Below are 144179 nucleotides of genomic sequence, written 5' to 3'. Positions count from 1 at the left end.
TGAAACCTCAAAATTGACTCTACTTTTTAAGATATATATAAATTGCTCAATAAAGCTGAAATGGAATCCCTTAATGTCCTGAAGACATAATAGAATCTTCCTTGTGTGGGAAGAGAAAAAATCCACCTGGCAATTATAGAAGATGCAGCTTTATTTTTATGTAGTTAACAGACACACCCACCCACCCTTGTCTTTGACAAGATTTAAATCCTCAATTTCCCATAAAGGAGCGAGGTTAATAGACTGTTGGCCCAAGAGGCCATTGGTTAGATATAGCTTTTTAGATGTTATGGATAAGATGTACTAACATTCTAGATGTTGTGGACCAAAAAAATTGCAAATTCATAAGAAGAATGTTGAAGAGCATACATTCTGGAATATCTGTTGTTCTTGGCACTGCTATCTGCAGCAATACAACTTTGTCACGTAAATCTTTGTTGTCTTCAAGAAACTTTTCAAACGCCAGTATCTTTTGGAGAATTCCTTTAACCAAATCAAGGCGATCAACACCTAATATCACCTGACCAAAACAATCAAGGAAAAATAAACATGAGATAAAGCAAACATACTATCGTGTTGTTTTCTTTCTTGAATAATTCCCGAGTATAAAAATAAAATACATCGAGCAGTCTCTTCATCCACCAGCACTAGAACCACACATAAAAATATGTACAACTATGTTCATCATCAATTTAAATCTGTTGGCCTTACGCTAGGCTTAACTACAACTTAGTACTATTAGAAATCTAAGTTTACAAATTTCTAACTGTCAAAGAAACTACCCAGGTTGGCAAAAATCCTGAGTACAATATTTATTGATTATAAGCGCAATTGCTGCCATAGCCGTATATACAGGGTCTGCTATCATAAAACAGTATGTTTCCACAAAATATATTCGGTTTTACTCTAATGTGATAAGAAGTCTATCAGTTGGAACTCGGAAGATAGATGGACTAGTCAGTGGTAATTGGATATCGCCTAGGCATCTTAAAAATCACTTCAAACTTTTGCACTTCACTATCTCACTTGAAAGGCATGAGAACGCACAAAAACATCCAAGTTTAATCAAAGGAAAGACAAGAAGATACGAAGTCTTCAACTTTCATACAACAATTACAGTCATGCCCTCTGTTCTTATTTTACAGTCGTATCTCCTGGGGGTAGACATGGAACAAATATGACTTCATAATACATGAAAGTTTCCCAAATGAGACTCTCTGTTGAACAGATGCAGTAATACATATTTTTGACTAGTATCACGTCGGAAGAGAAAAACAGCAGAAAAGTGGAAAACAACACCAACCTTACGCCCAGAAAATTCCTCTGTGAATTCTTTAATGCACTCTCGGACTATAGGAGTCTCAAGAGCTTGAAAGAATCGATCTGAATCTATCCCCATTGGAAACTGTCGTTTTACCATCATTAAGAAAAATCAATGATGGCCTCTCAAAATTCTAAAATTACAGAGCACATGTACTTGACGTGCTAATTAATATTAGTACTGAAGTACTGTGATTAAAATAATAGAAAAGGAAAGAAAAAATAATTGGAAGAAGGAAGAAAATACGTTGAGGTAGAAAGGTCGATGAGATGGAAGACAATTAGACATTCTTGTATCAGTCAATCTTTATGTTCTTTGCTTATGGAAGGAAAGAGAGGAATGAAACGACTATAGACAAACAGGACAAAAACAACTCAGTGACTTGGTACCCTTTATCATTGTTTTCTACTTTCCACCAATTTCAATCCCTTTTACCCTCGGTTTATATATCTCCTGGTATAGTACATTTGTGCAAGAAAAACACTGCACAAGTGCTCTTGAAGGCAAAACGTGATGATACAAAATAAATTATATTTAAAGTTTATTCTGCACATACCACAGCCACACGAGTTAGCCTTCCTTGATACTCTATTCCTGCTAGTGAAGCCTCCACTCCAAGAATACGAGTACACGTACTAACAAAGTGTCTCACGTATTCAACAGTATGGAAACTGAAGAACCATATCATGGAATCAGTCTCGTGCCAAGGACCATATGTAAATATATGTACAAGTTGGTCAGGAGCTCTACAACCACCCAATTCAATCAGAGAAACCCACATTTGTATGTGAATAAGCTCACTCTTCATATAAATGTAAAGAAATGAAGCCTTGTACTGCAGGAACTTAGATTGAGACAAAAGCACGATATAGGTGAAGGGTTGATTTATATAATTTTTCAATTGATTAGTTAGTATCTTCTTATGTTGTGCATGTAAGACAGTAGGACCGGATATCATAAATCAACAAATTCACGGTTGTTACTAATTACATCTCAAAGTCATATTAAAGAAAAATTATATATTAACCATGGACCAAAGGCTTTGCTGCAAAAGGTTCCTTATGTCCAGTATCGCATTAAAATTTTCGTAAGCAGATAAATGTATATTATATCAATTTCAAATCAATTTCCTCCTAGGATTCAAGTCTCCAGTTTGACATTATACAAATAATGTCATGTCACAACTCTATATCAGATACAATGGAACTCACCCAAGTAAATCAGCAAAGAGAAGTGCATGCAGCAGTTCTGATCGAGACAGCAGGGTCCTGTGAACTTCAGTTGGTGGAAATGGTGTGTGAAGAAACCAGCCAACTTTCAGTTGGCTGTTGTGTTCCTTTAGGTATTTGGGAAGGAACATCAGATGGTAGTCATGACACCAAACGACATCACCTTCCTTGTAGTGTTTGATTACAACATCAGCAAATATTTGGTTTGCTTTTTTATATGCATCAAACTGGGACTGATAAGATCTGGTTGTTGCAGGGCCATCTTCTTGAGAACTTCCAAGATAATGGAAGAGAGGCCACAATATACTGTTGCAATATCCATTGTAGTACTGATGAAAAATCACTTCATCAATGAATACAGGTAAACAGCTCTGCAATTTAGAGGAGGGAATCTTAAGAATCATTCCCAGAAAAGTGATAATATTAAACTAGCAATGTCACCGGCCTAGTGTGTTATTTCCAAAAAAAATGTGGCAAAGAAGAATCCTGATATATAAAACAGATGCACCTTCTCAGTTAGTACTTCTGTTAAAGACTTCCGCTCAGCCTCATCTGAAACATGGATACCAGCCCACCCCACATAGCTTACCTCAAATTCTTTCAATCCTGTAACAGACAAGAGTACAAAAGGTTAATACTGATTGTCAATGTAAGAAAACTATAAAAAAGGGAAGTGGCAACATATAAACAGATACTGTTGTATACAGAAAAAATCCTCCTAACTGGAACAGCCAGATAAATAAAGATGAATAGAGAAGCATCAGTGTAAAACTTGCCCAGAAGAGCAGTCACTGGCCCACCAGCACTTATGTCTAAAGACCAGGAATCCTCAATTCTGACTGCTGAGTATGGTAACCTGTTAGATACCACCAACAGCCGTGGTTTCAAAGCCATGCCTTCCTGAGGCTTTTTTGATTCATTGCTACATGTATGGGAGGAGGAATACCCTTCCGGATATATTTCAGCAGGGAAAGTGCCTGGACCAAGCCTCTCCATTGATGGCAGTTGTAGCTCAGAGATCTCAGAAACGCTTTTAGTATCACTTGCCTTATTTGACGAAGCCTTGCTGCCCTTACTTAGCTGTGTATCTCGTAAGAGCTTCTCTTTCGAGTTTGAAGGAACAGATAAGCTAGATTTGTACTTATTATCAGACATATGGAACCTCTGAAAGCACAAGTCAATTGCAGTTAGAGGTTTTTATAAATAGTGGCCAACATTGTTATAAAAATAAGTAAACAGAATAAGCTTATTAGAGGAAGAGTAAAAATTATTTTCTATGGTAGCCTTACATAATTCCTATACGATAAACAGAAACAATCAGCAAAACCTCATTACATGAAGCAAAATTTTTATTTTCACTATTCAACAAATTCTTATATAAGAAATGGAAGTAATTGGGAAAGTCTCGTTATAGAAAGAGCAAAACGTATATTTTCTTGTTACATATAATAACCTCATCAGGCGAAAAAGAAAAAAAGAAGAAAGTATTCTCTACTAATGTACAAATTTTGTCATACAAGAAACAAAGGTTTTCAGCTAAACCTCAGTATGAAAAAGAAGTAATATTTAAAGCAGGCATTAATACTGCTAGATCTAATATAAATCGCATTAACAGGCTTCTCATAAATATGTCAGGAAAAACAAATAGTGTAACTCTTTCAGAGATATTACAGACTGAAGCCTACAACTAGTTTGAAAATTTTAAGAGGAAGGCTTTGAAAAAACTCAGTCAATACCATGGCCTAATCAGCAATATTTCAGTAACAAATTAAACTATGAGAAATAAAAATAGCAATTAGATAAACATAGAGTAACCTAATTTATTTGAATTGCTAATTATAGACAAAATAGTTCATTTATATACAAAGGCGCAACCTCAAAGCACAGGCTCATTAGACAAAGAGCATTGAGTGATTTGTACAAACTGATCTCATTCTATCTAATATGTAAAAATAAGCATCAACACGCTGCACATCAAACACGTTAGTAACAAGTCCTTATGCAGACCTTACAAGAAAGCACAAACGCTACTGTATAATGCAGAAACCTAAATCGCAAATATGCAGAACCTTACAAGAAAGCACAAACACTACTGTATAATGCAGAAACCTAAATCGCAAATATCCGGAAACAAGTGCTTGGTGCTAAATCAGTTCAGTCGTCAATTCAAAGTCGAAAGCACAAACAGTAATTATTGCAACAAAATTTGATCATATCTTAAGCCAAAACTTCAAAGCACATTAGACAGTTGAGTGATTTGTACAGCACTGTAATTAAATTACTGTATCTGATATGTATAGGCATCAACAGTCTGCTCAGAAAACACATTAAGCAACAAAACTTACTGCAATTCCTCGCAAATAATAACACACGCTATTGCGCTACACGAAAACCTAGAATCACAAACTTCAAAGCACATTAGACAATCAAAGTGACTTCTACAGCACTTACATGGCTAATATCATTATATCTAATATGTACACCGAACACATCAGTTACAAAACCTAACACAATTCCTAGCGAGAACTCACAAACGCTACTATTCAATACCAAAACCTAGCTCTCGCAATTCTCGAAAACAAACTTCAAAGCACATTAGACAACCTAATGACTTCTACAGCACGAACATGACTAATATCACTTTATCTAATACGTACGAGCATGAAAACTCTCCACAGCAAACACATCACTTACAAAACCTAACACAATTCCTCGCGAGAATTCACAAACGCTACTATTCGATACCAAAACCTAGCTCGCAGTTCTCGTAATCAAGCGCATTGCGAGTTTAATTAATTAGACATCAATTAATCGTCAAAACAAACTCACATTAAACAATGCATCGAAACTCTCCTCATGACTTACAAAACCTAACGCAATTCCTCGCGAGAACTCAAAACGATACCAAAACCTAGCTCGCAGTTCTCGAAAACAAGCGCATTGCGTTAAAAAAACAATCAAACATCAATTAATCGTCGAAAACAAACTCACATTAAGCAATCAAACAGCAAATTCAACTACAAATCAACGCGTAAAAATAAACGATGAACGTAATCTGACCTAATCAATAACTCGAATCGCCGATCGTAGAGACGTTGATGATTTGCGCACAATCTCCGAGGCGAAGAAGCAGTAATGAGAAGAAGAAATGAGGAGAGTAGATGAAAGTGAAAATGTGATTGAATGAAATGAAGAGAGAGAGAGAGAGAGAGAGAGAGAGAGAGAGAGAGAGTATGTGTGTGTATATATAGGCGGTGGTGGAGATTTTGAAAATAAGAGAGAGTAGTGGTGTGAGTGTGAGGTTTCACCGGGAGTTGACGGAGGAAAAGCCATGCAAGGGGGCTGAAGAGTTTGTGAGCGAAGGTTACGAGTTGCAATAATTACGTTGAGAGTTAAAAGGCTTGGGAGTTGTTATTATTACCGGTAACCGGCAATTTGGGTAATTGTTACCGGAAACTGGAGAGTGATCGAAACAGTAATTAAAATTTGTTGGCTCTTGTGAGGAATGAGGATGTAAATTTGCAATCGCAGGTGATTTGGGGGGGCGTATAAATCGGGATACTCAGCTAAATTGATTATTTTTATCATTTTTCATTAATATATACAATAATTTTTTTTAGATAAATTGAGTCAATTTTAACGTTAAATCATCAATTGTTAGTTAATACAAAATATTATTAGAATATCTATCAAAACTATGTTGAGATTTGAGATATAATTTGTGAAAGATTATAAATTTTTTTATTACAGTTAAATTTCAATGAATTTGACTTAAACAAGTCAAAGCATGTCCATTTTAATTTTACTACTCCCTCCGTCCTATTAAATTCTATACATTATTTTTTAGCACACTTTTTAATACTTCCTTAAAATATAATTTCATTATATTTTTTTTAAAGAAAATCTGAATAAAAGTTTTATGTTTAAACTTTTATTCAAAAAAAATATTAGAAAACTATATTTTTTAGAAATATCGAAATGCGGGCAAACAGTGAACGTATATAATCTGTTTGGACGTAGGGAGTAATAACTTATGAATCAAAAGTGAAATATTCACTAAATTGAATTTGACTTAAATAAGTCAAAACATGTCAATTATACTAATAATAACTTATTAATTTCATATAACTTAAAATGAAATATTCTTATATTGATAAATTAAACGAAACAAGGAATCGAATAAAACTAATACATTTATAGGATAAATTATATAATTATATTGAACATCACTTGGATCTGCATAAGATATTTGTGTCCAACTTCCTCCAAATTAATTATAGCAAAAAAAAAAAATCTCTCCCAAGGGCAATATCGAATAAAAGTAATAATTTTTTTGGTAATTTTTTTCAAGAAGTCATATATGATCAGTTCAGGTGGAGCTCGACTGTATGGTTCTGTCCCTTATCCACAAGTTAGCTATAAAATAATTGAAATGGTCTTAATCAAGTATTTGACTTAAATGAGCCTCTATAACCTGCAAGGTGCTGTTGACAATCTTAAGTTCACTTGTCGATGAAGGACCAACTCTATTAAAAGGAACCGAAATTGCTAGCCAAGTGGTTAAAAGCATAAGTAATTACATTATATTTCACCTGGTGAGCCAACAAGAACAGAAATTGCTCGCCAAGCGGCTCAAATTACCGAGTCTAATCCACATATACAGATTCACTCCTAAAAAATATTATGAGGAAAAACATAAGCGGGCAAACTATCTGTTTCACTTGGTGCGTAAACAATATAACAGAAACTGCTGGCCAAGTGGCTCACAACTACGAGGTTTAATCCACATCCAGATTCACTCCTCTTTACAGCCTGAAAGAAAAGCGAATATCTGGTTATAGTACAGAAACCAAAGCAACATACAAGCAGAATTAGTTCAGAACTTACGTGAACATTTGAGGCCGACTTCGGGTGAGCTGAGGTCGCTTTATTGGTGAAATGATGAGATTTCTCAAGGTCATTGATGGGTTCCCTGCACCAGATCCAGATCCTGCTCCAGCACCAAATGCAGTTGGATTAATGCCTCTTCTGTTGCTAAAATCAATAGGCCCAGCTGACTGTTTTACAGGCGAGCCAGCGGAAACATCAAAGGGACCAGAATTAGAACTATTCTTTCTCGCTGCTGAAGGCCATATATCATCTCGAGGTCCTGGAGTAGCAGGAGTGTATGACGGCCAATCTGCAAAAAATAAGTCAACTAGTTTTTTCGCAAGTATACAACCAGTGCTAGCTATATAGTAATTATTAACTATTGCACAATTGATATTTTACAACATTTAGCTAATGCTTTTAAAATTATTAGTGATTAACAAGCCACAAAAAAAGGAGATGCTGAGGACAAGTTCTGTAGGCCATATGCATTTAAAAAGAACAAAATTAGTTACCTTTCCTGAGAGGATCTCTATTATGCATCATGTCAGCTGGACTTGCAAACAAATCAGGTTCAGTTCTGGAATAGAAATTGTTTGCAGGTTGTATTGCAGTTCTTTTAATTGACTCGTACTCGGATCTTAGCTGATCATACATTTCATCAAGCTTTCTTTTTTGTCTGGTGGTAGAAATTAACAGCACATACCAAGAGGTGATCAATTGCCAAATAAAATAAAAAGATTGAGATCACGTTTCAAGTAATAAACTTGAAAAGAGAATCAAAAGGAGCACTGGCCTGGACTTCTCAGAAAACTTTTCTTGAAGTTCTTGCTTGTCTTTGGATAGACTCTCCATTTCTTGTTCCATCATCTGGCACTTCTTTGCCATTTTCTGATAAGCAGTATGAACTTGCTCCATTTTTTCTGTGAATTTTTCTTGCATTGCCTCACATTTTTGCCGGCACTGAGCCACGATTCTGTTCATCTTGAACTGCATCTCCAGTTCCTTCTGTCCAATGTAGAACATCACGCTTCTGTATGCACTTTTCATCACTTGTTTCGTATCAAGGAAAAGTTATACTATATCTTACACTTGCATAAATTTAACACCAATCTTTAAAATAAAAAGTTACTGTAATAGTTTTACATGCACTATTTCCTTTCTTCTTCAAGTTCATACCTGGGAAATGTCTGAATATATATTGCTAAATATACACAAGATAGACAAGTTTATAATATTTTATGAACACATGTACGACTTAAATTGAAGGATACATATTTGAGGAGATATCCCAGCCATGGCCATCTGCAAGGAAGAGCAAATTGCAAACAATCAACCAGAATGCTGCAGGAGACTAACTACCAATTTAATAATATGAGTCATAAAAAAGTAGGGAAGGACATGGTTTCTAATGGAAAGCAAATAAACTGTAAACATAATGAGTTATATGACACATGCTTGCAGCTTACTTACATTGGTCCACTCATCAGTTGGATTGACATCAACAGGTCTCATAAGACTGACAATTTGAAAAGCATAACAAGTTAATATACAGACAAATATACAGAGTTGTCGGTGATTCTATTCGTCTAATGTGCAATATACTGATATGTACTCAAAATCACTTCAAGAAAACAATAAGATTGTGCTAAATAATCAGAAGGCACACTGTTTATTAAAGACTTCTCCATATAGTTGTGACCATTTCTTAAGAGTTCTGGGTCTAAATCTTTAAAATAAAAAGAAATAATTACTCAGCAAAACTCAAACTTGGTTGAGTGAAGTTACTTACCTTTTAGAGAGTACTTGGTCACATATTGGGCAAGCTGCATCATTACTGAGAATCCTACCAGCATCCTCGGTACCTATATACTTATTAAGGAATATAACAGTAACATTCTTAGCATGATCAGTAAATATAATTCTAAAATTAGACGACTACGTCATCAGGATACACAATAGGTGACCACAACTGGTTGTAATGGCTTTCCCTTCTAGGTCCCTCCAGCATGCATTGCATCTCATTGTAGCTTTAGCAATTATACCTAATTCCAAAATACATTTCAGCATAACCAGCATCTGATCAGGATATTTTCAAGTTTTTATTTTTACCGTAACAAGTGTAACAATTAAGTCTTAGATGGAACATAAAACTAGTAAGAAACGATATTTTGCTAATCAAGAAGCTCATTTAGTAGGTTAGTTAAATGTAAATCATGTATCGACATACTGCTCTTCATACTTATGAGCTAAAAATTGGGGTTCTCAAACATAGTACTAAAGAGATTGAGTCCAACATTGAGATCAACAACTTATACAGAAATACGTTGGATTAAAAAATTTGTATAACATCATTTTACATGGACCGGAAAGCTTTCATTAGCAATCTCCGGAAACCCAAGTAAAGTAACTCCACTCCGTATTAGCATGAAATAGAGTATAATTTTCTCCCGAAAAATCATGGGTGGACACAATAGAATTACATGGACAAACAACGTAGGCCAACCCAAAATTTAAGGATGAATTAACACATAATTTCCGTGATTAGTCATGTTGTCTTCTTAAAATATCTTCTTAACTGATTAGTAAAGTAAGTTGATAATTCTGAGTTCGAGCCATGAAGAAGAACATTGGTAGCTAATTAGTTTGGACTGAGTCCAAGTAACACAGAGTATTATGTAGTCTATGGAGGAAGATTTAATATTATGTCCAGTTGTAGCAAGAAGTATGTATCTGAAGACTGAGATTCCATGAACACTAGATATCTATGATGATTTAACCATTGCTAGGAGCAAGTATTGTAGACACCATATTTGATAATCAACCTTCCTAGTTGAAGGAGATGTGTTACAGGACAGTAGTTTGACAATAATTATGTACGTAGATGGGTGTTGCGACATACAACATATATAGAGAGTTTAAATGTAAGCTTTGTTGGTGAATATGTTCCTAGTTCAGATTGCAGGACAAAAACATATAGGAATAAGAAAAACCTCATTGTCTTAGACTTTCAATCTAGGAGAGACATGCATCTGCTACATACGAGTACTCAAAAGATAAATATATTTATCCCCAACAAAAGATCAGAACTATAGTTATCCCTAAAATTAAGTGTAACTTGCCATAACAGATCAAAAAAAGTTTCCAAGACACCAAACCAAGAGGTCTACTGGTATTAGGTTCGGACCAGTATATTCCAGTTTAAGCTTCAAACAACCGGAAAATCAAAGCAATAATTGACATCGATAAATAGATTCTATTTACCTTCTTCATATATTAAAATGATCTTACTCGGATCTGTTCCATGTAATTCACATGATATTAAAGTACTATTTCAAAATATAATCATCAAAACAGGACAAGTTTCGACAAAAACATGTCATCCATCATATTATTCCATTTAAAAAGCAAGTTTCAACTGTCGTCAATATACAGAGAAAGCATATATGAACAGGAGAATGTAGGAAATCAAAACTACAGTATTTACAAAAATGTGGCGGATTATGTATTCGTCACTGCGATCTCTAAAGCAAACAGAGAGGTGACTAGAACTAGGTTCGACAACCCAAAATACTAAACTTGTTTCATACTTCACCAACCTGAAGTGTCTATCAGATAATATATCAAATTATTATATGAGCAAATCTGATGTGTCTATAGGAGGAAAATTCATAAAATTAAATGACTATATCAAGTTAACAACTATTAAGCTAGACACGTATAACATAATTCTCCAAAACCGAAACTACACTCTTCATATAGAATCCGAGAAATTCAATATTCGTCACAACAATCCTGCGATTCCTAGAGCAAACAGAGAACTCGAAAGTAAGATCGTATGTCAAGTTTCACAGCTCCAAAACCTAAACTCTATCCATTCCATATTTCAGCAAAAGTGTCAACAACGCAGAATTTAAAATCGAACGAATTGAAGTTATACTAGTTTCCTAAGATCGAAACTACATTAATTACATCAAACCTGAGAGATCATATATTCGCACTGTAATCACGCAATTAATGAATCAAACAAATAAACAAACACGAATATAACTCGTAAATTAGGGTTTTGAAGCTCAAAAATCTGAAATTCATCAAATCGCAGCTAAATCTCAACTATAATTAGGCGGCAAATCAAAATATTCAAACAAACACTCGAATCACAATCACATAGACATACATACATGATGTATTTGAACCTAAATCATACTTACAAACGAGTACGATTTGCAGCGAACTTCGAGTCCGATTGAATTAACAGAAATCCGGTGAAGTCGGAGAGATTAGCCGGCGAAACAACGCGAGACGATGATGAGAGAGAACAAATTGAAACTTCCTTAAATTCAAAACTGAAGAGAGAGAGTATGAAGATGAGGTCTTTTAAAATGTGAGCTACTATGGATTGTAATTTTACTGTATCTGACGGGGAAAGCGGGGAAACTTGCCGCGCGATGGATATTATACTATAACTTTTTAAAAATTAATGAGCTAACTGCCGAAAAAACCATTAAAGTTTTCTCGAATTTGTAAATTAACCATGATTCCCTCACTCCCTCGGATACCAATAGTTATTTACGTTATTTTTCAGTAAGTTTTTCAATTCTCGTTTAAAATATAATTTTATAATTTTTTTTATTTTTTTGAATAAAAGTTTAATATTTAAACTTTTATTTAAAAACAAATTAAAAAAATATTATGAAACTAATTTTATAAAAGATTCGAAATGCGTGTAAATAGTGTATCCAGCGGGATGAAGAGAGTACTATATTTTTCTGATTAAATGATCTTTTAACCCTTAAAATATATAACATTGTACGAGTGACGGACACAAGGGTCTAGGCCGGCCCCTATGAATATTTCTCAATTTTATTCTTGTAATATACATATTTGATCAATTGCAAGTGCTGAATAACTGGTTGAGTGTCCAGTTTCATCTCTTGGACATCCGGGTTTGATTCCTGCTTCACCTTTTTCCATTCTTTTTCAGCTTTTTATCATTATTTGTTGCAATTTTTTTTTAATTTTCAGCTTCTATGATTTTAAAATGTTTTTAAAAATTATAAACACTCCTAATCTTTACTTTAGTAAAAAAAATTGAATTATACCTTCAAAATTAAACACTTACTAATCTTTATATTATTTTTTTTAAAATTATTTATACATTAAAAAATTATAATATAAAACCGGCCCCTTAAATTATTGTTTTACGTCGGTCACTGGTTATACACATCAACTCCAAATGTTTGAACTCATACTTTTTAACCCCCAATATAAGAGATTCCGTACCCTTTAGCCTTTTATAAATTGGCTGGGCAAAAAAAACATTTAACCTCCGAGTTGTACCGTTATGGGTCAAAATGTACATTTTACATATCTTAAGGGTGAAAATGTACATTTTTTACATATTTATTATATATATTAATCCTTAAAGTATATTATGGTGTACCTTTTAACCCTCAAGATATAAGAAATGTACATTTCAACCTTTAAGGTATAAGAAATATACATTTTAACTCTTAACGGTACAACTTGGAGGAGGGTAAATGTCTTTTTTGCCCCTCTGATTTATATCTGTAACGGTAAAAAGGGCTAAAAGGTAAGAAATCTCATACCTTGGGGATTAAAAGTCACGAGTTCAAATATTTGGGGTGATGGCTATAACGCTACATACCTTAAGGGTCAAAAGGTCATTAAACCTTTTTTGCTCACACAATTAACTAATAAACTTTAAAAAACATGCAAAAAATTGATTATGGGACTGATCATGGTTAATGAAGGCTGATGTGGCAAACTCATCTTCGAAGCAATTAATTCACGTGGCACGAATGGATAATGAGAACCAATTAATTTTCCAAAATAACCATCATACAACTAAACCTCAATAATTTTTTCATTTTTTTTTTAAATTTTGTTTATTTATTTCTTCCAATTTTTCTTTTTAACTTAAATATCTACAAAGAAATAAAGGAAACGAGATATATAAAATGTACTAAATAAAACAGTACTAATAAATCAGTGAAAATCCACGGTTGCTACATGTCATTACACTCCTTTTTCTGCTTACTCTCATTATTTTTTCACTTGATTTTTATTTGGTGCTACCAGCTTCATTAAATTCCTTTCTCATAGCCTTTTTTGGCCTTCCTGGCATCCTTCTCTCAGTAGGTGGGAGCACATGTTTTGTGATGCTCTCCTGCCACATGTTAAACCCTACCATTGGTTGCAAGTAGAGCCGGCCAAACGGGCGGTTTGGCTCGGCACGAACGTAACTCGGCTCGCCTAGTATTCGCCTAAATCGCCTCGTCATGGTCCGGTTCGTTATTCGGCACTATTCGTTTATGCAGACGAGCCGAGCACGAATTACAATATTAAAAATCGTAACCGGCCCGGAACCGGCCCGGAACCGTTCGCAAAAACCGAAGCTGAATAAGTAATGATTTAAACCGGTTAACCGGGGTTATTCGGCCCGCTTATTCGCCTGATTCGCGGTTATTCGGCCCGCAAACCGCTCACATTCGCCTGATTCGCGGTTATTCGCGGTTCGCGGTTCGCGGTTCAACCCACGCGTCTTCCCCCACGCGTCAACTGGCTCCTGCTGGCTGCTGCACGGTGCAACTTCAACGGCCACCTGCAAGACTGCAACTTCAACGGCCACCTGCAAGTCTGCAACTCAAGCTCTGCACCTCCAACGTCTTCTTTACAACGTTCATCTCCAACGTTCCAGTTTTTTTACCCTATAAATATACTTCCAGTCCTCCACCTCTCTGCACTTACAGTTTCCACTCTCATTCTTAATCTCTGTTTTCTCAATCTCTCATTATTAATCTCTGTTTTTATTCAAATATACTCAGTCACGTATTCACCTCACCAGTTGCACACAATTGTCCGGCGAGTTTTATAAAATTCCGGCGAGATTTACAATTTTCCGGCGACAAGCTTTACAAAAATGGAGGAAGGAAGGGGCACACAATCATCCCAGGGCTCCAGTCAAGCAAATTTAATGCGACCCCCTCGACCTGCAGGCATGGAAGCTGGTAAGATTTTATTTTCGAATTATTTGTTTGAATTTTAAGTTCAAAATATTTATTTTGTTTTTTTTATAAAATATTCTGTGATTTCATAAAATATTTTGTTTTTGCATGTTAGATGTTGTGCACACATAATCAACTTATCGGCTCAAAAGGGTATTCAACAGATAACTGAATTTTTAGCACCTATTAGAAAAATAATTAAGTATTTACGTATCGCACACACATTAAAGAGACAATATAAAAAATTGTGTAGAGAAAACGGATTAATACCCAAAAAGTGGGGAATTGATTGTCCCACGAGATGGAGTTCGACTTATAAATTACTATGCGAGGCAATTAAATATAAGGTAGTTATCACCGAGTTATATAATTCTGATCCAAGAAATCAAGTGGAGGATAGACTTATTACCGAAAATGATTGGGACTTGGCAATTAGGGCGTGATTTGCTTGATTGTTATGCACGTGGTACTAAGATATTTTCTTACGTTTACGAGCCAAATGTACATCTTGTTATTATTGAGTGTGTTAATATTATTACTACTTTAAAAGCATATGAAAAAGATAATTGTTTTGGTGCAATTATTGTTGATATGAAAAAAAAATGGATAGAATATTTTACTGAATTTCCTTTTATTTATGGTGTTGCATGTCTTATTGATCCCGGTGTTAGAAAAGAAGGTTTAGAAAATATGTTAGAACATTATTACTCGGTATTAGGAGTTTCATATAATCACGTGCTTTATGTGCAAAATTGTTTAGACTTATTACACCGTCTTATAGATCTATATACTCCTAGAACTCAAAATATTATACCACCTAAGACTAGTCAGTCTAGTAGGTTTAATCCCACATTGCTTGGTATCCTAACTAAAAAACAAAAGTGTAGAATTCCCGAAAATGCATCTACACCTCAAACTTCATTTAGCATGCTTAGAGAGTTTTTTTCATATAACTATGAGTTCGATGAGGATTTTTCAATACTAACATGGTGGAAGAATCACGAGAACCAATTTCCGGTATTAGCTAAAATTGCAAGGGACATTTTAGTAGTTCCTGCCTCTACCATTGCTTCCGAGTCTGCTTTTAGTGCCGGTAGAAGAGTGTTGGACGAGAAAAGATCAAGTCTTGCACCGGATGTGGTCAAGATATGTGTTTGCAAAAAGGATTGGGATCAAGCGGCAAAGAGACAACAAGGGAGGAAAAAAGATGATTTGGACGGCGAAGAGGATACTTGGATGACGATGGACACTTCATCGGAATCGGGCATGTCAGCGAACGATCCACAAGAAGAAGAATTTGAATAGTTGATAACATATTTTTGCCTTGTATTTTTAAAATTTGTTCTGTTTTGTATTTTATTTAAAATGTAAACACGGTTTGTTCCGTTTTTTTAGAGAGGAGTCCTCTCAAATCAATTGTAACATTTTTTAATTAATAAAATTTATAGAGGTCCCGTCCTCTTTTACTTATTTTATATACATATTATATTAATACATATCAGTTTTTCAAGAAAATATATTTAAACAAAAAAAATCAGATCGAAAAAAAAGGTAAAAACAAAATTAACATATACAGTTTGCATACAATACGTGTACAAAACAAAAACAAACAAAAAAAACAAAAACAAAAACAAAAAAAAGAAAAAAACGTGACTGTAAAACAGAAAACAACAAAACAAAGATAAAAAGAAAAACATAAACAAAAAAAAACAAAGTTAAAAGTAAAAGTAACACAGAAGAAGTAAAAGAAAAGTAAAAATAATATATATACAAAGTACAAGTCAGTAAGTCAGTAAGTCTGTAAACCAATTGCTGTTATTCGCCTGTTATTCGCCTATTATTCGTGAATCGTGTAGCTCGCCTTATTCGCGGGCCGTACACGGGTTGAGCCTTTTAATAACCGGTTCGGCACGGCACGGACCGTTTAATTACACGGGCCGTTCACGAGTTATGTTGTAAGTAAACCGGCCCGTTAAAAATTCGGCCCGGACCGCACGGCCCGTTCGTCTGGCCGGCTCTAGTTGCAAGTAACTAGTATATATTTGCCTATAAGTGTCCTTCATATAGCATGCATGCAAAAAAATACCCGGATTCCAATTTCCGTAGTATATGGCACTAATAGCATGCACACATGGTATGCCACTAAGCTGCCACATATTCAAGTACATGTAACTTCTTTCATGTTAAACATAACCTAAAGCCCAATAAAAACTTCAAACATACTCTTCCCATTGTGTTTAAGTTTCCAATATTTAGAGCTGTTTACGAACCGAGCCGAGCCGAGTTTTAACATAAACGAGTCGAGTTTTTATTTTTTTATGACGAACCGAGCCGAGTCGAGCTTTTTTATCGAACGAAAAAAGGTGTTCGAGCTCGAGCTCGTTAACTAACGAGCCGAACTCGAGCTTGTTCGCGAACAACTACGAGTCGAGCCGAGTAGCTCGGTGACAAATAAAAAAAATGAAGCAACTTGGTTGGCCCAACCGAACAAATTCAGGCCCAACCCAATTGTATAAACATTTAATTAAAGCCAAATCTGATAAAAAAAATGAAGCAACTTGGTTGGCCCGGTTCTTGTTCTTACTTTACCCTTTTTCCTTGTCTCGAAAACCAAATCTGATCAAAATTAACAATCCCGGCCGCCTCAACACTTGCTGCCCCGCCATTTCTAATCTTAGTATCAAGCTCTTGTTTGTTGAAATGGGTTTTGGCTACGATCAACACGGGTAATTCACCTCCTTCTTCATTTGGTTTTAGTGCGGCTTCTGATTCAAAATTTTATTGACAGAGCGCGGCTTCAGATTTGGGATTTTATAAAGAAGCGAAGAGTTTGTCAGCATGTATTAGAAAATATATATTTTGGTTTTGGTTTTAATTTGATTGTGAATATAATCAGCCCTTGTCATCGTCCCTCCCCATCTTTGTGTATCTATTTATATTCTGATGTGTAAGTATAATCAGAAAACATGGTTTTTTTCGAGCTTTAACGAGCCGAACTCGAGCCGAACTCGAGCCGAATAAATTCGAGCCGAGCTCGAGCCGAACATACCAAAATTTGGCTCGAGCTCGTTTTGGTTAACGAACACATTTTTGTGTTCGAGCTCGAGCTCGAGTTTATAAACGAGCCGAGTCGAACGAGCCCATAACGAGCCGAGCTCGAGCTTGTTCGCGAACAGCTCGGTTCGTGAACAGCCCTACCAATATCTATACACTTGCTTTTGATCCTCCATTTTTTTTTCTAACCCTAGGATAAATAGGGTCTGAAACATTAGCAAGAACAATGGATAAATTTCTATCCCTAATATCCATCAAAGCCCTCATAATATCCTCTAGAAAATGTATTACCAGTTTATGTCTAACACTTAGAATTGAACCATTAAATACCTCACATAAATTGTTCTCAATATTTATTCATTTTGTTGTAGAACTGAAGAAGGCTCTACTCCAAACAGTAGGATCATGTTCCATTAGCCACTTATATGCATTCTTGGATAGTGTTTTGATAATTGACATAGCCTTACCAAATTCTCCATTGGTGCTACTCTTGGATGCAACCCAGAACCATTTCCTGTAATGAGCTCCATTTCACTGCTTTTTAAAGTTAGCATAGATGTGCCTAGCACAGTTCCTATGCTCAGCTTCTGGCAGAATCTCCCCAGCTACCTTAATCAGGCCCTAAAAAGGAATATTGCAACAACTAAGAAACACTAAATAATCAACTCAACCAAACAATATGAAAAAATTCAATAAAATGCAATGTACCTTCTACTGATATGAAATGACTGTCCATTCTGTATCCTTGCTAAGTGGCCCATCAGGACCTACTTCTAACGCCAATAATTTTAGGAACCAACTCCAATATTATCATATTACCCTCTCTCCACCACAGCCCCACATATAGGAAACATTTGGTCATTTGCATCCCTTTCTATTGCTAACAACAGTTACCCCTTACACATGCCCTTCAACCAGCAACCATCAAGTCCAATAATTTTTCTACAATTTTCTTTCCACCCTCTGTTGATCTCAGCAAAAGAAACATATAATCTTCTAAACTTATTGGTACCATCTTGATCAAAAACATCAATTACGACCCTACTTCCAAGATTCTTTGATTGTATTTCCTTTGCATAATTGAACAACAAACTATAGTGCTTTTTAAATCTTTCTCAGTCTCTCCCACTGCTTTCTCTTTTGCCCTATAGCACTAAATCGATGTCACTGTTATGCCATATATCTCATTCACATCTGCCATCATTTCCTTAAGCTACATAGTGAGGTACTCCCTCAATTTTCTTGCATACTCCTTTGCAAGCCAGCTGCGAGTAACAATTTTAGCATTGTAATCCCTCACACAAGTATGCTCGTTATTTAAAGCTTTAATCTGAAAACTCTCTTCTGTTTACATTATTCTAGCCCACAATATCCATGTGCAAATATCATGAATGTCACAAACAGATAACACCCTGGTGCTCTCATGCAAATACCTTATATTCAGTCTATTGACAACTGCATGAGATTTAATTGCATGTTTTTGTTAGGTCACACACACTGTAGAGGGGGGTGAATACAATGTATAATACAATCAAATCGAACTTTAATATATTAAGTAACAGAAAACAAACTTTATTGAAGCAATAAACTCTGTTACAGTATGGAACTGTTACCTCTCAGTGATGAACAAATATCACGAGAGCTGCTAGGGTTACAATGAATAATCTTCTCGAATATGATAACACATATAGTGTAAACCCTATGTCTGTGTTTATATACTACACAGTTACAAGATAATCGCTAATTGATATAGAATATAATTCTGCTTCCTAAAATATATCAATCAGATATCTTTTCTTCCAAGTATTCCATTCTTCACGGAATTCCTTCTTCATGCATACCTCTTCTTATGTTTATCTTGATCTTCTTTCCTTTAATCAGCTACTGTCCTTATCTGATCGTCCTTCAATACTTAAGTTCTGATATCTAACTTCTGATGATTATCTCCTGATAATATAAGTACTGATATCCTTAAGTCCTGACTTTCAGTATAAGTACTGATCAACAGTTAAGTACTGATTTATCCTGTTAAGTAAGATCTGAAATCTAAACATAAATTATATTAGCCATGACATTATCAAATATATCTAACAATCTCCCCCAACTTGTAAATTAGCATAATATACAAGTTTAACAGATATTTGATGATGTCAAAAACATTAAGTACAAATGCATGAGAATTAGACTAGATAACTACAACTTACAGTCCTTAAAGCTTTACCAATATTCAACTTCTGATAACAACTTCAGTCTGTACAAATATCAGAATTTAAGCAGTTGTAGATCTTCGACTTGGCTTCATCTTCTGATCTCTCTAATGTCAGGAGTTGTTCTGAGATAGTTCTTCAATAAAAATTTCTCAGCATATCTAAGTTCATCAATCATTCTCCTTTTAACATCTTTAAGCTCTGCAGTATCTTCACCAGTTTGAAAGATTGCATTTCTGAGATCATTGATCTTTGCTTTTCTCAACTCCTGATCTAGTCTTATGACATAGGCTTTGTCAGACTCCAGATTGAATTCAAGTCCTTTAATACCAAGATATGTTCTGATCAGTGCAGTATTAGGCTTCATATCAACAATATCACCATTGTGATCTCTGTACTTTGGAACATAAGTGCTGTCAGACTTAACAGAATAAAGCCTTTTCTGTCTCTGAATCTGTTCTTTTAAATAGTTTGCAGCAATTCCTGTTATTCTGTCATCCACTTGAAGTAAGAAAATTACATGCTCCAATTCTTCAAAATACTTCAATGGAATGGCATTTTGTCTTATTTGATAAACCCTACCATCTGTCATGAAATACAACATAATGTATTCTTTCAAGTAGGTATGGTAAACCATCTGTACAGATTCCAGTTGATTCAATCTCTCAAGAGTTGCTCCAATACCTGGTTCACTCAAGGAAGTTGGATCATTGGTAGTGTTATGTATTCTTCTTTCATTAGCACTTCCCAATCCGGTTTTATCTCTTGCTTCCTTTCCAGTAACTACTCTTGCTTCAAAACCACTTGCAGTAGTCTTCAAAGGTTGAGTCTGTTTTGCTTTAGTGAATCCTGGTAGGAGTGTCTTTGGTCTATCTTCCGATATCAAGTTAACTTGAGCTATGTCAGAGGTTACTTGCTTCTTCTGAATATCAGAACTTACAATTTCTTGACTCTGAACAACTTGAGCCATGTCAGAGGTTGTTTTAAGAACTTTTCTTGAAGTCAGAGCAAGATTATCCTTTTCATCAGTAATTTCTTCATCCTTAGGAGCACATAAACCTTGATAGGTTCACCAACCTTTTCTTTACCCTTGGATCTTGGATCTATCTGTGGTTGTGATCTAGCCAATGTTGCTTCAGTATGTGTCCTTTCTTTGATCACAATGCCTTTGAGTTTTGGAAGCGGCTTTTTACCAGAAACTTTAGATTTAGATGTGACTTTCTCTGATTTAAGCCTGGCTTCTTCTTCCATTAAACTCTCCAAGTCTATTCCTGGATTTTCCTGAAGAAATAACTGTCTTGACATTTCCTCATCAAGATCTAACAATTCATCAGAACTTATCCTTTTACCAGTAGCAGAAATTAATCTTTTCCCAGTATCAGAACTTGTCCTGTGACTAGCTTGTCTTGATGTGAATCCTCTACCTTGACTATGACCTCTACCCATTCCAGAGTTTCCTTGATCATCTTTTTCATTATCCTTTCCTGTCAGTGTCTTGTCAGTCTTGCATTTGGACTTAATTACTTTCTCCCCCTTTTTGGCATCAGCAGGTAGTAAAAGAGAGATAAGTAATTCCACTGAGGATTGGATTTCAGTTAGTTGTGATTGCTGAGAAGCTTGATTTTTCAGAATTTCATCAATCTGAGCTTGTTGATGATCTTGAGTCTTCTCAATATAAGCAATCCTGTCAATGGTAGGTTGGAAGAACTTTTTCTTATCAATTTTCCAAACTTGTTCCTGTTTGATAAAGTTCTCCTGAATCTTGTGTAGCTCTGCATGAGTAGTTGAATGAAGACCTCGTAGATGTTTAGTACTCAATGCAGTGACTCGAAGCTGAGTTTTGAAATCATCAGAATTTAACATTTCATCAGCTTTAGTCAAGTGCTCAGCAAGATGCTTTTCAGTTGGAACACATGAAACTGAGTTCCATTCCTTAGTCCACTCCTGTCCTGCAGGAGTTTCACTCCAAGGTACTGGTGCTTCTCCAGTAGTAAACTTCTTAATCAGTTCAGACTTTAGAATAGTCTGTTGAGGAGCATGTCCTGAAGGACCTGCTGCATCAGCATCTGCAGTTGGAGCAGCATCACCAGTATCTCCAGCATTTGCAGCATCAGAACTGAAAGAATCAGTATCTTCTGATAAGACAACAGTGTGAGTAGCAATGGAGGTTTCAGCATCCTCTAATTGCTGATCTGGTTCTAAGTTCTGATTAACAACCAAATCCTGATGCTCACCTAAAGCCTGATCATCAGCATCATGATGCAGAGAAGGTGTTGTTGATAACTCTGGATTTTGAACAGCATCAGTAACAGGTGTCGTGGAAGGATTATTTGCTGGTGGAGCTTCTAAGAGAATTACTTCAGGCACAACCAAGTTTTGAACATCAATATAAGCACTTGTGCCTGGATCAATAGGAGACACAGATGGTGTGTTAGCCTGTTCAGAAACAGCTTCCTGAGATGGAGTTGATGGAGAAGAAGTGACTGGAGCAAATTCCTTGTCTTGTGAGATCAGAGATTCCTGATCCCCTTCCTTAGCTGCTTCCTCTTTATCATCTGAAACTGGCCTTTTTGCCCTCTGTTTCTTGTATCTCTTTGTTGATATGGATTCCTTGGGAGTTTTAGGAACTGTCATTCTTCTAAGCCTTTTGAGAAGCTTAGATCCCCCAATTTCAGAATCCTTCTGAGAAGTCCCTTTCTCAGCTTCACCTACAACAGGTTCTGAAGAAGGAACCTGTTCCTCAGTATCAGATTCATCTCTCAAGGCAATCATCCTTCTCTTTTGAGGTGTTTGAGGAACATTCTTTGTCCTCGTTGGCTTGGAGGATGAAGGTTGAACAGTCTGTGAAGTGGAGAGATAGGATTTAAGATATGTCCTGAGGGTAGGTTGAGTAGAATGAGTGGTAGGTGCTGAGGATGATGGTTTTTGGGTGTTTGTGGTTGGTTGGACATCAGAGTAAACAGATCTATAAGTATCAGGATCAGCATTTACTAGGATCTGTTTTACAGATCGAGGTATCTGTAATGGTCTAACCACTGATTTCTTAGTGTCAGCATTTACCAGGTCATTAAAGTATCGTTTTGCAACTTTAAAAGGTGGGGTTGAGGAACTGACTAACTGAGGTTCATCAGTACAAAAAGTATAAATAAGTTGACAGAATCTAGTTTCCTATCCTCTGTCATCCTATCCCCAATAAAACCAATTATACCAGTTGCAAAATCAAAATGAGTTTGATTTATAATAGCATACCCGATGTGCTGACTCTGAATTGGGATAACATCAAAATTCGAACATTTGTTCCCAAAAGCTTTGGTGATGCAGTCGAAGAAGAAGCTCCATTCTCTTCTGATATGAGCCCGTTTCAACTGCCTAAGTTTTGCCAAACTCTTTTCATGCCCCAAATTTGCCATTAACTCCTGAAGAGTTGATTCTTCTGGAATTGAAAAAGTACAATCTTCTGAGAGATGTAGAGCTTTGCGTATTGTACCAGGAGTGACTGCATAAGAAGAATCACCCACTTCGAAAACAATACTGGGAGTGCCATGTTGACCACCATCATCAAAGTGCCCAGTCCGCCAAAACGTCAGAACTTGTTGGCTTGAAAAGACTGATGGCTGGGTTAATCCATACCCAATCTCACTGTGTGCAAGAAGATCTTGCACAAAATGCAATTCAGATGGAGCTTCAGCATTATCAAGAATTGTAGCATAGTTGTTTGGAACAAACTTAGCTCCATCAATGATTAAATCCTTAGGAGCCATGTGAAAAATGGAGATTTAAAAATGCCTGTTAGGTGTTTGATAAAATGTCTGTATGAAAAGCCAACGTGAGAGTAAGAGAGAGTAAAAGTAAGTAGAGAGAAAAAGTATGAAGGAAATAAAAGATTAAAGAAATCCTCTCTCTGTCGTACTTATACTCAAAAAAAAATGTTACCGTTGGACACCTGTCAGACATACAGTAAGAACGGATAGTTACTGGGCGCGTGAAAACAGTAATCATTACTTACCCATTCGCCTGTTTTCAAGGATAAAACCGTTCCACTTACCCAGATATTCCATTAATTAAGGTGAAACAGTTTTAATTCAAAATTGAAGCCGTTCCCACTTATTGAATTATTTTTCACTGCAACATTAATATTCTGAAAATAAGTCAAGTGAAAATGACCAAGATAAATCATATTAGTAAGTACTGATTAAGGAAAGTCAGAACTTAAATTAAAACAGAATTTACATGGTCATCAGAATATAATCAGGATTTATCAATGCATTACTAAATATCTTAGAGACAAAATCTTGAAACAAAAACAAATTTCATAAATATATCAAATGAATACATTCATGAAATTGAGATTACATCAGAATTTTAGACAAGATTTCCCTAAGCTTCTAAACCTAACATCAATAGCCTTAGTCCTAGCTAAGAAGCCTGACAAAGCTGATGATGAAGAAGAATAGGAAGAAGACGAGATTAAGTCATTTCTTCTTCCTACTCTCGACAAACAGAATGGCGAGTCGGATGATTCGCTCTTGCTGGCGGAAAGCTTCCAGCCTTTCCTCCTCCAATCGCTCCAGATGGCGATGGTAGTCTATATAGAAGAACAGGAGTTGGGTCAGCACCTCCTGTGGGACAGAGTTCCATATCTCCTCAGGAATGGCCGTGACGTGCCATTCCTGGTGCCAGTCAGCACGTCTTAGCTCCATATTGAAGTTTTGGTAGTTCAAAAACATGTTGTATCTGACCATTGTGTTTTTGAATGAAAAAGTATGAAGGTAAGTTTGTGAGAAAGAATTTGATGGGAAGGCTGATGTGAAGTGGCTGCTTATATAGGCAAGAGAATGCCAGGAGACGTAAGAGTATTTAATGCTGACGGATAGAATTAATTCTACCTCGTTTCCCCAGACTTTGAAAAAGAATAACATTCATTGGAAGGAGAAAATATGGTTGAATGCGCACAAGAAACAAGTAAAAGTAGACTGTTCAAGTACGAATACCATTAACCCTAACCATAGTGACTATTAATCTTCCACTTCAACATTTTCTAGTTTGAACCGAGACTGTTATCAAATTTTATCCACAGAAAAGTCAAGTAAAGAATTAGACTGTAATATCAGAACTTAGACTTATATCAGAACTTAATAGTCATCAGAACATAACTTCTTAACTCGAAAAAGGAATGCCTATCTTAGTAAATCCTCATACAAGTTCTGAGTTATACTCTTCAGAACTTAATCGTCAGAATATGCAATCAGAACTTGTCCTCAGAGACAGTGCAAAATGACACATTGACTGTTTATCTAAAACAACATAGACCTCCACAGTAATTTTCATCATTCAGATGGAGTGATTAGTGGATGCACTAAGCTAAATTTCAGATAAGGAGTAAAGTCTGATTTACTTCAGTACATCTTAGAAATAAGGCATAATTGAAATTTTGCTAAAGAGCTGTCATTATCCTGAAACCTACTGATGAATGAGTTCATGCTTGAGTTCACCTCAACTGTTTTGTGCTAATTTTATGCATCTTTTTAAATTCTATTTTACAGTGGCTTCTCAGTGTAAGTGAGTCACGACTGCTTATTAGAATTTATGCTATTATCAGAGTATTTCTCCAGTAATCATAGAGTATGAAAAGTCACCAAGAAAATATTTTGCTTTTCTAATGCATATTTACTTAATACCAGCAATGCACTTGGGTCGTCCCTTCCACATTTTTACTCTAGATCTCAAAGGAGTACCTGATTTTATTCTTTGATCTTTTTGCTTTTTCTTTTGATAATTGAGGTTTATCAGCACTTAGTACATTCAGCAGATTTACTAGTATCAGAACTTAACAGATGAGTAGCATTATTTTAATTTGTGACTTAGTAATAAGATAAACAAAGTAAACTCAACTAAGCTCAATTATCAAAATTTGCTTGTGTCATAGATTTCCACAGAAATAATTACTTCTTACATGGGATCATTTGTTTATTGAAGACTACTAGGTCAGTATCTAGCACAGTTATCCTCATAGGATTGAATAGATACTTAAACAGACATATCACTTATCAGAGTTTAGAAACATATATCAGACAACAATCAGTACTTAAACGCATATTTCAATTAATCACAGAATACACAAAGAGATTACATTCTGTAAGTACTGATCATAAAGTCTGATGCATCAGAACAAAACTAGGCAGATTTAGAGAAAGAACCTGAAACCATCCCAAGTTCATTTACCAGTCTTGTAAAAGTGGCTTCACACAATGGTTTTGTGAAGATATCTGCTAGTTGTTGATCTGTTGGAACAAAGTGCAATTCCACTGTACCTTCATCCACATGTTCCCTTATGAAGTGGTACCTGATGCTGATGTGCTTTGTCATAGAGTGTTGAACTGGATTACCAGTCATAGCAATAGCACTTTAATTATCACAGTAAATAGGGATTTTGAAATATGTTAACCCATAATCCAGTAACTGATTCTTCATCCAAAGAATCTGTGCACAACAGCTTCCTGCAGCAATATACTCTGCTTCTGCAGTTGATGTGGAAATTGACTTTTGTTTCTTGCTGAACCAAGAAACCAATCTGCCTCCAAGAAATTGGCAGCTTCCACTTGTCTTTTTCCTGTCAATTTTGCAACCTACAAAATCTGCATCTGAGTAACCTATTAGTTTAAAATCTGATTCTCTAGGATACCACAATCCCAGATCAGCTGTTCCTTTAAGATACTTAAAAATTCTTTTCACAGCTGTTAAGTGAGGTTCTCTTGGATCTGCTTGAAATCTTGCACAAAGACAGGTAGCATACATGATATCAGGTCTACTAGCAGTTAGATAGAGGAGAGAGCCAATCATACCTCTGTAATCAGTAATATCTACTGATTTACCAGTATCCTTATCCAGTTTTGGTGCAGTGGCCATGGGAGTGGATGCACTTGAACAATCTTGCATTCCGAATTTCTTTAGCAAGTTTCTGGTGTACTTAGTTTGATAAATAAAAGTGCCTTCTTCATTCTGCTTGACTTGAAGGCCCAGAAAATAGCTAAGTTCCCCCATCATACTCATCTGATATCTTGACTGCATCAGTTCGGCAAACTTCTTGCAAAGTCTGTCATTTGTAGACCCAAAAATGATATCATCAACATAAATCTGGACGAGAAGTAAGTCCTTTCCATGGTTGAGGTAGAACAGTGTTTTGTCTATTGTTCCTCTGTTGAATCCACTTTCCAGAAGAAACTGAGCTAAAGTCTCATACCATGCTCTAGGAGCTTGCTTAAGTCCATAAAGTGCTTTATCAAGCCTGTAGACATAATCTGTATGTTTGGAATCTACAAAGCCTGGAGGTTGTTCAACATATACTTCCTCCTCCAATTCTCCATTGAGAAAATCACTTTTCACATCCATTTGAAAGACAGTAAACTTCTTGTGAGCAGCATAAGCCAAAAATATCCTTATGGCTTCTAACCTGGCAACTGGTGCAAATGTTTCATCATAGTCAATTCCCTCATGTTGAGAATATCCTTTTGCAACCAGCCTTGCCTTATTCCTTGTAATTATGCCATCACTGTCAGTTTTGTTTCTGAATACCCACTTTGTACCAACAACAGATCTATTCTTTGGTCTTGGCACTAGGGTCCAGACTTTGTTTCTTTCAAATTCATTTAACTCTTCCTGCATTGCTTGCACCCAATCAGCATCTTGAAGAGCTTCTTCCACTTTCTTTGGCTCAGTCTGAGAGAGAAAAGAATTGTAAAGACATTCATTTGAAGTACCTGTTCTAGTTCTGACACCTGCATCAGGATTTCCATTTATCAAATCAGGTGTATGTGACTTTGTCCACTTCCTTGCAGATGGAAGGTTTTCCCTAGAACTGGATGCTCCCCCATGATCCATGCTGTCTTCGTTTTCATTATCTGATGCTCCCCCTGAAACTATGCTCTCTGAGTTGGATTCTTCAGAATTTATATTTTCAGCACTATTAGAAATTGGCTTATCAGAACTTGACGAATCAGAACTTGAAGAGCCAGATGTATGTTCTGATGTTTCTTGAGATGTGGTAGGATCTTGAGTATGCTCCCCCTGCAGTGGTGCATCTTCCTTTGACGTAGTCACCACAGTTTCAATCACATCAAAGTTTAATCCATCAGAGTTTACAGTATCAGGACTTAGACTGTCAGGATTTTCAGTATCATAATTTGAGTCTTCATTTTCAAATCTCAGCTGATCATGATCAATGAAATCTTCAAGACCAGTAATCTTCTTGTCATCAAAAGAGACATTGATAGATTCCATGACCACTTTTGTTCTCAAATTGTAGACTCTGAAGGCTTTTGTGGAAAGTGGATATCCAACAAAGATTCCTTCATCAGCTTTTAGATCAAACTTGGATAGCTGTTCAGGATGAGTCTTGAGAACAAAACACTTGCATCCAAATACATGAAAGTACTTCAGATTTGGCTTCTTTTTCTTCACCATTTCATATGGTGTTTTTCCATGCTTGTTAATGAGTGTTGCATTTTGAGTAAAACAAGCAGTCTGCACAGCTTCAGCCCAGAAATAGGTTGGAAGCTTTGCTTCTTCAAGCATTGTACGTGCAGCTTCAATGAGAGTTCTATTCTTCCTTTCGACAACTCCATTTTGCTGTGGAGTTCCAGGAGCAGAAAATTCTTGCTTTATTCCATGGTTTTTGCAGAACTCTTCCATTTTCAAATTCTTGAACTCAGTGCCATTATCACTCCTTAAAGTTTTCACAGAATCTTTGACCAATTTATCCAAATGTTTGACATGATCAATCAAGATAGATGCAGTTTCACTTTTTATGTGCAAGAAATACACCCATGTGTATCTGGTGAACTCATCCACTATGACCAATGCATATTTCTTCTTTGCAATAGACATGACATTCACTGGACCAAATAGATCAACATGTAATAAATGATAAGGCTCAAGAATTGATGATTCAGTCTTGCTCTTGAATGAAGACTTTCTTTGTTTGGCCTTCTAATAGGAATCACAAAGGCCATCAGAAGCAAATACTGACTTTGGTAGTCCTCTCACAAGATTTTTCTTGACCAGTTCATTTATATTGTTGAAATTTAAATGAGAGAGTTTCTTGTGCCAATTCCAGCTTTCTTCAATTGATGCTCTACTTATCAGACAAATTGCAGAACCATCAGTACTTGTTGAAAGCTTAGCTTCATAAATGTTACCACGCCTGTATCCTTTCAGAACAACTTTGCCTTTAGATTTACTCACAATTTCAAAGTGTTCTTCAAAGAAATCAACATGATAACCTCTGTCACAGATTTGACTTATACTTAGCAGATTGTGTTTAAGTCCTGAGACCAGAGCTACTTCTTTAATTATGACATTTCCAAGATTGATATTGCCATATCCCAATGTTTTTCCAATGTTGCCATCTCCATAAGAACCACTTGGGCCAGCTTTCTCCACAAAGTCTGATAGCAGGGCCTTATTTCCAGTCATATGTCCTGAACATCCACTGTCCAGAACTAGAATATTTTTCCTGTTGCCCTGCAATCACAAAGACCACTAATGATTAGTTTTAAGGACCCAGACTTGCTTGGATCCTTTGGCCTTATTAAGTTTGTTAACATTTGCAGCGGATTTAGCATCAGAGTTTATGTTAACATTTTTCTTATCAGAACTTACACTATCTGACTTTGAATCAGAATTTACACTAGAAGGAACAATGGAAACTTTCTTCAAAGAAGGTTTTATTTGATAATAATCATAGTACAAACTATGATATTCCTTACAAGTATAAATGGAATGCCATAAACTACCACATTGAAAACAAGGATTTTGTGGTTTGTATCTAACAGACTGACTCTTAACTCCTGATTTTGAAGGTAAGGAGTTAATATTCTTATTCTTCCTGCAAAAAGAAGCCAGATGGTTAGAACTTCCACAGTTATGACATATTTTCCTAGGAGCATTAGGAACAAGTTTATAATCATTGCTTTTATTCACACCTTCCTTTCCATTCCTATTTTTCCTAGGTGAGTTTACCTTGTTTGCATTCTTAACATCTTTCAGCTTATGCTTAAGCTGCTTCTTTGTCATTAAGCCTATGTTTACTTTAGCTGTCTTTTCCTGTTTTAGTTTGTCAGAAGTTAATTCCTCTTTAACTTTTGATTTCTCATTTTCAGATTTTACAGTTACAAACTTAACAGGTTTTAACTTTGACTTTTGTTTAACAACAGGCTTAATTTCTTCAGTTCCTTTATCATTCTTATCCTCTCCATAACCTAAACCCTCTTTCCAGTTTCCACTACTTAGAAAGTTTTGAGTTGTTTTGCCAGAATTAGTCCAAGTCCTGATTATCTCTCTTTCCTTTTCTAACTCAGTTTTTAGAGATTCATTCATTTTTAGCACTTCATCCCTAACATAGAAAGCATCATCTCTATCCTTCTGAGTTTGATGAAACATGACTAACTCTTTTTCTAAGAAATCATTTCTTTTCTTAAAGGCAAGAATTTCAGAAGTTAATCTTTCACATGTTAAAGTCTGATCTCTATAACTAACAAACATGGTTTTAAGATATCTTCTCAACTCATTAATATCATCAGTATGAAAAGCATAAGTAGTCTGAGGTACCTTTGTTTCAGCAGCTTCAGAACTGCTCTCAGCACTTTCTTTATCAGCATTTGCCATCAATGCATAGTTCTCCTCACTTTCAGAGTCTGAGGTGTCTGTCCAGCTTTTCTGCTTTGTGACAAGAGCCTTGCCTTTGTCTCCCTTTACCTTCTTGCAATCAGGAGATATGTGGCCTTTCTCACCACAGTTATAGTATTTAACATTGGTATAATATCCTCTGTCAGACTTTCCTCCTCTGCCTTCAGACCTTCTGAAATTCTTCTTATCAGAACTTATGCCTTTCCTGGAAAACTTCTTTCCCTTCCTGAACTTCCTGTATGCAATCTTTGTGATTCCTTTCACCATAAGAGCACACAGCTTCATCATCTCCTCATCAGCATCAGTCTCAGGCAAACTTTCAGAATCTGAATCATCATCACTTTCAGAACTTGATGACTCAATATCAGACTTTATGAAAAGAGCTTTACCCATGTCTTTCCTTGAGGAGGATGCTTTGGGAGATTGTTCTTCAGCCTTAAGAGCAACTGTCCTTGACTTTCATCCTTTCCTCTTGCTTCTTTGTTCCATCTCAAGTTCATGAGTCTTGAGCATTCCATAGATTTCATCAAGAGTTGTTTCATCAAGATTGTAGTTGTCTCTTATTGTCGTTGCCTTCAAATCCCAGCATTCAGGAAGAGCTAACAGGAATTTAAGGTTTGAATCTTCAAGATCATACTCTTTATCAACCAATGACAAATCATTCAAAAGTTTGAGAAATCTATCATGTAAATCATTCAATGACTCATTATCCTTTGAGTCAAAGTGTTCATACTCTTGAGTGAGTATTGTCTTCGTGTTCTTCTTAATTGTGTCAGTTCCCTGACACCTTGTTTCCAGAGCATCCCATATCTCCTTAGCAGTCTTGCAGTTGATTACCCTGTTTGACATTACATTATCAATGGCACTATGCAGTAATTGTTGTACCTTAGCATCCTTAGCAATTGATGCTATATCTTCAGCAGTATAATCACTCTTCTCCTTTGGTACGGTCTTTGCTGCTTCACCTGCAACTGCAACAGTGAGCTTGGTTGGTTTGTGAGGCCCTTCCTTGATTCTATCAAGGTATTCTGGATCTGTTGCTTCCAGGAACATGGTCATCCTCACCTTCCATATGGGATATTCAGATGGTCTCAGTATGGGAACTCTGATGGTCTCATACCGACTCTGAATTTGTGTCTTTGGAGGTTCTTCAGTTTTGGTAGGCTTAGTTGAAGTTTCTGTGTCAGACATGATTGTGTTTGGATCTTTAACTGTATGTGTGTCAACAGATTAGCTCTGATACCACTTGTTAGGTCACACACACTGTAGAGGGGGGTGAATACAGTGTATAATACAATCAAATCGAACTTTAATATATTAAGTAACAGAAAACAAACTTTATTGAAGCAATAAACTCTGTTACAGTATGGAACTGTTACCTCTCAGTGATGAACAAATATCACGAGAGCTGCTAGGGTTACAATGAATAATCTTCTCGAATATGATAACACATATAGTATAAACCCTATGTCTGTGTTTATATACTACACAGTTACAAGATAATCGCTAATTGATATAGAAAATAATTCTGCTTCCTAAAATATATCAATCAGATATCTTTTCTTCAAAGTATTCCATTCTTCACGGAATTCCTTCTTCATGCATACCTCTTCTTATGTTTATCTTGATCTTCTTTCCTTTAATCAGCTACTGTCCTTATCTGATCGTCCTTCAATACTTAAGTTCTGATATCTAACTTCTGATGATTATCTCCTGATAATATAAGTACTGATATCCTTAAGTCCTGACTTTCAGTATAAGTACTGATCAACAGTTAAGTACTGATTTGTCCTGTTAAGTAAGATCTGAAATCTAAACATAAATTATATTAGCCATGACATTATCAAATATATCTAACAGTTTTAGTTCCAGATGATCGGTGAATTTCATACAACCAGCTGGACATCTCTAAAAGTGGTCTTCTCACTAAAATACGGCTGGACATGAGTGTTATATTCATCCCTCTCCTCAAGTTCTTCTAAAAGCATTTTTTCTTCATCATCACTAACATAATTATCTTCTTCAAAAGTAATTTTCCCCTTTCCACCCTTGGCCTGCACAATTTCCTCTTGATAAATTTCATCATTATCACAATTTCCATCCAATGACAGTCTATCATAATCCCCATTTTCTTCAGTTAGCTCATTTTCTTCATAATGCTTACTTTCTTCAACATACTCACTATCATCACTGCCTTCATCCTTCATTATGTCACCAACATCACCCTCCACCATATCATCATCCTTTTCATCCACCAGGTCATCTACATCATCTTCCATACTATCATCTACATCATTATTCACTATATTTTCCATCACACCATCTACCTTCTTATCCATCATATTATCAACCTGTTTATCTAATAACTCAAACAGTAATTGTTTTTGTTCTCTTAGTTGTAAAACCAACTCATACAAGGGATTATGCTTGGCCACTATACCTACTCAATCACCAAAACTAGCATTTACATTTATCTATGTATTTTGTGAAAATCTTGCCGGAGAATTGTACGAGAGATGGAGGATATAGTAAAATCAGGCGATTAGCGGCTATGAATTGAATGAGCAATGAGAGATAAAAGAGGAACGAGAGAGTGATATGGGAATTCGTTTTGTTGTGAGATTATATCGAATTATTGACTTTATTAGGATTAGATGATTTTAGTTTTTTTAGCCAATTGCCACGTCATAACACCTCAACTTCCAGTTGGCAGTGATATGGCAAAGAGTTAACATGCCAGATTTTAAATTCACCATGATTACAGTTTGCATAATTTTTTAAAGTTTATTGGTTAATTATGTGAGAAAAAATAGTAATGGTTAATTTACAAATTCGAGAAAACTTTAGTGCCCACTTGAGAAATTTTAAAATAAGTAATTTATGATTTAAAATAAAAAAAAGTGACGTATATGTGATAAGTAAATGAATCATTATAAGTTATATAAGTGTTTGGATAATATTACTTATAAGTCAGAATTTTATTTTACTTCATTAAATCAATTTTTTTTCAATATAATTATCTTAATTCATAAATTTTAGATTAGATTAAAGTTTAAAAATATATTTTTTAAACTAAAGTTAATAAGGAGGCGAAAAATCAAAATAAGTTGAGAAAAAGTACGCCGTTACTAACATTTAACTTATCAGCTTATAAGTTAAAAATTCGACTTATAAGTTGGGTCGACAAACACTCGTCGATAAGTACTTACGGGTTTATAAGTCAATAAGCTACTTATATACCGATGGCCAAACAGGCCGGGCCTGTTTGGGTTTTTCGGCAGTTAGCTCTGAATATTTAACTTTATTAATTAAAATATTTAAATGATATAATTTTCTAAAAAAATATATTAATTTATAAAAATAATATAAATATATGTTCATTATTTGTTTTAATAAGATGTATTTGAATTTTTTTTTACTAATTGAACAATATAATTTTAGAAATAATGATCAAAATACATCACTTTTAGATTTTAAGTTATATATCCAAAAATTATACACATTAGCACACGTTACAATCCAAAAATATTGTTATATTATCATATGCAAAGTTGATTTTAATAATTGTTATTATATATATATATTTAATCGCAGGGAACCCGCAGCCGCTACTCTTCGGGTGCGCACTTGTTATATAATTATATTATGAATATTAATTTATTAGTGAGAGTATTTTATGTTAAATATATTTATAAATTTAGAGGATGCCCAAAATACCGATTATCAGACGATAACAGCAAAACTTTGAATATTTCATTTTAAATATTATTTTAAATAGTATAGATATGATAGAAATTGAAGAAAATCATTAATTATATAAACCTGGGATATTAACCAAATCCAAGTAATTGTATTTAGTTTGCTAATAATTTTATTTTAACTCGAATGAGTAGTATATATTATTTTATTTTTTCACGATGTCATTATATTAACTAACAAATTATCTTTCAATTCTGATTTTGTTTTAGTGCGGTTCAGCAGTTTAATTTTTATTAACCGTGTTAGTAGTATATATTATTTTCTTTTAGTCCGGTGTAACAAATCCAACTAACTATAGTTTTTTATAGCCTGTATAAGTAGTATAATATTTTTTAACTAATATGAATAGTATATATTATTTTGAATATTTTCTTTAATAATGAGGCCTTTACACATACCAATGAATTACCTGAAAGTGTACACCTAGAGAGGGGTGAATATGTGTTATTGCTAATTAATACTGATTTTAAAATGTTACCAAGTAATTATCAAAGGGGATCAGTCTGCGGCAACAGTTTGCCACAGACTGTGTTTGTAAAAAACAGTTTTTTGATCGTTGGATGAAGCCACGAACGGCTAGAATTAAAACAACAACGCTTACGGACCGCTAACATTGTCCGTGTTACGGGCTAATTATAATTTTACCCCTCGTGCACGGCCCGCGGACAATGTCCGCGATTAATATATTATTTTTTTCAGTTTTAACCACAACAGCAGCAAATGTTTATACACAAAAAAACACAGAACCACATAAATACCGAGAGCAAGAAAAAGAAGAGAGGAGCCAATTCCAGCCCATTTCAATTATCAACTCTTCCTTCCTAATTACGGGTATGTAATCAATTTAAATTCTTTTTACTTATCATTTTGAATGCGTCTTAGTTCATGAATCTATGCGTGTATGTATTTTTTTTTATTCTTACTTTGATAATATGTGTAAATTGAAAATTAAGGTTTATAATTTTGGTGATTTTAGGGTTCCGAATTTGGGGATTATTATGTGTTAGACAATGATATTTTTTAATCTTGTAATTATACGTATGAATGAGGCAATATTGAAGTTGTGATAAATTGTGTTTTTTGGTAATTAAAATTTAATTTGATATTATTGTATTTAATTGCAAATAAAAAAATTATAACGTAGTGAATTATATTTTGTTGGAAATTATTGTTATTATATAATTCTTGTTTAATGATGAATACGTGATGATTGAATTTTATTTATAATATTTTCAGGGATGGCTAATTTTAATGATTTTGGGAATATGTAGTCGGGTCCAAATGTGCATAACATTATTTGGGATAACCGATAACATGTTAGTGAGGATTTTTGGGATGGTGTAGTGAGAGAGGAGTTGGATAGCTATTCCGGAAATAAGTCGTTGAAGGATTGGAAGTTAAGAAGACCACAGAGTGATTTGTTACACATGCTCGGGTTTGGGATATTTGCAGACCCTCATGTTGTCTTGGCTACTGATACTAAGTTGATATCGGCTTTGGTAGAGCATTGGAGACCAGAGACCAAAACTTTCTTTACGAGACAGGGGGAGATGACTGTTACGTTGAAGGATGTGGGCTTCATTATGGGGTTGCCCGTTCAGGGGGATGCATTGACATATACAATGATAAAGAATAAGGCTCGGTATTTTGTTAATAATTGGTTTGAGCCTTTGTCCGATGAGGATGTTGAGGAGGCTTTGTATCGGAATAATATCAAGCTATCTTGGTTGTTTGACTGATATGGTAGACAGAAACCCGAGAAGAATAATATGTTGACCACGGTTGTACATACGAAGGCGTATTTGCTATTCGTGATGGGTTGTATCCTCTTCCCTACAAACAACAAGTCTTTTGTTCATGTTCGGTACATCCACCCTCTGTTTAATATGCGGGACATTCCTTACTATGGTTGGGGTGCGGGTGTGTTAGCTCACTTATACATGGGATTGGAAAATGCCGCGGAGAAGGGTAGTAAGACCATTTCTTGTTGTGCGTGGTTGTTAAAGGTTTGGTCTTACGAGAGATTTCCTCGTATTGACTTGCCTGTACGGTCACCCGGTAAGGAGGATTATCCGGTTGTTGAGGGATGAGCCTATTCTACTCATCAAGGTATTACAAAGAAGCGTAGAAAGGCAGGTCCTCACCATAATTTACCATTTTATAGGGGTGAGTTTGATGGTGTTGCTGGTGATGAGGTGGTTAGGAGGTCATATGCTAGATTCGAGGAGGTTATGAACAATGAGATGATACAGGCACAGTTAGATGGGTGTGGTCGAGTTCCCCTCGTATGCTATGGTGTGGTCGAGTGGCAGCATCCAGACAGGGTGAGCAGACAGTTTGGTGCTAGTCCCCAGATTCCACGAGCGCCAGTGAACATGGCTGGTTACAGGGGCCTAAGGAGGCCACGTTTGCAGGAGAGGATTGGCTTATTCGGGGGTTCATTGATATTGACAGATGGGCCAGTTTCTGTTAGATTTATATGGGCTTGTTGATGACTCAATTGACATTGCTTCTGAGGCTGATTACATGGCGTGGTATACGGATATCTCATATATGAATAAGGAAGCCGAAGCCACACCCTCAGCAACAGTACAAAACGAGGGAGTTGTATGATAGTATCGAGGGATATGAAGTTGTAAGTGTTTTTCAAATTTTCATATTTCACATTACACATTTTGTACAACACATTACCATATGAATTGCATTCACACATATTAGCCTTGTAAAATTAATGAAAAATTGTATTTTTATGTTCGTAGATGGTTGTCGGGCTTAATATGTTGAAGCAGTTGGATGCTAGGGTTCCTCTAGAGTTTGTGGAGGAGTTTAGGAGGATATCTAGTACCTTCCTTACACTTTTCACACGGTTGATGAAAAAGATTAAAGGACCTGCCTACAGAGCTCCCACATTTGAGAACATCAAAGAAGATTTCATTGCACCTTCCACTGACGACATTGACACTCCAGCCATTCCTTCTCAGGATGTCGTAGACATGACACATCCATCCCAGCATGTGTCTTATCCCCCAGACTATTGCCTCATCTAGTAGACCTGCGAAGCTTGCATCCCGCAGAATGAAAGAAGAAAAGTGGAGTATCACAAAGACTTTGAGCATGACGAAGAAGAATGAGATATATTTAGTTTGGGAATGGGGATTCAGGATGGAGCCAAGGATCCCGGGTGGTCTTAGTTTTCAGGACTATCATGTCCATACATCAGCGATGCAGAGCCTTGATCCCGGAACATGGGTTGATGACAAGATCATATACACTTATATGATATTGTTCGTTACTCATTGCTAATACATTTAACTTGTTGCATACATTTTACTTGTTGATAAGTGCATACATTTTACTTCATATTTATTGTTAGGGATTTCTAAGGAGTCGGGAGGAGGAGATTCACACTGAAGGTATATGGGAGAGAAAACCCGTCTATTACTTCATGGATCCCTACTTCATGGTACTTGGGAAAGAACATATGAAGAAAATCATAAGAGCATCTAGCATCGGTGTAGATACATTGCAGAGGGCATGGAATAAAGCATGGAAACAGTACCAACCGCGGACATTGTCCGCGGTTCATTCTGGATTTTTTTACTTCTGCATCCAGAAAACAGAGCAAAAACAGAGCACCAACCAAAAACAGGGCAAAACCTTTTATAACATTTTCTTAATTTTTCGAAGTTAGCCTTAAACTAACTTTAAAAATTCCTAATCATTTTCAAATGTCTTAAAATAGATTAACAATAAAATGAAAAATCTCTAAAAAGTCAACAAAAAGTCAACACAATATCCAAATGTAAAAGAATAAGGCCAATTTTTCTCGGAACCAAATTTTTAAAATTTGTAAAAATTTCTAATTTATAATTTGACTTGTAATTTCTGATTTTCCAATTATTCTAAAAAATTATAAAATCTCTAATTTATAAGTAGACTTTCAATCTTAAATTTTGTACTTGAAATCTTACGAAATACATACATCAACTAGAATTCACTAAATATTACGAAATATATATATTCGACTGAAAATTACATGATCACTAGAATCCAATAAATATTACAAAATACATAGAAACAAATGAATACATTTGGTCCTCAAACCAAAACTACCTAGTATGTTAGAAAGACCCCCGGATAATCGGTGTTGAGCAACTCCTTGAGTAGTATCCACGAAGCATGTATTATAGTAGAGAAAAAGTACACAATCATCACGGATATGCCCTTGCGTAAGCTTACATGGGTAAGGGTTGGAGTCATTCCAGATTGTTACGGGAATGGTACTCAAGCCATCGTAGAGATGATATTTTGCAAAACATATCCCGCGTTCTCTCTCTGTCCCTCCCGTTAGGTGTGAAACCCAACCCTTCACATATTGAATGCGCATTTGGTTTATATTACAACCCTCACAATGGCCTCAACTTTATAATATCGGCAATCCAATCACATTTAACAAGCTTACCACCATTTCATCCGGATTTTTTCCATTTGTCATCGTGCGTGTTGTTGCCCGACTTCAAGATCGGAAGGAAGTACGAATTCGGATGAGAGTTCACCAAGTTCCACGATTCACTATCCCCATCTAATTGCATGCCTCGATCCAATTTTTGGCCCAATAAGCCTCCTCATCGGGCGGGTACAAGTACGTTTCCTCTTCCTCCACATGGGGTGGCTCATCATTGTCCACAAGGGGCATCAACTCGTCACATGCATCTTCCATCTCACTAAAGGTTGGTGAGACCAAAACTTCCTCGTCATTGTGCTCATACCATGAGTCGCTTGGTTGGGAGTCCGAGAATGTGTTGCTAACGTGGGAAACTGAATCACAACTATGATCGGAGTTGTTGTCACTAGTCATTTAACTTATGACAATGAAATATAATTATATGACAATTAAACATAATTATATGACAATAAAACATAACAAAAAAAGAAGCAATGTTAAATACTAAAAATTCAAATTCATTAAAAGATTACAACATTACGTTACATATATTACACTACTAATTATATTGCAATTCTTGAGCATTTTTAAGATATTCTAGTCTACTAGCACACTTTCTTTTATCATGGTCTTCCTTTTGACAATATGTGCACTTTCTTATAGGCTTCTCTTTTTTACCAACCGATTCCATGGGACTTTTGAAATGAATGTCGTTTTTCCTCCCTTTAGTTTGTGACACAATAGGGTCAAAAATTGGTTCTTCATGAGCACTTGCATTTGGAGCATGTGAATTGCTTTCGTAAGAATTAATTCCATCAACGCTCATTCTTTTGAGAATTGGTATTTCTTGATTCATCACTCCAACAACATAATCATACCGTTCCTTGGATGTAATGCTATTTTGACAAAAACTCATGGTTAGCATTGTCATGCTATTAAATCGATCGGTTGTGGTCATCTCATGACTTTGTCCAACATCCAAATCGTAAGGCAACACACCATCAGCTCTATTGGCATGCATTGTCCACCTCGAGTGTATGAAATACGGGGGAATTTCTGAAATCCGTTTATTAGTGAAGACCGCCAATAGGTGTCTACAAGGTAGCCCCAAATGTTCAAACATTCTACACATATACATTCCCAATAAGCTTGCTTTATCGAGTGCAAAAAAATAAACATTTCTTCTCATAGGCTTGGACATGGGCCTATAACAACCATAATACGTATAGACATCCCCTCGTCTCTCCCCATCTTCACAAACTCGTCGGTTTTTTTCAACAAAGTATTTTGAAGACTCAACCAATTCATCTTGAAATCTTCTAAACATTTCCTTGATGTAAATACCAGAAGCATGATACTCCAATGTGATATACATTTTCATGGAACACTTTAGATTAATCGTGACATAATCTTCTTCCTTCTCCCTCATGAATTGCAATCACAATGCTTTTTGGGCATTTTCAATAAATTACTTCAACCCCATTGCCGAACTCACATAATTGTCAAAGAAAGAATTCATCTCCTCACTCCTCGATGTACTATTTTGAAACGCCGAAACGTGTTTCTAGTATATGCAATAATCCATTTGCACTTCAACTCATATAACCCATTTAACCATTTATGCTCTTGCAAGTGATAGTTATCCACAAATGTTTCCCATCTAGCCTAAAAAATATCTTTGGTGAGGGAATTATAAATACAATGGTTAAAGTCTTTCTTGAATTCCGAATAAGCCAAATAATAATGAGATAATTTCTCGGGAAATTTTTGACTTATGTGCCAAGAACACAATAAATGAATAATATTCGGGAGTACATCCGTAATAGCGCTTGTCATGGCTTGATCTTGATATGTAATTATAGTCATTGGAGGCTTATTCCCCACACTTTCAAGCCAAGTATGAAGAATCCAATGAAAAGTCGACACGTGTACATCTCGCATTAGTGCAAACCCAAAAATCATCGATTGACAATGATGGTTGACTCCGGTAAATGGGACAAATGACATTGCATATCTATTTGTCCGATCAGTGGTATCAAAAGCTACAACATCGCCAAAATTTTGGTAGGTCATTATACATCTAGGATCAATCCATACAAGACACTTCAAATGATTCTCTTCATCAACTTCGGTCCTAATAAAATATTTAGAATCACTTTCTTCATTCAACCTATGTTACAAGTCCAACCCCGCTTGGGCATCACTAATATCAAGCCTTTTCTTCCTCTCATCTCTTATCACATTCCCAACATGTTGAACATTGAAGCCAACTTTATAATTACCTCCATAAATGTTACCAATGACATTCATCACTTGATAATTACGAACCACACGAACCATAAAGAGTTTTAATCAAACTACGAGTAGCGGTGTTGACATGTCTTTCGCGTTGTACCAAATTCATCTTACTAGGGGAAACAAGACCATGATTGTGTACCAATTCAAGGCTAGTTATCTCCCAAAGATGTTTTTTTTATAATTCACATACATCCTCACCATGCACTCACTTTTATGAAGAACATCTCGACGCCGTTTATTTTTACTACTCTCGGTGACGACACTTTTTTCCGAAAGCCTACAAACGACCATATATCCCATTTTCTTTATTACGATGGGTCGCTTGAATTTTAATGGCAAAGCCATTTCTTAAAGCATAAGCCCTAAAAAAATGAACGGCCTCATCCCAACTTTGGAAAATTTGATTCATATATGGAACTTCTCCACCATAAATATTTTCATACATATTTGTATCATCTACCTTATCATCTTCATCCTCAACATAATCATTTTCAAACTCATTTTCATCCTCTACATTATCATCTTCATCCTCAACATCAACCAAAACATCATCTAAATTAATAAATTCCTCATTTTTCTCAATATTATCTACAAACTCATCATCTTCAACAAATACAGGGTTATAGGTTCTTCACTAGTACTTAAATTATCAAGATGTAAAACATGACCAATACCATCTTTTTTTCCGCATTTTTACGTTTATGACGAAACATACGAGCAAATAAATTATCCACCGTGACAAATTAAGATTCAAGAGAAGTAATATACCTTGAATCGAGAAAGATGCTTGAATTTCTTTAAAAAAATGCCCCAAAATAGCCTGAATTATTAAACATGGAGAGTGTTTTTTGAGTTTTGTGTGTAGTGAAATGAGGGTGAGTAGGGGACTGCTTGGGATAATGAAACAGTCCCCAACCGCGGACATTGTCCGCGGTCCATCTACACGGACCGCTGACATTGTCCGCGATCCGTGGGGTTTGTTGTCCTGATGTCAGCGGTCCGTGGGGTTTGTTGTCCTGATCTGGACCCTTGATTGCCTCATCCAACGGATAAAATACAGCTTGTTGCCTAACAGGTCTGTAGCAAACGGTTGCCACAGACTGTCCCCCATTATCAAATTATCATATAACTTATTGTTAAGTTCGAATATAGGTTATCAGCGAGCTGACTGAGAACATGCAATGCATAATAAAGATAAATAACAAGTAAAGAACATATAAGAATTAAAATAAGTATGAACTGTTTTCATAGTTCAAACAAAATATCTTAAAAATCTTTGAGTACTAACATGACTTCGTATTGTATATGCACAGTTTGGTTTTTATTATTAGAAATTCAAATCAAAGTGAGAAAATTAAAGAAACATTTTTCTTAAGTAAACAGGCACATACTCACATAAACACCACAGTCTAGAGATATAGTACGGAGACTAGAGATTAGAAAGACCCAAGCCAGCGTAGATCCATAATGATCCATTACTCGTTTAGGAAAATGTTGACATAATAAATTAATGTCAATATATTATTTAATAACAAACATAAAATAAATCGCATAATAAAGATCAAATATTGACTTAAATGGGTGTATTTAATTCAAATTTTAGAGGAATTCCTAACAATCCATTAATTTTGAATGATTGTTGCTGATTTTAGCTAATTTTAACTGTATGCGAATTTTAGCGGAGTTGTTAAATAAATCTCGTAGAGTCTTGATGATTTGAGTAGTGATTTCTACAAATCCATCAAAATCACTTGAATTTTTCTAAGATTTCTGAAAATATAAAATACACTAGCAAATCCATCAAAATCTACGATTTTTAAAATACAAAAAAAATTTACGAACTTTTGAATACCACTAGATTTTAATGGATTTTTTAAAATCTAAATTGAATACCCCTAGATTTTAAAAGACTTTTTTCAATCCTTATTGAATACCAACAGATTTTAAAAAAAAATAGAATCCAAACTAATACCCTAGGATTTACAAAATCCAAAAAAATTCTCAATAGAATAAACCCCTCTTAGTTTACTGTCATTTGACTATCAATAATAAGCATTTTGATTACATGTATCACTTTTAAAAAAATAAACTCTTTTTTGAAGAAAATAATAATAATCATTTTCACGATAGCTAAATAAAATTGGTATGCAGTGTTAAAAGATAACTGAGAAATTCAAAATAAATATTATCATAATTTAATACAAAAAAAGATATATTTTCCTTTTCTCTCCTAACCTTCAAAAAGGCAGTTTTTTTATAAAAAAAATAGTATCCTCCAAGAAAAATCCAAACAACGCAATAAAGTCAGGTTTGAAATTTTGTAGAACAAGACAAACTTCTCATCTCTATCTTTCCTATATCAATCTCTACACACACTCATCACTCATGTATCTCGCCCCCTTCTCTAGTAAGTTACATCTCTCTCCTTATCCACCTCCTCGTTCACTCCGTCTCCTCCCAACACATTTTCATTTCACCATTTTTTCAGAATCGTGTCTTAAATTTCTCTCGATGGAGGCTTTAGATACTTACGACAATGCTCGTCTCCCTGTGGCCGCCCCGGCTTCTCGTGTTATTGCTGGTGATCCGAACCAGAGACAACGATTTTACGTAGAACTGGTTCCAGGCGAAACTACTGTAGTTTCATGGAAAGAGTTGGTCCGAGAAGCCAACAATGAAACGGTTTCTATTGATTCTTCAGACAAGAATTCGGTTCAAAGGGATAACAAGGAAGTGGTAGCTGTTGGTTCGTCTGACAAGGCTGTGGTCCAAGAGCCTAGCAATGCATTGGTATCTGCTGATTCTCCCGAAAAGGATCCGGTGAGGCTTTTATTATTATTATTATTCTATAATTTTTATTACAATTATTGGTTTGTTGAATATTTTTTATTTGAATTGAGTTTTTTTAGTGGTGATGTGGATTTTTTTTTAATTGTTGAATTACATTTGTATTTTGTTTTATGTGTTTAATTGCTAATGCTAACTATATCCCCTTAGTTTGTTGAATTGAATTAAAATTATATCGAACACCTAATAAAGGAACTAGATTTATAGAAATGGTATAAATATATGATTTAGACAATTCGTTTTCCAACCTGATTTAGAAAATACCACACTTGTGTCATTATTTTGAGACCTTTGTTTTATTGTATTTTATGATCTTGCACGCGTATATTTGATGAGAAAATTGTAGTTGTAAATATATTTTTTATTTATTTTGTATTAGTTGACAACATTAGTTGCTTCCTTGTTTGGAAATCCTGGAAATTATTACTAAATTAAATCCCTCTTTTGGTTCATGATTCATCTTTCAGATTCCTTTTGCTCTGGTCAAAAGAGCAAAAAACGGTCTCGAATCTGCAACCACAGATCAGCAGCACACTTGAAACTGTTTAGTTCTTTTGTTAATTTTCTGTAGAAACTTAATCACTTGTGAGTATTTACTTTCAAGTGTTAAGTTAGATAAGACTTAAATTTTAAGACTCTTTCAAGTAATAATAATTATTATTCATTTCTTATTTGATTAAGTATAAGATGTTATATCTTTCTCGGTTGTTAGATCGTGGTGATTGGATCGGGGCGGGAGGCTGCGGGAAAATTATTACTATTGAAGTTTGCGGGAGGCTTAAATGGGTGTGACTCTTTTAATTAATTTGTACATACCTATATAAGCGTGAAAGAGGTTATTGTACAACGAAAAAATATCATCATGTACAAGTAATTCTTCGAGCACCTTGGAGTACATGCAAAAAGTAAATGTGTCAGGGGACGTAAGGTAAAGAAAAATTGTGGAGACACCTTAAAAAGAACCACGACTAATTCTATTGGCCTTATTAAAAATCCCCACTCTCCTTAGATTTTAAAAGTTAAACTCCAAACGACATTGGTCTATACAACCAAATTTTTACTCAGAACTTTACATTATCCTAAAGATCATCTGAACATTTTACATCATCAAAAATTATTTTTATACCCTCTCTGGCCCAATCAATACTAGATGAACATTGGAGAACCTATCAAGATATAACGAAATCCTTCTTGAATTTTTTTTAAAAAAAATAATGTCTCGAAGTCTCATTTACACAATTACAGATACACACTTCCATGTTACTAAATAATTGGAATATAATGATAGATAAAAAAAGATAAGCGTCAAACTAATTCTCATTTTTAGTTAGTTTGATTACATGTCAGAATAATGTTTATGTCAAATTGATGTGCTTTCGCATATAGATTCTATTTGTATATATTTCTTATTTATTGAATTGGAGTTATATCATTATTTTATTCGTCCCTTGATATAAATGTGGAATGGGCCATTACGGAAAGCAGCCAAGTAGCTCGTCGTATTGTATATATTTGAAATAAAATATAATCATATGACTAGAGCATGTGAATACATGTATAATTATGCAAATTTTCTAATGCGTGGAATGACCTATTGACTAACATAGTGAATTTTGTTGTGGATTTGAATTCCGTAACAAAATAGATGTCTTAATCTTTTTGCGTCAAAACTCATAATCTATTTCAGCAATTAAGAATTAAGTATATGTTCATATTCATTTAGAGTTGTATAAAATATCTATTTGAATTTGTAGCTTAATTTTAACAAAATTTATAAGTATAACATATAAAGTCATAAAATCTTTATACTTGACTAACATATCTTATCGTGGTCAAATTGATACACACACTCTCACTTCCCTTCCCCACACATATTGTATACACTGCAGTGTTCCATAAAAAGTAGTGTTGCTTACCTAGTGACAAAGCTTTCCCTCGATAAAGCGAATTGATGCGAGGCGCAAGGCGCGTTCGCCGCATCATCATATTTATAATAACTTTAATTTAATTGATGTTCTCTTTTTTCTTTGGAATACTATTATACGTTGAAAGCATTTTATGTGCTCTATTATATTATAATATTTCTTTTCACATCTAAGTTGTATTGGATCTAAGTTGTATTCGGTATATGAGTAAGTTGTTAATATGCTTTATATGTTACTTAAGTGACTTGTTAATATTCTGGATTTGATACTTATTACGTTCAGAATTGTATTTAATTGCACGTATATTTATATTTGATTTATTATAGATCTTGCGCCTCTTTTCAATAATTATATAAAATTTTAATTTAATCGGCCTCATGTGTGTCTCTTATTCACAGGAAGAATATATACAAGTTGTGAAATCAAGAATAGAAGAAAGTTGTTCAATTGTAAGCGAGATAAAGTGCAACACAAGTAAGACTATCACCTCTTTTACTCGGAAGTATAAATTACTTTTTTAGTTGGAAGTATATATTACTTTTTGTCACTTTCTTAATAGGAGATATCATATTTGATTGTAAAATCTTTCTTCTCTAATATGATGTTCTTATAAAAAATTCGACAAGTAAATCAAGTTAATTGTTGTAAGAATGTCACTTGAAAATTTTTCTAGGCACCTCTATAGTTAGAGATATGTAAATGTTCCTTAAACACATGCTTTTGATATGGTGTCGTATAAAACATTTTTTTAAGATCGTAGCTTATTGAACCGTTGATATGCAGTATTGCAAGATTTCTCTAGTGCCACAAAATACATTACCATAACGGAGAAAAGAAAGGAACTAGAACAAAAAAGGTTAATTTTTTTTATTAAAGTCCTTAATAGTTGTCAAATAATAATTATTTAGTATTTACTACCCTATATTAAATTAATTAGTACATACTATATACTTACATTACATTGATGAAATGGTTAATATAGAAAGCTTAAATGCTCTCCTCTTATATCTATGTTTTCTTTTAAGGTGTTTATTACATAAACGTGATTGCTAAACCTAGTGTCTTTTTCAGTAATATACTTTATTGGGCAGTAAACTATATTCCATCTTATTTAGTCGTAATAATCCTTGCATTATGTGCATTATTTTATCCGGCAGTATTCTTCTTAATACATAAATGAAGTTCCTAGATCATCAACCATCTGGGGGACGAGGAAACAAATGATGGACTACGTTACCAAAAACTTCAAGGAAAAAGTCGAAGTTACTTTGCCTTAACCATTGCGAGTTTATTTTCTCGTTAGCATGGCTCCCTTTTATTACATGCATGAATTTTGCCTTGAGATTTTAGTTGAAGTTACTTTGCCTATTTAACTAATGCTAACAGGTTTTGACGAAATCCCCCAAAGAATCCTCATCCTCTGTTGATTCATCAGGTACCTCTTCATTGTTAGGCTCTTGGACCAAAACCTTGTCAGAAGAATCAACAGCTACCACTTCATTGGATCCTCTTGGACCAAAGCCTTGTCCGAAAAATCAACAGATACCGCTTCATTGTCGGCCTCTCGGACCAATTCTTTTCACGAAACTACAGTAGTTTCGCCTGGAACCAGTTCTACGTAAAACCGTTGTCTCTGGTTCGGATCACCGGCAACAACACGAGAAGCAGGAGCGGCCATGGGGACACGAGCAGCGTCATAGGTATCTAAAGACTCCATTGGGAGAAATTTAAGACACGATTATCAAGAAAGTGGTGAAATGAAATGTGAAATTGGCAGCGAGACGGAGTGAATGAGGTGGTGTATAAGGAGAATGTAACTGAGAGTGAGGGGAGGGGGACATGAGAAAGTGTTCTGAAGTTGACAATTGTGCCCTTTTTTTCCAGTTCACTCTTTTCTTTATATTATGTTCCTATTCATTTTATTTTGTTTAGTGTTGGCATGTTCAGACATCATCATATTATATTCAACTTCGAAACTTCTAAGAAATAATCAGAAGCAACCAAACAGAACATTGTTCTAATGCTGTATCACACACAAATCAATCTGACCACCCTACTCATTAGCATAACTACAAAAAGAATCATAATTTGTACATTCACTATTGTTGTAGACAACACAGTGACTTAAGATCATACCATATTGCTCTATTTCCCGCTGTTGCTCTCAACATTTATCGGGTAGAGATCAGACCTAGACGTGGGAGAGGCGGTCCATGAGTAGGTCATCGACTCATCCTTCAACTGAGAGTCACCAGAGGAGCTTGTTACATAGCTTTGCTGCTGTATATCTAGAAAGTCAGTTGGTTGCTTTATTTCAGAATTTGTACTTCGGTCTGAAAAATAGTCTTGCATGAGAGATCTGCCTTCGAGTATGCCAACCACCGAAGACATGGCTGGCCTAACCACCGGTGAGACATTGGTGCACAGAAGAGCGAGATTGATAATTAACGTTGCCTCCTTTTCATTGAATTCTGATCCCAATCTCTCATCAACAAGATCCCTTAAGTTCCCCTTAACCTTCAGCTCATGTGCCTTTAAATGTACACAACGAAAGGGAAATATTAGAAGATAACTTTGATCATATATTTATTGTACTCTTTAAGGAACATGTCATTACAATGCTATTCAAAATTGCTTCAAGTCGCTTAACCATGATAAATCATAAGTTGAAATACATGTATAATCAGTTTCCTTCACATCTGGTCTTTCATGTAGCCTCCTTTTGTAATATAAAAAACTGACAATCAATCGTCACTTCCTATGGTCATTCCAATACAAACATTTCGCTTCAATGTCTTGGATGCTAATCTTATTATCTATGTTATAGCTTCACCATTATTTTGCTGGAGTGGACATTCTTTCAAGAACTTCTAAAATATGTCTGTGGTAGGACTGAAAGGGTTAGCAGAAATTTTGCTAAAAAATAGTATCTGGAAACCAATTTAAAAGGAAAACACGCAAGTTGATAAATACCAAATTTAAAATAGAGATGGAATGTAACTATACGTCCTGCAATTGTGTACTGTTCTGTAGGATGTGTACTTGAGCCATTATAAATATACTCATGGCATATATTGAATCAGGGGTTAACAAGTTTTTGCAAATTTGAATCTAAACGAAATAGTGAACTATGTTAATATCAGAAAGTTACCCAGTCAAGCAGATATAAAGTTTCCTGCTCCGATCTGCTACTAGTGTTGCTCATCCCGCTGACAATTTCCAGTGCAACAATTCCAAAACTATAGACATCTGCTTTGTCTGTTAGGGTACCGCGCATTGCATATTCAGGTGCCATATATCCACTAAAAAAGAAGACTATAACTTTAGACATTGAACAGATCTTTTCTACTTCTTCATGACTTTCTTAAAATCAAATAATTAATAAGGACCAACTCCATTCACACAAATGATATGCCCAAGATAATATTACTAGTTGCTATAGTTGCTAAGATTACAAAGTATTTATTCGTGTATAGTTGTAATGGTAGCAATAATCTTAACAAATAAAAAATTGGCCATTACCAAAGGCACTTACTAAGTTCCAGCAACTCGGGTGCTCATATGAGTCTTCTCCTCCTCAACCAGTTTAGCCAGACCAAAGTCTGATATCTTAGGATTAAGTTCCTTATCAAGAAGCACATTTGTGGCCTTAATATCTCTATGGATAATCTTTAATCTTGATTCTTCATGGAGATACGCCAAACCTTTTGCAATGCCAGTACAGATTTTGTATCGTGTTGCCCAATCCAGTTTTATCTGCCATTCATCTGGTCCTATATTGACCAATCAAACAAGTATCAGAACCATTTTTTTGTGAACTAGGGATAGAATGTACGTCTGCATCCTATATAATGTTTTGAACTGATAGTGGATGCTGTAAAGTAGTTAATTTACCAAATAAAGCTCTGGCAAGGCTGTTGTTTTCTAAATATTCATACACCAGCAATAACTGATTACCCTCAATACAACACCCATATAGCTTTACAAGATGTGGGTGTTGAAGAGCTGTAATCATGCCTATCTCATTCACAAACTCACGGTTCCCTTGCTGTGATTTTGAAGATAGTTGCTTAACTGCAATTAAGGTCCCGTTTGATAGAAGTCCCTTCAATCAAAAGATTACACGAGTTATACAAAATCAAAGTCAATTGTGATCGATAATCTTAAGCTTTATTATTTCAACTAGGATACCTTGTAAACAGGACCAAAGCCACCTTCACCAATCTTATTAGCAACATCGAAATTATTAGTTGCAACTCTAATTTGCCGCAAAGTAAATGAGCCTGTTTGCAGGTCAACGCCCTTCAGATCTGTTGAAGAACCTTCTAAGTTATGTACATCGTTAAAAATTATAACTGTATATAATCTACATCGACTTTTTATTATTTGTCGATCCAGTTATTGTGTTACTTTAAACATGCAAGGAAAGAGATAACGAAGTCGTAGGATCGGAGAAACGACGACATTAATATTTATATTAAGTTAAAATGCCAAAACCTGCTTATAATTATAAGTACATAAATTCTGAGTTTTACCTATGTTCATTCTGTTTTTACTTTGTAGACAGCCTTTCCACCAAAGTATGCCCAAAACCAAGACAAACCCGGATACTGCCGCAACCACAATCCCCACAATAATGCCCACTGATCTTTTCCCCTCACTTGGGATGCTGTCTGAATGAAGAAAAAACTAGTCAGTCGATTATTAAAACCACGGTGCATGCAATATGAGCTCCAGACATATTCAGACTTCAGATAATGTGGAAGTACACCACTTAATCAGACACTTTTATAAGCTGAACTTGTTATTTCTTTTCCCAAACTTGAGCTGTGACTCAATGATACATACTATGGGGGAAGTTGTTCGCTTCATGTACATCTTTATATTACATTAAGATATATATTAAAATGTCCAATTCGAATTACTCCCTCTGTCCCATACTAAAAATTATTATTTCCCTTTCAGAGTTGCAAGAAAAATATATTTTATTTAGCAAAAAAGAAAAAACATCCTAGTCCTTTTATTATACATAAAACCAAATCTTTTTAACTAAGTTTCCCTTCCACCGCAATTAATTAATGAAAAACAGACAATAAGATGATAGGTAATGTGATTAACTCTCTCAAGTACACCTCTTAGACTGGTGCTTTGATGACAAGGATTGTCCAAGTGTTAATGAAACTGGTGGTCATTGTGGCAGGATTTGTTTTGCAGTTTAAAATGAAAGAGGCAGTGCGTTGGGGGGTTGTGGAAATTAAACAGTAAACAAAATGACTGAAGATAAGAAAGATCATGCATAGTGCTTTTAAACAATACATCATCAAGAAAAATGGGGATTAATTTTAAAAGGGAATAATGAATATGTTTCTAATGAAATAGGAAGAACATTAGGTACTTTTCTGATGACAACTAACACCAACTCGGATGCAGATTTATATCATCTCAGTACTACGTATTTGTCACAGTGAACAGAGACATAACTATGCATTACAGATAATACATAATATTTTACTATAACATTATTACTGAAGTTCAGAATCTCTAGTTCATTTGAATGGAGGGAGATTAATTTCATATCATTATTGACACAAAAATTATAAGCTCGGAGATATTCGTTCTTTACCAGATTCCACAGAAATAGCTGAAATCAAAGGTCCATAAACACCTTTTTCAGGAATACTTGTTGTCCCTTTTCCACCCCAATACAATCGGATCTCCAAGGTATTACTGCTTAAAGTAACTGGAAAACTCTTTATGATTTCCTTTCCAACCCCGCCTGCTTCAAGCGCAATATTGAAATCTTTCAGCACCAGCTTTCCCTGTAATACGTATATGTTTTCATGCAGGCAAGGATAATTTATTATACATGATTTTCAGACAATTGTATGTGATGAGTGCTAATAAACTGATTAATCTCCATTTCAGTCCGACTCACTCAAAACACATTTTACAGGTAAGAAAAAACCAACTTAACGGGCAAGGATACATAGATTTATAATTAAAAAAACAGCTGAAACTTTAATAACAATTAATTACCTTCCATTTCAGGTTAGGTAAAAGAATATTTCAATCCAAAAAAAAGAAGAAACTTGAAAATAACTATTCACAAATTGTCTTTTGTTAAACAATTAAACAATCTAGCAGTACCTGAATGTAAACATCAAATATGCGTCGTCCAAGGCTGTTATAAGTTTCATCATCAGTAAACATGATCTCTGCAAAGTGAAGCTTTACAGTGTAGTTTCCATTATAAAGACAGAAACCATAATAAGTCAGTGATATAGGAGATATTCGAGCATCCATGTACAACTCAGGACGGTCCATATATAGCCTTGAAATATTTGTGGTAAGAAATTTCCTATTGCTATCATCCATAAAGTGACCAGTATTGCTAGTTCCCCAGTTAGCTCCGCTGCGAGAGAAACTTGAAGGTCCGCCTGCTATATCAGCTTCGTACTTCAAGCCTCGGCCCCCGCTTACCTCTCTTCCACCACAATTTATGTGGATGGCATGCCAATCTAATCAAAACCACATAAAAATATTCATACAACAACATGTTGGGCAAAGAGAGGAATCAGAGAAATGTGAAAGCATATACATCTTATCCACCCATGTTTATATAGTTCATCTATATTTTTTACAGATCTCCATGCTTTACTCTTTAATTTGCATATTTCTCAACTTCTTTGACAACACACATTCGCTCACTTCACAATTCCGTTGAAAAGGACCAGAGAATGCTATTCTATTACACATTTTCATCTGGGTTTTATTATTTTGGGAATGAAATATAATGATTATATAACGTGGACTATGAGGACATATGAAATCTTTTGTTGTTTTTTCTATCGAGGTGGCATTCACAACTTGCGTCGATACTTTAGGTTTGTACCGTGAATAATTTGATGACATATGACCTTCCTTTAAGACGGCCAATATCACCCCAGTTTCAAATAGCAGTATGTCTCTAGTTCTATAATAGTATAAATGTTCATTAAAATAGTTCAATCACTAGCTTAATCAAATTATGTTAAATCGTTTGTAACTATATAGAAAATAATATTGTGTTTGTGTGCAGATACTTCCACAGGGCAGAAAGAGTGCTTAGTCATATTTCAGCTGCTTATCCATTATCACTAAACTAATATCTTTTATCGTTTGTTAGCAATAAGCAAGTAACAAATTTTGACCAATCTTCCTTATCTCAGATCTCATAGGTGCAAGTGCAACAGAAGCAGTACGAAAGAAATAATGGAAAGAGGATAAGCAGCCTATGTATTCTCATTCCCTCGGAATCAAATTTAAACTCCTCTCCTAATTTAGTATCTTATCAGCATTATTTCTTCACTTGACAAAAGAAGAACACTTACTTCGTTGGCAAGGGGGGTTTTCCAAGCATGAAACTATTCCTCTGTACAGAGAGGGGAGGGACACAATAATTAGAATACATTCAACATTATGCTTAAAATACAAGTTCAACTACTGAAATAAAAGGATAGGTAATAATTCAGGTGAGGACAAAATTTTACTGTGTGAACAGTGGGAACAATTGTTATGCACTTCTTAAAATACAGAGCAATTTTTTGGCTTGTATTCTACATTTTCTGTAGTATATTCTTTTTCAGTTCTTTAAGAGTGCAGACTCACTGTTCTTACACTAAAATATGTTTTTCTATTGAAGGCAACCCTAAAAGGATATATGAAAAATAATAAAATTTCATCAAATCAGAGTCATCCTTCCAAATTACTTGCTGAGTGGAGTTATATTTGTCAATAATAATTGATGGCATAAAGTGATAAAAGAGTGCATTTTATACTCAGCGAAAAAAATGCACATTTAGCTTTGCGTGTTGCTTTCATAAAAAATCCAAAAACGGGAATTCACCTGGATAAAAAATCTACTACCGTGTTAATAATTTGGAACATATAAGGATCCATATTTTTATATTATCATTGATATTTATTTTTTTAGCAGAAGTATCATCTAACTTGGTACTAAGCTACTGCAATGATAATAGTCTTCCTAGTAGAAAGTGATAACTTACGAAATATTTCGCGTGGAAGAGCTTGCAAACAAGTTTCTGCGTGAAAATACCAAGTAAATACCTTCACAAATAATCTTCTTATCTTGCATAAACATTAAAAAAGGTTCTAAACATATAAAAATCTCACATATCATTTTGCTGACAGAAGGTTGCTGGCGTAAAATTGTTGTATGAAAGATCACTGTACACAGAAGACAACAAATGATTCATTGCGTTATAAAAGCAGAAGCAATTGGCCTTCTACATGTTGGTAGCATGAGTATCAATTACAGTAAGAACCACATGAGACGAATTCTATAGCCCGTTTAATGGGAAATGAGCATGACAACTAGGCCCCTCAATCAACTAGATGTGATTGCAATATCTACTACAATAATAAAGCTGATCCAGCTTGGGGTCTCAATCACGGTTAATCCTAAAAACACGAATACTTCTAAAAACAATGTCAAGCCCAACATGCTAATGAGACATAAAGTTGAAATGTGAATATTTTATGCTAAAAATATGTTTACTTTCATATAATACATCTGTTTACAAATAAAAGTAGCATACAGATGCATATTACAAATTTCAGTCATATATTTTTATTTATTAGAGTTTATTAAATTCCACCATTTTGTATGAAATTTTCCCGTCAACAACTTAAATTTATTTGCCTATTAAAAACTATTTCTTAAAATAAAAGGAACATTAGAGGCATTCTGGAGAATTATCAGTACCGGAATATATAAATAGAATTTAAAAGTTTATGAAGAACGTTGAATAGACATTGGTGTAGAGTGGTAGACCAGTACAGACATATATATATCATCACGTAAACAAGAAACGTGTGTGCGAGATACAGATACAGAAAATGAACTGGGAGCATACATGTATCATAGTTGTAAATGCCACCCCACAATACTTACAAATAGAAGTTACCCAGACTCATCTGTCTGTATTATGGCTTTATAATATCATAATATGTAATCTAAATGAATAAAACCAGGCATTGGCCATATGAAACAAATTTAAAAGCCAGACTAGTACAGAGTTTTGTAAGTATGCAATCTTAGAGTATCATCAAGAACCACTCTGAAATTAGTATGAATTTTAATTTCCTATGAGACACAGATAAATGTTTGAACACAATGATAACAAAGTATATTGTTTAAGCAAATAAAATATATAACAACGACATGCACCAATGACAAGCCGACTCATGTATAAAAACTATTACAAGGTTTAGAGAGAGAACCTTACATGTTGTTTTGTCCTTTTGGCATTCTATTTTCAGGATCTGATCCAGATAGCATGTTTCCACTTAAATATCTAGGAAAAAAGATATTATCAATTAGTTTTGTTGGTAGAAGAGCAAGATTTCTGTCCAAACATGAAGCTCTATTTATCCCAAAGTACAATCATTCAAACAAGAGGATTTAATTTTGAAATTTTAAATATATGGCAAGGGTAAATTATCCCAGCAATGTTTATTTACTTTTTAAGTTTTAAATTCAGAAAATAAAACGAAATGATTGAAACCGGGGAAGAAATGGTTAGGCGTGAGCAAGTCCTTATACATAGTTCCATTTTCAAATGCGGATCAGATATCCGCTTTTTTGGATTACGAAAATAATGATCCATATCCAGTCTAGTACAACCGCGTATACCGAAAATTGGATCCCGGATTCAATCAGATCGATAACCTGAATATCCGATCCAAGTTTTACAAAAAAAACTAAATATACGAATAATTCCATTCTTGAATTTATTTATTTACTACTAATTTATATTATATATAATAAAAATAGTAATAATTGGTCACAGACATGAAAGTCGGGATTAAGGATAAGAAATAGACCCACGAATTTGATCATATCTTACATTTGCTCAGTATTGGATAGACCAGCAAAACTGGCTGGTATTTCTCCACTTATTTTGTTGAAGCTGAGATCTCTGCAAGAAAAACCATGATAGCAAAGGTTCTAATTTAGTTTTGATAACAATACATATATCTAAACATAGTTTCCATAATTCAAAAGTTGTAATACCAATTTTAATCAAGTTTGCAACACTCCAACTGTATCATAAATGCATGACCAAGTAGAAATGTCAAAGCAAACAAAAGTTCTCATGCATTGTGCCAACTCTTTTATCGTCTTAGTTTGATGTTTGATAAATGCAAGAAGCAATCACTTGCAAGTAATTATCTAAAGAGCTATTTGCACATTACATCCCTTGATTTGATTTTATTGCATTTGGTGTTTATTAGTTTAAGTTTATACACTTTGCATCTTCGAGGTTTCAGTCTTGCCACAATTTGCACCTTTTGACCCGTTATATTTGACCTCAAGTGTTTGTCAACTTAAGGGGATTATGGAAATTACATTAAACAACAATTTCAAACTTGAACATAATATGTTAAAAAAATGAACACTTTAAAAAAATCTTAAATGTAAAGTGATTCTTTTTATAAAGAATACTTCCAAAATATAAAAATTATAGTTTTTGTTTTAAAAAATACTCTAGGAATATAATACATAAAAAAAATGTTATGTTATCAAACAGCTAAATCATGTGAGCTGATTTCTTATGTTTGAACTTTCAGATTATTAAACTTAAGGTTTCACAAAAAAAATTCATAATATGTATCTTAAGAAGTATTTCCTATTTAATGAGTGATGCAGGGATCATTCTCCCATATAGCAAGTTATTTATTATGGCTGAAGCGTAGTTTTGATTTGGAAAACTGCTTGGGCAACTACGAGATACATACTTCCAAAAGCTTTTTCAGAGAACATTGCTATCTATTTAATTAAAACAAAGTCACTCCTGCAATTGGTATGTCTCAGGATGAGAATTTTAGTTCAGTAAACACTTTTATAGAAGAGATGTTGTTGGTTCTGTTTGTTTATGTTACAGAAAACATTTAATAGAAAATATTCAATGCTACTTATTAGCTATGTAATTTAGTGAAACCCCTTAAAATAGTCTACTTTCTTTCTTCTTTTTTTGTTGCTAAATAAAACAGTCTAACTTTCAAAATTTAGATTTTAACAAAATCCTTAACTGATGTTTCGAGTGAGTGGCATAATACTGTTTTGCAATTCGTAGCACTCCTTACCCACTTCACAATGCTAAAAATTGTCCAAACTAACATCAAGTATGTATAGGGCCTCTGGGAAAACTTGATGTTGTAATTTTCAGCTGAACGTTAAACAAGTTGAAAGTAAAAATGTTTTAGTAAGCAGAGGGATTATAAATATTTATAAAAAAAATTAAAAATATTTTCTAATTAATAGGAATGCGATGTATCATGTGAAATTCAGACAATTAGGTCTATATGGAGACCAAGGGTCATAAAATCAAGTAGGTCACAGATAATTAACACTATTCAAAAGAATCCACTCTGAAACAATAAGTCTACAAACTTAAATAACTGATGTCAAAGAATTGGTAATCATTTTCTTGGATTCATGTTTCCGGGATTTTCTAAAAGGACCTATATAGAGCATGTTTTTGGTGATAAATTCTTGCCCTGATATTTTTTTTACTTAGTTATATGTTTGCTTCTTTTCATGTGTTTTAACTAATGCCAGATGCTTGCTAAGCAGTTCTCTGTACAGAAATATACTATATGATAATTTAATTATCAAAAGATAAAAACATACAACACATGAAAATATTTGAACTTGCAAAATCCATATAATCAAGAAAGGATGAGAAAAGGTTTCACTAACAAGGTTGTCAGGTTTTTCATATCAACAAGATACTCTGGTAATTGTCCAACAATATTGCAACTCCTTAACACGCTGCCAAGTTTAATATGAACAGGACAATTGTAAGATGCTAATAAAATTCAGTAACCCAAGAGCAGATATAAAAAGTATGCAACTCACAGTCTCTTAATGCTTTTCATGCCACGAAGGGGTGGAAAAGCTTGTTCAGTTCCATTTAAGTCGCTGATTCTCCTGAAAATGTTGGATACCGAAAAGGAATATAGTTTAAGAAGCAGTACAATCGAAGATAGAGTCTAGCAATATAATTGGAACATATTACCAACAAATCAAATAGATCAGTCAGTTGAACAATCCCAGAAGGTATTGGACCATTTAAACGTGTACCCTGCATTATCCTGTGTGAGACAAATTTACACAAGAAATCAGCCCTTTAAGTTTCATGACAATCATGTATAAAAAGTTGGATGTCTCACAGTATTTGAACATTGGTCCACTTCTCTATGAAATTGGGTATCTTCCCAGTGAAGTTGGTATCAGCAATTCGACTGCAGTTGCGCAAGCAACAAATTTATCAGTTGACTTGTACAAGCATACAGAGATAAAACTAAAAACAATAGACGACGAATTTTAGGAACTCACAAGTCCTTCAAAGTAGTCAAGTTTGCATAGGTCGAAGGCAACTCCCCATTGAGATTGTTTGAAGAAAGGATTCTTCAAATACAGATATACCAACTAATTAAAATATATACAGAGATATAGATAAATGCTCATGAATAAAGATCTCAAGAGGAAATATAGTAAAAATAACTAGTTAGCATTTCAGTAAATTTGGTGAATGGTCAAAAAATAGATATTATTATAATTATGTATGCAGTGGACAAAACTTTTGGTGAATAATGAATCTTACATTCTCTCTATCGCAGGAAGATTACCGATCTCTGGAGGAACAGGTCCCGACAGCTGATTGTGATCCAAAAGTCTGCAGACAACAAATAAAATTACCTCATTCAGCAATATATTACCACATAACTGACTCATAAATATTCAAAAAAAATACTTACAATTCCAACAGAGTGGTGATGTTTCCAAATTCTTTTGGAATTGTACCCGTCAAACGATTCCCCAGGAGTGTTCTGCCATAGCACAACATTATCAGATTGTGCAACAAAAGCTTCCAGGTAGTAAAAAGTGACATACAAACATTTGTGCCCCTTTTGGTCAAAAGGAATGCAATCGAGTGGGAATGGAAAGAAGTATGAACTGGTTAGTATTCATAATTTTCATCAATTCTCCATTCTATTCATTCGACTAAGACTAGAGCTCAATCTCTCACATTTGCGGAAGAATGACTTATTCCAACAACTCATTTTCTTCACAAAACTCGTCACGGAGAATTTGCACTCTCCCCTTTACATCCTTTCTCTCACCTTTAATTTTAAAGGGGCAATATTTCGTTACATTCCTTTCAACCAAACATAGCGCGGGACAATAGAAAGCATAGCAAAAATTACATACATATTTGTTAATCGCGAGGCTCCCCATTCTCGGGGAAGAGAACCATTGAGGTAATTACGACTGAAATCTCTGCAACCATAGCATTCCCAAATACAATTTGAAAAATCAATTTCAAGAAAATCAAGGTCAATTAAAACCGAAAACAATGAATCATACAATATATATTAGACTAGGAGCGGGTCAAAGAGTTCACAAAACATACATAATCTGGAGGGAAGGTAAGTCAAGCAACTCAGATGCAGGAAGTGTCCCTGCAAGATTTTGCCTCTTGAAAATTCTGCACTCAAGTCCCACAAATGTGAATTATATAATAAATCATATACAAAAGAGAAGTTAAAGATAGTTAAACAACTTACAAGCCAACAACATGGCAAATAGTGGCATTGGAAGAAGTGCAATCACAAGTGATGCTGTTATTTCCACCTTCTGTGTTATTACATGAATCACCTCCAAAAATCCAATCTGTCTTCCCCAATGTAGTTGCTATTTTCTGTAAAGCTTCCACTGCAAATCAATCAACTACATATCTAAAACTCTGCATGCATAGTACACGATGCGGAACCAGGATTTCGAAACAGCCAGACTTAAATATTTTTAGGAACCAGGATTTCGAAACAGCCGGACTTAAATATTTTTTGTACTAAGTTTTAACCAAAAGTCAGGACTAGAAAAAATGAAAATCAGGAGTTACCTTCATCATTGGGCAGAATGGGAGCTGCAGAGGCAAAGAAGAAGGGAAAAGCTAGGAGAAGTAATAGTGGTGCACAGAATGAGAAATATGGAGGTGTTAACAACATAACTTCCGATTGCCTGAAAATCAAATTATGCTGGAGCTGCTACCAATAATTGTCTTATCTTTTTATTTATGTTGCAATCTTCTGACAGGCGGGTCCATATATTTGATTTAGTCCAAGTTTCCTTATAAATTTATATTACTCCGTCTGTCCTACTATTTTTTTATAATTTCCTTTCTCGGATGTCCCATCCAATTCTTAATATTTCAAAACTTACCAAAAATAGTCAATGAGTTCCACAATTTTCCCACTTTTCCTCCCTTTTCACACTACTTTTACTCCATTATCTCTCTTTTATATATTAAAAAATTAATGGGTCCCACCACTTCACCCTCTTTTCTTTCTTTTTTTAACTAATTTATACATATTTTTTAACCTCGGTGCTCAAACCTAACGTAAAGAATTGGTCGGGACGGAGGGAGTATGTTCCTTGCTAAGTATACGCGGTTAAGTTTGGTACGGTTGAGATGTCAAAATCACATCAAATCATATATAGCGGTTTTCTTAAATCTTAAGGCTCAGTCGCAATTGCAGTTGCAGTTAATCACAATTTTTTTTTGCGATTTGTGGTTAATATTTACAATTATTTAAAAATCAAATTCATAGTCAATACACGGATTTGAGATTCCTGCACTTTTAATTCGCATTTGACCCGCATTTTATACTTATCTACAACAAACGATACAATTACGAGTAGTGTGAGCGATTAGTGCAATTCACCGAATCATCTGTACATCCCTACTACGTACCATTAAAAGCAAAATAAAAAAGGTTGAATCAAGTACGTAATGTAAATTCATATTACATGTTGAAAAATGAAGTTCAGTGTATCTAGGCAAATCTTCGGTCAGGTTTTTTTTTTGTTTTTTTAATTGCTGAGCATCGTTGTGGTTCGGTTGAAGCTATAAATGCCACGTATGGTACAAACGATACGGGTAGATGGTGAAGGTTGACAAACTTAGAGTTCGTAGTCAATTATTATTACTCAGCTTTCGGGTCACTTTTCTTTTTTTCTTTTGAAAAATTAGAAGTTTGACATTTACCGTTAAATCCGATAATTTATGTACACAACACTAGAATGGCACCAAAATTTCATATTTTCTATTTCTTATTGAATTTTAGATACGTGATGATGTGAGAGTAGACGCATTTTTTATATGTAATTTAACATAAAAACACGACCAAAAGATTGAGGAAGTGAAAAGATTAAATCAGAAAACTTTCGTTATGTTCAAGCAGCAATATGAAATTGTAATCAGGAATCGTGTTAAATTGACATGAGGTTGAGATATCATTTATAATGTCAGGTATTTGGTCGGGTAATGAATATATTTGATTTAAAATATTTTTCGATTATTAAGTTTATTAATTTAAAATATTATTTTAATTATTATTTTAATATATTTTTTGGTTAATTAATTTATTTTTTTATTAAATATTTACATTCGATTGATTTCCCATAACCTTCTGTCATAACCCACCTTCCCATCGGTATCAAAAACTCATACCTGAAGGTACGAGTAATGGGTTTGAATAAATAAAATTTTGAATACGGGTAGGAATGAATGAAACTTATATCTGATACTGAAATTTTGAATATGGGTAATGAATATATTTGATTTAAAATATTTTTAGATCATTAATTTTAATTAACTTAAAAGATTATTTTAATTATTATTTTAATATATTTTTTGGTTAATTAGTTATTATTTTTTATTAAACGTTTACATTTGATTGATTTCTCATAACCTCCGATCATAACCCACTTCCCCATAGGTAACTCATATCTTAGGGTACGAGTAATGGGTTTGAATAAATAAAATTTTGAATATGGGTTGGAATGAATGAAAATTATATCTGATACCGAAATATTTTCAACCAAAAGGCTCTTAATAAAAATAAAAAATTAATATTTTTATTTAAATATTAAATACACGACATGAAAATAAATAAACACATTTCTTCTATTTAATTTAACATAAAAATACGACCAGAAGATATTCAAATATTAAAGTACACAATTTTTTTAAAAGTGATATAAAATTAGAGCGGGCAATCAGATCGTGTCGTGTAATTTCGTGTTTCGTGTACATAAACATGAAACCCATATCCGACCCGAAATGATTTCGTGTACCCATATGTGAAACCCATATCCGATTCGAATCGTCTCGTGTACTTTCCGTATACTTTTCGTGTATATTAGATAAAAAAATAATATAATATATATATACATATAATATATAAAAAATCTATTTTAATGTATAATTCAATGAAATATGGAGAGTGTATATATAAATATATATATTTTTACATAGTATTCTATAAAAACTTGTAAATATTCATATTATATTTATATTATATGCATGTGTTGTATATATTAATTTATAAATATATTTATCTCGTGTAATTTCGTGTACTTTCGTGTACCTAAATTGAAACCCATATCCGACACTAAATCTATCATGTAATTTCGTGTTCATGTATATTCGTGTTTCGTGTACCAAAAATTAAAACTCATATCCGTATTTTTCGTGTCGTGTTCACGTGTTGTGTACCAAATTGACCGCTCTATATAAAATTGAATCGGAAATCGAAATGTATGTTTACTGTTAACTGATTGAACTTGCCTTGTCAACAATGTAGCACAGTCAGTCAACTCTCAGCATTCAACAAAATGGTTTCTTGTGTATGTTGTTGTTTGTCTTTATTTTTTTATCTATAAAGCTGAATTTTGTCTTGTTTTAAGCTTTCATGTTGGGTCCTTTTGACATTAACTCCTCTGCCCCTCTTTTCTTTAGGGTTTACATTTTAGGGCGTCATTCACATTTTTTAACATTCAGAAAATTCTCCTAGAATACTACTGTCTCTGTTCCACTAGATTGTTTACGTTGGGGACAAAATCGCCACACATTTTTAGATAATCGTAAAACATGATTCCCTAAATATAAATATTTTTTTAAATAAAAATATAATGTTTAAACTTTGATACAGAAAAAAAAGTTAAAAATAAATTATAGAACTATATTTTGTATTAGTTTTAAAATGCATGAGTTAAGCATAAAAAAAATTATGTAAGAATCTAGTAGAACGGAGGGAATAACATGTTATAATATAAAAATTAATTATATATACTACGTTTCTCCATTATAATTACTTTATATATTAAATATTATTTGATCTTATCACTATTAACTTTTCTTATTTTTCACTATCAATTTACACATTTTTTTAACATCCGTATTTAAACCCAATTAAATGGGAAGAAGGGAGTAGAAATAAGTTATAAACTAATTTTTTATACATTATTTAACTTGTATATTCCCATGTAGTTACTTGTGTAGTGACATGTACTCCTCCGTCCCTAAAAACGTTTTTATTTGTGTGTACACGTTTGTCAATGCACATTTTTGATTATTAATATCTTTAATTTCATATTAGTATTAAATATAAAAATTCATTCATAAATACGAATTCAACAAAATCACTCATGACTATATTTGATCTAATAAATTAGACTTAAATTAATAATCAGTCGGAGGCGATGAACAGCATCAAAAGTCAAAATAGGAAATTTATTATGGGAGGGAGGGAATAAGTTAAAATATTGATATACACAGATAGTGAAAGTGGCATCATGCTTGCTAAAGATATTATTATAATATTTTTTAAATTTAAAAAGTTAGATATTCAACGTGCTTAGCGATCGGAAAATAAAGCGAATAATTGTTTAATTTTTTTTGTTTCATAAACAAATTATATTTGAGAGTTCGGAGACTATCTCACATGATTTCTTATATTTCAATGAATCTTTTATCCGTTAAAATAATAATAATAAAAAAAAGAACAATTGCTGTTGGCACTTAAATTCCAAAATCACACCTACCATTTTTGCTTTTTTACTATCCACAACACAGAAAATCCATTTTGTATGTTTATATGCGATTACTTAATCTTTTGAATTAGTCGTTGCTTGGACTAATCACGCTTTCTTATGATATTGGTGTTAGTTTGTTGTGACTTGTGATGGTGAAATGGTAGTGAGAAATGCTAAGCCCTCGCTCCAAATTTTGAAAAACTAATTTTGAAAAACTAAGGAAAATAACTGCAGATTAAGTAAAATAATTTTATTTTTATTGTATAATTGTGTTCTCGAATTTTTAAAAGGTCCGAAAACAAGCGATAATTAATATAAATTTAACAAATTTTCATTACAAAATTTCATTCCGAAAATTGGATAAAATTTTATCTTCTTATCACTCTAGAGCAGGGCATAAAATTCTTGCAAGTGTTTCAAAAAAATAAAGTGTTCAAGTGTCGTCTTCTGACAGGAATTTCAAATTCTCGCTTAACATGGTAGAAATATATCACTTTGACTTTCTAAGAAGAGTTGCTTAACAAACTCAAAAATAAACTACTATTATATACACTCCCACGTCATTTATCATAACTCAACTCCAACAATCCTCCTCAATTAAACTCTATTTGTTTTAAAAATAATTATATGCACACTAAGCTATGGTGCAAGTAATGAAAGACTATCATATTTCAGAGAGAAAGTACTATATATTTGATAGTACATATAGCTCATGTAAGGACCAGTCCGGGACTCATAACTCCGTATAACTCCTGAAAGAACTAGTCATGGAATCTTAACTCAATTCAGTCCCGCACACCGCCGGTCCTGACTGTCCCAGTCCAGCAATCCCAACCTTGGGAAATCCTAGGACGTGAGGCACTTGCCCAAGCACGTGACAGGGATAACTGGCACCCATCAATCATGGGAATAATCAGGGCACGTGTCAGAAGATCCTCAGAATATTCCTCGGTCAATCCCGCGCTGACACGTGTAAAGCATCCGCTCCCAGAACCGATGGCTACGATTTAAAGGTACCAACCCCAAAACCCTATCCTTGGACTAAAAATATCCCAAGAAGGTAAGGTTTTGGGGTTAATCACCCTCTTACACTCATATACACACAGCCACCTTGTATTCATATCTATCTTCATCTTCCCCAAAAGCGAGTTTTTACTCTCACACCGGAGGCGCCACGGGACCCAAACCCCCTTCCAGTGTTGTTTTATAGGAGCCCCACGACAGCTACACCTCCACAGCGGCGAAGGACCCAGGCACAGCGTCGGAGGAGCAGCCCCGCCACCAGGAGTTATCATTTGGCGCTAGAAGGAGGGGCTCTCCATCCTTGGGTCTCGGTGCCCCTGGATTCACCTTCATCAGCAAGCTCTTGAAAGAGTTCATTTATTTAACTTGTAAGAACCCAAGCAACCAAACTCTCTCATAAACATGAATATTGTTTGATTTAAGCCACGTTTGTGTGTGCTCGTTATTTTAGGTCACGTTTGTGTGAACCCCGTTTCGTTGATTTAAGCTACGTTTGTGTGTGCTATTATTGGTTTTGATCGTTTTAGAACCCTGATTTTGGTCTAGTTTGTGTATTGCCTTTGTGTTCTAAAACCCCGCTACACTTGTTCTACCACATTGTTGAGTAGTCCGAGAAGATTGTGTAAACTAGTCCCAGAAAGCTGTTTGTTACTGCTTGTTATTGTTCTGGATAGTTTTTGCGATTTTCAGAAAGCAACCGTAGATTATTATTATTAGTGGGAAATTTTTGTTAGTTGTTGTTAGTGTTTTTGAGACAATGGTAAGACCAGGAAAACATACTTCTGGAAGACAATCTGCTAGTACTCAGGTCCAGGAGCCGGACCACTCCTAGGCCCTTGACCCAGGAGCCGACAGAGAAGCGTTCTAGGAGCAACCATTGCAACGCACTCCCATTGCGGAGCGAATTGTAAACACCCGGGATGCCAGAAGCCTTATTGAGCTGAACCAATACAAATACACTAATGTCCCGGTAGCCGAAGAGCACATGGCCAACCTTACAAGTGATGAACTAGCAGAAGCAATCCGGCTCTACAGGCAGGAGCAAACCCGGCTCCAGGAAGAAGCCGAACTCGGGGAAGAACCGGAGGATTCTGGGGACTCCCAGCAATCTAAGAGATTTGTCTTTGACCGGATTGGAGATAAGGGAAAGAAAAGCAAAAAGGATCAGGGTAATAAGAAAGAAGCAGAAGTTGCTAAGCAGAAAAGGTTGGAAGAGATGCGGGAGCAAATCAGAAAAGAGGAAGAAGCAAAGCTCGAGCTGAAGATCCAAAAAAGAATGCAGTTAGAAGAAGAAAAGCTACTGACCAAGTCTAGGACCAAGAGAACCCGGAGGGATCCCACTCCGAAGCTGATTTTTGATGATGAAGAAGAGGAGAAGCAGAAAGACTTAAAAGATATGATCTATGAATTGCAAAGGAAGATGAACAGAGACTCGGGAGTAGAAATTGGGGAAATGTTAACTCCTTTCAGCCACTCCTTGGAGGCTATTCCCCGGCAGCGGGACTTGAAGTATTATAATTTTGATTCTTTTGATGGTCTGGGAGACCCAGAGGAGCACTTGAACTACTTTGAGCAGATCGGGCAAATATACTACTACAATGACATGACAAAATCAAGGTTCTTCGCATCAACACTTAAGGGAGGGGCCCAGAGATGGTTCAGCAGGATCCCCTCCCGCAACATCCATAGTTGGAAGGAGTTTCGCGCATCTTTTCTCCGAAGATTTCGAGCAAACAAGACACATGAAATGCATATGTGTCACCTGGAAACAATCCGGCAACACGACAATGAGTCCCTCTCAGCCTATATGCGCCGGTTCCAGGAAGCAATCAACAAAGTCTCAAACTTGGACGAGCATGAAGCACTGAGCATCTTCAGGAGAAACTTAGATCTGGAGCACAATAAAGGGTACATTGTAGAGTTGATCAATAAGGAGCCACAAAGTCTGGCAGCAGCTTACTCCATGGCTGCCAGATTCATAAAGGAAACTGATGTACTTCAAGCAATGAGGATGACCCGGAATGGGGGGTCTAGGAGTAAGAACTCTGATGACCGACCGAAAGGGGGTTACCATCAGGACAAGAAGTTCAAGCAAAAACAGCAGAATCAAGAAAGGCCAACTACTCAAGTCTTTCAGAGATTGGGTCCTAAGTCGGAGTCTAAAAGCGACCCAGGACCCGCGAAACAGCCCCGGGATCCGAAGCAGGAGTCGGATTGGAATCCTCTCAACATGACCCGGCAAGAAATCTTGAAGGAGGTAAAAAATAAACCTTTCTATTATCCTCTGAAGCCAATGCAAACTCCTCCAGAGAGCAGGCCTTATAATAGGCAGTGCGATTATCATGAGACTCATGGACACAAGACTGAGAACTGCTTATCACTCAAGTACTTCATTGAGGACCAAGTGAAGAAAGAAAACATGAACAAGTACTTAGTCCGGGACAACAATAACAGAGGGGAAGCTCAGAAGAGAGGAAAGAACGTAGTCAATGTAGTCCTAGGAGGCTCCCACTCCCCATCTCGGAGCCCGGACTTGGGCGAAGAAGTGCTCTCAATCCAATCACTCCCAGATCTGGTGATATCCTTCAGCAGTAAGGACTATGAATGAGTCAACCCTCAACACAATGTAGCTTTAGTTGTCACCCTGGACATCTTTGATAATGAAGTAAGAAGAATGCTCATAGACAATGGTTCCTTAGTAAATATTCTCTTCAAGCACACAGTGGATCGAATGCAGTTAGGGAGCGTCCGCTCAAATGATTGTCGGGAGGATCCACTCTACGGGTTCGGACACAACTTAGTCCCGATTCAAGGGACTTTATATCTACCAGTCATTTTTGGAACTGCTCCTAACCAAGTAACTCATGTCATAAAGTTCTATGTCATCAACACTTCTTTATCATATAATGGAATTATCGGCATGTCAGCTCTAACTATGATGCAAGCAATAACTTCAATTTCCCATCTCAAAATCAAGTTCCCAACCCCGACAGGAGTCGGGGAGATAAAAGGAGATTATGGAGTTGTCGAAACATGCTACAGTCAGGGGTTAATAATGGCAGAAACCCACCAAGACAACAAAAGGAAGGCCACAGTCCTTCGCAAACAATAAAGCATCAAGAAGCACCGACCCCGACCAAGGGAAGGAGCAACAAAAGAGGTACAACTCATTGAATCGAGTCCGAACCAAGAAATAAACATGCCAAGTCCGCAAGGACCGGCAAGCAACCAAGTCATGGTAGTCGACAAAGCAAATCAGGTCCTAGACCAAGCTAGTCCTAACATGCAAGCAACCAAAGCAAAAGAATCAGAGCAGGTGAGCTCCTACCTGAAGAAGAACTCCGAAGCACGAAATCATCAAATTGTTTCAAACAAAGAACAAGCAAAAACCGAAGCTATAGTTGAAACAGAAGAAGTCTAGATTGATGAAAGCAGTCCTAGCAGGAAGGTGAAAGTTGGGTCAGGACTCGAGGAGTCCTTCAAAGAAAGACTAACTTCCTTGCTCCGGGAGTATAAAGATGTTTTTTTCCTGGAGTCCAAGAGACATGCCCGGACTACATGAGTCCATAGCAATGCACGGCTTGGATGTCAACCCCAACAGAAAACCAGTCAAGCAGAAGAGAAGGAATTTCGCCCCGGAGAGGCAAAAAGCCATAGACGAAAAAGTTGAGAAGCTACTCAAAGCAGGAATCATCAAAGAAATCAAATACCCGGAGTGGCTAGCTAATGTTGTTATGGTGAAGAAGCCCAACGGCAAATGGAGAATGTGTGTGGACTACACTGATCTGAATGACGCATGCCCGAAGGACCCATACCCTCTCCCAAATATTGATCAATTGATAGATGCCACCTCCGGACACATCATGCTAAGTTTCATGGACGCCTTCTCCGGATACAATAAGATCAAGATGAACCCGAAGGACATACCTAAGATAGCATTCATAACTCACAGAGCAGTCTATGCTTATGTGATGCTGCCCTGCGGACTGACAAGCGCATGATCCACCTACCAAAGAGCCATGAACAATTCAAGTCCCAAATCGGGAGGGACTTGGAATGCTATGTCGACGATATGATTTCCAAATTAACAACTATACCAGGACACGTGGAAGATATGAAGGAGTGCTTTGACAACCTGAGGAAGAACCAACTCAAACTGAACCCGGAGAAATGCACCTTTAGAGTAGGAGCAGGTAAGTTCTTAGGATTCATGATCAACAACAGAGGAATAGAAGCTAGTCCGGAGAAGATAAAAGCAATCCAGGAGATGAGGGCTCCCAGGACCCAAAAAGACGTGCAGAAGCTAGCGGGTTCCCTAGCAGCACTCATGAGATTTGTCTCAAAGCTAGCAGAGAGGTTCTTACCATTCTTCGATTTACTCAAAGGAGTAAGCAACAAGAAAGAGGTAAACTGGAGTTCGGAGTGCCAAAAGGCATTTGAGGAAATCAAATCCTACCTCTCTCAGCCACCAGTCCTAACTAAAGCTCAACCAGGGGAGCCCCTCTACTTATACTTATCAGCGGGAGCACAAGCAGTAGGAGCTGCCCCAATAAGGGAAGAGAATGGAAAACAACAATCAGTCTACTATGGAAGTCAAGTACTTAAAGACGCGGAAACTAGATACCCAAGATTGGAGAAGTTTGCCTTCGCCTTAGTCACAACTTCAAGAAAACTCAGGCACTACTTCCAAGGAAGAGAAATCAAAGTAGTCACAAATCAGCATCTCAAAAAGATAATTCATAAGCCAGATGTCTCGGGAAGGCTAGTCAATTAGGCTGTGGAGTTAAGCCAGTTCAACTTAATCTTTATTCCTAGGACTGCTATTAAAGCTCAGGCACTTGCAAATTTCATAATCGAATGCAACTTCCCGGAAGAAGAACCGGAGCCAATGAACATAGATCCGGAGATAAATCAAGATGCAAATCCGGCCTGGATATTGAAAGTAGATGGTTCTTCAACAAGCGAGAGGTCAGGAGCCGGACTCATACTAAAAAGTCCTGAAGAATTCATAATTCAGACAGCTATATCTTTCGGCTTCCCGGCAACAAACAACCAGGCAGAATATGAGGCATTGATTGCAGGACTAAAGCTCTCCAGGACTCTGAGGGTCCAGGACTTAAAAATCTACAGCGACTCCCATATAGTGGTCAAGCAAACAAACGGAGAGTACATAGCAAATGACCCTATTCTGGCAAAATATCAGGCACTGGTTCAAAGTTACCTAGCTTCATCCCGAAGTATCAAGTCCTGCAGATATGTAGAGAAGAAAATGAGGAAGCAGATATTCTATCCAAGTTAGTTCGGAACTCATCAGACCTGGACTGCTCAGTTTACTTTGAAGAACTCCACAAACCATCTATTGATTCCGGAGAAGTCTTGGAGATCGAAAGCAACCAGAACTGGATGACTCCTTTCATCAACTACTTAGAGAAAGGGGAGCTCCCAGAAGACAAAGGAAAGGCCAAAGACGGAAAGCCAAAGCATCCAAGTTCTTCCTTGAAGAAGGACTACTATACAGCAGGACCTTCTCCTCTCCTACTCTAAAATGCATCGGCCCAGAAGAAGCAAAATACTGTTTAATGGAAGTCCATGAAGGGATATGCGGAGATCACATGTCTGCAAAAGCCCTAGCTCATAAGATCATAAGACAAGGCTACTACTGGCCAACCATTCATCAGGATGCAATAGAGTTCGTAAAAAAATGCAAGGAATGCCAGCTCTTCAGCAACGTGTCTTGGATCAGCCCAGTCCTACCTTCATCAGTTCTATCACCAATCCCCTTTACTGTCTAGGGTATCGACATAATGGGACCCTTTCCCCAGCCAAAGGAGACCTCGGGTACTTGTTAGTTTCAATTGATTATATGACCAAATGGGTTGAAGCGAAAGCAATGAGGTCCATAAACCAGCAGGACTGCATAAAGTTTATGGACAATATTTTGATGAGGTTTGGGATTCCACGTGTCCTAGTATCAGATAACGGACCACGCTTCATCGGATCAGAGTTCGAGTCCTACCTTTAGGAGCGCGGGATCAAGCACAAAAAATCATCAGTAGCATATCCCCAAGGAAATGGGCAAATAGAAGTCAGCAACAGAATCCTGCTCCGGAGTATTGAAAAGAGACTCAAAGAAAGCAAGAGCAAATGGCCAGAAGAGCTGCCAAGCGTACTATGGTCCTACAGGAAAACCCCCAGAACAAGCAGCGGAAAAACTCCATTTAAACTAGCTTATGGCACAAAAGCAATGCTTCCTATTGAGGTGGGATCTCCTTCTCATAGAGCAATAAACTTTGACGAAGAAGCCAATGAAGAAGGACTCAGAACAAATATGGAGTTGATCGATTAGGTCCGGACCAAGCTGTAGAATAGATGGAAAGATACAAGGAGAAGACAAGGGAGCACTTCAGTAAGAAGTCCGGAGTCAAAAATTCCAAGTGGGAGACTTAGTCCTTCGAGACACAGAAGCATCAGATCCTGCAAACACTGGAAAACTAATGCTCAAATGGGAAGGACCATACAAGATCAAAGAAGTCCTGAAGCCAGGAACCTACAAACTCCTGAACATGGATGGCTCAGAAGTCCCAAATACTTGGCATGGACTAAGTCTAAGAAAATTCTACCAATAGGAGAAAACAAATAAAGCAACCAAAATCTTGTAGCCAATATGGCAAGCAACCAGTTTGTTTTTACTTATGATCTGTATGAAAGAAACTTCGGATTAATGAAAAGCATTTCTCTTTTTTATAATCATTAAAATTACCCACTAGTCCGGACAAGTTATAAGTCAGGACTAGAGCAACCATATATACTTAGAATTATTTTTTAAGTAAAACTAAGCAACCACTAGTCCAGGCAACACACTAGTCAGGACTAGAGCAACCATATTTACTTAGAAATAATTTTCTAAGAAGCTGCCACTAGTCCGGACAAATTATAAGTCAGGACTAGAGCAACCATATTTACTTAAAATTATTTTCTAAGTAAAACTAAGCAACCACTAGTTCGGACAAGCTATGAGTCTAGACTAGAGCAAACAAATTTACTTAGGATTATTTTCTAAGTAAAATAAGCGACCACTAGTCCGGACCAACTATGAGTCTGGACTAGAGCAAACATATTTACTTAGAATTATTTTCTAAGTAAAAATAAGCAACCACTAGTCCGGAAAAAATATAAGTCGGGACTAGAGCAACCATATTTACTTAGAATTATTTTCTAGGTAAAACTAAGCAACCACTAGTCCAGACAACACACTAGCTAGGACTAGAGCAACCATATTTACTTAGAAATAATTTTCTAAAAAGCCACCACTAGTCCGGACAAATTATAAGTCAAGACTAGAGCAACCATATTTACTTAGAATTATTTTCTAAGTAAAACTAAGCAACCACTAGTCCAGAAAAGCTATGAGTCTGGACTAGAGCAAACAAATTTACTTAGGATTATTTTCTAAGTAAAAATAAGCGACCACTAGTCTGGGCCAACTATGAGTCTGGACTAGAGCAAACATATTTACTCTGAATTATTTTCTAAGTAAAAATAAGCAACCACTAGTCCGGACAAAATATGAGTCTGGACTAGAGCAAACATATTTATTTAGAATTATTTCCTAAGTAAAAATAAGGTACCACTAGTCCGGACCAACTATGAGTCTGGACTAGAGCAAACATATTTACTAAGAATTATTTTCTAAGTACAATTAAACAACCACTAGTCCGGACAAGCGATTAGTCAGGACTAGAGCAACCATATTTACTTCGAAATAATTTTCTAAACAAAAAAGCCCCCACTAGTCCGAACAAGAGATTAATCAGGACTAGAGCAATCAATATTTACTTACAAATAATATTTTAAGTAAAGAAGCTACCACTAGTCCGAACAACACTAGTCAGGACTAAAGCAACAATATTTTCTAAGTAAAGAAGCCACCACTAGTCCGGACAACACACTAGTCAGGACTAGAACTACCATGTTTACTTAAAATTATTTTCTAAGTAAAGAAGTCACCACTAGTCCGGACAACACACTAGTCAGGACTAGAGCAACAATATTTACTTAGAAATTATTTTCTAAGTAAAGAAGCCACCACTAGTCCGGACAACACACTAGTCAGGACTAGAGCTACCATATTTACTTAGAATTATTTTCTAAGTAAAACTAAGCAACCGCTAGTCCGGACAAGCTATGAGTCTGAACTAGAGCAAATATATTTACTTATAATTATTTTTTAAGTAAAAATAAGTGACCACTAGTCCGGACCAACTATAAATCTGGACTAGAGTAAACATATTTACTAAAAATTATTTTCTAAGTACAAATAAACAGCCACTAGTCCGGACTAAACATAAGTCTGGACTAGAGCAAACAACTTTAACTTAGAAAAAAATTCTAAGGCAAGAATAAACTACAGAAACAAAGCTTAAAATAACAACAATTAAAGCAAACATTCAAAAGTTAACCGGACTAAAGTCAGCCCGAAGCCAAGTACGAAAATTACAACAATAAAGGAATAAAAGTCTTAAAGCAACATCAAATTACAATTCAGAGAAAATTAAGACCCCGGAGCATTGGGAGGAAGGAAACTGGGACAAGGACCATCAAACGGCTCCGGCTCCCTGAGTCCAGCCTCTATATCTTCCTTAGCCTTTATAAATTCTTGAACAAAGTTATCCCAGTCCGCCTCTGGATTGGTATTTATGTGCTTCTCCGCAACAACCCAGCAACGACCGATCTCCGGAGCACCAGTATTGGCTATAGCCTTGTCATACTCTTCAGAATTCTTGAAGGCCTCAATGACTTCAGACTCCGGCCTTAAAGAAGAAAGCTGCTTCCGGAGCTCAGCCAGTTCAGACTTTAAATTCGCAGCTTCCTTCTCAGCACTTTCAACCCGGGTCGTAACATCAGTAAGGTGCTTATTGAGTCCGGACATAGAAGTATCTTTAACAATAATTTGATCCCTCAAGTTCTTGATCTCAGAATCCTTATCAACAATGGAAGTCCGGGCATCCTTCAGCTCATGATACGTCTGAGAAGCAGATCCGGCCATATAACCGCCAAGCTGCAAAAGAATAAACGTACTCCTTAGAAAGTTATTCTAAGGCAAAGGAATAGAAGCAAACAAGAACATAAAAATAATGTACCTGACCCCAAAGCCGGGAGCATTCTTTCATAGTTGCGTTGAATCCGGGCCGGTTCATCTTCTTCCAGTCATCCTGAGTAGGGATCCCAGCCATGAAACGAGCAACTTTAACTTCAAGCTCCGGACTACGATTCTCTGGACTCTCAACATCCAAGCCTTTTCCTTTATCAACTCCAGACCCAGCACCAACATCGATATTCTGAGCCCGAGGAGGTTTAATGCCAGCAGTCTGGGGCCTCTTCTTCCGGCCACCTTCAACCTCTGGAACCTCCCCGGGAGGCTCAAGCTCCTCCAAGTTCGCAAATTCATCACCAATTTCTGCATCAACATTCTGCTCTGGAGCCCTCTCGTTCGCATCGGACTCAGGCTTTGACACAGCGTTGCTCTGAGACCCTTCCTCCACAGAAGCATTGGATCCGGACCCACCAACTGCAGCTTTCTTAGGCAGCTTGAAAGCCTTCCCCAAACCCTTCAAGGCATCAGTGTACGCCGAGGAAGATATGTCTGGATTGTAATGCGGTAAACCTGTAAGATGACAAAGCAAAAGACAAGTCAAAACAAAAAATTACAAAAATCAACCACTACAGAGCAGCACAACAAAAGAAAGCAGTCCAGACACAAAAACAAATAACTTACACCCTATCCTATGTATAGTTCTGTACATCATAAAGATATCACAGGTCATCTGGAAACCCAAACATTCACAAAAAGCAAAAACTAGTCGGATGGCATCTCCCCGGAGAACATCCCTGTGAAACCTAGTCTGGACTCCCTCAGCAGCAATATAGGGAAGGTAATGCAAATCCAAACCCCTCAGCATAATCAGCTCCCCATTCCAGTGCTTCAATGAGGACCGCTGAATGACAGGCCTGTAAGAGCCACCGTAACCGCACTCCAAAGCCCGGAACCGAAGCTCATACAATGGCATCTGGCTAGACCGGACCAAGCTGAAGATATGATGCCATAACTTGAAAGTAGGTTGAACCTTAAACTGGTTGCAGGAGGCAATAAACCAGGTCATCCATTTAATCCCATTCGGAGTTATTTGCATAAGAGACAACTGGTACTCATACTTGCACAGATGCTTTAAGAAAATGTGCCAGTGTGGATTCCATCCGGACCGCAGATGCTCCAGCCACACCAGAATGAACCCGTCAGCTGGTCTGATATATCTTCTCTCCGGGCTCAGGTCACCTCCATTCAATCTGGGGGTCGAGATGGAAAGCAGCCCGGATTGAAGGATTCTGTGCCGCATGGTCCAAAATAGCATACTCCTCCTTCAACTCATAAGGTTCCTCGGCAACAATACTCCCTGCGAACTTTCTGTCGAATTCAGCCTTATCGTATGGCCCCGGAGCAGCATGAGGCTGCCTCACATACTCGGACCTTATACTTCTTTAATAGAAGTTGTTCTCTATCTCCTCACTTTTGGTGATGAAATACCCCGGAGTGTCAACCCACAAGCCCTCCGGAGTGCAAGACACCTTCCTAGAGGATATTCTACCTACGGTCAGTTTAGTGATAGCGCCGGAATACGAGGTAGACGCCTTCTTTCCCATATCAGTGCGCTCCGAGTCACTGGAAGAATCTAAATCTGAACCTGACGGTCCCGGATAGCAGGTGATGTAGGCATTTGCACGAGCTTTAGTCCGGACCATAAACCTAAAACAAGTTATAAAGGTTAGCCTAAATCCCTACAGTTTATTTATCTTAAAAACTACATGGTCGGGACTACCCTATGTTTAATTTTATTTAAAGTTAAAACAAAAAATCAGTCCGGAGACCCAAAACTCAAAAGCCAACATAAACCCACAAACAAAACAACCACCATCAAAAGTCCGGACTACAAAAACACTAGAACTATCCTATTAGTCCGGACCCAAACCAGAATAACACAAGAACAACATTGCACCACCTAAAAAGCTACTAGTCCGGACTAAGTATTCAAGTCCGGACTCAACAAAAAACCCTAATCCCAAAAACATGTCAAAACAAAATCAAACGCCAAAAACCCCACCAAAAATAGAGAGGGTTAAATATCAAATTGGTCACTGAAGTGAAAGTGATATATCAATTCCTTCACTAATCTTAACGGGGTATCATTTTGATCACTAAAGTCGTATAATTATCAAATAGATAACTCAAAAAATGTGACGAAAAAGTAAATATTATCTTTTGTTAAGTTCTACACATTTTTTTTCAACGCTACTATAATCAAATAAAAAGTTATGAACTCTAGTATTTTAGATAATATATCTAAATTTTAAAACTTTTATTTACTATTTATTTTTAATTAAGTAAGATAAAATAACTAGAAAATTTAAAATAAATAGTAAATAATTTTTTTTAAATCTAGATATATTATCTAAAATACTAGAGTTCACAACTTTTCATTTAGTTATAGTAGCGTTAAAGAAAAATGTGTAGAACATAACAGATGATAATATTTACTTTATATCGCATTTTTAGAGTTATCTATTTGATATTTATATGACTTTAGTGATCAAAATGATACCCCGTTAAGATTAGTGAAGGAAGTGATATATGACCTTCACTTCAGTGACTACTTTGATATTTAACCCAAAATAGAGATATACACTCATGGATACATATATACATACAAGCAACATCAACCAAAACCACAAAACACGGAACACATCAAAAGAAATCAATGATACTACTGGTTTACAAGGAACGTAAACAAAATAATGGAGACAGAGGAGGCTTATAATAGCAGATAATATGGAGTGGTTGGGGACGACCACAACACGATTCGCAAACACTCGAGAACTCCTCTCCAAAACCGAGAACAAAGCAGGAAGAAGAAGAAGAAGAGAGCAAAAAAGGAACTGGAGAAAAGTAAAAAAGAAAGAAAGAGGGCAGGGTCGCCTTTTATAGGCGTGGTGAAAACTGAAAGGCCACGCCACGTGGCACGATCCTGACCGCCCATTAAAAAGAAATACACACACAACAATACATATATACAAGGTAATTACTACTGTTATTTATTACGGCACGTCTTTTGAAAAAGGACAACTGTAATAATTCAAATCATTGGGGGAAAAAACCCAAGACCGTTTCACCTTCCAACTCCGGAACACTTACTTCAACCCAATCCGGACTGGGGGCAAGAAAAGCTCAAACTCTTCTAAGAACAACCAACCTTAGTCCTGATTGGCCGAACTCAACCCAATCCGGAATGGGGGGTAAGAAAAACTCAAATTCTTCTAAGAACAACCAACCTTAGTCCTGATTGGCCGGACTCAACCTAATCCGGACTGGGGGGCAAGAGAAGCTCAAATTCTTCTAAGAACAACCAACCTTAGTCCTGATTGACCGAACTCAACCTAATCCGGACTGGAAGGCAAGAGAAGCTCAAATTCTTTCAAAGAACAACCAACCTTAGTCCTGATTGGCCAACCTCAACCCAATCCGGACTGGGGGCAAGAAAAGCTTAAACTCTTCTAAGAACAACCAACGTTAGTCCTGATTGGCCGAACTCAACCCAATCCGGAATGAGGGGCAAGAAAAACTCAAATTCTTCTAAGAACAACCAACCTTAGTCCTGATTGGCCGGACTCAACCTAATCCGGACTGGGGGGGCAAGAGAAGCTCAAATTCTTCTAAGAACAACCAACCTTAGTCCTGATTGACCGAACTCAACCTAATCCGGACTGGAAGGCAAGAGAAGCTCAAATTCTTTCAAAGAACAACCAACCTTAGTCCTGATTGGCCAACCTCAACCCAATCCGGACTGGGGGCAAGAAAAGCTCAAACTCTTTTAAGAACAACCAACCTTAGTCTTGATTGGCCGAACTCAACCCAATCCGGACTGGAGGGAAAGAGAAGCTCAAATTCTTCTAAGAACAACCAACCTTAGTCCTGATTGGACGAACTCAGCCCAATCCAGACTAGGGGGCAAGAAAAGCTCAAACTCTTCTGAGAACAACCAACCTTAGTCCTGATTGGCCGAACTCAACCCAATCCGGACTGGGGGGCAAGAGAAGCTCAAATTCTTCTAAGAACAACCAACCTTAGTCCTGATTGTCCGAACTCAGCCCAATCCAAACTGGGGGCAAGAAAAGCTCAAATTCTTCTAAGAACAACCAACCTTAGTCCTGATTGGCCGAACTCAGCCCAATCCGGACTGGGGGCAAGAGAAGCTCAAATTTTTCTAAAGACACAAATCAAAAGCTCACGTTCTTCAAACAAGCCCAAATTTACTCCCCCATCCAGAAAATCTGCATAAGGGAGTGGGGGCACATGATAGTACATATAGCTCCTGCAAGGACCAGTCCAGGACTCCTAACTCCATATAGCTCCTGAAAGGACTAGTCCTGGACTCCTAACCCAATCCAGTCCCGCGCACCGCCAGTCCTGACTATCCCAGTCCAGCAATCCCAACCTTGGGAAATCCCAGCACGTGAGGCACTTACCCAAACACATGACATGGATAACTGTCACCCATCAATCGTGGGAATAATCAGGGCACGTGTCAGATGATCCTCAGAACATCCCTCGGCCAATCCCGCGCTGACACGTGTAAAACATCCACTCCAGCCAGGTGTCCTCCGCTCCCAGAACCGATGCCTACGATTTAAAGGTACCAACCCCAAAACCCCATCCTTGGACTATAAATAGCCCAAGAAGGTAAGGTTTTGGGGTTAATCACCCTCTTACACTCATATACACACACAGCCACCTTGCATTCATATATATCTTCATCTTTCCCAAAAGCGAGTTCTTACTCTCACACTGGAGGCGCCGCGGGACCCAAACCCCCCTTCCGGTGTTGTTTTGTAGGAGCCCCACAACAACTACACCTCCACAGTGGCGAAGGACCCAGACACGGCGTCGGAGGAGCAGCCCCACCACCAGGAGTTATCAATATTAATATAAAATTGGTTGAGTAAGCATTTGCTCCTCAATAAAGACGAAGCTTTTGAAGATTTTAAATATATAAGGAGACACAAGGAGAGTGTTGGAGATGATTTTTATGTTAGTTTTGTTAAAATATGACTTAGGAGGGATGACAGAATAACTCTTGGAGTTTGCTATAAAAACCATGATTACAATTATGGTTACAAGTTTACAAATTCTATAACTGACTTGTTCTGGTTTCTCAACTTCGATTTCATTTAAAATTCTGAATTCAATTAATTTAAATTTGGATTTCACTTGAAATATAATCAAATTTTAGATAAAAAAAAAATTCAAATCATACTATTTCAAGTAAAATGCATGTTCCCGAATAGGGCGTTAGTAATTTTTATCAACCGAGAATATAACATTCCGAGTTAATTGAAATGTAAACACTCATTTTCATGACCTGATAATAATAGAGTTAAACAGGGGCTACAGGAGCGATAACAGTTAATCTATGAGAACAAGGGCTGCACATTAGTGGCCTGCTTACCAGTTTCAACTTCTATATACAAATCAAACACCAGAATTTGCTACTGCAAATTTGCAATCCACAACAAGCTTATAACTAAAGTAACATAACTTATGCTTTTACTATGTGTACCTCAACCAGACAAACTAAGAGCATGTCTCAAACAAGAGAAAAATTAATTTGCACAACGAAATCCAGAAATGTACTGAGAGTCTGAGACTACTTAGTTCTCACCATTTTTTCGATCACGGGTTTTCCAGTATTCAGACTCGAAATCAACAGGGTAGAGGTCAGCAGTAGATGTGGAAGAAGCAGTCCAAGAATCATGGATTGACATGCTCTGGACACGTCCATCATCGATGCTTGGATTTGGCTCCTTTACTGCATTGGAATCTGTTTTGTTATTTAACTCGCTTGCATCTGAACTGAATTCTTGATTTATAGGCCTGCCTTCAAGGATGCTAACCACTGATGACATAGGTGGCCTAACTGATGGCATTACATCAGCGCATAAAAGAGCAACATTAATCATCACCATCACCTCCTCTTTGTTATATTCTGAGTCCAATCTCTCGTCGACTAGCTCCATGAGGTTGCCCTTCTCCTTCAGATCATTGGCCTTCAAGTCATGTAGACGAGAAAAAGGTAAATTGGAAATTTAAATGATTTTCAAATCCCGCTTTGCAAATAAAAAATGCAGACAAGAAAAGTGTTTAAATTTTATGCAAATGAAGTTAGTTACCCAGTCAAGAAGATAAAAGGCCTCCTCCTTTGCCCTGAAACTTGTGTTGCTCCTCCCACTTACTATTTCCAGTGCAACAATCCCGAAACTGTAGACATCTGCTTTGTCTGTCAGGTGACCGCGCATTGCATATTCAGGTGCCATATAACCACTGCAAATTTAAAAATTACCAAGTACAGTCACAACTTCTGTGCAAGCTTTTCACTGACAAATATTTTCTTGCAGGATAGCAGTAATCAGAATTAACTTTTGTCGATGAAGGCGTGCATAGATAGGTTAGTATAACAACAAATCAAGTTAAAATGAAAGCAAGAAAAGTATGTTGGGAACACTCACTATGTTCCAGCAACACGAGTGCTAATGTGGGAATTTTCGGCTTCATCCAGTTTAGCCAGACCAAAGTCGGATATCTTGGGATCAAGATCTTTATCAAGAAGCACATTTGTGGCCTTGATATCTCTATGAACAATCTTCAATCTTGATTCTTCATGGAGGTAAGCCAAACCTTTTGCTATACCAGTGCAAATCTTGTGTCTTGTCGACCAATCCAATTTTAGCTGGAATTCTCTGGGACCTGCAGACCATATATAAACACTTTAAGTACTCAATTTGGATGTTTCATGTACACAAGCTATTCATGTATTGAATTGTACTGGAAGTTGTGAAGCAAAAACTCAAGTTACCAAATAAAGCTCGGGCAAGACTATTATTTTCCATGTATTCATACACTAGCAGTAACTGGTTTCCTTCAATACAACAGCCATATAGCTTGACAAGGTGTGGATGTTGCAGTGCAGAGATCATGCCTATCTCGTTAACAAACTCACGGTTCCCTTGCTTTGATTTTGAAGAAAGCTGCTTCACGGCAATTAAGGTTCCGTCCAACAGAAGTCCCTACAGGTCAAGATGAATTATTGGTTTAACCCAACAAGAGCTACATTGTGAAAGCTTAGTATTGTTTAGTAGTAAGAGTACCTTATAAACAGAACCAAACCCGCCTTCCCCAATTTTATTTGCAACATCGAAATTATTAGTTGCAGCTCTAATTTGACGCAATGTAAATGAACCAGTACGCAGGTCAAGACTCTTCAGATCTGCTGAAGAACTGAGTTAGGTAACATCAAGAATATGATAAGTTGCAACTGTAATTCGATTGTGACAAACTTTTAACAATATGCAAGGCTGTCAAAACATATGTATTAGTACATATAATCATATGAATTACCTAGGTCGGTTCTGTTTTTTCTCTGCAGGCAGCATTTCCACCAAAGAATTCCTAAAACCAGGATGACAGCAGACACTGCTGCAACCACAATCCCAACGACAGTGCCTACCGATATGCTTGCTCCTTTACCCGATGGTGGAATGAAATCTGAATATCGTAAAACAGTACACAGGTGATAATTAAACGTTGTGGCAATAACTACTAGCTATAATAGATCACAATTTACAACATACATTCCTCCAGCAAGTACCCTACTTCAGAATTAAGAAAAAAAAACTTAACAGAAACAAGATTTGAAATTACCAGGATTCACCGAAATAGCTGATATCAGAGGACCATATACACCTCTAGTAGGAATGCCTGTCGTCCCTTTCCCAGCCCAATAAAAGCGAATCTCCAAGCTACTACTGGTTACAACCGCAGTAAATCTTTTAACAACTTCTTTGCGAACCCCGCCTGCTTCAGCTGCAATATTGAAATCCTTCAGCACCAACTTTCCCTGAAATATAGAGGTGATACTCATTCAGCAAACGATAGTTGGATTTAACTCTACTGTCGAAGCAAGTGCTAAGAACTTAAAGTAGGACTGTAGCCTGTAGGACTATCAAGTTCAATTATTATTTTCTGTGATGATATATTCACATTAGCTTTACTAGAACAGTAAATATATGTGAACTTCACCTGAATGTAAACATCAAATATACGTCTTCCAAGGCTGCTGTAGGTTTTATCATCAGCAAACATGATTTCTGCAAATTGAAGCAGTACTGTATAGTTTCCATTAAGTAGACAGAATCCGTAATAAGTCAGTGATATCGGAGATAGTCTTGCAGTGGTGTACAAGGTCGACAGGTTCCCATAGAGCCTCGAGGTATTCTTCCAAGTATATACATCTTTAGAATTATTTTCATCCAAGAAGTGACCAGTGCTGCTGGATGCCCAGTTAGTCCCACTCCGGGAGAAACTTGAAGGCCCGCCTAGTGTATCGGCTTCATAATGTGTAGTTCCTTCACTGAGTTCTTGTCCACCACAATTTATATGGAAAGAGTACCAATCTGTACAAATCCACATGATATATCTCAGTTAACATTGCTATATACAAGAAAACCGATGTCTATCTTCACTTTTAACATCGGCTAAAAAACGATGTCATAGACCCTGACCTTTCTCTACACTTTCATCAGTTTGAAAAATAAAAGACATCAGTTAATAACCAATATCTAATGCAATATTTCTAGTAGTGAAAGGCATAATATACTCCTCTAATGCTGCATCCACCCATAATAACTTACTTGGTAACACTAAATTTTTTCTCAGTACCTTGTTTTTCTTTTTTTGCTAAATGTCTCAGTATCACGTTCTTTACTTAACTTGTCCTTCATTACCAGATAACTTACATTATAGTGAAATCATTTATTATCTCTATTTTCTTAAGACCAAGTCACTAACAACATTCCTAAAACCTTAACGTGTCAGGAGACCAGAATCATATATCATATCTCAACACTTCCCCTCAAATTTTGAGTTGTGAGTGGTTCACTAGGAGTTCATCTTTAAGATTGATAATCGACCATAGTGTCCAAATTAATTTAAGTGAGAAATATTGAAGGTAAGATACTAAGATGGTTCATACCATGTTAAGTTACCAGGGACTTCCCGTAAAATCTTAACGTCTTAGGAGAAGGGCTTAATAGGATTATGTATTAATAGTCGCAGAGTAGGTAGAATGATTAAAATAAGTTACGTATATGGTAGGCTCCAATATTGTAGAATGATTAAAATAAGTTACGTATATGGTAGGCTCCAATATTCCCCATTTGGCTTATCTTTTAAGTAACTTATAAATTGAAAAATGTTACATTGAAACTCTATATAACTTTTGCCAGTATTAACCCTGTGAATATTAATTAACAAGTAATAGGTGCAAAACACAATTTAAACTAAAAAGACTCAATTATACAAAACCACTTACCTCGCGGGCAAACAAAATTCAAGCATGAAGCTATTCCACTGAAAAGGAAAAGAAGAAAGATATTCAGAAACACTTTACAGTAACTCTACCATTTGGAATGTTCCACTAACAAGTAACATTCAAGAGAGAGCATAATTGGACAATATCATGTGAACTTGTGATTTGAACAATGAATCATAACAAGAAGCGTGTACATAGTACTTACGATACATTTCCTTTAGAAGCGCTCGTAAACAAGTTTCTGCATGAAATAACAAGCACACTCTGAGGTCTGAGCATATCTGATTTTAAAGTTATCTGGAGTAAGAAGCAAAAGCTAAAAGATTAAATCCAAAGGAAGTAAACATACACGTTCTTTTGTTGACAGTGTGAGGCTCCGGTACTTCCAATCGTCAAATTGTTATATGAAAGATCACTGTACACATAAGTTACAGGTTGATTTCTTTATATCATAGAAGTAAAATGAGAACAGGAATCTGGCCTTTATGCAGGCTTATTATGAAAGGGGCTAGACGCAAGTTAAAATTTTAAAGCATGCAGATGATACTGAACTGAATTTAACAGATAAAAGTCATGATCTCAGCCGATGCATCTTTATTATGAAAGGGGCTAGACGCGAGTTTAAATTTTCAAGCATGAGGATGATAATGATCAGAATTTAACAGGCAACAGTCATGATCTTAGGCCTCAGCCTATGTGCATGTGGTGCATCTCGGTTTTAACTGGTAGCATGACATAACCTGAGAGATGCATGACTAAAAGATTGTTCAGTTGTTAGGATGCGCCAAGTAAACACTGTGATCAAACTAACACAACCACAAAACTCATCCAGCTCAAGTTCTTGATTCTCTTATATCATGCATACTAATACAAAACAGAAGGGTGACGGCAACCAAACTTAGCACACCAATCATAACTATTTCACAATGTGATATGATCATATGCACATGCAAGCTACAGATCAAGTATATAACATTTATATATAACAAGAGAATATACTCAAAACAAGAATAACCTCATTTAAGCTTAGTGCTTAAAGAAGTTCAAACGACATCGCGACATTCTTTTAGGATTCTTCTTATCCTTTCCTTTTCTGCTCACTCACTCTTCTAGCTAGGCATAAGTATACAGTTGTGCTGATAAGAATTACCTAATATGTCGGAGAATTATGTTACAAGGGACAAGCCACTTAGAATATTGTTTCTCATGTCCTTTTTCATATATTCCTCTACTCACTTAGTTCTTTGCTTATTACTACTTTTAATTTTAGATCCTCTGTGAAATATAGGTACAAACACACCTAATTAGGCCTCCCTATATAAAGTCCTCCAACACTTTTGTATTTGGATATCAATTTTGAATATTAGAAGTATTTATGTGTTCATATATTCAATTTGAATAGATGTTTAAATCATGATCCTCTTGTTTCATCATCCAAAGGTTATAAAACACCAAGTTAGGAAAATAAGATCTCCTGCTAAACACATATTACTCTATTAATAATTTTAGAATGATTAATATCATAGATATATCTAAGTATTTTTCATATCAACTTCCTTAATCTTTGTAGCTATTAGCTATATATAAAATCTAATAATTTTCTTGAATGCTCAGAGTGCAATTAAAATGAGATAAAAGGAAAATATGGAGATAGAGCCACACTCAGGCATATTTTAGCAGAAGGGGTTAGAAGAGAATCTTACATTGCACTTCCTCCATTTAGCATCCAATCAGGGACGGGTCCAGATAGCAAGTTTCCAGTTAAATACCTGTATTAACAACCAAAAACAATTAGCGTTATTCATAGCTCAGACTGCACAATTTGCAGCTCTAAATTATGAACTCATTTCATCGATCAGACAATTAAATATAGTTTAGGGGTTAGCATAATGTGAAGGCCATTAATAACCTTGGTCTGACGGAGTGCACAAGAACATAAAACTCTTTTAGACATAATTGAGTAAAAAGGTAATATTACATAAGGACTATCCACCCTACATTGATAAGTAAGCATTCAAGGCTCAAGTCGAAGAAGGACGAGTATATTGAAGTCGAATCTTACATGAAGTCAGCGGTAGACAGGCCAGTAAAAGATTTTGGTATTTGTCCACTGATTTTGTTGAAACTCAGATCCCTGCAAGAAAAAGATAACATAATGTTTGCCATGAAGCTATGAGTAAGGACATCTTAGTAAACTCTACCAAATACTCAGACAGGTCATTCTGATTTCTGAGAAATGGCAAACTAAATAAGTAAGAAAGAATGGAAAAGGATCCACTAACAAGATTTGCAGTTTTTCCATTGCACCAAGATACTCTGGTAATGGTCCAACGATATTGCAACTCCTCAGTATCCTACAAATTTCAAATTAAACAATACTCTTTGTGGACATCAAAAAAATTCTACTAAATGAGATAAATCAGATTATGCAACATACAGTGTCTTGAGTTTAATCATGCGGTCAAGGGGTGGAAAAGTTCCTCCCTTTCCATTTAAGTCGCTGATTCTCCTGCAAATATATGGATCACAGAAAAATAGATTAGAAGCAGAAACATTATGTACCTTTAATGCATAATGAATCTAGAATCAGATTGTACAACTTACAAGTCATTCAATTTAGTCAAAAGAGCAATGCCAGAAGGTATCGGGCCTCTCAGATTGCTACCCTGGATCAGTCTGCCATTAGCAAGTTTTGACGTCAGTTAGCAAGCATAAAAATACCAAAAGACCTCAAACATAGATAAACAACAAGCTGGTATCTCACAATTTTTCAATATTTGTCCAGTTCTGTATGAAATCAGGTATCTTTCCTGTGAAAAGGTTATCCACGGTCCGACTGCATATGTTTAGGCAATAAATTCAACAGCTTATTAACATAAAAACAAGAGGGGAACAAGAGAGAAAAATGTAGAAATTAAAGAACTCACAAGTCTTTCAGAGTAGTCAACTTTGCAAGTGTTACAGGCAACTCCCCAGTAAAATTGTTTGAAGAAAGAAGTCTTTACAACAACAAAAATCAAAGAATTAATCATTCAATGCAAGATATAATGTTAAGGTGTGAAAATGAAACTAGGAAACCTTTTCCCCTCTTGATTTGGCTGATACTATGTTAAGTTACAAACTCCGCCAACGACTTAAAGGGATTTTCTATGGTGTGCTCGTGGGCACACAATAAGAAGATATGTATCAAAATTTGATTGGTTTTTCAATCATAAATGTTGATGGGCTCCCCTACATTTACATCAATTCCTCCAATAAAAACACTTCAAATTCATAGAATTTAGTGCTTAATGGGCACACACTAGACAAACCGTGTAATGCATAGAACTAAAACTTAAAAATTAAATCTTACATTCTCTTTATAGCAGGAAGATTTCCGAGTTCTGGGGGAATAGGTCCGGACAGCTGATTGTACTCTAGAACTCTGCCAACAACAGATTAATAAAATTCAAAACATCGAATTATGTAAAAAAAAATCAAATGTCCATATGCAGAAAGTAAAAACAATGAGTATACAATTGTTCGAGTGTAGTGATGTTTCCGAATTGTTTTGGAATTGAACCAGTCAAGCGATTCCCAATGAGTGATCTGTGATCAAACACTATTACAGTTAGAGAAATATCATAAGAACCAGGTCTATTTCATATACGCGAATTTTTTTTAAAGCACATTAAAATAAGAACTACTAAATAAATGTAAGTTCATACATGTTGACTAGTTGGGAAGAACCCCATTCTGGAGGGAGAGAACCGTTGAGGTAATTACGAGTGAAGTCACTGTTCCCGCCATTAAAAAATTTCAAATAAAATCAAATATTGTAAGTTGATAACAACAGTGTTAGAAGAATAAGTGATAGTGGAAATTAGATTTGAAAAGAAGAAGAAGATTGATTTACATTTGTTGTAGGAATGGGAGTCCAAGTAATTCTGTTGAGGGAAGTCTGCCTGACAGATTTTGCGCCTTTGCAAGTCTGCACTTTGCCAAACAACCAAATTATTAATATCACAACAACTTTCATTTATCGAAATACCGAACTAGCACAAAAAATTTACGGGACCTCCTTCCTTTTTTTGGATGTCCCAAACAGAAGGAACCTCTCGTTTATAGCATTCATTTAAGATTACAACGACCATACATTCATATAATATACTTACTTTAACATCCACTATCTCATTTATATGCTCCATATCAGAATCGATCTTTAATTTCTTAAAAAGCGTGTTAGTCAAACCAAGTCGCATGAAATGGGACGGAGGGAGTATAGTTTATGAAAAGAATAAAAATATTTTTTTGTAGTAAACGTAATTCTTAATGAATTTGAATCATAACAAGATGTAGGGTAATTGAAATATGCTCGAGTATTTAACAAAAAGGTAAACACGGTGTTAGAATATAATATAAGATCTAATTGGGCCGGGGGCTTAGTTTACCCCAAATATGAGTGTCCATGATCAATTATTCGACTCATAAATGGGTTTTTGAATAAGGATATGTTAGAATATAATTAAAGATCCAGTTGGGCCTTTCCTCTAACACGAGTAGTTACTCTAACACACGGTGCTAAATCAAATTTATTAAAAAAAGAAAAGAAGAGGAGGAAGAAGAGTAATCAAGAAGCAGTAATCGTACATGCTAACGACATGGCAGACGGTGTTATTGGAGAAAGAGCAATTACAGGTAACTGCATTCTCCGAACCTTTCAATGGGTTTAACGTTACCCATCCCCACTCTCCACTGCATGGATCTGCACTGAAATTCCAGTCTCTCTTTCCCAGTGCTTTCCCAAATTCTTGTAAAGCTTTTACTGCATAATTATAATATAAAAGCTTTGTCATGAGTTGATGATAGTAGGATAAAGATTCATCAGCCATCATAGCTCATGAGTCATGAAATGCACATAGGAGGAGCTGGGGGAGCGCCGGTGAGCCACCGCACAGGCCCCCGAAAACAATGTAAAATAACTACTAACCTTCATTATGAGGCAGAAGAGTAGCTGCAGAAGAAAGTGCTGCAAATAATGTTAGAATTACTAATATTGCAGAAATAGAATACTTAGTACGCTGTGCTTGTCCCGTGGAAAACATAACTTATTATGATTACGCTGTGATCAGATTAACTGATATAATTCCCTGGGGCAGAATTATATGAATACCATTGATGATTGTGATCAGAGATAGCTCTGCGAGTATGTCTTAAAGTTGACTGTGAGTATGTATTCTTCTCCTTCACCCTATTAATCACTGTCAGGGGAAGAGCAAGAAAGAATGTGATGATTCAGCAATTGTAAAGTAAGAGTGGACTTTGGAATAGCTTCAAGACTTAATTTCCTACAATCATAGATGGTTATTCATATATTAAGTGTTATGTATTGTGATTAGGTGAAGTAAGAAACAATTAAGTGTTTGTTTGACTAAATTATCTTCCTCATGACTAGCTCTTAAACCGTTTACTTTCATCAACTTGTTGAGTTGTCAGTATTATCGTATCACATGCATGCAAGGATTAATATTGTACGAACAAGTACTACTTTACCACTTAAATTAGTACTAAATGGTTTCGAAGTAATATTGCACATGAAGCCGGTGAAACACTGAGCAGCATGAGTCAAGATATTAGATATTGTCTATTGTCATTTGTCACTAGTGGTGGCCAAGCGAGTGTGCCGGACGTGCCGTGCCAGTTTTTCAGCGGGCCGAGTTCCTTGACACATGACTCGTAAACGGCACGTTTGACTGTACGATCCGTGCCGGGTTAGTGCCGGTCCAGCAAAGTCGAGCTCGCGTGCAGCTCGCGAATTTTACGAGCTAGACGGGTCCGGTTGATATATGACAGTAATGCAGAAATTAGCTGGCGGGGCGGGGCGGGGCGAGTCAGGCGGGGTGAGACGGGTAGTGAACTCAAAAGTGAAGAATTGTACTTTGCTGATTTTCAAGTCAAGAATAAATGCTTGCCAGTTGCCACTTGCCAATTGTCTATTATTTTAATTATAATATTATAAAAATCAAGCAGCTCGTTTAGACTATATGTTTGTGCAATTCACAATTATTTTAGTTATAGTATTATAACAATTAAACTGTAAACAACTAACTACTGTGCCGATAATTGTCTCGATTTTATTTTTTTCCAAAATTATATTAAATATTCATCTGAACTTATAATAATAATATGTGTTAAATAAATAAAAGAGGACGGTACCTCTATAAATTTTATTAATTAAAAAAGATTTACAAAAAGTTTGAGAGGACTCCTCTCTAAAAAAACGGAACAAACCGCATTTACATTTTAAACAAACTACGAAACAATTAAAATTTAAAATACATAACAAAATATTCTATCTAATCCACTATTTATTTATACAAATTCTTCTTGTTCTTGTTGTTCGTTGGTAGTTGACGCGCCCGATTCTGATGAAGTGTCCATTGTCATCCAAATATCTTCTTCTCCATCCGAATCATCTTCTTTCCTCCCTTGTTGTCTTTTTGCAGCTTGATCCCAATCTTTTTTACAAACACATATTTTTACAACGTCCGGTGCAAGACTTGATCTTTTCTCGTCCAACACTCTTCTACCTGCGCTAAAAGCGGACTCGGACGCAATTGTAGAGGCAGGAACTACTAAAATATCCCTTGCAATTTTAGCTAAAACCGGAAATTGATTCTCATGATTTTTCCACCATATTAGTATTGAAAAATCTTCGTCTAACTCATAATTATAAGAAAAAAACTCCCGAGTCATACTAAAAGAAGAAATAGGTGTGGAAGTCGTAGTGGAAATTCTACACTTTTGTTTTTTAGTTAAGATTTCCGAAATAGTACTATTAAATCTGCTAACACTACTAGTTTTAGGTGGTACAATATTTTGAGTTTTGGGAGTATATATATCTACAAGACGATGTAAAAAGTCTAAACAATTTTGTACATAAAGTGTATGATTATATGAAACTCCTAACACTTGATAGTAGTGTTCTAACATATTTTCTAAACCCTCCTTCCTAACACCGGGATCAAGAAGACATGCAATACCATAAATATAAGGAAATTCCGTAAAGTACTCAATCCACTTTTTTTTCATTTTGATAACTATTGCAGAAAAGCGATCATCATTTTCAAATTGTTGTAAAGTAGTAACAATATTTACACACTCAATAATAACATGATGTACATTTGGTTCGTAAACATAAGAAAAAATTTTAGTGGCATGTGCAAAACACTCAAGCAAATCACGAACTTTAATTGCCAAATTCCACATAAATTCGTTAATCAATCTATCCTCCACTTGATTTCTGGAATCAGAATTATATAACTCGGTGATAACTACCTTATATTTAATAGCCAAGATAGCCGTTTAAAAGCTGCATGAGAGCCGTTGAGTTGAATTTGCAGAGGTGCAGAGGTGCAGAGGTGCAGAGGTGCAGGCTCGTCAAAGTGATTAATTCACGTGCCGGTTCACACGGGTTGGTCGGGTTACGCGAGTTCAGGCGGGTTGGCGGGTTGACGTGCCGGTCTGTTCTCGCGTCCCGGTTCAGTCTCGTGCCGTGCCGCTTTAACGAGCTGTGCCGTGCCGATTCACGGTTAGAAAATAACGAAACCTTATACGCCCCGTTACTGTTCCTGTTCAGTGCCGAGTTTGACTCGCCCCGTTACGAGTCGAATTAAAACGGTTTACTAGGCGAGCCGGGGCGAGTTCGGGCGGGTTGAACCACCCGTTTGGCCACCTCTATTTGTCACTAACCAATTACTCCCTTATTCGGCACGTATTTCGTACTCTCTGTCCTATTAAATTGTATACGTTATTTTTTGACATATTTTTCAATACTTATTTAAAACATAACTTCACAATATTTTTTTAAAAATATTTTTTTTTGATTGAAACTTTTATTCAAAAAAAAAATTGAAAAAAACATTATCAAACTATACTTTTTAGAATTCTCGAAATACGTGCAAATAGTAAACGTCCAGAATCGAACGGGACGGAGGGAGTATAGTTTTATAATATTTTTTTTTAAATAAAACTTTTATTAAAAATATATATTATGAAACTGTATTTTAAACGAGCATTGAAAAGCGTGCCGAATGGGTAACGTAAACAATTCAGTGTGACGGAGGGCCGGAGTACATGATAATAGGCTTCCTAACCGTTCGATCAAAAATTCGATATTTAGGATGTAAAAAAGAATCTCTTATCAACCCGCTATAATTTTTTGCAGATAGAATAATAGTTCTATAGTTTTTCACCGAGTGGCCAAATGACCAAAATGAACTTCAGTGAACTCAATTAAGGTTAAGGTTAAAGAGATAAAGAAAAGATATATTCAGAGAAGTTACTTTTTCTCATTGATCAAATGTGGTATTTATAGTGTACACTGCTCTACTTATATATGGTTATATGAATCAGTTACAAGTATGTAATAAACTAGACTAATAATCAGGAAGACAATTATGCTAACTATTTACACAGCTGAAGTCTAGGAATCTGATTATGCTAAGTATCTGCACAACTAGTATTAAGGAAAGATTGACCATGATATGCTCAATCCTTAACACGCCCCCTCAAAATGGTCGGCCAGCATGAGAGACCGATTTTGTGAACCAGGGAAGTAAAAGTAGATCGTGGAAGGGGTTTTGTGAGGGCATCTGCTAGCTGATCATTCGTGGATATATAAGTGACCCTAAGCTTGCCGGATTGAACATTTTCTCGTACAAAATGATAGTCCAGACCAAGATGCTTCATTTTTGAATGGAAGACCGGATTTGCACTAACGTATGTGGCACTTGCATTATCACAATAAATTACCGGAGTAGAGGTACTTTGCAAACCCAACTCATTAAATAAGTTACGAAGCCATAGAAGTTCTGAAGTTGCATTTGCTACAGCTCGGTACTCCGCTTCTGTAGATGAGCGAGCCCTTGTGCGTTGCTTTTTAGATGTCCAGGAGATTGGGTTTTTGCCTAGATATACAATGTAGGCTGTCGTGGATATGTAATCATCTCTATCCCGAGCCCAATCAGCATCTGAATAAGCATGAAGAGATAGTGGTGAATTTTTATGCAGAGTAATTCCCATGTGTAACGAACCACTTAAATATCGAAGTAGACGTCGCAAGGCTTGCATATGATCTTCGGTAGGTCTTTGCATATACTGGGCTAATTTATTTACAGAGAAGGCAACACCTGGTCTGGTCAGACTTAAGTATTGTAGGCTTCCAATTAACGCACGATATTGAGTTGGGTCTTGAAGTGCCTTTCCTTTTAATGACAGTGGATGATGAGTTGCAAGAGGAGTTGCAACTGGTTTTGATTCGTCCATATTGGCCCTGCATAAAATTTCAGAAATATATTTCTTTTGACTGAGAAATAAACCAGCAGGATGTGGTAGTACTTCAACTCCCAGAAAATATGATAAATTACCCAAATCTTTGAGAGAGAACCTTGTCGAGAATTTTTTAATGAATGACTCTAAAAATTCTGGATTATTGCTTGTGACAATTATGTCGTCTACATAGACCAACAAATATATAATGGATACATTTGTGTGAAGTGTGAACAAAGATGAGTCTGACACCGCATTTTTAAATCCTGAATTCAACAAATATTTCCGTAACTCTTTGTACCAAGCTCTCGGGGCTTGTTTCAGACCATAAAGAGCTTTGTTGAGCTTGCATACATAATTTGGATATTCAGAATCCTTGTATCCTGGTGGCTGCATAGTGTACACTTCATCTGTTAATGTTCCTTGTAGGAATGCATTATTGATATCGAGTTGGCGAAGTGACCAGCCTTGTGAAACTGCAAGAGAAAGTATTAGACGTACTGTTGCTGGCTTGACAACAGGGCTAAATGTCTCATTATAATCAAGACCAGGCCTTTGATGAAAACCCTTTGCTACTAAACGCGCCTTATATTTAGTAATTTTGCCATCTTTATCCCTCTTTATTCGGAATACCCATTTACACCCAATCACATTTTGTGAGGTTGATGGCTGTACCAAGTCCCATGTTTTATTTCGTACCAAGGCAGCAATTTCATCATCCATAGCCTTCCTCCAAATCGGGCTTTTAAGAGCTTGTGTAATAGATTTAGGCTCAATTTCAGGTGATGCAACCTGAACATTTAAGTTAAGTTTAGTGATAGGTTTTCTTATTCCATTTTGGAGTCTGGTAGTCATATTATGACTTGGTTGATGCAAGACCGGAGGAGTCGAAGAAGGTGAGATAGCAGGTGAATGTGAGGCGGATGTATATTCATTAGAGATAGAAGGGGAGGTGTTGAAGTTTGTGGGAGAATTTATGGACTGACTTTGTGAATTAGTAGAAGAAATAGGAGAGTGCTGACTTACTATGTCCATGGAAGGAGTAGAATGACTTGGTAATATTGTTTCTGAAGAATTTTCTGTAACTGATGATGAAATAGGAAGAGAAAGTGGACACCATTCTTCTAGTAACGTAGGTACAGATGGCGTTGGTTTTGTGAGATCCAAGAATGGAAATTTACTCTCCACAAAATGAACATGTCTGGAGATATATACCTTGTTCGTTTTTGGATCAAGGCAGTAATAAGCACTTTGTGCTGATGAGTATCCAACAAAGATACAAGGAATTGATTTTGGGTCAAGTTTATGTTTATTATAAGGTTTAATCCAAGGATAACATAAGCAACCAAAACCCCTTAGCTTTTGATAATTTGGTTGCTTTCCAAATAATTTAAAGAAAGGAGACTCATTTTTCAGTGTAGGTGTGGGAAGACGATTGATTAAATAAACCGCTGTTGAACAGGCATGCGGCCAGTATTCAAGTGGCATCGAGGAATGAGTTAGAAGAGAAAGAAATGTTTCGACAATGTGTCGGTGACGTCTCTCAGAGTACCCATTGTGTTGAGGGGTGTGAGGGGGGGTTGTAAGTCTTGAAATTCCAGCTACTGCTAGATATTCTTTAAGGGCTTCATATTCACCACCATTATCAGAGTATAAAGTAATAAGAGGAAGTTGGAAATATTTCTCAACTAATGCTTTAAATCGAAGAAATGTATTTTTGGTATCAGATTTTCGTTTTAATGGGTACAACCAAATGTATTTAGTATAATGATCAACAAATAATATATAGTATTTGTAACCATCATGGGAATATATAGGAGCAGTCCATAAGTCTGTGTAGGTATATTGAAGAGGGGCAGTAGAAGAAATAGAAGAAACTGAAAAGGGTAATTGATGCATTTTATTGCAAGCACAAGAATTACAATCTAAAATAGAAATACTGGAAATATTTAGATTATTGGATTAAATAATTTTTCTAAAAGCCTTTTGAGAAGGATGGCCTAATCTATGATGCCAATCGAGCGAATCAGTCTTGTTGCTTGCGAAAACTTGAGGTGAATTAGAATGAATTTCATAAACACCGGACTTAACCGGACCCTGAAAGAGAGAAGCCCCCGTTTTGAGATCCTTCACAAGAAATGAATTAGGTAAGAATTCAATAGATGCATTATTATCATTGCAAAATTGAGAGATTGAAATTATATTGCGAGAAATTGAAGGGACATAAAGAACATTATTAAGGTAGAGAGGAGATCATGGGTGTGAAAAAGACATTGAACCAATATGAGAAATTTTTAAACCTGTACCGTCTCCAATAATCAACTCCTCAGTTTCATCATACGGAGTGTGTAGTGCCAAGTTGTTCAGATTTGTTGTTATATATTGTGAAGCGCCACTATCCAAAAGCCAAGTAGATGATGAGGGAGGAATTTGAACATTAGCAGTGTGTGCTTGAGGAGGTGTTGGTTTCCTGTAACTTTGTGCATAACGGTTCTGGAATGGAGGAGGTGGAGGTGGTATAACATTAGGAAACTTCTGAGTAAACACTGGGCATTGAGATACAACATGTTCTTGTTGACGGCATTACTGACACTTACCCAAGTAGGGACGAGTTTGCTTTATAAAATTGTTGGAAGGGAGTGGGAGAATGCCAGGGGCATTTGAGCGACCGTAATTCTTACCATGGTTGCGAGTTGTAACAGCAAAGGCAGTTGCTGGCATTGAGGAGTCTTGACGATTTTGTTGAATGGTGAGTTCTCTATTTATGAGCTTTTCATGAAGTTCCTCAAATGAAATAGGAGTATCTCTTCCATTAACAGCTTCAATCACAGAGGTATATGACTCATCTAGACCGAGTAGGACACGATCAATAAGATCTTCATGTTCCACCTTTTTTCCTAGAGCAGCAAGTTGATCGGCACAAGTTTTAATGGCCTGCATAAATTCAGTAATAGAACGATTACCTTTGGTAGTGCGGTTAAATTGATCCTTCAATTGCTTAATGTGGCCCCTGCTTGTGTAACAACCCGCACATCCGGACGATTAATTCTAAATCAAAACTAAAAAAAAATACAATTTACTAATCGAAAATTCAATTACAAAGGAGACTATTACAAAAGCGCAGGTAACGGAAGCCCAAAGTCAATCTACTCCAATACTAAGATCCTCGAACTCCAATGCTATCCAACTCGAACTCTTAGGCGAAACCTGAAATTGTAAGAATGAGCTATACAGCCCAGCAAGAGACCAATCGATCCAACTAGTAGGCCAAGTAACACACACACATATAACAAAATACACCGATAATCTATACGATACGATATACGAAACACACACTTTCGATACACATTCTTATTCTTATTCGATACACATAGCACATAAACAACAATAATTCAAAATCCATAATTCATGCCAAGACCACTACAACCCGGTGATAACGGTCCTAAATTTTCTCAAAACTGTCACTACAATCCGGTGACTGCGGTCCTAAGTTCTTATTCGATATTTTCACAAACCATGGCACAAATCAAAGATCTCAAATTATCGTCCAGACATCACATATATATAATAATACATATACTATAACACATAATACTTTCAAATATATCATCACTTAGCCCATATTTTGATAATCAAATATACACGCATAATACACAATTTTAAAAACACTAGTAAGATCGATCAAAAACTTACCTTAAAATCTGACCAGATCTGAATATAGCCTTTTTGACCTACTAAACGACGTTATATTAGAAAATACGAAACACGAAAGTTGAAGATAACGAAAAGACCTCTCCGAAAAGTCCAGAATCACTGAATTCCGACTTACGATGAATTTTCTACGAATTTTACAAGACTGCTGATTTTTGCTGAGAAGAGCCCTACGAATTCTTATATAAAAAACGAGAAAGACGAATATGGTGTATTTATAACGAGACAAAACCCTATATCTTAACCTACAAGTTATCCATATTAGAATTGGATCCAAATTTTAGGCTCATTAGTCTAATTCAATTTTAAATCCTAGTCCTTGTCTAATTTTAATTCTTTTTATTCTATTATTCAATTAATAATCTAATTCTAAAAATTACGGGATATTACATACTACCCTCCTTAAAAAGAATTTGGTCCCCAAATTCCCAACAATCCTAAAGTTCGAGACACATCTACCCCATCTACCCCATGATCTACCAAAGGTCAAACTATGGTCTACAAGATCGAATCCTAGGGAATGTACTAGTCTCATACCTAATACACTCCGAAAGACAGCCTGCTCTGATACCAACTGTAACAACCCGCACATCCGGACGATTAATTCTAAATCAAAACTAAAAAAAAATACAATTTACTAATCGAAAATTCAATTACAAAGGAGACTATTACAAAAGCGCAGGTAACGGAAGCCCAAAGTCAATCTACTCCAATACTAAGATCCTCGAACTCCAATGCTATCCAACTCGAACTCTTAGGCGAAACCTGAAATTGTAAGAATGAGCTATACAGCCCAGCAAGAGACCAATCGATCCAACTAGTAGGCCAAGTAACACACACACATATAACAAAATACACCGATAATCTATACGATACGATATACGAAACACACACTTTCGATACACATTCTTATTCTTATTCGATACACATAGCACATAAACAACAATAATTCAAAATCCATAATTCATGCCAAGACCACTACAACCCGGTGATAACGGTCCTAAATTTTCTCAAAACTGTCACTACAATCCGGTGACTGCGGTCCTAAGTTCTTATTCGATATTTTCACAAACCATGGCACAAATCAAAGATCTCAAATTATCGTCCAGACATCACATATATATAATAATACATATACTATAACACATAATACTTTCAAATATATCATCACTTAGCCCATATTTTGATAATCAAATATACACGCATAATACACAATTTTGAAAACACTAGTAAGATCGATCAAAAACTTACCTTAAAATCTGACCAGATCTGAATATAGCCTTTTTGACCTACTAAACGACGTTATATTAGAAAATACGAAACACGAAAGTTGAAGATAACGAAAAGACCTCTCCGAAAAGTCCAGAATCACTGAATTCCGACTTACGATGAATTTTCTACGAATTTTACAAGACTGCTGATTTTTGCTGAGAAGAGCCCTACGAATTCTTATATAAAAAACGAGAAAGACGAATATGGTGTATTTATAACGAGACAAAACCCTATATCTTAACCTACAAGTTATCCATATTAGAATTGGATCCAAATTTTAGGCTCATTAGTCTAATTCAATTTTAAATCCTAGTCCTTGTCTAATTTTAATTCTTTTTATTCTATTATTCAATTAATAATCTAATTCTAAAAATTACGGGATATTACAGCTTGGTAGAGCATATGTTTTGGCAAGGATATCCCACATCTCTTTGGTTGTGTGCGCTTGAGACACGAGAGGGACCAACGTTTGAGACAAGGTACCAACAAGTGCACCGAACAGTAGCTTATCTTGACGAGTCCAGTAGAGAAATTCAGGATTGGTTTTTTTCAATAGTGTCGGTTGTGACAACCGGAGAAGGACAAGTAAGAGACCCGTCGACATATTTATATAGGTCATGGCCTATCAGAATGGCCTCCATTTGTATTTTCCAAGAGAGATAATTTGTAGAGGTGAGTTTGATGGTGTTGTGAATGTTTAGAAAAGTAAATGGCTTGGTTGGATCGTTGCCATTAGGGATCTGATATGAAGGAGTATCGTTGGCCATTAATAATGTGTTTAAGAAGAAAGGGAAAGATGGATCAAGGCTCTGATACCATAAAGAGATAAAGAAAAGAAATATTCAGAGAAGTTACTTTTTCTCATTGATCAAATGTGGTATTTATAGTGTACACTGCTCTACTTATATATGGCTATATGAATCAGTTACAAGTATGTAATAAACTAGACTAATAATCAGGGAGACAATTGTGCTAACTATTTACACAGCTGAAGTCTAGGAATCTGATTATGCTAAGTATCTGCACAACTAGTATTAAGGAAAGATTGACCATGATATGCTCAATCCTTAACAAAGGTTAGGGTATGGTTAATTTATGCGATTGTTTTGTGCTATTCAAATTTTAATTAATTTAACGGGTCACCGGTGTCCTATACATTAACAATTGAGAAAATTCTCCATTTATAAATATAATCCATACTTCAAATAAATTTAAGTTTATGATAACATAACTATTGAATCATAATTTTTTTTAATATGCCATATTTTATTAAAATATTTGCACTAAAAAAATAAAGTCTCATAAATTAGAAAAATGAATAAACTACGATCCTTAAATATTTGAACATGATTTTGTCCTATTTTAATAATATGAATTTCATCCGATTTTATTTCAAATTAGACCAAACAAAATCACATTCGAATGTCATAATCTGAAAGTGGATCTATCTTAAATTCATAAACAAATATCAATTACTCGTTTTATCTCATATCAGTTGTTTTAACAATTTTTGCACGTTTTTCGAAATGTATAAAATAATATGTTTAAAGATTGTTTATTTGTTTTTCCAAATAAGATTTTATTACTTATAATTTATATACAAATAATTTTTAGAATAATAATTTTTTCATATTAAAATAAGTGTAAGGAGTAAAATCCTATTATTGATGAGCAAATTATGTTGATATAGAATTTTGCAAGGGTTGACTCATGGTTAAAACTTAAAAGAGATACTTCCTCTGTACCTTAATACATTGCCCATATTGTGAATGACACGGGTTTTAATAATTAAAAAATGCAAGTGGTTTAAACAATTGTTTTATATGAAAAAATTCAAAAAACAGTGGGAAACATCAACAAATATTCCCGCTTAACAACCAACAGTGGGAAAACAAGTGGCTAATACAAATATTTTACATAAAGTGGAGAGATTACAAGTGCTAACAACCAATCAGATTGCAGCATTACATGCACACATATTACAATCAAAATTTACAAGTATAAATTGGAAAAGAAACATCAAATTGCATCATTGCTTTACCCCCTATGTAGAAATGAGTTATGCTTTCCCTTTTGATTTGAATGAACCAGCAGAAGAAGACACAGAAGAACTGGAAAATCATCATCACAGAAGGAGGGCAAAGCTCAGCTGTGATTCAAGGATGCAAGTAGTAATGTGGCTTCTGAACAACCAGACAGAGGGGAAACTGAAGCATGGTGCAGTTCAAGAAGTGGCAAATCTGTTCAATGTATCAAGGAGAACAATCAGCACAATATGGAGCACTGCAAGGAGGCAAAAGGCAGCAAGTGAGCCATACAACATGTCAACAAAGGGTCATAACTCGGGGAGAAAAAGAATACAAGTGCAACCTAATGCAATAACTGAGATAAACATGGGGGACAGAGCATGCATAAGAGACTTGACAGTACAACTGAAAGTATCTTCAACTACAACAAATAGAATGATAAAGAGGGGACCCATTAAACCTCACACAAACCCTGTACATCCCTTTTACATCCTTCTTTGAAAGAGGCAAGTCTATTTCAAAGGGTTGAATGGGTTTTAAATTTGCTAATGGGAGACACACCAACAACAAAGAGACAATATTATCCCATGTACAACTTCACACACATTGATGAGAAGTGGTTTTATCTAAGCAAAAAATCTACAGGATAGCCAAGTCAAGCAAATTCATACCTAAAGTTATGTTCACAGCAGCTGTAGCAAGACCAAGATTTAATGCAGAAAATGAGTGTACCTTTGATGGGAAGATAGGCATCTTCCCATTCACTTACCAAGAACCAGCCAAGAGGGCATCCAAATACAGAGCAAAGGGGACAGTTATCACCAAGATAGTTGAATCAGTGGGGAAAAGGAAACAAGGAACATGTTAATCAATGATATTATACCAACAATCATGCAGAAATGGCCAGCAAGTGAAGGTCATAAAACTATATACATACAACAAGACAACTCAAGGACACACATATGCCAAGAAGACCCACAATGGCAACAAGTTTTTGAACAAATGGACTTTACATTCATTCTGGTGCAACAACCTCCAAACAGTCCAGATTTAAATATTCTGGACTTGGGGTTTTTTTAGAAGCATTCAATCTTTAATGCACAAGAAAATGCCAAAAGATGTCGATAATATGTTGGATGCAGTACATCAAGCATTCTATGAACTAGATGCAAGGACACTAGCAAATGTATGGTTATCATATCAATATGTCATGAATGAAGTGCTGAAAGTAAAAGGCTCGAATGATTACCTTGTGCCTCATGTTAACAAGAAAAAAATAGCAGTTGAGGGTAAGCTACCAGTGCAAGTCACTGCACCAATGTGGGTTGTTCACGAGGCATGAAATCATATACATAGACCAAACAGAGCATCAAGTTCAACAGATTAATTGGGGACATGTAAGCATTATTTTGCAGTATTAGTGCTACAAGTAAGCTTAGTTTTAAGCAGTGGTTGTATTAAAAGTAAGCTTAGTTTTAAGCATAACATGTTTATATAAATATTTGATCTCAAAGTGTCCTCAAGCATCATCGACAACATCCACGACCACTAAGCACACACAAGCCACCAGTAGTTTGGTTGTCCATGGCACATAAGGGCGGTAATTTGTCTCAGCAACAAGAACTATCATCATCGATCACATGGGGATCACAACACCAAGTAATTACAATCACAGATGGTTTAACAATCAAATACATAAATAATCAAATATACCAAGTCATTATAACATCACAGCACCAATTCCTTACAATCGAATACACTCAAATAATTATAGGGCATCATCTGAATACACTAAAACAACAATCGAATAAAAGTACATTAAATCAACAATCGAAGCCGATAAGGACATAAACAATCAAATAAACAGGGATTCGCTACAATGGATTTAACCGAATAAATCAAAGAAATAACACTAAACCACAGCACCAATTCCTTACAATCGAATACACTCAAATAATCACAGGGCATCATCTGAATACACTAAAATAACAATCGAATAAAAGTACACTAAATCAACAATCGAAGTCGATAAGGACATAAACAATCAAATAAACAGGAATTCATTACAATCGATCCGAATAAATCAAAGAAATAACACTAAACCACATCACCAATTCCTTACAATCGAATACACTCAAATAATCACAGGGCATCATCTGAATACACTAAAACAACAATCGAATAAACAATAATCGAATAAAAGTACACTAAATCAAAAATCGAAGCCGATAAGGACATAAACAATCAAATAAACAGGAATTCGTTACAATCGATTTAACCGAATAAATCAAAGAAGTAACATTAAACCACAACACCAATTCCTTACAATCGAATACACTGAAATAATCACAGGGCATCATTCGAATACACTAAAACAACAATCGAATAAACAGCAATCGAATAAACTAAAACAACAATCGAATAAACAACAATCAATTTAACCGAATAAATCAAAGAAATAACAACAGTCGAAGTAAAACGATTCCTTACAACAACAATCGAATAAACGATTAGGACCGAGAACATGAATCTTCTGAATCAGCCTCAACATCCAAGTCGTCGCTCGACGGATCCGGAGCAACCACTGGATCTGCAGAAAGAGGGGATGGTGGAGCATCGTTTTGATCCAAGGGGACTTCAATCTCACATGCATGCAACATCGATTTAGGGTTTTCATATGATTTTGCCACCGTCTCATCTGATTTCGCCACCGATTCCTCAAAACTATTTGGACCACATCTCAATCGAATATCTTCTCGACTGTAACTGTGTTCCCCATCACATAAATCACCTTTATCACGGTGATTGGGATCGGAGAACTCGTACATATTTGTAGATTCATCATCGGAATCGGAAAAACCATAATGGACACTCATATTTATGAAGAAGAGAAATTAGGGTTTTGATGGCGGCAGAAAGAAGGGAGAGAAAAGAGAGTGGTGAGAGAGAGAATGGGTATAGATTAGTAAGTGGGGGGATATTTTAGAGTATTTAGGGCAACTCCAAGAGTGGCCAAGATTTTTGGCCTAAATCTTGGCCTAAATTTGCGTCTAAATTTTGGTCCAAATTCATATATCAATATTTTATTCTTTTAACTATTAATATATTGTTATTTTAATGTGTTGATACTAATTCACATACCTATTCATATTAATTTCAAACTTAAAAATTTATTAAATTATAAAACATTACACTTAAACAAGAAAAAATAATATTATAATTAAATTAACTAAAAGAAAAATAACAAATATTGAACTACTCTGAATTAGTATATTATTCCCACAAATGCTCGATTAATGCACCTCGAAGAGTAATATGAGCTTTTTTATTTTTTATTTTTCGATATCGTCAAAGAAATTGTTGATATCGAGTATTTTCATCATTTTCAAGCGTCTCAACTTCTGGATTTGGAATTTCGATCAGATCTTGAATTGGAGCACTCAAATCACGTTCATCTTCAATCAAGTACATTATTAATTTGAATTAAAAATCTATTTTTGTTAAATAACAATTATATATAAATGAAAATTAAAAAATATAATTAAAAACTACTTAATATATATATAATAACATTCAATCAAAAAAACTAATGAATATATAAAACATAAAAAGTAAATATTTTATTATTAAAAAGATTTAGGCCGGTGAATAGTGCTGACCTAAATTTAGGCCGGCAATATTCACTGGCCTAAATTGGAACAGGGCAATAAGCCACTATTGGTAGATTTGGACCGAAATCGGTCCAAATTTAGGCCGACAGGCCACTCTTGGAGATGGCCTTAGATAGGATTTGTTTATTTTTTTAATGTAGTCTTTTTTTACTTTTATGTTAAAAATAGAAAGTGGGAAAAATAATTTAATTTACCTAAAAAGGAAAGTGTGAAAAGTTTTTAGGGACGGAGGGAGTGATAACTATCATCTTGGTCATATGTTCAAATATCACATAAGTAGAATTTATGATTATGTCTCCTGAGTCATTTACTAGTTTGCACTCTAACTGTAGTGGTTGCGGGTTAGCTATTATTAAAAAAATATGTTGATATAGTAATTCAACCACAATCATGAACAAATCTTTAAAATATAAGTACGTTACCGTTTATTTGATATTATAAGAAAAAACTAATAAATAATAACCTGTTGTCATAAAAATTATGAATAATTTTTGTTGATTATACAATCAATCAATGACAGGTCCAGCTAGCATGTACTCATATTACGCTTATGAAATAAAATAATCAAGTAGGTAGTTGACGTAGAATTAAGTACAATGTGAAGTCAGCGATTGGGCTCAGCAGTTTCATCCAATACTGTCAACTCTGCTAGTAATTATTTGCCAGCTTTATTCTATTTTTTTTAATTAATTAAAAACGGACCAATAGTCGAATTCTTAAAAAATAATTTATTCTGCTTCCAGCCTATTGTGTGCCTTAAAACAAGGATCAACTTGCACTTGCAAAATAACGACGAAAATAAGAATACACGTAATAATATTCTTCCAAAGTCTACTATCAGGTTCCGAAAATTATATTAAATCAATATTGAAAACGCGTGGGGCCCTTTGTTTTGAAAATCAGTGGAAATGAGAAATTCATTGATTTTTATGATTAAGCAGAAACTATTTTAAAAATCTTGATAATTTTATAGACTAGTTGGCTTGAAATCTCAGTTTTGCGTAGCTGCTCATCATCGAAAATTAAAAGTTCTCCACATCAATTTCCTAAGATGAAGAGTTATTTTTTTTCCTAATTAATTAATTAAACATGTATACGTCAGAAGTCGAACTCTGAACATCAACGGACAAAAGTTCTAACCACCTCTTCCAATCGATTTCCCCAAGTTGAAACTTGAAAACAATGGGCTCCCTTGAACAGTTAGTTGGTACTGTAGTAGAGCGGGCAATCGGGTCGTATCGTGTACTTTCGTGTCGTGTAATTTCGTGTTTCGTATACGTAAATATGAAACTCGTATCCGACCGGAAATGATTTCGTGTACCCATGTGTGAAATCCATATCCGATTCGAACCGTGTCGTGTACTTTTCGTGTATATTAAATAAAAAATTAATATAATATATATATACATATAATATATAAAAAAATCTATTTTAATGTATAATTTAACGAAATATGGAGAGTGTATATATATATATATATATATATATATATATTTTTACATAGTATTCTATAAAAACTTGTAAATATTTATATTATATTTATATTATATACATAAATATATGCATGTGATGTATATATTAATTTATAAATATATTTATCTCATGTAATTTCGTGTACTTTCGTGTATCTAAATTGAAACTCATATCTGACACTAAATCTATCGTGTAATTTCGTGTTCGTGTACATTCGTGTTTCGTGTACCAAAAATTAAAACTCATATCCGTATTTTTCGTGTCATTTCGTGTCGTGTTCACCTGTAGTGTACCAAATTGCCCGTTGTATGCTCTGTGTAGTAGTAGTATTTGTAGAATGTGAGTTATGGGCTCTAGGAGTTGATCTAATGATACTGGTGTACCCCACGTGGTCCAAAGTTTTTCTTTAACAGGTCTGGCCCAAAGTTATCAAGGGTCCATTAGTCACTCTATAAAATATTGTCAAAAGTATACATCAGCAAAATTGAAGTGCCAATTTACAGGGGGCTATGATCTTTTAGGAACAAACTCTGATTTGTTTCCTCTTCAAAAACATAAAATTATATTGAGGTTGTGTCAAAACTTTATTCAGCACAAAACATTTTTCAGTTAGTATAATAAGAAATGTGATAAACAATTTAATGAAATTGAAGAATAAAGAGTAAATTAAAGAATTATTCACGGATGGAAAAAGCAAATATCAATTTCAACTTTTGTTCTCCATTTTATAAAGATTACACTGTCATATTCAAAACATCAGTGTCAAAAGAAAGGTCAGAAAAAAGATTTGGAGTTTTGTACTTCCACATGTGAAGGCTTTGATGTTATCTCTATGTTTCCCCCTCTACGTTTGTAATTGGGAGGTCCCATCCGACGTGGACATGAGAATCTTGTCCAATTCTTTGGACTTTTTCAACTTATGAATGTCGATAAATTAATAATCTCCATTAATTAATAAAATTTTGTAGTCCGTGCCTTTTATTTTAAATTAATAAATTTGCTAAATTTATAAGATAATATTTTCTATTAAACTCTATAAATCCCACGTAATATATAAACTAATAATTTCATCTTTTATTAAAATTATTTATTTACCTTAATTCACGTGATTTGTAGACTATTGCGTGAACCCGTAAAATTTACCCAGTGCGCACCCAGTAACGACTGCGGGTTACCTACGATAAAAAAAATATATTTATCATGTACTTTTTTTATCCAATATCTTTCTAAGTGCATTAAGGATATCAATGAATCGGATATCCACTCTGATTCTGTCTGATCCAAAAATTAATAGATGCTTCGTTCGCTTCATATTCTTTCTCGTTTCATATAGCACAATTAATTATTTGTCCATTATTTAATCTCACTTGCTCACTTTTTCCTAGACAAGTGAACTTTTCGGCATCTATATATTTATAAACAGATGTTAAAAAAATTAAATATGATATATATATTGATAAATTAATAAATTAATAAATTATTAATTTATTAATTAATTAATAATTTTCTCTAATCCCGAGATTATTAATTTATCGAGGTTTACATGTATCTTGATAAGTTAGAGCTAAGAAGTTAGTAAAAACATAGTGGGCCCGCTTGATAAATCTCAAAATATGTAATTTTTACTTAAAATGAATAAATAATTTATAAGTGGTAAGTAGATGATTATTTATAAGTTATTGCCCTGTTTGGCCACAATTTTTAATTTAACTTATAATTTTTAAGCCAGTAATAATTTATGGAGAGTGTTTGTCGGCTCAACTTATAATTCGAATTTTCAACTTATAAGTCGATAATTTAAATGTTAGTAACGACGTACTTTTTTCAACTTATTTTAATTTTTTCGCCTTTTTATTAACTTTAGTTTTAAAATAGATGTTTTTAAATGTTAATCTAATTTAAAATTCACGAATCGATTTTTATATTTAAAAATTATTTATTTTAGTTCAATTAAGCAAAAAATATTATGACTTATAAGTAAAATTATCAAAACACTTATATAACTTATAAACATTTATCAACTTATCACTTACAAGTCACTTATTCATTTTAAATTATAAGTTACTTATTTTGAAATTTCTCAAACAGGTACATATATAAGTTTTTGGATAATTTTGCTTATAAGTTAGATTTTTTTTACTCAAATAAACCAAAATAATTTATTTTATATCAAATAAACATTTAAACATATATTATAAAGGCCATCCTCCTAAAAAATTTTACCATCAAGACAGCCATCTGCAATTCTTCTCATCATCACAGTGATCAATTTCAGAATATGTTAGAGATATCAATATTTGAGTCATCATCACTATTTTATGACTCAGTATTTGTTGAGTGGCATTTATGACACTTTATTACGCTCCGTAAAACTTTGAATTGGTGTATTTGTACTCAAGTTGTCGATGTTTTAATGTGTTTTCTAGTGTTTTTGCATTTTCAGGCATTATTCGGGTAAGCAGCATGGTTTTAGTGCTAATTGGGTGTTAGGAGGGTGTTGGAATAAAAGCTCGTGGAAAACCAACTCAAATCAGCAAGGAAAAGAAGAAGTCAGAATTTTATACAGGGAGTCAGCGCGCCCGTGCTGTGATAGCGCGCGGCCGCGCCCAAAGAACAGAAGTTCAGCGCGCTCGTGCTGTTGAAGCGCGCGGCCGCGCCAGGTCGAGAAAATAAATTTTGATTTTATTCTGATTTTGATCCAGAAGACTTCTACTCTGCATGGGGTTGCTATATATACATAAATAAGCTCGTTTTTTTTTATAGAGAGACGTACATAGCACAAAGAAAAGGACTAAAGAAGACCGTTTTAGCACAATTTTTAAGGCGAAGAAGATCTAGTTTTAACTTGTGATTCTTTATTTAAGTTGTAACGTTGGATGCTAGTTTTCTCATTCTTGAACCTGTACTCTTGTTTCGTACTTGGTTTTATTAAGTATAAAGACTACGTTTATTATACCATGCTTTCATCGGAACCCACGTAGATGATGAGTCCAATCATGGGCTAATCGTTATCGTGGGGTTCTAGCAGATTTATTTATGGATTTCTTTAGTTGATTTGTTTCGATGCCTTAGTGTGTGGTGATTGTATGATAACCTAGTATTGGTTGTGCTTATTCATCCTATGAGCGTCGCAAACTTATAAGATAGCGTGTTAATTCTTTATGAAGCGAAAGTAAATTTAAGGGTTTAGAACTTGCCATGCTAGCATAGGTTGATGTATTTGATATACATGATTCGTAGGTAATTTTAACCATCTTACTTGACCTATGTAATCACGATGGATAACTTGTGCATTAAACCGTTATGTTGTCAAATTCTATAGACGTATAAGGTCTCAATATAATTGGTGTATAGTCAGCTTCTATCTCTTTTGTGGATGTCTAGTAGTATGGTACTCGTACAACGAAAGTTGGCGTTTATCAGTTTCGTGTTATCTGATTAGTGTCATCACCATTACATGCTAAGGTTAAGAACGAAAAGGCTATTGAATGAAGTACCTGATGAAGTTAGAATCCCATGTTTGTCATATATATATTAACTCAACCATTCTTATTCTCTTAGTTATAATTGTTAGCTTAAGTTTAGTTAAAAATAATCTCAATTTGTTAATCGTCGTAGCATTGGATAATAACCACACCATTATTGCATAGATACATTGACTGAAATTACAAAACTGATTCTCTGTGGGAACTAGAAGATATTCTATATTACTTGCGAACGCATATACTTGCGTGTAATTTAGCCCGTGTTCAGCGACTAACAAGTTTTTGGCGCCGCTGCCGGGGAATTCGGTGTTAATTTTTAGTTTATGTGTTTGTCATCAGTGGTCGTTAAAGTTCAGTGACTCGGACATTGTTACTTATCTGTGTCCTTGTCTTATTTCAGGTGCTCTAGCGAGCGTGTATGCATACGCGTTCTCGGTCTCGTAAGAGAATTCTGGATCAAGCTGAAGAAGAAGCTGTAGTGGTTCGAAGGGAAGTTGTTGAGGACGAAGAGAAGGTAGAAGAAGAAAAAAAAGTCGAGGAACCAGCTTTATTAGTGATGGGAGATCAAGCAGAAATTCCTAAGGCTCTGATGGATTATTCTGAGCCTAAGATCAATGATATTCAGTCAAGCATCATCAGACCAGCTATCTCGGCTAACATTTTTGAGATCAAGTCAAACACGATTCAGATGATACAGAACTCTGTTCAGTTTGGGGGTTTTGGCCTACAGAAGACCCCAACATGCACATCAGGGATTTCATCGAGATCTGCGACACTTTCAAGTTCAATGGTGTGACTGAAGATGCTATCAAGCTGCGACTCTTCCCATTCTCTCTGAGGGATAAAGCAAAATGCTGGTTACATTCTCTACCACCGGGGTCTATCACTACTTGGGAAGATCTTGCTCAAAATTTTCTCACTAAATTCTTCCCTATGGCAAAGACTACTACAATCAGGAATGCTCTTACTCAGTTTGCTCAGTAAACTGGAGAATCTCTGTGTGAGGCTTGGGATCGATATAAGGAGATGCTAAGGAAGTGCCCACACCATGGCATGCCTGATTGGATGATTATAAACTGTTTCTACAACGGATTGGGTGCTACTTCTAGACCCATGCTCGATGCAGCATCAGGAGAAGCCTTGTGGGATAAGAGCTATAATGAAGCTTATGAATTGATTGAACTGATGGCTGCTAATGAATACCAGAATCCTTCCCAGACACTGACTCATGGAAAAATAACAGGAATTCTGGAGTTGGATGCAACAACTGTTATAGCTGCCCAACTTATGGCTTTGACAATGAAGTTTGAAACTTTGGTTAATTATGGAGTTAATCAAATCACTAGTGTCTGTGAGCTTTGTGCCAGTGCCCATGAGACTGATCAGTGTGCTATTTCTAGTGAATCAGCTCAGTTCGTGAGCAACTTTCAGTGATCGCAACAACCTGTGCCAGCCACCTATCATCCTAACAACCGCAATCATCCTAATTTCAGCTGGAACAACACTCAGAATGCGGTTCAACAACCATATCAGCAGTACCAGTAATTCGGGTTATTCGGGTACTACTGTCTTCTGGATGGTTATTCGGGTTATAATCAGATTTGTATCGCTCCAGAAGATCTGGAGAAGACTACCTTCACTTGTCCCTTTGGTACTTTCGTCTTCAGACGAGTTTCTTCTGGTATGTGTGGTGCACTAGCCACGTTTCAGAGATGCATGATGGCCATCTTTTCTGATATGATTGGTCAGAATGGGGAGGTGTTCATGGATGACTTCTCTGTATTTGGCGATTATTTTGATGAATGCTTGCAGAATCTTGGAAACGTTCTCAAGAGGTGTGTCGAGATGAATCTAGTTCTCAATTGGGAAAAATGTCACTTTATGGTGCGACAGGGCATTATTCTTGGGCACAAGGTTTCTAGTAAGGGTCTTGAGGTGGACAAAGCCAAGGTGGGGGTCACTGAAAATCTTCCCCCACCTATTTTTGTGAAGGTAATTCGTAGTTTTCTTGGTTATGCGGGTTTCTATAGGCGTTTCATCAAAGACTTCTCTAAGATTTCGAATCCATTGTGCAGTTTGCTAGAGAAAGATGTCCCTTTCAAGTTTGATGACGAGTGCCTTGCCGCTTTTGAGATGTTGAAAAAGAGTTTAATCACGGCACCTGTCATAACTGCACCTGATTGGAGTGAACATTTTGAGATGATATGCGATGCAAGTGACTATGCAGTTGGAGCAGTTCTTGGGCAGAGAAAGAACAACATATTTCATTTAGTCTACTATGCTAGTAAGACTCTTAATGGTGCTCAACTGAACTACACTACTACGGAGAAAGAACTTTTGGCTATCGTCTACGGTTTTGAGAAATTTCGATCTTATCTACTTGGGACTAAAGTGACAGTTTTCACTGATCACGCTGCAATTCGTTATCTCGTCTCGAAGAAGGACTCGAAGCCTAGATTGATCAGATGGGTTCTTTTGCTTCAAGAATTTGAGTTAGAGATCAAGGACAGAAAGGGGACTGAGAATCAAGTCGCTGATCATCTCTCGCGTTTAGAAGATCCAAGTGCTAATTCACTGGACAATACATTAATCAATGAGTCTTTTCCCGATGAGCAGCTTTTCGGAGTGCAAGACGAGGAACCGTGATTGGCAGACATTGTGAACTACCTTGTGAGTAATATCATGCCTCCCGACTTGTCCTACGCTCAAAGGAAGAAGTTTCTGCATGAAGTGAAGTGGTATATATGGGAGCCATTTCTTTTTCAACAAGGAACTGACCAAATCATCAGGAGATGTATTCCTTACAGCGAAACGGGGGGAATCTTGCGAGATTTCCACTCAACGGCTTATGGAGGACATTATGGTGGAGAAAAGACAGCAGCTCGTATTCTTCAAGCAGAGTTTTTTTGGCCGACCTTGTTTAAAGATGCTCATCAGTTCATTTTGAAATGTGATCGATGTCAACGTGTGGGTAATATGTCCAAGAGGGATGAGATGCCTCTTAATATGCTTCACGAGGTTGAAGTCTTCGATGTTTGGGGAATTGACTTCATGGGGCCATTTGTCTCATCTTGTAACAATCAGTATATCTTGTTAGCGGTTGACTATGTGTCAAAATGGGTTGAAGTTAAGGCGTTGCCAACGAACGATGCGAAAGTAGTGCTTAATTTTCTTCACAAACAGATATTTACAAGATTTGGAACTCCAAGAGTCATAATCAGTGATGAGGGGTCGGATTTTTACAATCGCAAGTTCACTGCTATGATGCAAAGGTATAATGTTAATCATCGCATTGCTACGGCTTATCATCCTCAGACAAATAGTCAAGCTGAGGTATCTAACAGAGAGATTAAGCGCATTTTAGAGAAGGTTGTATGTCCATCAAGGAAAGATTGGTCTTTGAAGCTTGATGAAGCTGTTTGGGCGTATAGAACAACTTACAAGACTCCATTGAGAATGTCGCCGTTTCAGTTGGTGTATGGTAAGGGGTGTCATCTGCCTGTGGAGCTCGAGCATAAGGCATTTTGAAAGGAATATGTCCTAAGTCCAATCATGTATTAGGATTTAGGAATAACTTTTTATGTAATCTGTTTTGATTTCATTGATATTAATAAAAGACTTATTTTGGTTTTATTACGGGCTCTATCTATTTAAGTGTTTAAATAAGATATACCATAGTTTAGAGTAAAGCTTTTTATGGATTATGATGAGATCATAATAGTGAGACCTAAAAGATGATAACTCTAAACTTAAATAGTTCCTGATCATAGGATTACTAACTGGTAATTAATAATCCGCAAAGATCGGTACATACTATGCTCGCTTCATTATGAAGGATGTCTGTTCTCATAGACATTTGTGTGGTGACACTATAGCTAGTATGTAGGTGCTTATTATAGAATAAGTTCACTGAACATGACTCGCACAGCTGAACAACTGATGGAGTTCACTCACGTGTCAGCAGTTGTTCACATAGTGATAGTTGTACAAGTATCCTTAGACTTGAGGTCATCATAGTCATCTTGTGTACACTGAACTATACTTTGGTTTAGTTCTTAGTCTCCAGGGACAATTATTAGGGTTCTACTGGTTATAGGAATTTGTACACGAAGATAGTGTATGATCAATAAAGGATCTACCCCTTCCAGTGAAGGAAGCGAATGTTCAAGGCTGATCCACTTATGCTAGTTCAGGAATCTCTGGCCAGAGTGAATGAAATTAGAAAGGAGTTTCTAATTTACATAGAACTGAGCATAGTAAATGGTAAGCAAGTGATTAAATTAGATAGGCTTGACACGAGATCCATGCCTTGTATTTAATCGGGACATTGTAGGGTAGAAGGAGTTTATTGTACGGTAACTATTCACTGAATAAGTTCTAGGTATTCTAAGCAGTGAATTCATATTATCCGGATAGTCGCGATGTGCTGAGAAGTATCCCTCACGATGTAGAATAAATATGATTAATTAATTAATCATATTTAATAAATTAGAGAATTTATATAAATAATGATAAAATAGTTTTATTATTATTTATTTCTACTACCGGCTTAATATTGAACCTACAGGGTCACACCATAAAAAGAGAATGATTTAATGGTGGAGGAATTAATTAATAATGGCTAATAATTATTTATTTGTGAAATAAATAATTAATTGGCAAATTTAATAATTGATTAAATGAGATTTAATTGATTATAAATTAATTAAGAAAAGTTCTTAATATTATTAATTAAGGATTTAATTTTTTGGAAATTAAATTAAGAGAGAGAATTATTTCTAAAGTGTTTAGAAAAAGGATTAATAATTAAAAGGTGTTTTAATTATTAATGAGAATAATAAATGGGATAATAATAATAATATTTATGGGAAAATTTCAGCTGAAAATTTTGCCTATAAATATACTATTATAAACCCTATTTTTATTTTTAACCCCAAAATTTTATAAAACCTAATTCTCTCCACCTCCTCCTCCTCCTTAACGTCGTTTTCTTGGTGGATACCGGTGGAGTGCTTCACGTTTGAGGAGCAACTGCTAAGGATCTCCGATCGTTGCTTTTGGATCGCATATTAAAGGTTAGTAATCGATCCATATGTTTTAACCACGATTTATATGCTTTTATTTGGATTTTGTATGTGTAAAAGTATTTTACAATGCCTCCGCTGCGATTAAAATCCAACAATGGGATCAGAGCTTAGGTTGTATGCATATAGATTTGTGGTAAAAATTTCAGAATTTTATGTGCTTGTATGAATTAATTATGATTCTTACAAGTTATATCATGGATTAATTTTGTCTGATGAGAAATCGTTTCTCAGAATAATTTTGAATTTCGATCTGGGTTCTACAAGTGTTGTAGATCGTCTGGGTATTTTTTTCATAATTTTATGATGTATAGATTTTTTATTATGAATGTTTGAAGTTGTTGCAATTAAAATTCGTAATTAAATAAAGATATATATATATGATATTGTAAGTATGTATATATATTTGTATATCTGCATCTGCTGTGGCTATCTGTGCTGCACGGAGAAAGACAGAGTTGACAGGGACGGCGGCACGGAATTCCGTGCGAGAAAAGACGGCGACTGCTGAAAAAGGGCGAAGGACCGCGCGTGTGCCACGCGCGCGTGGGGTTCACGCGCTCCAGACCCACGCGCGGCGCGTGTCAGCCACGCGCTGGTCAAAGGTCAGATAACATGCTGACGTCATGCTGACGTCATCAGATGACGTCATGCTGACGTCAGCACAGGGGTTCGGGCGCGTGACGCGCGTGGGGGCGCGTGGGGAAACTTCTTTCGGCGCGTGAGGGCGCGTGCGAGCTCATAATAGGGCGATTTTGGTGCCGTTGGATTCTTCTTTTCGAGACGCTTCTAATGGTATATTATATGATATTTTATGAAATTGTTTCGAACTATTTATAGCTAACATAAGTGTTTTTAAGCCATTTTTGACTGTTTTAATTGCTTTGAAATGCTTCATGTGATACATAGAGATGTATAATGCTTAGACTATTGTGCTAGATTATATAACATGCCTACCTTGATGTTTATTCATGTTGATATATGTGATATATGCTTAGTTTATCATGCGATGATAGATTTAGGTGAACTTAAATGAACATAAGGCGTTTGTTAGACAACATAGTATAGTGAAATTGTTTCATAACCTTAATAACAATATTATGAATACAATCATGAGATTTTTGTGTTTATGAAACACGTAATTGAATATGAATTTTTGATATGAGAGAAAGGATGATTCTGTCAACAACAGATTTCTATCTGTAAGAAAGGGTTATTAAGTGACGCCTCTTGACAATGCTCCACCCGATCTGGGAATCATCTGATTATTGATTATTGATTTGAAATATTTAATTTAAAAGGAAGAATCTCTTTATAATATGATTATGATTGTAACGTAATATAATCCCTCTAAAATTAAATAATATCAAGTAGTAATTGGCCAATGACACAACGGGCTTGTGTCGGTCATAGCCTTCCAACATGATAGAAAAGTAGTTCTTATTTTTGAATCATTGTCGGTTCGTGCTACAGCCGAGGGCTTTGATTTCGAAATAAGAAATACTTGTCTATTACATAGAGATGTGTACATTGAATTAGAATCTAAAGGTCGGTACGTGCCACAGCCGTGGGCCGTTGGAGACTGATTCAATTGTACGGAATGTTGGGTTAGACTTGACTTAGAATATTGAGTTTGTCGTGCCACAGCCGTGACTCAATTATTCAAGAGGCTAAAGTTTGATTAGGGAATAACATAAGATGTAATTGACAAGAGTTGTATGCCTATTGAACATTACATGGCGGTTCGTGCTACAGCCGGGGTTGTGTAATGGAATGTAGGATCCCTATTCCCACTAGCATTATGAATGCTTAATTTTTCATGTAGGGGGTTGAATAAATTAGATAAACTAGTGGGAGCCACTTATGAATGAAGACCCGATTCATATAGTGTTTTAAAATGAAATCAAATATTTGCTAAGTGTTGTTATGTGTTTATCATTTACAGATTTACAACATACATTATGTTTTCTGCACTATCACTCAGGAGCATACTGGATGCTCACAAGTTGACTGGTCCTAATTATGCTGACTGGCTTCGAAACTTGAGAATTGTTCTCAGGATTGAGAAGCTGGAATACGTGATTGACTCACCTAAGCCTACTGAACCTGCTAGCGATGCGCATAATGATGAACATGTTGTGTATCGTAAGTGGATAGATGATGCAAATGTTGCTCAATGCATCATGCTAGCCTCCATGAACATTGAGCTACAGAAGCAACATGAGCATATGGATCCTCACACTATCCTTATGCATCTACAAGAGTTGTATGATGTGGCAGGGAGGATAGCTTGATATGAGATATCGAAGGAGCTGTTCGGTTGTAGGATGTCTGAGGGATCATCTGTGAATGACCATGTACTTAAGATGATCAATTTGATTGAACGTCTTGGACAACTTGGTTTTGCCATGGATGGGGAGCTGATTCAAGACTTGGTCTTGCAATCGCTTCCGAGTTCGTTCTCGCAGTTTGTTGTGAACTTTCACATGAATAAGTTGGATGTCAGCTTGCCTGAACTCCACAACATGTTGAAGACTGCGAAATCGAATTTTCCCCCTAAGAAGAGTTCTGTTCTTCTAATTGGTGAAGGTTCCAATCCTAAGAAAAGGAAGAGGAACTCTTCCAAGAAGAAGAAAGTAGGTGAAGAAAAGCCGGTTCCACCAAAAGTTGAAGACCCCAAGAGCAAAGTTGTTTGCTTTCACTGTAACAAGGTGGGGCACTGGAAGAGGAACTGCAAGGTTTACCTTGCAGAATTGAAGAAGAAGAAGGGTAGTGAGACTACCGCTTCTGATTCAGGTATGTTCATGATAGAAGTGAATATGTCACTATATCAAATTTCTACTTGGGTATTAGATACCGCCTGTGGTTCTCATATCTGCAATTTGTTGCAGGGACTAAGGAGAAGTAGGACTCTTGAGGAAGATGAGGTGATTCTACTGATGGAAAATGGAGCAAGAGTTGCTGCTGAAGATGTAGAATCATTTCATTTACATATGCCTAAGGGCAAGACTATTGTTTTTAAATAATTGTTATTTTGTTCCCTCGATTGTGAGGAATATTATTTCTATTTCCATGTTAGACTTGGCTGGATTTTCATTTATTATTGAGAATAATGAATGTTCTATTCTTAGAGATAATATTCTTTATGGACGTGGTGCTTTAAATAATGGTCTGTATATATGTGACATAATTTACTTCAGATTGAACAAACTAATAAAAGAAAAGGGATGATGAAAATCTCACTTTATAGTGGCACTGCAGTCTCCATTTAGTAGACATGGAGAGAGGACTGCAAATTTGCTAGGAATGGTACACACAGATGTATGTGGACCAATGTCTAAGCAAGCCTGGGTGGATTTTCATACTTCATTACTTTCATAGATGATAGATCTAGGTTCGGATATGTGTTTGATGAAACACAAGTCTGAAGCCTTTGAAAAGTTCAAAGAGTATAAGTATGAAGTGGAGAAATAACCAAACATAGTATTATAACTCTTCGATCAGATCGAGGTGGTAAATACTTTAATGGAGTGTTTCTAGATTGTCTCAAAGTAGATGGTATAGTCTCCCAGTGGACTCCTCCAGATTGGTATCTGAAAGGAGAAATCGAACTTTGTTAGACATAGTTCGGTCCATGATGAGCTATGCGAATCTTCCAGTATTCCTATGGGGTTATGCATTGGAAACCTCAGCATATTTACTGAATAAGGTGCCTTCCAAATCTGTTCCTCAAACTCCAGATGAGATATGGAAAGAAAGGAAACCGAGTCTTAAACACGTTAAGATTTAGGGATGTCCAGCTTATGTCAAATAAGTTGACCCAGATAAGCTGGAATATCGATCCCTAAAATGTAGTTTTGTGGGATATCCTAAAGAGACTTTAGGGTATTACTTTTACACCGATCATCGGGTGTTTGTCTCCAGACATGCTACCTTCTTGGAAAAGGAGTTTATCCTTGAAGGAAATAGTGGGAGCAAAATTGAACTTGATGAAGTTCAAGAAGCACAAACTACTACGGATCAAGTGGAAATACCTGTTCTGACTGAACAACCTTTTGTGGAACAGCCCATTCGTAGGTCAGGGAGAGTGTCTCGCCAACCTGAGAGGTAATATGGCCTTGTCATTGAGAATGACAATGAGTTGTCGATCATTGATGATGACGACCCTGTGACCTATAATGAGGCTATGAGTAGTGTTGACTCAGAGAAATGGCATAGTGCCATGAAATCCGAAATGGAATCTATGTATACCAACCAAGTATGGACTCTGGTTGAAGCGCCTGAAGGTGTTAAGCCTATTGGGTGCAAGTGGGTATATAAGAGAAAGATTGGAGCAGATGGCCAGGTGGAGACCTATAAGGCTAGGATTTAATCAAAGACAAGGGATTGACTTTGATGAAACCTATTCGCATGTAGCCCTGTTAAAATCAATCCGGATTTTGCTTGCGAATGCTGCTTACTACGACTATGAGATCTGGAAAATAGCCAGATGGTTTTCTTTCCAAGAGAAATGAAAACCTAGTGTGTAAGCTGCTGCGAACCATATATGGTTTAAAGCAAGCTTCTCGTAGATGGAACATCCGTTTTGATGAGACAATCAAAGAGTTTGGTTTTATGAAAAACGTTGATGAACCATGTGTCTACAAAAGGGTTAGTGGGAGCGCGATAACATTTCTTGTGTTGTATTGAAATAGAGTTGACACACATAACAACATAGCAGACCTACTCACAAAGCTACTTTATGAAAGTCACTTTGATCGTCATAAAGACAAGATGGGTATTAGATACCAGAGTGATTGGCTTTAGTACAAGTGGGAGATTGAAAGGAATATGTCCTAAGTTCAATCATGTATTAGAATTTAGGAATAACTTTTTATGTAATCTGTTTTGATTTCATTGATATTAATAAAAGACTTGTTTTGGTTTTATTACGGGCTCTATCTATTTAAGTGTTTAAATAAGATATACCATAGTTTAGAGTAAAGCTTTTTATGGATTATGATGAGATCATAATAGTGAGACCTAAAAGATGATAACTCTAAACTTAAATAGTTCCTGATCATAGGATTACTAACTGGTAATTAATAATCCGCAAAGATCGGTACATACTATGCTTGCTTCATTATGAAGGATGTCTGTTCTCATAGACATTTGTGTGGTGACACTATAGCTAGTATGTAGGTGCTTATTATAGAATAAGTTCACTGAACATGACTCGCACAGCTGAACAACTGATGGAGTTCACTCACGTGTCAGCAGTTGTTCACATAGTGATAGTTGTACAAGTATCATTAGACTTGAGGTCATCATAGTCATCTTGTGTACACTGAACTATACTTTGGTTTAGTTCTTAGTCTCCAGGGACAATTATTAGGGTTCTACTGGTTATAGGAATTTGTACACGAAGATAGTGTATGATCAATAAAGGATCTACCCCTTCCACTGAAGGAAGCGAATGTTCAAGGCTGATCCACTTATGCTAGTTCAGGAATCTCTGGCCAGAGTGAATGAAATTAGAAAGGAGTTCTAATTTACATAGAACTGAGCATAGTAAATGGTAAGCAAGTGATTAAATTAGATAGGCTTGACACGAGATCCATGCCTTGTATTTAATCGGGACATTGTAGGGTAGAAGGAGTTTATTGTACGGTAACTATTCACTGAATAAGTTCTAGGTATTCTAAGCAGTGAATTCATATTATCCGGATAGTCGCGATGTGCTGAGAAGTATCCCTCACGATGTAGAATAAATATGATTAATTAATTAATCATATTTAATAAATTAGAGAATTTATATAAATAATGATAAAATAGTTTTATTATTATTTATTTCTACTACCGGCTTAATATTGAATCTACAGGGTCACACCATAAAAAGAGAATGATTTAATGGTGGAGAAATTAATTAATAATGGCTAATAATTATTTATTTGTGAAATAAATAATTAATTGGCAAATTTAATAATTGATTAAATGAGATTTAATTGATTATAAATTAATTAAGAAAAGTTCTTAATATTATTAATTAAGGATTTAATTTTTTGGAAATTAAATTAAGAGAGAGAATTATTTCTAAAGTGTTTAGAAAAAGGATTAATAATTAAAAGGTGTTTTAATTATTAATGAGAATAATAAATGGGATAATAATAATAATATTTATGGGAAAATTTCAGCTGAAAATTTTGCCTATAAATATACTATTATAAACCCTATTTTTATTTTTAACCCCAAAATTTTATAAAACCTAATTCTCTCCACCTCCTCCTCCTCCTTAACGTCGTTTTCTTGGTGGATACCGGTGGAGTGCTTTACGTTTGAGGAGCAACTGCTAAGGATCTCCGATCGTTGCTTTTGGATCGTATATTAAAGGTTAGTAATCGATCCATATGTTTTAACCACGATTTATATGCTTTTATTTGGATTTTGTATGTGTAAAAGTATTTTACCATGCCTCCGTTGCGATTAAAATCCAACACATATTGGGCTTTGAAGAAGTTGAATCTTGACCTGAATGCAGCTGGAAAGAAGAGGATGCTTCAATTGAATGAACTCGACGAGTTTCGACTTCAAGCTTATGAGAACAACAAAATGTATAAGGAGAAAGTCAAGAGGTGGCACGATATGGGTCTAGTGCTCAAATCATTTGTGCTGGGGCAACAAGTTGTTTTGTTTAACTCTCGTCTCCGTCTTTTTCCTAGGAAGTTGAAGTCAAGGTGGTCAGGGCCCTTCATAATCAAAACTGTGTTTCCACATGGAGCGGTGAAATTTTTTGAAAATGATACGGGCCAAGCATTCAAGGTCGATGGTCAGAGGTTGAAGCATTACTATGGTGACACGGAAAACCGCGAGCTGGTTAGTGTCGTTTTATTGTCCGTTTGATCTCAAGATTCTACGTCGAGCTAACGACGTAAAACAAGCGCTTCTTGGGAGGCAACCCAAGTTTGTTGTACATTAGTAGGTAGAGGAAGCAAGAAGGAAGGAGAAAAACACAAAAAAAAAATCAGAAAAAGAAAAAAATTCAGGGCCAACTTCAGAAGCTAAGCGCGCCCGCGCTGATCTAGCGTGCGGCCGCGCCGATTTGGCAGAAGGTGAGCGCGCCCGCGCTGGTCTAGCGCGCGGCCGCGCTGGGGTCCCGAATCAGAAAAAAATAAATAACAGTTTGTGAAGAGAAAATCGGGATTTTTACTACAAAATCAATTTCTACCCGAATTTTACTCTTCCACATCCCAAATTTTCCTCTCCAAATCAAACCCATCATTCCCACGATTCCCATAATCAATTCCCAATTCTATTCCATATCTAATTATCTTCTTACCTCCTGTATATACATACACTTTTACACAAACTTCTCCACCACTTCACAAATTCTCTAACACAATTCTCTCTCAAACACTTATCTTTTATTCTCTCTTATTCAATCCCAATGGCACCCAAGAGACAAAAAACTCAAGTAAGCAGCAGCACCACTGATTCTTCGAGTGCAGGTGGTGTGAGGTTAAGGTTTTATACTCCCGAGGCTGAGCGGAGTACACGAGGCTTCTCTCGAAGCCTATAGCGAAGGAGCGAGGTTTTCTGCCATCAGGGAAAGATGGTAAGTTATTGGAGATGGGTTGGGTTCCTTTTTGCGAGGCTCCTGCTGCTATGCCCATGAGTGTTGTTCGAGAGTTCTATGCTAATGCGAAGGCGGAGATGAACGGTTTCACTGTGGTTAGGGGGATGACGGTGGAGTATAGTGCTGATGCGATAAGGAGGGTGATTGAGCAGCCCGCAAGGAAGCCCGGTCAGGACACCTGGAATGATAAGACTCCAGAGGACTTCAACTTGGATCTGATTGTTGCTACTTTGTGTGTGCCTGAGACTCACTGGAAGTTCAAGAGGGGCACAACTGATTACTCCACGTTCCCTGCGTCGTGCATGAACAGGTTTGCACATGCTTGGAATTCGTTTATCTGTGCTAACATCATGCCATCTTCTCATGTGCATGAGATTACAGTGGAGCGTGCTCGTCTGTTGCGGGGTATTCTTCAGGGCGACTATGTGGATCTTGGGATGGTTATTTACCAGGGTATTTTGAGGTTCTTGAGAGGAGGTACTACGGGTTCGATACCCTATGCGTCAGTTGTGACGAAGTTGTGCATGACAGCTGGTGTTCATTGGCCCGCACATAAGCAGCTGCAGCTCCCTAGTGCTCCGATTGACAGTTCAACGTTGTTGAACATGACTGAGTGGTATGGTGGCAAGCCCGATCCTAAGGGGCTTGGTTATTCTTATGATCATCTGCCAGGAGGACGCCCAGCTCCTCAGTCATATGCTGGTGGTACGTAGCAGGCTAGCAAGGCGGCTTGGAGAGCTGAGTTGGGTGCAGAAGCTGGTCCATCGCAGCAGCAAGAGCAGGAAGAAGCAGAAGCAGATGTTGGAGTTGGTTTGAGTTCGACGCAGTATAGGCGTCTAGCGAGGAGGATGGATGTTATGCATGACATTCATAGATAGTTTGCACGTGATCTCACCCAGGCACTTGGGACTGCTTTCAGAGCCACCGGAGTTGACATCCAGTGGCCAGTATTCGGTGAGGATTCGATGTATCCACCTCCAGACACTCCACCCTTTGAGGGTGAGGATCCTGATTCCGATTAGGTTTGCCTGATTCCTTACTATTACCTTCACTGAGGACAGTGAATATTTTAATTTTGGTGGTAGTAGTTGAAGGAATATGTTTTGTGTGAGTCACATATAGTTTGCATATTCATGATAGTTTAGTGCATATAGTTGCATAATTGCCATGTAGTAGTTTTTTTGGTAGTTTTTATGATAGTTGTTCATGTAGTTTCATGCATTTGCATAATTACATGATCCCTTAGATGATTTTTTCCGATCGACTTGTGATATTGATGCTAGCGCAGTGATGTCGTATTTAGTGATGTTAAGTCTGATCGAATTGATTTGCATGCTAGAGACAATCGTATTTCACTAAGTCTTATAGGTTGCTTGAGTGCTAGATCATGATCATGGTTTATTTATTTGTCAAGGTTTAATCGCTTGTTTATATTTAAAATTTAAGATATTCTCTTAATAATAAATTAACATGGATATTTAAAAAAATTGGAGAAAATTGGATTTCATTGCTATTTTTGTGGCTAGACGTCAAATGGCTAGTAGCCGGCTCATATTTATATGAGTAGTCTAGGGTTGAGCGAGATGGAGCGAAACGCGCTCGTTCAGAAATTTGAGAAAAAAAAAGAAAAAAAAGAAAAGAAAAAAATATTTAAGTGTTATGTATAATTGATCAGGAGTTGGCTCTTTAGTACTCTAGTTATTAAGTTCTTAGGGGACTTTGTGCCTAGTGACCTAAGGCTTTTATAGTCTGGGATCCGCTAACCTAACGCTCGCTACATGGGTACTATTGTATAAGTCTTTTATGGACCTCACTCATTGCACGGTCAAATAAGCATACTTGTGTTATTTATGAGTTATGAATAAAAGCGTGAATCCATGTAAAACTCCAATATAAAAATTAAAGTTTTATAAGTTATTTTGAGTCTAGCTTTTATTTTATCTATAACCTTGCGATTGCTTTGATGAGTAGTGAGTCATGATTATTGATCTAGTGGCAATAGTATATCTGTAAGCATTTGCACACATGCACGTCTCTGGTTTGTGAGTTGATTTGTATGGTTTGATTGATCTTTATGCGAATAACTGCATTTGTTGAGATGTTGCTTGTTGATTGGTTTAGTTATTCTATGGGGATCGTTGCATTCATTTAGTTGCATTCATGCATTTTTATTTCTTGTTCTTTGAGTTTGTTTATGCTTGAGGACAAGTATCGATTCAAGTTTGGGGGTATGTTGAGTGGCATTTATGACACTTTATTACACTCCGTAAAGCTTTGAATTGGTGTATTTGTACTCAAGTTGTTGATGTTTTAATGTGTTTTCTAGTGTTTTTGCATTTTCAGGCATTATCCAGGTAATCAGGTGAATTAGCATGGTTTTAGTGCTAATTGGGTGTTAGAATGGTGTTGGAATAAAAGCTTGTGGAAAACCAACTCAAATCAGCAAGGAAAAGAAGAAGTTAGAATTTTATACAGGGAGTCAACGCGCCCGCGCGCCCAAAGATAAGAAGTTCAGCGCGCCCGCGCTGTTGAAGCGTGCGCCCGCGCCAGGTCGAGAAAAGAAATTTTGTTTCTATTCTGATTTTGATCCAGAAGAATTCTACGCTGCATGGGGCTGCTATATATACATAAATAAGCTCATTTTTTATATAGAGACGTATAGAGCACAAGGAAAAGGAGTAAAGAATACCGTTTTAGCACAATTCAATCAAGGCGAAGAAGATCTAGTTTTAATTTGTGATTCTTTGTTTAAGTTGTAACGTTGGTTGCTAGTTTTCTTATTCTTGAACATATACTCTTGTTTCGTACTTGATTTTATTAAGTATAAAGAGTACGTTTATTATACCATGCTTTCATCGGAACCCACGTTGATGATGAGTCCAATTATGGGCTAATCGTTATCGTGGGATTCTAGCGGATTTATTTATGGATTTCTTTAGTTGATTTGTTTTGATGCCTTAGTGTGTGGTGATTGTATGATAACCTAGTATTGGTTGTGCTTATTCGTCTTATGAGCGTCGCGAACTTATAAGATAGCGCGTGAATTTTTAATGAACGAAAGTGAATTTAAGGGTTTAGAACTTGCCATGCTAGCATAGGTTCATGTATTTGATATGCATGATTCGTATGTAATTTTAACCATATTATTTGCCCTACGTAATCACGATAGATAACTTGTGCATTAAACTGTTATGTTGTCAAATTCTCTAGACATATAGGGTCTCAATATAATTGGTATCTATTTAGCTTCTATCTCTTTTGTGGATGTCTGGTAGTATGGTACTCGTACAACGAAAGTTGACGTTTATCAATTTCGTGTTATCTGATTAGTGTCATCACCATTACATGCTAAGGTTAAGAATGAAAAGGCTATTGAATGAAGTACTTGATGAAGTTAGAATCTCATGTTTATCATATATATTAACTCAACCATTCTTATTCTCTTAGTTATAATTGTTAGCTTAAGTTTAAAAACAATCTCAATTTGTTAATCGTCTTAACATTGGATAATAACCACACCAGTGTTGCATAGATACATTGACTGAAATTACAAAACTGATTCTATGTGGGAACGAACTAGAAGATATTCTGTATTACTTGCGAACGCGTATACTTGCGTGTAATTTAGAGCGTGTTTAGCGACTAACAGTATTAGACTTTGCATATATGACCTTTCCTCTTAAATAACCATTTCTCACAAATCCCTCTCTTGACTTGTGATATCCCGTATTATTCAGAATTATTATTATTGTTATTATTTGAATATTTTTATATGATTTTCTGATTTAGAAGAAATAAAATTGTGGATATTTTATTCCTGTTTGACGTATTCGTTTCATTAAATGGTAATGTGCTAATTGGTAGTTGGTCCTAATCTATGTTATTATTGTGAACGTATTTAATTACTTTAACAACTTAAAATTTTTATCTGAAAGCCGATTGTTTTTTCGATATCGATAAACTGAGTGTATATTCCAGTCTTGGGGATCGAGTGGATATTTTACTCTGCTCAATATTTTATTTGTGTCGGAAATATTACTTGATATTTTATCTGTGTTCACCCGGGTATAGGGTGAGGTTTGAAAATACTTGAAAATAATATTTTACAGCTATTTTGTTACGTGTTAAATGAATTATTATGTATTTAATATTATTTAAAAATATGTCTTGTCGCGATTTAACATGCGGTAGATTTGTATGTGTTACCGCAAGGACTAGAGTATTTTTCGGATACTCGTTACGTGTTTAAAATGCGTTCATATGAAAGTATACGCGATTTGGACGCGTGTTCATTAGCGTTTTTATCAAGGTACTTGTTTTATCCCGTTTTGTGTGCATTTGCATATATTATATGTGTTTTCGGAGTTTACTGTTAATTTATGAAATGTTTCGGTTTCTCAAAAATCAACGGACTGGGACTCCACTGGGATGTTAAAGGTCACAAAATTCATATTTTTATTTTTATAAAATCATACATATTTCAAATATCTATTATTTTTACATTTTCGGATTATTCATAATTTTTGGGGAATTTTGATATAAATTTTATATTTATTCGATTAAAAATTATTCCCCATAATTATTATTTTTGGCCCTAATTATATTAATTAAGGGATAAAAAAACCCTTATTTTATTTTATATATTTTTTCTGATAATTACAAAATAAAATATAGAAAATTCAGAAATAAGAAAATGGGGGCTAGGGTTTGTTCTTGAGCAAATCAATCGATTGATCACTGGTTTTTAATCCGTTTGTGACGATATTGATACGAAATCGAAGAGTTTTTCAAGGCCGATCTTTTGACACCAATTTCATCGAATAAGGTTCAGTATTTAGCAAAAACGACATTTGTCATTTTGCTCGAAATTTGGTTCTTTTTTGTGGATTTTCAGTTGTTGTTGTTGATTTATTAATCTCTGTCATGCTTAGAGGAGTCTATTCATGATTTAAACCGTGTTGTTTGATTTCCAGACCTTATTGTTCGAGTTTAAAAATTTTAATCGCTTTATTTTTCAATTTTCTTGATTATATAGGTAGTTATTGATAGTTTTGATCATAGCAATATGTTCATATGATTCCCAGCTTCGTTTTAACATAAGACTCTTCGATTTTGGTTAAGTATTGGCTATATTCGAGTTTTTAGCCTGAAATTTGTTCGTTGTGGGTTTGATTTTGATCGGATTTTGAACTACATGTATGATATGATTGAATTGAGAGTATATATGGAATGTAGAGCTGTTTTAGAGCATTTGAGAATCAAAAACAAAGGCAAACGACAGAGTTTTGGCTTCGTTACGGTTGGCCGGAGAGTCGGATTCTGGAAAACGTCACCGGATTCTGGGAATTTTCCAGTTTTCGGCGACGCGTTCTTGAACTTCCGGCTGTCTTCCCATGTTGCCGCCATTCGATCTTGCAACAAAAACCCTGACCTTAGTTTTCTGTTAGTGCAAAATTTTATTTTTAAAATAAATCAAAATTCAGTTTTAAATTCTGAAAATTCTTTTTAATTCCAAAAATTAATTTAGTTAATTATTTTAATAATTAACTGAATTATTTTAAATTCCAAAAATCATTTTCTTTTATTATTTTCAGAAATCCAAATTTGATTTAATTATTTATAATTTATTTTAATTAATTGTTTATGAATTTAATTAATTGATTAATTCATCTAATCAATTAATTTTATTTATAAATAGTTAAATAAAATATAATTATTTGTAATTAATTCAAATAATTCCTAAAAACTATTTTGAGCTTTTAAAAAATATATTTAGACATTTAAAAATTAATTAATATTATTATTAATTATTTTATTCTTATTTTATTCGTAATAAATAAACCATACGTCCGGTTAATACGAAACGAACGCGTCTAGACTCATAAAAATATTTTGCTTTCATTAAAAATAATTTTGAGACACAATTCCTTTTGTTTCGAAAGGTCTCCTGTTTTGCAAGTCGATTCCGAGTCGCGTATTTATCGAAAAATCGTATTTTGATTTGATTTCAATTTTAAACATGCTGAGTCAAATGTTTTGACGAACCGAGTCATGTGTTATATGAATTATGTGAAAAATGGATTATGTGTATACATGTTATGTGAATTACGTGCGTATGTGAGTCAGAATTTTTGTGTTTGTCTATTGTATTTATGTGCGGGATATCGTATGGGTAGACAATAAGGTTTAAATGCGTAGTTCGTCGAGTAATTATTGTATAGCCGATTGAAGATGTATCTTTTTATTATAGATGCGGATCGTTCAAGTTGATCGGGACTAGACATTGGAAAGAAGGAAATTGAATGGTATTGGGTATCTGGTTTCTAGCAATCGCAGGAGCAACATATCAGTGAATTGTTGAAATAAAGATGATGATATCATGAGATGTCAGAATGAGGGATTGTGTTATTGCGAGTGCGACTAATTGTTAAACACCAAAGGAAAGTATCCCTATCTTCACTTATCATTCAAGTGATAATTATTTTGAATCCTATTTTGCAAGTTTCTATGTACTATTCTAATTTCAGAATAGTTAAATGCTTTACATATCAAAGTGATTGATTCTCTTTATGCAAGTACTCTTCTGCTATTCGAGGTTCAGAATAGTTAAATGTTTTTACTTATCCAAATACCGTATTTATAAATGTTTTATACTTTGAGAATAAAATGGTTTTGTTGCGAGTATTCCTGCAAAGTGAAAGGGGGAAATAAAGGGTGTCGATTATTATGACCCCTTTAAATAAAATATTTTAAGATTGGATGGTTACTGGTTGCGTAAGAGGCTGAGGCACCGGTCAACGCGAGCTATTATACGAAAGTGTAATATCTTGCAAGGTGAATATATGCTTATTGTGGATATCCTATAGGTACGGTATGGCTGCAGATTACCGGTACCTATATTTACGGTATGGTTGCGGGATACCGGTGCTGTTTCGTGACTGATCATCAGGAACAACATAGTGCATAATTGGTTCCCATCTAAATTGATAAATTATTTTTGATAATCATATTATAAATGATTTATCAAGTGTTTTTGTTTTGGATAAAATGTGAAATTCAGTTTCTGATTGATGTTGATACTTAGTTTGCTGTTAAATATCAAAGGTGGTATTAATATATATAATTGATGTTGACTTCAGTATGGGATGTTGTGAGCATCTAAGTTAGAATTGATATCTAATTTTATGTGACAGCAAAATAAGTATTGATATCATGATTAAGGTTTTGAGTAAATTGGATATGAAGTTTATGATTCATTCCATAATCACTATTTCATGTTGTTGTTTACGATATTTCCGTAAACATTGTTTACGAATTTCCGTAAACATTGCTGAACAAAGTGTTTGATTAATCTGATTTTTGAAATCCGATTAATTTTTATAATATTTTATAAAAAAATTATATTAAAATTAAAATACCATATTCATTGAAATTACGAATAATTATAGAATTTATCACACACACATATATATTTGTAAATAATTATTCTAATTATAATAATATATTAAATAATATTTAAATATTAATATACATCCAATTTTTAATTTGATTAATCATCCTGATATTAATACCCACTTTTTAATTTATCATAAATCAGTAGTTGCGGCGATCACGTGTTATTCCTGATTTTTACAATACCGAAAATTACTTAGTATTGTGGACAGAAAATTAATCGACAATTAAATTTATAACATGTACGGAGCAGCGGTACATATACATCCTTTTCCAACGCAGGGAGCCAAAGTTGGCATGTTTGACGACTAAAATGTGACAGCTATCGTTGGACGCGGCTTGCTGCATTTCTACAGTTTACTATATTTTATATGAAGGGATTGTTGGCACTGAGGATGACCTAGGAGACAAGTCTGAGGTTAAAAGAAAACAAGTATATCATCCAGGTATTTTTTTAAATGCATGGTCGTGTTTATATTTACAAATTTGCCCTTAAAATATTACATTATAAAATGTCATAATATCTGTTATACCCAAAATATGGCATTTGATTGACGCGGGTCAAACACGGATTAATTATGGTCAAACTCGGTATTGTGTTGTAGAAGGTGAGGACGCGTCAAGGCATACAGGACGCGCCCAACTTTGAGGGTGTGTTTTGTGAAGGATGGCTTTATGATTAGAAAGCTTAAAGGTACATGATTAGGGCAGAACGCGCCCAGGCGTTGTGGATGCGTCCGACACTTGGGGTGAACCGTGGCTATACATGCGTCCGTAAATCAAGTGAGATAGCTGTAGCGGAGTGTTATCCTTGCGCAGGGAGATGCACTATCCGTGAAGTCCTACGATTACGGACGAGCCTTGGGCCTTCACGGTTGGGCCTCATAGTTGGACATTCCTAAAGCTAGCGGAAGATGAATTCTGGATGGGCTTCTACCGGGCCTAAGAATAAGAAGTCTAAGCCAATTAGATTTCTTGTTCCACAAGAACTACGTCAGGCTTGATCCCTATATAAAGGGTACGTAGGCACATTGAGAGGCGTAAGAAGTTGAGAGCTGATAAGAGAGCCACCACTTACTCTGATCAATCTCAGCCCAAAAGAACCACAAACCACCATACACCGCTTGATTTTCCGGTGAAGAACCACCATCATAGATCTTAATACCGACGAGAAACCTCAATTTTTGTTGTTACCAGATTCCTCCGTCAACAAATTGGCGCTAGAAGGAGGGGTGCTGATTAAGATCATAATCTTGGGAGGAAAAGATGTCTTACAATCATCATGGAAGTTCTTATGATGGAAGCGATAGCAGATCTGAAGGGGAAGGCGAGAGAGACTACACTCTCCATGAACCCTACATGCCCAGAAACATGCCGGATCCATCGAGAGCTCGAGATGTGGGAGGAACACCTCCATTTCTCATCAACAACGCTGATATCTTGGAGCAGTTATACCGCATGGGGGATACTCTTAATAGTTTTCACTCAAGGCTGAATACGTTGGAGCGTCGCAGGACGAGGAGAGTTCGTCGTTTTCCCCGTCGCGGCAACGCCGTAGGGAAGGCACCCGTAGTTGAAGGAGATGCTCAGGCCAGCGGAGCAAACCCGCGAATCACTCCGCGGAGCTTGGAATATTCTGATGATGTAGAACCTATTGTGGAGCTTGTCGATGAGGACACTGACGGTAGAGAAAGGCCTCGCCTTGTTAATCAGGTTGTCCCGCACCCACATAGGTCTGGGCGTACGATGGACGAGCATCGTCGTGCGTAAAATATTCAGAATCAAGATGAGGAAAGAAGAGATTTTTCAACCTTAAAAATAAGGCTTGGCATAAGGTTGGAAGACGATGATTTGAGAATGCTGCTGGTAGAATGGAAAAAGGAAGGAAATGCTGGAGAAAAGAGGCCCCGTGATACAACGCGTATGCCCCCTACATACCCTAGGGATGATGGGGTGCGGCACCGCGAGCACGAGCGCGCCCTTCCGCGAGGAAGGTTTGGGAATTATGGCCGAGGCTATCAAAGGAATGGACGAGGAAGGATGGGATACCAACATGGAAGGGCACCATACAATGGAAGAAGAGATGGTGTGCCCTCCACTGAAGAAGCTCATATCGTTGTTCCCGTAGCTTCCCACAGTGCTACAGGCAATGGGTCCAGGACGCGTCCTCATGACCGGGACGGTATGCGGATTCAAGAAAGATTGCAAAACAATGACGATATACCGAGGCACGGCCAGGAGAAGCCTCGTGCACGAGGAAATGTTCAAAATCAAGATGGTAACATACCGCAGCTGCAACCTCAGGGCGAGGGGCGGCGAGATCCACCGGTACACCCGGGGGGTAACCAAGGGGAATAGCAACAGGTTGCGGAGCAACCCCAACAACTTAACGTTCAAACCATCCCTGGAGTAGGGACGTTTAATGTGAACGATCTTAAGAGGTTTCTCAACCATCTTGAAGGAGGTAGGGTAACGGCAACTGCGCAAGCCCCTTCCCCTTTTGCCGCTATTGTGAGGGAAGCGCAGCTGCCTACAGGATACAGGAATACAACCAATGACTTGCATTTTCATGGAAACTCTAACCCCGTGGAATTCCTGGGGCGTTTTAACATTGAGATGGATGTATATCAAGTACCTGACTTGGAATGATGTCGTCTCCTAGTGGCTACCTTCAGAGAAGGCGCTTATCAATGGTTCCAAAAACTTGGTCCAAGGGTGATTACATCTTGGGAACAAATGAAAACCTTGTTTCTAACTCAGTTCCAGGATGCGGTGAAGTATACGCCACCGGTTACCACACTTGCCAATGTGAAACAGAAAGAAGGGGAAAGCTTGACCTCATACTTTAAAAGGTTCAATGCAGAGTCTACCTTGGTGAGAGGCACGACTGATGAGACACTGAAAATACTCTTTATAGCTGGTCTGTGCGTGGGAACAGATTTTTGGAAACACCTGCAAGGAAAGGACCCTGTGTCGTTGGCTGATGTACTTGCGCAGGCGGAATCCTTTAAAGCGATTGAACAATCGTTTGCTGAAACAAAGAAGAATGATAGTACTCACAACTACAAGGGGCAAGCTAAGAGGAGAGATAGATCCGTGAGTCCAGATTACCGGCGGAATGCCCGAAGCCCTAATAGGGTGAACACCTTGAACACGCGGAGAGAATGGAGTCCACCGTCGAACTATGAAATGAGGGTAAGCAATTACACTCCACTGGCAGCGTCCATTGATCATATCTTCGAGGTAAATAAGGATAGAGGAATCTTCAAGAAACCAGACCGTCTGACTTCATGGCAGAGTAGAGACAAGAAGAAGTATTGTGATTACCATGAGTTCACCGATCATGACACCCACGAGTGTCATCACCTAAAAGATGAAATTGAAGAATTGATTAAGGTGGGATACCTGGGAGAATGGATTGACAAGGTGAAATGACGCAGGGAAAGTGATGACAAGGGGAAAGATGAAAGGCAGCCCCTGTGGGCGGACGACGCTGAAAAGACAGTGGAGGTTAAGTTCCAAAGAGCTGGTAGTATCAGGGCAATTTTTGGAGGACGCCCCTTTGTCGATGATAGTAATCGGGCGCTGGAAAGAAATGCAAGAGAGGCACGATACCCGCCGCTCACCAACATTCATAGCTTGGAAGATAGACCTCCAAAAATGTTCAAAGGGGAGTCTGTTGATATTACGTTCAGGGAAAGAGAATGAAGGTGGGTGCATCATCCCCATAACGATGCGCTGGTGATTACTATGCTTATTGGGGCAATGAACGTACATCGAGTTTTCTTGGACAATGGGAGCTCTGCTAACATCCTGTATTACAACACATACAAAAAACTAGGTTTCCCGGATAGCGACATGTATTTTGAAGATGCACACGTCTATGACTTTACGGGAGAAGCAGTGAGAGTTATGGGTTCGGTTAGGCTTCCTGTCAAACTTGGGGAAGGAGCTATGTCTGTCACTCAGATGATAGACTTCAAAGTGCTGGATCGGGACTCCACGCACAACGTGTTGGTGGGCAGACCTTGGTTGAGAGCATTCAGGGTGATAACCTCGATACATCACTTGATGATAAAATTCCCAACACCCAACGGAGTGGGCAGTCTGAAAGGGTCACAATACGAGTCACGCGACTGCTACCATAAGGCTATTAAAGAATTTCGCAGGAGAAGATACGAGGGAAAAGGTCTTCCATTTGAAGATGCAGAGGATATTCAGACAAAACCAAGAGGAGAGGTTTATGCCCATTATTTCATAGAAGGTCCCGAGGAAGAAGAAACTCATGCTACGGAGACCCCTGTTTTGACGAGGGGAATTGTTTCGAGGATCTGTAGTGTGGAATAAATTGTAGTGAACCATATGGAATGGATCGTGTGAAAGGAGGTTAAGGAAGAAAGATTGGAAGGAAGAAGTGAGATTTTACAAAGTCTCGAAAGTAGTCTCAAGGTGGATGCTCCTCAAAATGAGGACGCACCCTTGAAGAGTAAAAATGGAATTGAGGTTGATGCTACTCAAAATGAGGACGCGCCCTCCACACCTGCATTGCACAAAATTACGCCTTGTTCTGAGGTGGATGCTCCCACACATGGAGAAGCACCCTCGGATGTAAGAATGGAGGTCGAGGACCCCCGAGACTTTGATTTTGATTTGGATCCCAGGATCCCTATGCCCGTCGAGAAAACGGGGCCCGCTGAGGACACACTATCTATTACGGTCGACAAAGATGACCCAAGCAAAGTTCTGAAGGTGGGGTCTCAGCTAAGTGATGAAATGAGGGGAAGCCTTACCCGTTTCTTGATTACAAATCTTGATGTTTTCGCATGGAGTCATTCAGACATGGTGGGAATCCACCCAGGGATAATGTGTCACCGGTTGAACATCTTCCCTAAGTGCATGGGCATACGAAAAAAGTGTCGCCCGGTGAGCAGGGAGAGGGCGATAGCATTGAAAGAAGAGGTAGACCGACTGTTGGAAGTGGGGTTGATCAAAGAATCCTTCTACCCCGAGTGGCTCGCAAATCCAGTGCTGTGAAAAAGTCGAACGAGAAGTGGAGGACATGTGTAGATTTCACAGATCTCAACAAGGCATGTCCAAAAGATAGTTTCCCGCTCCCACGAATTGATCAGTTGGTTGACGCGACGGCAGGGCATGCCCTGCTAAGTTTTATGGATGCATACTCTGGTTACAACCAAATTCCCATGTATGGTCCCGATCAGGAGCATACATCATTCATCACTGATAGGGGGCTATACTGCTACATAGGGATGCCGTGTGGGTTGATCAACGCTGGCGCAACCTACTAGCGGTTGGTAAACATGATGTTCAAAAACCAGATTGGGAGAACCATGGAGGTGTTTGTGGATGATATGTTGGTAAAATGCAAGGAGGCAAATGACCATATCAAGCACTTGAGTGAAATATTTGACATTCTGAGGGAGTTTTGCATGAAGTTAAATCCACAAAAGTGTGTATTCGGCGTGGAGTCGGGCAAGTTTCTTGGCTTCATCGTCAATCACAGGGGGATTGAAGCGAACCCCGTAAAGATCAAGGCGCTGCTGGATATGAAATCACCCACCAATGTGAAACAAGTGCAAAGTTTAACTGGGAGGATCGCCGCGTTGAATCGATTTATTTCCTAATCGTCCGACAGATGCAAGGAATTCTTTAAGGCGATTAAGTTGGCAGGGAAAGACTTCGTATGGACACCATAATGTGAAGAGGCTTTTAGAAGGATCAAGGAACAACTGGGAAACCCTCCCATGTTGTCAAAACCGTTCGATGGAGAATCTCTAATACTGTACCTTGCAGTGTCTGAGTATTCGATCAACGCTGTTCTGGTAAGAGAGGAGGATGGGCAACAGTCACCAGTGTATTATGTGAGCAAGCGATTACACGACGCTGAGACTCGCTACACAAGCATGGAGAAGTTGGTTTATGCTTTGATCCTTGCGTCAAGGAAGTTACGGCCATACTTCCAGGCCCATAGAATTGAAGTCCGTATAGCATATCCGCTACGACAAGTCCTTCACAAGCCGGAATCATCAGGGAGAATGTTGAAATGGGCTGTGGAGTTGGGACAGTTTGACTTGGAATACATGCCCCGTACAACAATCAAAGGACAAGCTTTAGCCGATTTCTTGTTGGAATTTGATTCCGCTATTGATGGTAAGGCTTTGGTAGTTCTCCAGCCCCCTCATAATGAGGATTCTTTAGAAGAGTTCCCACATCCCTGGTGGATCTTGCATGTAGATGGGGTAGTTAACAATGGAGGAGCAGGCGCGGGCATTGTACTCATGTCTCCGGAAGGCCATCACCTGATGAGTGCAATTCATTTCAAATTTTATGCAACAAATAATGATGCGGAGTATGAAGCATTGATTAATGTCCTAAAGATCGCTTGGGAAATGGGAGTGTGAAACCTAATTGCGAGGAGTGACTTGGAGCTGGTGGTAAATCAGGTAAATAGGGGGTTTCAAGCTCGAGGACCGCGGACAGAATTGTACTTGAGATGTACGCAGCGCCTGATTGAAAAGTTCAGAGAAGTTAGGATGGAATGTGTACCGCGGGAGAAGAATAGCAATGTGGATGCCCTGGTGAAAATGGGGTCGCAACAGGAAGCTGTGTTGTTGGGATCTATACCCCTAGAAATCCAGGAGATTCCTAGTATCCCGGAGGTGGAAATGATGCAATTGGATGAGGCACCCAAGGAAACGTGGATGACGCCCATTCTCGCTTATATTCACAAGGGAATACTCCCCGAAGATAAGTTCAAGGCTCGACGACTCCGCTACCAGGCTGCAAGGTATGTAGTGTACGATGAAGTTCTGTAGAAGAGAGGCTTCAATCAACCGCTGCTTAGATGTGTTGATGAAAAGGAAGGAAATTATATCCTAAGGGAGGTGCATGAAGGAATTTGTGGTAATCACTCAGGGGGTAACTCGTTGGCGATGAAAGTTTTACGCCAAGGTTATTATTGGCCTACTATGAAGGAGGATGCTGCAAATTTCGTCAGAGCATGCGATCACTGCCAGCGCTTTGCAAATTATTCTTCTATGCCGGTGACGCTCTTAACACCTATGGTGAGCCCTGGCCATTTGCCATGTGGGGAATAGATCTTATTGGAGAGTTGCCCAAGGCTAAAGGGGATGTCAAGTATGCAGTGGTCGCAGTTGATTACTTTACTAAATGGGCAGAAGTTATGTCGTTGGCGACTATCACCGCGAAGAAAATCAGAGATTTTGTCTTCAACTCCATCGTGTGCAGGTTTGGAATTCCTTACAAACTTGTATCTGACAACGGAAAGCAGTTTGACAGCAAGGAGTTGCGACAGCTTTGTGAGGATCTGAAAATTAAGAAGGACTTTGCAGTGGTCTATCATCCTCAAAGCAATGGGCAGACAGAGGCCGTGAATAAAATAATAAAGCATACCCTCAAGACCAAACTGGAAGAGCGCAAAGGGAATTGGCCTGAAGAACTCCCAAAAGTGATATTGTCCTACAACAATGCTCAACGATCAACTACGGGAGAAACTCTGTTTATGCTGACTTACAGCTATGAAGCTATGGTCCCTGTGGAAGTTGGTTCGGGATCGCTTCGTAGAGATCGTTACACGGAGGAAGATGCAGAGGTTAATCAAAGGCTTCATTTGGATCTTTTGGAAGAAACAAGGGAAAATTCTCAGATGAGGCTTGCAGCATATCAACGACGCGCTCTGTAATAACCCAAATATTTGGAAGTTTTTGAAACCCTGATGAATAGTAACTTTTGCTGACTATGTTGATTAAGGAAAATTATCAGACCACGCTATATAGGAGTACTGTTATGGAAATTCTGAGATCGTATTAGTATTCCATAAGGTAAATGAGTGTATGTAAATGTCGTCAAAATTCGAATCCGGACACTTTGATTTTTTCCCGAAAATCCACCAGATACCGAAAGAATTGGGTATAAGGTAACATGATTAAAAGAATTTTTATTTAAGGATTATAGTAGAGGATCATTAAAGGAATTTAAGATATTGAGAAAGGTTTAGGGGAACCCAAGTAATAAGATCCCGGATATGATCCCTCAAACGACGAACGGAAACAAAAGTTAAGCGAATAGTAAAACAAATGAACGATTAAGAGACAATATTGTACAAGAAGCCAAGGAGTATGACATCATCAAACCACAAGGAAAAGACATGTGTTAAAAGATGACACAAACAAAATAACACAATCAAGATGACATAAGCATGACAAATGGATATGTTTAGTTGGTTGAATGTGAGCCAAGTATTATTTACCATGGTAAATTTTTAATTAACAAAGTAAGAGAAGCAACCAAGCAAAATCATAACACACAAAATTGGAAGTTGACTTTGCCTTCCAAGAAGAAAGCTCTCGGCCAAAATAAACCCAGTAACTTCAAACTGCCATATCTCCTTCAATCTCACTCAAATGTTGTGTTCTATAGCTCATTGGAAAGGTATTGAGATGGCCTACAACTCTTGTTCACAAGTCTCGTCCAAATAAGCATGTTAAGACCCTCATTTTTACAGTTCTTTCAATCGGACTTTTAGAAACTTCAAAACCTAACTTTGTGTTCTTGATTTCTTTGAAAAGATCAAACTTGTAGGAGGCTCCCTAAGGCTTCCTAGCAACTTAACACCTCCCAAGGAAGGTATAAACTTCAAAACCTAGCTCTGATTTTATGATTCCATTAAGTTTTATTCAAGCATTTTTATTATTAAGGCTTGATCTTTGACTATAAGTAGTTTTGGTGGATTTGTATTGGTTTTGAATATCGGGTCTTTGATTGGTTGGATAAATTGTTAAAACTTGGTGTTGGGGACTGAGTTTGTAGTATGATGGTTGAATATTGTTGTGTTGGTGGTTGTGAGTGAATTGATGAGGACTTAGAGTGGTAATTATTTTGGGAATCTCGTAAACATAGCCGTCGTAATGCCCATTTTCCTTAGACTGTTTTTGCATGAATCTTGGACCATAGAACTCACTGTAAGATTCTGACGCTTGCCATGTTTAGCTAGATCATGTCGTAAGCTTCGTTTCGGTATGTGGTTCACTTAGATACGATGTACGGTTTAGGAGAAACGACCGTTTTAAGTAACGGCGTTTCGCGAACGAACCATTCCCCCTCGCTTAACTTTGAAACCTTGTTTAAGGCCCTTAAAAGACTAATTGGATTACGAAACAATTATGTAAGGTGGATTAGGAAGTTGGTAAAGTATTCGCGAAAGAGTCGCCTTAAAATTTGTAACGGTTAATTTATTAAAATTAGTGGAGCCGAGCGTACGCGAGCGATTAATGCAAATCGCTAAGCATATAAGCGATTATAAGCGACCGTTAGGGTATGAGTGAGTTTTGACTAGTTTCTTAAGCGACTATGGTCTAATTCCGGCTTATGTTGTTGTTCATAGGTTATCGGACCCACTCTAAGCTTAAGTCTATCCCGGAACACCCAGGCAAGTTTTCTACCCGTTATACTGTTGTTGTGATGTAAATATATTGATGCATTACCTTGAGATAAGTGCATGACTGTTATCAGCAAATCCTGTGATATATTGGAGGATGTTGATATGGTATATATATGCATGTTGTAAAATCTTGATATTCTATTATCAATTCAAATGCTTATAAACTGCATAATACATATGATAGAGATAAGCAGTAGTTGCGTATACCCTTAGTATAGGGGACCCAAAGGTGAACATTTCTCTAAACCGGGAGTCGATGTTCCAGAGTATTGTATATGTATATATATAAATAGTTTTCAAAACTATTAATCGAACAAGGTTTATTCGATAACTTTATTTTATTTAATGAATATTATTTTGAATATTCATTCGAGGACTTATGACTCCGCTTATTTTATTTAATGAATATTATTTTGAATATTCATTCGAGGGCTTATGACTCCTCTTATTTTACTTAATGAATATTATTTTGAATATTCATTCGAGGACTTATGACTCCGCTTATTTTACTTAATGAATATTATTTTGAATATTCATTCGAGGACTTATGACTCCGCTTATTTTATTAAATAATATTCTTTATTTTATTAAAGAATAATGTTTCGATATTTCAAACTTATTTTCGATTATTCAAATAAAGATCGTACTTTCGTATAAGTATATCTTTGGTTATTTATTATTCATTTCAAGTATGAGTTTTAAAACTTCTACTTCAATTATTTTATAGAAATTATCATTTATGGGAATATTATTTAAATAATAATATTTAGATATTTTCTAATATATCGGGACTGATTTATTTTATTAAATCAGTATTACTCCAAACATTCTTAAAAATGTTTTCGAGTCTTCAAAATAATTTTAAAAGTTAGAGCGGATCCCAAAACTCGTTTTCAAATTTAAGATCTTCCTTTCGAAGGGGATTCAAATACTCGCTTAAAAATATGAGGGATCCGGATCTGTGGTGTATTTTATATTCGCAACGAGGTTGCTGTTTTGAGAAAACATTTTGATTACTTACCCAAAGTTCGGGAAGTAAGTCCATCTATTTGAGTCGGCATAAGCAACATGGGCTCAGTGGGCGTCCATGAAAGTGTAAGTGGCTCAGTGGGAGTCCATCAATGCGTAAGTGGCTGATTGGCAGTCCAGCATAAGGTCCTCATACGGCCAGGGTGATGACCAGTGGGTGATTCATCCATCTACTAGTAGAAAAGGTGACTTAATTGGTATCTTTGCCTGATCAGCAAGATATCAGGTTTATGCCAAAGTTTCTTCTTTCCAAAATTCTTGGGAATGACAACTCTGCTTATACTTCCATAGCAGAAGAGTGTAAGAAATCTATATATATAGGTGTATATATATATATATATCAGGACTAATGAAGTATCTCGTAACTTCATTCTTTCAAATGATATTTCAAAGATTGAATCTATTCAAGTCTTATCTTGTAGTCTCATCTATGTGATGAACTTTTGAAACTGATTATACCTTGAATGGTGGTAGTTCAAGTAGTATTCGGAAAAGATATAAGTATATTGGAGTATCTCGTAACTTCATCTTTTCAACTTATATCTGGTTAATGATTATCTTATGCATGACAAGGATTTTCAGAAAAAAAATGTAGAGACAAGGTTAGATATATGAGATCATCTTGCAACGATATTTTTATACAGTTATAAACCGGAACTCTGTGTATATTATGCATGGAAGAGGATTTCAAAGATTTTGAAAAGTATATATATACATATATACTGAATATTTTGCGACGTGGTCGCGTTACGATATCAAACTTGGTTCATTTCTTCTTGACCAAGACTTTCATGAGTACTATGAGAATGCTCATATATTGTAAATTATTATACATATTATTTCGGTGGGCTTGTTGCTCACCCTTGCATTCTTCTTTCATCACACAACAACAGATAGACAAGATGAACAGGACCAAGCTCCCAATTCATGAGCGGATAGGAAACGTTCCGCAGTTTCCTGTAGGCGTTGATGTCATTGTAGCTGAGGTAGGAACTACCAATAGGCTAGGCTTTCAACTTTTGATGTACCAGACTTATGTATATTTATGGATTGTAATAATGGCAAATAATATGTAAATTTATTCAGAAACCCTTTTGAGGTGTAATGGCTTATAATTGTGGAATAAAATGACTTGTGTTATTTTTGGATATTCATCTCCGAGACTATAACTTGTGGTGTGTGTGTGTATTATAGGGTCACAGTACGCAGTAGTTGGTTGATTACTAAGATTAAGTATTATTAAGGGAAATGGAACTCGTGACAACCCGGATCCTCGACCCCGGATTTGGGGGTGTTATAGAAATGGTATCAGAGCTAAGCGTTATAAACCTCAGAGATGATGTGACGTTAAAATAATAAGTTCACTAAGATAATAAGAACTCTTGCCAAGTTCACAGTCGGACTACCTAACGTAGTACTGACAGTTAAAACCCTTATGGGAACCCTTATAAATATCGTGATAGAAGCGTAGTTCGTTATCGTATATTATAGCGGGACTCCGAACCCTAAGGTTGAGGAGCAACAACGCTATGATGTTTTATTACTTATTGGAGATCAGATTGTGGATCCGATAGAGCGTCCTAACGCGGGACCGGATGATGTTCATATTGAGGATGTAGCGGTTGAGGATGTTCTCCTAGAAGGGATTGTTGCTGAGGAGGATCCCGTGGAGGACCCTGACAAGAATGAATAAAGGACCACTGAGGAATTGATGTCCATGGTTAGGGCGACTACCGGAGGTAGGATTGGCCGGTCACTACCGGAGGTTCGTTCAAGTTTGTAAAGATAGCAGCCCCTTTAACGCGGCTTACTCGTAAGACTGAGAAGTTCGAATGGACAGAGAAATGCGAGAACAGCTTTTAAGAACTGAAGCAAAGGTTGGTGACGACCCCTATGTTGGCGTTGCCGGATGGAAAAGGAGATTTTGAGATTTGTAGTGACGCTTCACATAAGGAATTAGGGTGCTTCTTATACAGCACAACAAGGTAATCGCGTACGCGTCAAGACAATTAAGGGAATATAAAATTCGATATCCCCACCCATGAGCTTGGGCTTGTGGCAATAGTTTTGCCCTAAAGATTGGAGGCACTACATGTATGGAGAGAAGTGCGAGATTTACACAAGCCATAAGTGCTCTAGTGCATTTTCACGCAGAAAGAGCTCAACATGCGCCAGAGGAGGTGGTTAGAGCTAATCAAGGATTACGATTATGAGATTCTTTATCATCCTGGAAAAGCCAATATGGTGGCTAACGCCCTTAGTAGAAAGGAGAGACTCAAGATGATAATGTCTTTGGGAGAGTTGATAAGAGATTTTGAGAAAATGAAAATAGAAGTGAAGGTAACCGGAGCCGGTACCGAAAAGCTGTTTGAGATTACAATGTAGCCGAAATTATTGGAAAAGATCATATTGTGCCAAGAAAAAGTGATGGATGAAGGCAGAGAGCCAATGAATAGAGGAGAGATTAATACCGAGAAAGATGATAAGGGAATAATGAGATATTCCTATAGAATTTGGGTTCCCACTGTTCAAGAGCTTAAAGATAAGATCTTAGATGAAATCCAAAGTTTGAGGAATAAGATTTAGGGCAAACCCTGAATGTGATAGTCAGGGAGGTCGCCATCAAGAACGAAGGAACCCCTAACATAATGAAGTGGAAAACAAAGATTTTAACGTATATGATAACCCCGATTATGGGAGAAGGGTGAAACATTTCATACTGAGAAAACAGAAGTCGAGTAAGATAGGGGGAACCAGGATGGTACTCCTATGGGGTAATTCATGGACATGCCTAAATAAAACTTATACTTTTATCCCCAACCACCACCCTGAGGAATCAATGCGGTGAGAGATTCTTTCAGGACCATTAAGTCGCTAAGCTCTCAGAATTCCTAGGAACAAGCTGACCCAGTCGAGGCAAGAGCCTGGCTAAAGGAAATATAGGAATAATTTGAGATTCTAAATGATTGACGAATCACAAAAGACTATTTTTGTCACTTACCCTCCTAAGAGAGAGGCCACCCGCTGGTGAAAGTCCAAGAAAGGAACGGAGCCAGAGGTTATAATAAACTGATTAAAGTTCAGTTAATTGTTTTTGGGAAAGTACTTCCCAAGGTTACGGAGGTAGTGTAAAAGCTTTAGAGCCAGAACAAAGGCGGACGAGTATGATGAATTATGAATCTAAGTTGTAAAAGTTATCAAGATTCGTTCTGAGGACACGGATCCAGAATAACGGGATGTTTGAAATCAATGCTTATGTTGTGTTGGTTCATGTAATGGTTGTAATAGAAACGAAAATAAAAGACTGAAAGGGGAAGGAGTATAAAGGGATATAAAGGAAATAGAGTTGAGAAGTGATAAGGGAGTTAGGTATGGGAAACCCTAAGAAACCCTTGTAATAAATATAGAGAAGTGTGTCATCATCAGCGCGATGGTGACTGATCATGAGATAAATTCAAGGTTGAAGGCGTAAGCGATACGTATAATTAATCCCCTTTAAGTTGAGAGTATTCGATGAAACTTTGAGATAGATCGATGGATTAATAAGGAAACACACATGGGCTGAGGAGACAAGATAACAAGATATTAGGAAAATGGGATGAAGGAAGTGACCTTCAAGAATGGGAAGTGTATGTAAGACCTGAGACTTGATGCCCAAAAAGGGAGACACCAAGTATAGAAGATATCTCAACATTGAGATGAATGTTGAGATAAACAACAAAAGTAAATGAGGATTTAGTAAAAAGAAGTTCACGTTGAACACGACAAATATCTTCCAGAACATCCCTGTTATCATTACCAAATCAGGCAAGAAAAGTGGATAATTGTTGTTATCTTTTGGAGGCCATATGGATTGACCTCATTTTGGATAAGGATATTATTATGAAATTAGGCATAGACTATCAAGGTGAGAATGATTGAATAAGATAATCTATCAAGGATATATGACTTGATTTATCCATGGAAGAGTGTAAGTATCTTTTAAGGGTGGAATTAAGGATAAAACCCTGATAACTTGAGATGAACCCTGGGGGAATGTATAAGGGTTGGCATTTCACCCTTAATAGGGACAATATGAGTTTTGACAATACAAATTGGAAGGACTAAGGTAACAACAACCTTTAAGGATCAGTGGAGAAATTTTTCAGAAATATATAGACAATGGTTCTAGTATTAGTAAATGGTATCTTGATATGCCCTGTACCTAGGGTGTACCTGATAAGGATTTAAGGATCACCTTAGAGGTTTTACAAGGAGAAAGGTAGTATTCAAAGTTCTCAAGAATAGAAATTTTGATAAAGGAAATATGACGTAATTATAATAATGCCAGGTGGGGCATGTGTTGAACCATAAGAAAGTATAGATCGACCCAATAAGGGTCGTGATTGGTGAAAACAAGAAGGACCCAAGATAAGAGACGTCCTAAGTATGATCGAGAGTCAGTCGTGACAATGTTCACATCTAAAGACTAAGGCAATGACTTATGGAAAAGTGGTGATTTTTTTTTCTTTCTCACCAGGACTTAAGAAAAGCATTTCACAAAAGCAGTGATTGAAAGGAGGTAGAAAATTTAGTTGGAGATCATTCAAAAGACATTGATTATAAGGAATTATTACTATCAGAAAAGGCCAATGAGGTGGCCGACACTTTAAGTGTAAGAGAATAATTGTAGGCACTCGTGCCAAAGGAATATAGTAATGACTGGGTGAAACCATAAAGGTTATATTGTGGTATGGAAGATTGACATTCCTTCTGATGACTGTGCAATACCCAATCGTAATAGTAGTTTGGTAACGATTTAATTCCGGTTATCGCTTCGAACAGGCTATCTATCTTAGAAGGTCCTATCTTGAGATTAGCCAGGACCATGTTACGAAAGGACTAAATAAACCTTTTAACTTCATGTCTCTTAATAAAGACATATGGTTAATAATGGTATTAACCTGCTATCGTTGCTTTGATTGAAACTCTTCTACAATTTTATCTGCTTCATGTCATATGTTCGTCAAGTTCAGGAGTGTTCTTCATGTATAATGAATGGTGATTATGTTACCTCCTTAGAGGAATTCGATATGGTAGGTATGGACTCTGTATGGTTAAATATTAAAATTTCATGGAAAATGAATTACTACAGTAGGTCAGCGGTGGACCATAATAATGCAGCAATGATTCTGCGAGGAATGAGCTGATTACAACCGTGAGAGTTGTATTGCAATGGATGTTGAGATTGAGTACCACTAATCGGGTCGTGGTGATGTATAAATTATTAATGATAGACCAACTAAGCCGAACATTTACCTATGATATATTTATTCCTTTTTATCGATAAAGAGTAGTATTACTATAAGAAGAAGGTTATGGTATAACAATGAATTCTAGTAACGATGATGTCTAGAATGAAATCCCAGATTCGATTTTCGCTGTCGAGGGAGTTTCAACGGTGATTGTTTATAAGCTTGAGCAAGAGCA

At 36.3% G+C, this 144179-nt stretch overlaps 6 protein-coding genes and 1 non-coding gene across 11 annotated transcripts in view; 1 reads left to right on the top strand and 6 right to left on the bottom strand.

Annotated features, from left to right (window-relative positions):
* The window catches only part of LOC141695191 (alpha,alpha-trehalose-phosphate synthase [UDP-forming] 1-like), a 14662-nt gene extending 8778 nt beyond the window's left edge, over nt 1–5884 (bottom strand). Inside the window, exons 1-7 of the mRNA XM_074499452.1 lie at nt 5611–5884; nt 3327–3714; nt 3059–3156; nt 2533–2921; nt 1878–1992; nt 1304–1405; nt 370–520 (exon numbers count right to left, since the gene is read on the bottom strand). Coding sequence (XP_074355553.1) covers nt 370–520; nt 1304–1405; nt 1878–1992; nt 2533–2921; nt 3059–3156; nt 3327–3705 — 1234 coding nt within the window. The 5' untranslated portion in view covers nt 3706–3714; nt 5611–5884. The remainder of the gene's footprint in view (nt 1–369; nt 521–1303; nt 1406–1877; nt 1993–2532; nt 2922–3058; nt 3157–3326; nt 3715–5610) is intronic.
* A 1223-nt stretch (nt 5885–7107) lies between these two features.
* Nucleotides 7108–11875, bottom strand: LOC141695228 (E3 ubiquitin-protein ligase CCNB1IP1 homolog). 4 transcript variants are annotated; one of them, XM_074499485.1, is made up of 9 exons: nt 11631–11871; nt 9375–9464; nt 9212–9284; nt 8893–8938; nt 8694–8724; nt 8216–8471; nt 7935–8098; nt 7438–7699; nt 7108–7362 (listed from the first exon to the last, which is right to left on the bottom strand). In XM_074499485.1, the coding sequence occupies exons 2-9, from the start codon at nt 9442–9444 to the stop codon at nt 7356–7358; spliced, it is 909 nt and encodes a 302-aa protein (XP_074355586.1). In that variant the 5' UTR covers nt 9445–9464; nt 11631–11871; the 3' UTR covers nt 7108–7355. The 4 variants fall into 4 exon arrangements, with proteins under 4 accessions (XP_074355586.1, XP_074355584.1, XP_074355587.1 ...); XM_074499483.1 differs by having other exon boundaries at nt 7438–7729; nt 11631–11869; XM_074499486.1 differs by lacking the exon at nt 7108–7362 and having other exon boundaries at nt 7434–7699; nt 11631–11875.
* Nucleotides 11876–39153: 27278 nt separating this feature from the next.
* On the bottom strand, nt 39154–39969 carry LOC141695275 (protein FAR1-RELATED SEQUENCE 3-like). Its single transcript, XM_074499534.1, has one exon. It carries the CDS (start codon nt 39967–39969, stop codon nt 39154–39156), a length of 816 nt encoding a protein of 271 aa, XP_074355635.1.
* Nucleotides 39970–43278: 3309 nt separating this feature from the next.
* On the top strand, nt 43279–47330 carry LOC141696951 (uncharacterized). Its single transcript, XM_074501112.1, has 3 exons — nt 43279–43712; nt 46063–46138; nt 47100–47330. The coding sequence occupies exons 1-3, from the start codon at nt 43404–43406 to the stop codon at nt 47258–47260; spliced, it is 546 nt and encodes a 181-aa protein (XP_074357213.1). The 5' UTR covers nt 43279–43403; the 3' UTR covers nt 47261–47330.
* Nucleotides 47331–47593: 263 nt separating this feature from the next.
* On the bottom strand, nt 47594–59819 carry LOC141696950 (putative leucine-rich repeat receptor-like serine/threonine-protein kinase At3g14840). Of its 2 annotated transcripts, none has more exons than XM_074501110.1 (24): nt 59635–59819; nt 59300–59447; nt 59146–59220; nt 58944–59012; nt 58490–58561; nt 58336–58407; nt 58068–58139; nt 57902–57973; nt 57752–57823; nt 57588–57659; nt 57429–57500; nt 55573–55644; nt 54952–55020; nt 53837–53890; nt 53710–53745; nt 53035–53075; nt 51812–52182; nt 51288–51483; nt 50200–50337; nt 49856–49974; nt 49559–49769; nt 49200–49437; nt 48816–48966; nt 47594–48196 (listed from the first exon to the last, which is right to left on the bottom strand). In XM_074501110.1, the coding sequence occupies exons 1-24, from the start codon at nt 59738–59740 to the stop codon at nt 47810–47812; spliced, it is 2985 nt and encodes a 994-aa protein (XP_074357211.1). In that variant the 5' UTR covers nt 59741–59819; the 3' UTR covers nt 47594–47809. The 2 variants fall into 2 exon arrangements, with proteins under 2 accessions (XP_074357211.1, XP_074357212.1); XM_074501111.1 differs by having other exon boundaries at nt 59300–59433; nt 59635–59766.
* Nucleotides 59820–79112: 19293 nt separating this feature from the next.
* LOC141696949 (putative leucine-rich repeat receptor-like serine/threonine-protein kinase At3g14840) lies at nt 79113–88206 on the bottom strand. The gene is made up of 24 exons (XM_074501109.1): nt 88077–88206; nt 87737–87911; nt 87003–87077; nt 86815–86883; nt 86624–86695; nt 86460–86531; nt 86035–86106; nt 85872–85943; nt 85712–85783; nt 85545–85616; nt 85390–85461; nt 85170–85241; nt 84811–84876; nt 83457–83522; nt 83313–83348; nt 83108–83145; nt 81817–82190; nt 81439–81634; nt 81136–81282; nt 80886–81004; nt 80594–80804; nt 80247–80484; nt 79911–80061; nt 79113–79787 (listed from the first exon to the last, which is right to left on the bottom strand). Exons 1-24 carry the CDS (start codon nt 88189–88191, stop codon nt 79392–79394), a joined length of 3048 nt encoding a protein of 1015 aa, XP_074357210.1. The 5' UTR covers nt 88192–88206; the 3' UTR covers nt 79113–79391.
* A 20797-nt stretch (nt 88207–109003) lies between these two features.
* Nucleotides 109004–109110, bottom strand: LOC141699249 (small nucleolar RNA R71). The gene has a single exon (XR_012565724.1). It is a non-coding gene; the product is annotated as a small nucleolar RNA R71 (small nucleolar RNA).
* Between the last annotated feature and the right edge of the window lie 35069 nt (nt 109111–144179).

The sequence above is a fragment of the Apium graveolens genome, chromosome 11 (assembly GCF_009905375.1).
Source record: "Apium graveolens cultivar Ventura chromosome 11, ASM990537v1, whole genome shotgun sequence".
Lineage (NCBI taxonomy): Eukaryota > Viridiplantae > Streptophyta > Magnoliopsida > Apiales > Apiaceae > Apium > Apium graveolens.
The sequence above is the reverse complement of the archived record's forward strand: the minus strand, read 5'-3'. Positions and strand labels throughout refer to the sequence as shown.

Coding starts and splice junctions, on each gene's coding strand:
- LOC141695228 (XM_074499483.1), bottom strand. CDS start 9,444: ATGAGATGCAATGCATGCTGGAGGGACCTAGAAGGGAAAGCCATTACA. Junction 8,472..8,693: donor TGGGATATCTCCTCAAATAT/GTATCCTTCAAT, acceptor ATACGAAACAAG/TGATGAAAAGTGCATACAGA. Junction 8,099..8,215: donor AAGTTTTCTGAGAAGTCCAG/GCCAGTGCTCCT, acceptor TTCTACCACCAG/ACAAAAAAGAAAGCTTGATG.
- LOC141695275 (XM_074499534.1), bottom strand. CDS start 39,969: ATGTATATCACATTGGAGTATCATGCTTCTGGTATTTACATCAAGGAA.
- LOC141696951 (XM_074501112.1), top strand. CDS start 43,404: ATGGAGGCTTTAGATACTTACGACAATGCTCGTCTCCCTGTGGCCGCC. Junction 43,713..46,062: donor ATTCTCCCGAAAAGGATCCG/GTGAGGCTTTTA, acceptor TCTTATTCACAG/GAAGAATATATACAAGTTGT. Junction 46,139..47,099: donor CGAGATAAAGTGCAACACAA/GTAAGACTATCA, acceptor TTGATTCATCAG/GTACCTCTTCATTGTTAGGC.
- LOC141696950 (XM_074501110.1), bottom strand. CDS start 59,740: ATGTTGTTAACACCTCCATATTTCTCATTCTGTGCACCACTATTACTT. Junction 59,013..59,145: donor TTACCTTCCCTCCAGATTAT/GTATGTTTTGTG, acceptor CTATGGTTGCAG/AGATTTCAGTCGTAATTACC. Junction 58,140..58,335: donor CTTCCTGCGATAGAGAGAAT/GTAAGATTCATT, acceptor CTGTATTTGAAG/AATCCTTTCTTCAAACAATC.
- LOC141696949 (XM_074501109.1), bottom strand. CDS start 88,191: ATGTTTTCCACGGGACAAGCACAGCGTACTAAGTATTCTATTTCTGCA. Junction 81,635..81,816: donor TATTTGATGTTTACATTCAG/GTGAAGTTCACA, acceptor TCTATATTTCAG/GGAAAGTTGGTGCTGAAGGA. Junction 80,062..80,246: donor ACTCGTGTTGCTGGAACATA/GTGAGTGTTCCC, acceptor TTAAATTTGCAG/TGGTTATATGGCACCTGAAT.